Source organism: Manis javanica, chromosome 1 (assembly GCF_040802235.1).
Source record: "Manis javanica isolate MJ-LG chromosome 1, MJ_LKY, whole genome shotgun sequence".
Lineage (NCBI taxonomy): Eukaryota > Metazoa > Chordata > Mammalia > Pholidota > Manidae > Manis > Manis javanica.
In genome coordinates this window covers 199,579,541-199,723,719 of record NC_133156.1, presented here as the reverse complement: position 1 = coordinate 199,723,719, position 144,179 = coordinate 199,579,541, and the positions used below count along the sequence as shown (strand labels likewise).

General features: G+C 37.3%; 2 long non-coding RNA genes across 2 annotated transcripts; one reads left to right on the top strand and one right to left on the bottom strand.

Moving 5' to 3' along the window:
- Positions 1-26,449: 26,449 nt before the first annotated feature.
- Positions 26,450-138,133, bottom strand: LOC140849969 (uncharacterized). Its single transcript, XR_012132488.1, has 3 exons — positions 137,997-138,133; positions 61,210-61,265; positions 26,450-26,587 (listed from the first exon to the last, which is right to left on the bottom strand). It is a non-coding gene; the product is annotated as an uncharacterized lncRNA (long non-coding RNA).
- Positions 138,134-138,452: 319 nt separating this feature from the next.
- Positions 138,453-142,760, top strand: LOC140849962 (uncharacterized). Its single transcript, XR_012132484.1, has 3 exons — positions 138,453-138,668; positions 138,783-138,875; positions 139,702-142,760. It is a non-coding gene; the product is annotated as an uncharacterized lncRNA (long non-coding RNA).
- Positions 142,761-144,179: the final 1,419 nt, after the last annotated feature.

The window sequence follows — 144,179 nt, the reverse complement described above, 5'->3', positions numbered from 1 at the left end:
TTTTTGACCCTTCAGGACTGACAAAACACATAAAAAGTGTGGATAAAATGAGAGTTCCTGTGGCCAGGATTTTCACCTGGCCCTGGATGACTAGCTCACTGCACACCTGTGGGCAATACATGGCTGTTGACTCTATAAAAAGAGCTCCACCCAGTGCTCTGCGCGCACGCGTGCGCGACACAGTGGCAGGGCTGCAAGGCTGCAGGAGAGCAGAGCAGAAACTGGAGTGGTGGCAGCGCTGAGAACAGAGGCTCAGAGGACAACTGTGCAGGACAACTGTGCAGAGGGGCCCAGAGGATGGCTGTGTGGACAGAGGGGTTCAGAGGCAGAGACTGGCTTGCTGCATGCAGACTCGCTCTGAGTGAATGGGATTCTAGTGACTGACCTGCCACCTGGAAATAAAGTTGGGTATAACCCTTTCACCCCAAGAACGTTTTGCTGTCATTTTCTTTGGTCACACTGAATCCATAGTGAACTTGCCTGGTGCTAAAACCCATTGGCAAGACAAAATGAAACCCAAGAAGAATATCATTCTGTATTTTCAAATGCAAATGTTACAGCATCTTCAGGTGAACAAAAAGTAAGATACAGGTTAGGAGCTAAGGAGGTATTGTGAAAAGACATTTGTCATTATAAAGATAGCTATAAACTTCTCTGGAACCTGAAAAGAATGGCTAATGCTTATGGGCATCACCACTGGAATTAACTTTAGCTTATTCCCAAAAATAATTTTTAACATGGAAGGGTAATTGCCAGTACATGAGATCAGAAACATAGCTAGCTCCACAGGAGCCATGCATATCTCTGGTTCAGTTAGTTTTTTCTTTATTACTAACTTTTGTCCTTTTGCTAAACAGGTGTTGGTATTGCTCTGTTATTATTTCAGATCTACTTATTTATGGCTTAGGTTGTTTTGACCCAAGGATAAATTTTGTTTACATTGAGGAAGCTGTGTCAGGATGTTGTCATCAATATCTGTTGTCAATAGCAGTAGCTCAACTGTTCACAGGCACAGATGGGGACTTATCATTAAGAAGAGTAACTATGACATAACAGACATTTAAAGTTTAACTCTTTAAATACCAAGACTTTGTGACGACTTACTGAGAGTGTTTGGTCTGGGCAAGACTACCCTTTGCTAATCTGAATAGCTCTCATAAGACCTTGGGGCATTAGCTCCTTCCATACCAGGTGTCTATTTGTCATCAGTGATTAAAACCCCGCGGCAACCCCATGAAGATCATATTGCTAGCCAACACCAGTCTTTATGCCCCCAGCAATGTGCTCTAGAAAAAAGGGACTTTTCCCTTTGCACTGGCAGCTGGACATTAGCTCTTGGTTGGCTAAGCAGACTCTTCTGAGACCCAATTTGTAGAAAGGTATACCACAACTGAATTTTGACTTTATTTCTTTGATCTTCCTTTTGCCAGGAACTATATTGTAATTAATCTATCATTGGTTTAGAGTGTATTTTTTCTTTATTAGCTTATAAAGAAACATGATCTTGTATGCTATTGGCTTGTGAAATATTATTATTGTAAATTATAGTTACTGCAGTGAACCTATGTTAAGTGAACTACTGGCAAAGATAATCTCAGTCACATAGCATAATTTGCTTCAAACCAAACAACAGGGTGTATGTGGAAGAGTCCAAATATAAAAGCCAAAACATAGTTCATATGTAGGAGCCATTAATCATGAACTATTAAGCTTAGGCATATGAATCTTGGCTGTAAATGTTGGACACCATAAAGTTCTTTTATGATTTATATGCCCCATGCTCATTACACATTATATATATAGCTTTCTCAATGTGTGTGTAACTCCTGGGAGAAAATCTCAGGGCAAAATACCTTTGAAACAGAAATTAGTCAAAGGGAGAAATAAAGTGGGAGAAAGCCATTTATTGCTTGCAAGCAGCCATCCACTTCTGTCACCTGTGTCTCTCATGACCTGGCTGCAAAAATGGGCCCCAACCAACTTCTCCAGCCCAGAGGTATCTTTGCTCCCCCTTGTAATTACCTACTGATATGGAGATGGACTACTTCTCTCCACCCCTTGGAAACACCTATTGATATGGAGATGAACTAAGGCCAGGCGAGAGATTCTGGAAAATGTTGCAATTTTACCCACAGTCCTGTGTGTGTGGGTGTGTGTGTGGGAGTGTGTGTGTGTATATACACACACACACCCACACACACACCCCATATACCACCCATTTTTCTATTATGGATGCTGTGCCAACAAGCAATTTAATGGACAACTTAAGTATAAAATTTGTGAGCTGGATTGTCCACATGCTAATGAGCAGAAGAGTAAACTCCAACCTGCCTAAGTAGTAAGGTAGCGTGAAGATAAAGGGAATAGGTGGAGCAGAATCTGGGATAAGGGCAAAGGGACACTTACAATAATAGAATTTAAAATAATGCCAGAAAATATAGATTCCAATAGCAAAAAAAAAAAAAGGCGAAGAAATGAGCCATTTCTCTGAAGAGATGAGAAAATTACCTAATTTTTTCAATACCATGATTCACAGAAAAGAAGAAAAAAATTAAAACCTAAGAAAGCAATACTGGCAAAGAAATTGAAGCTTACAGAATTGAAAATAAATGATAAAATAACTACTGTCTAAAACTCTCCAGGGAATACTTTTTTGAAAATGTGAACATACACAAACCAGCAGGACCAAATAAAATGGGACCCTGGGTGTTGAGGGAATTGACTAATGAACTTCCCAGCACAGTTGCAATTGTAGCTGGAAAGTCATGGAGCACTACGGAGAGCTAGAAAATTGGAAAACAACAAATGGGGCATCATTTACTCTGAAAAGGGGGAAGCATTGTTCTATCATGTACCTTCCAATAAGCTGAATGCTGACACTTAAGAAAACAAAATAGGCTATTAGAGCAGCCCTACTTGAGTTCCTCCAGGGCTAGCATTTTAGTGTGCATGTTATATAGCTCAATTTTCAGGACAAGGGGAAACTCTGGAAATAATATTTGCCCAGGAGTATAACTGAGTCACAATCAACATAACCTACTTGTCAAATTCAGTCTTGTCCCACAAAATCATATAGAGGAGAGATAACAGAAATTAAACATTGTTGACATTCATAGCACAGAAGAATTAACCAAGAATGAGACTAATTTGCAATGAAACAGGATAGAGGCAATAAGGTTTAATTTGATTTCATCATAGAGCTTCCATGGCCTTAGATGGCAGGCTGAGCTGGATTTAAGTTCCAGCTCCCCCAATTTATTTTTTAATCACAGTAATTTATTGAATCTCTGTTAATCATAGATTGTTCACCTATAAAATGTCTAACATAAGGATTATTTACTTATATATGCTGTTTTTCATAAAGGAAATAGGGCAGCTGCTGTGAAAATTAAATAGATAACACAAGAAAACAAGCTGATTACATAGAACAGCACCTGGAAAAATAGCAAGAGTTCGATAAATGTAGTTCCATTCTCTCTAACACAACATCTTTAAACTCTCTTTAGCATATCAATTAAGTTTTGAAGATAATTATATGGGAGATACCTAGTTTTCTATATTCGTATTAATTAGATTGAAATAAGTGATCTCTAAAGGAAAAAGTTTGACCTCTTGGTAAAATATTGCACAAATTTTGACTATGTCATTTGTTCATCACAGAGTGAACTAAATTTCTAATTGGGGTTTTTTGCTCCTTGTGTACAATTGGTTAACTTAAGAGGTATTGATAGGAGAATATGGCATATTCTAATGGAAGTTGAAAAACATGGTGACAGGCTGTTCATTACTGCAAATATGTTTGAAAATAAATGTGTGTAGTGTTTTACATTCTTTGTAAAAGGCAACTACTTAAATTTACTTTGTTTAAATTAATACAAACTTACTGCAATTAACTCACATGAATAAACTATACAGAAATCATTGAAACTTGACTGCTTACTGCACTCTCACATACATTTGGTTACTATCTTCCTGTCTGTAGAACTAACCTTCAATTTCTTTTCCTCTTACCTTTATCATTTAGTATATCAGACAATGGAGTAGGAGAAAGCTGCATTTCTAATTATTTCAAAGGCATATTCTTCTTTTGTTGTTATTCTTGGAATATCCTTGGAAGAAGTTTATGTTCTTCTTAATATAAGGGACTTAATAAAAAGGAACTTCCAAAACTGATCTCAATGCTCCAATCAACCAATGAGGACTTAGACTGTCCCATAGTCAAAACTGTCCCGCACTCTGAAGGTCAACTAATTGGTGGCAGCCACAACCCTGTAACTGAGAAAAAGGTCATCCAATTCCTTAACACTCCCACTTCTAACAGTTCATCAACTTCTGGTGTACATGTTTTTCAAAGCCCTTATATAAAATCGACAATTTTCTTTGTTCAGAGAAACTGTGCCTTACAAGCACTAAACTCCACTGCTGAACAAGAAATAAATAGAGCTTTACTTCAAATACTGAGTAGCAATTTTTTCCTTCCACATACTTAGACAGCAATCAGAAAAGTTGAAATTACATTTCATGTCATTTGTAAACAATTTCATTATCTTTTGAGTCATATTCTCTTATATTCTATACACAATAATTTCAGAGACTGAATCAAAGGAGACTAACTTTCCTGAAATGTATAGGCAATTTTATAATTTATCTCTTGCTTAAACCCCAGATAAATGATATTTTTATGGACTATCTACAAATCAGCATTTACTTAAATTCAATAGAGGATCTATAATCCAGAATTATACTTTTTACTATGTTAGAATCTTCATCTGAAATGAAATCTTCAGGAAAAGGAACAGGAAATATACATATTCAGAAAGGAGTTCTACCTTTAATTTCTTTTCCTCTTACCTTTATTATTTAGTATATCAGACAATGAAATAGGAGAAAGCTGCATTTCTAGGTTTTGTACAAGTGGCAGATGGTACAGATGCCTTCTGGGTTTTACCTCCTAACTTTACCTGGTATATAAGTAAATACTACCATTTAATCTCATCTTCATAAGCTTTTATAGTCTCAAAAGTATCTTAATTTCTCCAAGGGTAATTATTAAGCTTTTAGTCATCATTTAAGCTAATAAAAATAGCCACTTTGCAATACTGAATATTTACTCAATTTGTTAATTTATATAGAAGCTTTTATACTGGTGGTCACTCCACAGGATAGAAAAGCAAGCACAGATCCCAAAAAAAATCCCTTTGGAATATAATTATAATGGCATTTTGTTTCGTCATCTTAGTGGTACTCTAAGTCCTGGAGAACAGCTTTCCAGTCACTGGAATTCTCTAAATCCCTACCTATTCAACTTCTGTTCCTCACTTTCTGAAATTCTACATGTTCTCTTAAGTTAATTTGGTGGGGAAAATTGACACAGCTTGATCTTTTATGAAAGGACAGGTTCTAGAATTCAAGAGAAATCATTTGAAGTTAGTACCACCCTTTTCAGATAGCTCAAGCAGAGCCAATGTTTCTTCAATCATATGTATTTTTTTAAATCTCTCCAGCTCTCTTCTCTTCTTTGGAGATATCTATTAGACATGTGTTAATTTTTTTACCATGTCATGTCATACTGGCTTTTCAATCTTTTTTTTACCCTCTTTATGTTTCATTTGGGATATATCCCACTGGCCTAGTTTCAAGTTTCCTAATTATATGCTTTTTAATAATTATTAACCTCATCTATTGAATTCTTAATTTTTGTGCTTTTATATTTTTAATGAAAATAAACTCTATTTTTTAGCTCTAGAATATTTATTTGATTTCTTATAGATTACAGCACTTTCTTAACACTATCAATAATTTATTTTTTTTGAACATAGTAATCATAAAGTTCTAGTCTGCCAATGCCAAATCATCTGTATCACCTTTGGTTAGTTTATGCTCCTGTATTTTCTTGTCTTTGGGGTATTTGGTCATGTTTCTTATAATGCCTAGTGTGTCAGTGCAGAGAAATGGAAATTTCTGACCAGGATACTCATCTGGCCTTAATATCACCCACTGTGTACATAGAGAGCCTGTTTGCCTATCTTTGGACAGGAGGATGTTTATCAGGGGTAGAGCAGTGGTTCAGTCATGGGAATACCAGCTTGGGGTGAGTGATGGGTCATCTTTGCCACTTGTACATAGCTGGGTGACTGCTGTGAAAATAAACGTGGTATGAACCCCTTTTAACACCCCCTCAACTTGTTCTTGTCTTTATTCAGTCTCACCAAATTCATAATGAACTTGCCAGATGCGTAGAACCCTTTCTCCCAGAGGAACAGTCAGTTATCAATACATTGCCTCTCAGCTCCAAATATACCTTTCATTGCTCTGCTTATGATACAAAAATTTTTCTTTGTCAGGTGGCATAATTTTAAGCCTCGTAAATAGAGGGCATTGGGAGCATATTGGAAAATGAAGGGATACTTCTCCCTGGTTCCTGTGTGTACTCTCTCAATAGACTCCTACAGCAAGCAGCAGCCATCAGAGCATGTCACCTCCCCTTGGGAAGCATCTCCCCAAATCCCAGAGAGACTTTTTTAGAGTACTACTAATGATGACTGGTTCCCAGTGAGTTTCATGTATGCCATTTCCTTGTAGAAAATGTCTTTCAACTCTCAAATAGTTGCCAGTGGATTCCAGGTACAGTATCTCCCTACTGAAGGTTTATCTGGCATCTGAGAGTATAGATTCCAAGCCATTTCCACAGTACAGAACCTTTATGTGGTCATTTGGTTTCCCTTTACTCCCAGAGGATGGTTTCCTAGAGATTTCCACCTGTGCTGCAAGTCAAAAAATGTCTTTATCATCTAGTGAGTCATAGTTGTACCTTCTCTCAGGAGGTCTGGAGGTGGGGAGTACTCTTTCAAATTTGCTTCTTAAATATCTTCTCTGCTTTAACTCTAGTGGTAATGACTTCTCTATATCTGATATCCCTATTTCCTCCGAATTTTCTTTATCCCTTGGCAGCTAATATGCCATTACTACAACCCTCTATTATTGTTAACAATTCTTTAAATAATATTTGCCTTTTCAAATTGCTCTTTGGTTTGTGGTTCCTGATTGGCTCCTGACTAATACAGACCTAGAACTGGGAAGATGAGATTTGAGGATTGGTTTGATCATGACTTTGGGTTTGAGCACAATCTCAAAACTCTTGCCAACTGGAAACATGTCGCTAGCAACAAACAACTTGTAGTGACATTACAAATAATCAGACTATGTGATACGGTTGCAATATAATGTCCACTGAAGCAAGTTTCTTGGGACCCAACTGGATGCCACATTTGGCCTTTATGGCAGTGGTGATGACTACAAGGACTATGGCAAGGGAGGCACCCACTGGGTGCATGGGGTCACCTACAGAAAGAAAATGACATGACTGGGTTCTATGATCTTAATTTCAGAAGCTGACAGCCAGAGAACTTCTATGATGGCCCTGAATTAATCTCTCATCTCTTCCACCCTTGAGGCTCATATATTGCTGAAAAATATAACTAACATCTAATTGTACCAGCTGCCGAATTACATCATCAATTGAATTCACAGTCATCAAGGTTTCCTGTGTGAAGGTTAAGACACGGATTCAGAAAGAGAGGGATCCTAAAATTCTGGAAGAACCTTGAATCCTCAAATCATTTTGATCCTCTCCTACCAGTTAAAGTACCTTGCTTTCTGAGGAAACTAGCTTTCCTTTGTTTGAAAATCTGTGGTAATATCACCAGGGGCAGATGCCTATCACATTGCTCATATAACTCATGAGTTTAACCTTTGTGGGTGTTGAACAGATCTCAGAATAACTGTTGACTATTAGAATCTTAACCAGATAGTGACTCCAATTGCAGCTCTTCTTCACATGTAATATCTGTACTGGAGTTAATAATGTCTTTTTCCCCCATCCCATTTTACAAGGACCACAAAATCTGGTTTGCCATCCCCTGACAGGGCAATATGAGACCTTCAGTCTTGCCACAGACTATACCAACTCCCCTGTTTTAGACCATAATATAGTCTACAGAGGTCTTGATGATTTATCATTCCATAAAACATGACACTGGTCTCCTACATTGACAATATTATACTGATTGGATCTGATGAATAGGAAACAGAAAGTATTTTAAATGCCTTACTAACACATGTACAAATTAGAAGGTAGATGGGAAATCCTACAAAAATTCAGATGACCCTCATCTCAGTGAAAATTCCTGCAATCTCACATCTTGTCTGCCATATAAAGGTTTGGTGGTCCCGATCACATAGACATCTCTTATGTAGTTAAAGGCAAACTGCTACTTTTTAACCTACTATCAAAATAGCAGACAAAACACTTGACAGGTTTTTCTGGATTTGGAGACAACATACACCATATTTGAGTTTGTTATTTAGATCCAGTGGAGTCACATAAATGGCTGCCAATTTCAAGAGCAAGGACCAGAGTAAGAGGAGACTGCAGAAGTTCAGGCTGTACTGTGAACCATTCTACCACCCTGAGCCTAATGATCTAGCAGATTCAATGATATTTAGTGTCTTTGGTGATTAAGAATGTTACATTGTTTTGGCACTATAGGAGAATCCTAGCACACTTCTCTATGGTAACAGACTGGGCAGGCCCAGACAGTGTAACTTACACACAGAAGAAGGTAGCTCAGATTCCTTCAATATCAACTCTTTTGCCATTGCCTTATATCTAATCCATATCCATAAGCTTTTGCAGTGTGAGATGTTCTGTAAGACCAGTTGACAAAGAAAGAAAAACAAAACAAGCCTGGCAAGGAGGTGATTCTATAAGATATATGAGTATTACCCAAAAATGGACAGATAAAACACCACAGTGCCACTCAAGGATAATCCTGAAGTGTGGTAAAACAATTTTCCCAATGGGAAAAACTTGACACAGTACATTTACATTTGGTTGTCCTCTTTGAGTGAGAGATAGCCAGAAACATGGATCTACATTAATTCATAGGAAGTTGCTGACTCATTGGCTAGGTGGTCAAAAACTTGAAAACAACAGGCTTGGAAAATTAGTGATGAAGAATTATTGGGTGATATTAATGGACCTCTCAGAATGGGTACAGACTGTGAGGAAATTTATCTCTCATCTTAATGTCTGTTAAAAACATCCCATGTAGGGTAGGCTCTCGATAATTGATTAGACAAAATGGTGCACTGTGGATGTCCAACTCTTTCCCCATCATCCCAGAATTTGTACAGTGAACCTATAAATAAGAGCCATATAGGCAGGAATAGAAGCTATATATGGGCTCAAAATCAATGTACATTACTGAGACTGACCAGTCTAATTATACTGCTGAGTGCCTAATTTCCCAACAGATGAGATGAACACTGAGCTCTAAATTTGTCATTGCCTGGATGCAAAAGCCAGTAACCTGTGGCAATTTGATTACATTAAGAGTTATTTCACTGTGGATTGGAAAGCTTGTCTTCCTTACGGACTAGACACATATTCTGTATATGGATTTTCCTTCCCTACCTGTAATCTTCTGGCAGTACTACCACCCAAAAGCTCAGAGAATGCCTTGTAAACCATCATGGCATTCCACATAATGTTGCTTCTGCTCAAGGAACTTCACCAAATGAAATATAGCAATGGGCTAATGTCAGTGGCATTAAGTGACCCTAACACATGCCACATTACTTAGAAACAGCTGGAAAATCTGAAAGGTTAAATGGCTTACTAATGTGTCCTTTGTAACACCAATTGGGAGACGGCAGCCTAAAAGGATAGGGTTCAGTCTTACAAGATGCAGTATATGCTTTGTACCAGAGACCATTATATGGTAACACTATCTCCCCAAAGCCAGAATACATGATATTGGGAACCATGAAATAGGGGTGGCTTTTCTATTACACCTAAAAAATGATATCAGAATATTTATTCCTATAACAGAAATCTTAAACTGTGCTTGTTCAGAGATCTCAGTCCCCAAGGACTGAATACAGCACTGGTGTAAAATTAGACTGATACCTAACTATTTGGATCCTTGTGCCTCTGAAACAATAGGCAGAACAGGGTTTCTTCATTGGCTGAAGAGATTGGCCCCAATTACCAAGGGAAAATCAAATTGCTGTTATATAATCAAGAAAAGGAGAATGATGTCTGCAAGCCAGAGGATTCTCTAGGATTCCTCTGAGTACCTATCTGCTCAGTAGTAAAGGTTAAGAGAAAACTATAGCAACTGAAAGAAGAAGACATAACAATTTTAGAATATAGAACTTTTGGGAATAAAGTTATAAGTCATTCAACCAGGTAAAGAACCTCAGTCAGCTGAGGTCCTGGTTAAGTTTAGGGGAAATAAGAAATATGTCATAGGAATAAGAATCTCTGAATATTAAATATGCTCTGAACAATTAAAGAAATGAGGACAGTACTTTTTTTACTTATTTCCATTGTAATTCTAAAAAAGTTTTTGGTAATTAGTTTTACAATGTAGGACCCTTGCATTGAGGTAGGACCCCTCTTCCAGATTTTTTTTTTTGTTGGATTCTCTGTCTTTGACCTATGGCTCGTGGCAACTCCCAATATCTGCTCTTCTTGTATTCTTTAGAATTCTCTTTATGACTATTAGTCAATCTCCCATTATGCTAATTTCCTGTTATAGTTCTTAATTCTTTATTATGTCTAAATTATTGTGTAGTTTATGTCTCCTGACTGTACCTTGAGAAATTCACTTGGTAATTCTAATTGATTGCCTGACATTGTATGCCAAAAAATTACAGAGATTTGGGATGATGTTATCTTCCTTGGGAGAATTATTAATGCTCTGAAAGGCTTATCATATAGGCAAGTATCATATAATAAACATTCAAAAATACATAATAAAATGTCAGGTAGTGCCAAGAGGTGTGAAGAAAAATTAAGTAGGCAAGGAGATACAAAGAAACAAGAGTGTTTGACTCTTTAAATAAGCTGGTCAACAAAAGTTCTGAGGAGTGTCCAAAGAGCAGATACTTGAATGATGGAGTAATAATATTCCTGAAAAAAAAATAGCCACTAGAAAACCCCTAAAGAAGATATACAGACAATGTAGGATACAATAAACAAGGGAAATAGATATAAATTGTAACATCAGAAAAGCAGGAAAGCCCCAGATCATGCAGAGTATATTAGGCTATACTGAAACCTCTCTTAACTATCTTAGATTTTCTGCCAGTCTCTCTGTAACTACCCTTCTGTTATGTTTTGCTTTTTGTAATGTAAAATTAATATGTAATCAGAAGTAGCATTTTTAGGTAATTAGTGCTAGACCTTCAAGGACCAAAACATACAGTGAAATTCTGCTATCACAGTCTTAGTTTTAGTTCCTGCCAAGTCAAAGCCTGAAACAAAGATTTGAGAGCAGATAGGTTATTCAAGCAACTGATATCTCACAGCAGAATTGAGAATTGGAGAATAAAACAAGGAAGAACTAAAATAAAGTGTTGTTAAAGAGCTAGTCGCTTATATGGAAAACTGGGACTCAGTCCCACTGAGCAACCCCTATAGGATAAGAATTTTTATTATGAGACATTTATTTTAGAGTAAAATTATGAGACAGTTTTGCACAGAGTGACTCCCAACCTCCCACTTCCCTGTACCCATTTACACCTGGAGTGTGTTAAATCTCACATGCTTCTTGGCCTTGCATGGTGTACAGAAAATGAAAGTTCCTGTGGCCAGGATTCTCACCTGATTCTGGTCCACTTGCTCACTGCACACATGTGGGCAATATGTTACTATTGACTCTATACAAAGAGCTCCAGCTACTGCTCTGGGCTGCATGGTTGCAGGAGAGCAGAGACTAGAATGGTGGCAGCACCAAGGACAGAGACTGAGACAGCTGCCAGGGGCAGAGAGGCCCAGAGGCACAGACCAGCTAGCTGCATGCAGACTTGCTCTGGGGAGGATAAGATTCTAGAGCTTGACCTGCCACCATGGCAATAAAGTTGGGTATAAACCCTTTCACCCCAAGAACACTCCATTGTCATTTTTCAGTCTCACCAAATTTAGAGTGAATTTACCGAGGGCTGAAACCCACTGGCAAGACACATGGATTTTATCAAGATCTCAGTTTTAAATAAATTCTGAGGCAAAAAAAAAAAAAAAAAAATTGGAGAGATTTGGTGGGCTTTTAAAAGTGGAATGTGTTTTTCTCCAGTATGGGAATTATTCAACAAGTTACAGGTAAAATGAAACTTGGGCTGAAGCACTACAGCATGCACCACAGAAATACGCCCATTACAAATGATAAGTAGGGTTCACAAAGTGCAAAACTTAAACATGGTGTTGGAGTAATGAGAATTCCTGATGGCAGATTCACTTGTGAGCTGGATCTGGGCAATGGGAGGCTCCTCACTGCCGCCTTTTGCATGGAACATAGTTTTGCCCACCGTTCCCAGCTGGAGCCATTTTAAAGAGGTAACCCTGAGAGCACCTTGTGTTGCTGAGACCACCTGTATAGTGTACATGAGGGAGCACAGTTAAGACCTCTGTATAAACTTTTAAGTTTCTGGCAAGTGGTGTGGAGATCCACTGTCTCGGGCCGCTCAAGACTAGCGTCCGAAGTACATCCCCTTCCTTGTTAAACCTGCCACCGACCCACCCTGAGCACCTACCTTTTCGTTTCTCCCTGCCCTCCGCTTTCCGCGGCCAGTTGCAGGTTGCACCTGGGACTCTCCGGAGGAGCTCGCGGGCCCCAAAGGGGTCTTGTTATTGCAAGGTTAGTGAAAGTTGCCAGTGAAACTTGTGCAAATAGCTGGCTGGGGGTTCCAGGCCAGGCTTTTGGCTGAACTATTTAAATTGCAGCCCCGTGTGCAGTTTGGAGTCACCTGGTAGTGCTTTTCTGGTTTGAGTTAAATATTACTGGGACAGTACTGAGTTTTCTGGCTGACTGAGATTTAAAGGAACATAGCACTGATCCTTTCAAATTCTTCTTTAAATTTGCTGTTTTCCAAATATTGGCCTTATGTAGGGATAGAAAGCTTAGAAAATACTGGAGACAGGGGCATCCACTTCCTGCCTGTTTACTGTGCCTGGTTATTGAGTCTTTCTACCTTCTTAACCTTCATGTTGTTTACTTTCTTGGTCTATTTCCCCCCACCCTTCACATTGTGTCTACCCAATCCCGCAACCCCACAGCACAAGATATTTGGAAGAGACTTGAGTGTAGAATTGTAGCCAAACCAATTATATCTATATGTGTACTGATACAAGACATGGTATTCTGGTGTTCTATTACAACTTGCATTGACATCTCTCACAGTTACTTAAAAAATTGTCAACAGAAAATTTTTATATTGTTTTTTAGTTATTTTAGAATATGGTATTTAAAAAAGTAATGCTATCTAAATCTGGCTTCAGACTTTTAAAAAAATATTAAATATAGATCTTACTTTCAAATTTTTAATTGTTGTTTTCTCCTTCATCAATTTCTAGATTTTCTTTTTGTTCCTCAGGCTTGTGAGAGTCTTAAGTTTGTACTTGCTGAGTTTTTTGAGATTGAGAAACAAATGAACGATAATAGTACATTTTCTATGGATCTAAAAGAAAGTATTTTGACAGTTATCTTAGGTACTCAGTAGACTATTTCTCTTTCGTTGATGTTTTGGTATTATTCCCCCACCCAAATCTTGTTTGTTAGACAGAATTCTTGAGAAAAATAAAACCTGGATAATTTTCTATGGTTCAAACTTTAATTCTGTTCTCTTTTTAACTGTTACATTCTGAACATGTCTTCCTTCAGTTTTTGGTTTTCTCTTCCTGACACTTCCATCTTCCAAGAACACACACACACATACAATTTACTCCTGCAAACAGTAAATTTATGACTATATATATTCTTTCAGATAGAACTATTATCAAAGTTACCTACAAAAATTAAGGTGTCCATCTGTTGTTTCATGACTGAGATGTTAAATTTACTCTTTCCAGGAAAATAATAATTTCCTATTATCTAAAGAAAAACAAAGTATTCCACAATTTGATCCAAGTAGGATAACACCAGTATCTCATGTTCATAAAATGCTTCTGTTATCCAGGGGATTCATTCCCACCCCTCTTCAGGTGCATATAGACAAGGAATTTGAAGCAAAATGAGAAGGTAAGAAGACAATCTGATTTAGCAAAGAGAAAATACACTCTCAGAGTGGGTGGCTGAGAGGTCAGGACCAGCCCCGTTTATCTGAATACTTGTTGGTTGTATAGGAAAGTATAAGTGGTGGGTAACAGGTACAGATCATACTACTCTGGCTCTATAAATGCTCTTACTCATACTGCATACAGAAAAAAACCTGGAGAAAAGTTCTAATGCTAATGTGAATGGGTAGGGTCCCTCTGAGCAAGTCTTGATGTACGTTGCATAGGCATCAGCCTTGTCAATTTAATGTTAATCTAAGGATCATGTGAATGGGCCAAGGTCTCTCAATATAATTCAGTGTCCTTAGTGCAGGCATCAGCCTTGGGGATTTCACAGGCTTTGCCATTTCATGTTAAGTAAAGAGTGGGTGTAAACTCATCTAGACAGGTTACTGTCGTCCACCTCTCCCTTTCTTCCTGCTGCTCATATCTTACTAACTGCCTGCTCTAACACTTCCACATATATTACTGCCTTTATTTCCACAGCAGACCTGAGAAGTAGAGGATTGGAGAAGTAACATACCCATGTTCACATACTTATTATGTGACCAGCATAGCCAAGGAATTAAGTGCATTTCTAACCGGTATTGTACATCTAACTTTTCCTGAAGGAACTATATCTTTGCACAGCCTATTTTTTTCCCCAACAGTTGCAGTTTTCCCCATTTGATTCCAAAAAATAAGGTTATTGTGGAAGAGTGAAGCATTGCCTTTTTACAACAATGCATAAAATATTGTGAATGGTCTCACTTGCAAGGAAATTTTATTTTTTAGCACATGTCTTTTAAGTCTATCATTCAATTATATCTGATATGTAATACCCTATTTCTTACTTCACTGAATTCTATTTCCAGCAAGTGCCAGGATATTACATGAATCAAGTTTTGAAAATAATAGCTGTGGGGTTAGGTTTTCTGACAAGGAAGATGCTACATCAATTTCTTTACACTCAGACAACCAACTAACAATTTTTTAAAAGCCCTTTTTTTTTTTGCTAATGTTAAACAAAGCAAAACAAAAAGACTTTGGACTAACTTCACTCTAATTCCTTTGAATGCATGTACTAAAAAGGCATAAAAGCAAAATCAGGCAATCACAGAATTAACTGGTTCCAAAACACAATCTCAGCATCTATTTAAGGTTATGATTTACACACACACATTTTTGAATGTTTGAGAAAGTACATTACTTTGAGGGGCTTGTGATGAAAGACTTTAAAGTAGCTGTCCTTCAGTACCTGCAGTGATTTTTCCTGCCCAGTAAAAGCAGTTGAAATTTAAGGTCTGACTGTTTTCTATTCTCCATTAGCAAAATCTCTTATTTGAAACAAGGAACCAAAATAACTAGCATATGGAAATATCTTTCTTAGATCATCATTTGATCACAAATAATTTGCACTTGATTTTTATGTTTCAGTAAAATAAGAGAGGCTGTTATTGGAAATACCCATACATGTACAATTTATGCCTTTAATAAATGACTCAACGTGATGGGAAAATTAGTATAGGCTTCAATAGAAAATTGACCACAAGGTACTAGGCATTCTGTGGATTCCTTCTCCAGGCACAGACCAGGAATTACTGGTAAAGTCATTGCATTTGCATTTGCTAAGGGAGTAATGGTTCAGAGACAGCTTTTTATCTGTCAGCAGTCCCTGGTGTTCTAGTTTCCTTCTATGTTTGATTTATTATGAAACACTTGAAATACACAGAATATGCAAAGAATAGCATAATAAATTCCCATGTGCCTGTCACCCATGCTTAAGAAATGTTAACATTTGCTGTATTGTAACTTATACCTACTTTGTCTCCCTGCCCAAACATTACCTTTCCTCTCTCCACAGATAGAGTTGGTGCTGATTTATAGATTAATACTTCTACTACCTATGTATAAACATATAAAATATAGACTATTTTGGAGACTTTTAAGCTTTGTGTAAATTGTATGATACTATGTTCTCTTTTTCCCCACTTTTCTCCCCTCCAACAATGTACATTCAAATAGTGTTACTTAAGAATTGATGTGGCTCTAGTTCAGTCACTTGACCTCCTGAGTATTATTCCATCTTATGAATTAATGAGCACAATTTTATTTTCCCATTCTTCTTTATAGATAAATTTAAGTTTTTCCCCCATCTTTATGTTTGTTTATTTATTGTTGTTTAGTTTTGGCATTTCAAATTGTCTTGCAATGAATCTGGACTTACAAAGGACAGATCTTATTCAGAAGAAAGATAATTTCCATAGGAGGAATGTTCTGATCTTACAGAGCTGCAAGTATCTTATAACAAACCAAACAAACAAAAACCTTCTCATTTTAAAGGGCAGAAAAGGAGAATGCAGAGATAAGCAGAATCTTTTAAGGGAAAGCTGGACATGCAAGGAGAAATAACCAGTAGAGTCTGAAAAGGAAAGGATCTTGCTGTGGTCAGATCCTAGGAGAAACTGGTAAGCAGACAGATTCCACTTTTTGAGTGCTTGCGTGTGCTTCGGGCACAAAGTTTAGGGGAACATAAGAAGGAGAGAAGCCTGACTAAAGTTTGGCTAGGACAAAGCAGAGGATAAGAAATGGACGGTTGTGAACATTTGGTTATCCTCCCTGCTTTTTAAGAGACAAATCCTGTCCTTAGACACTGTTAGGGATGGAATAAGTCATTGTGAGGTTGAGGTTGGTCCAAATGGTTCTCAGGGATTGGGTAACCTTCACATTCTCACTGGCCCTGAAGGACTAGCTGTTCCACACAGTATGCCATTGGACTGAGAGCTGTTGGAGGGTCTTAGATATTAAGCAATTATTGAGATCTATCTAGGGAAAAAGTAAAAACAACTATTGAAGAGTGAAAAAATGAGTAAAACCAAGATACAAGGTTTGGAGGGAGCCATTTGAGAAGTCTCCAAGATGTTGGACCTGAGACATCTTCTTTCAGATGATAGAATGAGGAAAAAGCAGTAGCAATTGCACAAATATTCCACAATATTTTTGGTGATGTCACAGGACATCAGAAAGGATTCCGGAAACATGCAGAGGAGTCTCTTCTGACCACTTTGCAAGTGTCCTTTCAGAAAGTCAGGATCATGTAAAGTACCAGATGCTTGTGAAGGACCACTAGCTGGCGGTACTGCAGTTCTTTGATAAAGATGCTGGACGTTCTGGTGGTATTGTCCATGGTCATGGGTATTGCCTGGAATAGAGCCAGGGAGATGCAGTAGTTTTGGCAAACTTTCCAAGTTGACCCACACAACAACAGCTCCAGGCACAAAGATTCTTCAGGGTTTTTATGTACAATATAATGTCATCTGCAATCAGTGACTGTTTAACTTCTTCCTAACCAATCTGGATGCCTTTTATTTCTTAGTGTTGTCTGATTGCCATGGCTTGGACCTCCAGTACTATGTTCAATAAAAGTGGGGAGAGTGGACATCCTTGTCTTATTCCCAATCTCAGAGGTAAAGCGTTTAGCTTTTCACTGTTAAGCATGATGTTGGCTGTGGTTTGTGGTATATGGCCTTTATTATGTTGAGGTGCTTGCCCTCTGTACCCATTTTGTTGAGAGTTTTTACCATGAATAGAGGTTGAATTTTGTCAAATGTTTTTTCAGCATCTATTGAGATGATCATGTGATTTTTGTCCTTTTTGTTGATGTGATGTATGATATTTCATGGATTTTCAAATATTGTACCATCCTTGCATCCCTGGAATAAATACTACTTGATCATGGTGGATGATCTTCTTGATATATTTTTGAATTCAGTTTACTAATATTTTGTTGAGTACTTTTGCATCTCTTCTATGTTCATCAGGGATATTGGTCTGTAATTTTCTTTTTTTGTGGAGTCCTTGCCTGGTTTTGGTATTAGAGTGATGCTGGCCTCAGAGAATGAGTTTGAAAGTAGTCTGTCCTCTTCTACCATTTTGGAAAACTTTAAGGTGGATGGGTATTAGGTCTTTTTAAAATGTTTGATAAAATTCAGTGGTGAAGCTATCTGGTCCAGGAATTTTGTTCTTAGGTAGTTTTTGATTAACAATTTAATTTCATTGCTGGTAATTGGTCTGTTCTGATTTTCTATTTCTTCCTGGGTCAGTCTTGGAAGGTTGTATTTTTTAGAAAGTTGTCCATTTCTTCTAGGTTATCCAGTTTGTTAGCATATAATGTTTCATAGTATTCTCTAATAATTCTTTGTATTTCTGTGGTGCCTGTAGTGATTTTTTCCTTTCTCATTTCTGATTCTATTTATGTGTGTAGACTCTTGTTTTTTTCTTAATAAGTCTGGTTAGCGGTTTATCTATTTTGTTAATTTTCTCAAAAAAGCAGCTCCTGGTTTCCTTGATTGTTTCTATTGTTATTCTTCTCAATTTTATTTATTCCTGATCTGATCTTTATTATGTCCCTCCTTCTACTAACTTTAGGTCTCACTTGTTCTCCTTTACCTAGTTTCATTAATTGTGAGTTTATACTGTTCATTTGGGATTGTTCTTTCCTGAGATAGGCCTGTATTGCAATACACTTTCTTCTTAGGACTGCCTTCACTGACTCCCACAGGTTTTGGGGTGTTGACTTGTTATTTGTCTCCATATATTGCTTGATCTCTGTTTTTATTTGGTCATTGATCCATTCATTATTTAAGAGCATGTTGTTAAGACTCCATGTGTTTGTGGGCTTTTATGTTTTCTTTGAATAATTGATTTCTTGTTTCATACCTTTGTGGCCTGAGAAGCTGATTGGCACAATTTCAATATTTCTGAATTTACTGAGGCTCTTTTTATGGTCTATTATGTGATATATTCTGGAAAATGTTTCATGTGCATTTGAGAAGAATGTGTATGGGTGGAGTGTGCTATAGATATCTGTTAGGTCCATCTGTTTTAATGTGTTGTCAGTGCTTCCATCTACTTACTCTGGTTGATCTGTCTTTTGTAGTGAGAGGTGTATTGAAGTCTCTTAAAATGAATGCATTGCATTCTCTTTCCCCTTTAATTCTGTTAGTATTTGTTTCACATATTTGGGTGCTCCTATGTTGGGTACATAGATATTTATAATGGTTATATCCTCTTGTTGGACTGATCCGTTTATCATTATGTAGTGTCCTTCTTTGTCTCTTGTTACTTTCTTTGTTTTAAAGTCTATTTTGTCTGATACAAGTACTGCAACTCCTGCTTTTTTCTCCCTATTATTTGTAGGAAATATCTTTTTCCATCTCAAAGTCTATTTTGTCTGATACAAGTACTGCAAAGTACTGCAACTTCTGCTTTTTTCTCCCTATTATTTGTAGGAAATATCTTTTTCCATCTCTTCACTTTTAGTCTGTGTATGTCTTTGGGTTTGAAGTGAATCTCCTTTAGGCAGCATATAGATGGGTCTTGTTTCTTTATCCATTCTTTAACTCTATGTCTTTTTATTGGTGCATTCAGTCCATTTAAATTTGGGTGATTATCAAAAGATCTACTTATTGCCATCACAGGCTTTAGATTTTTGGTTACCAAAGGTTCAAAGGCAGCTTCCTTACTATCTAACAGTCTAACTTAACTTGCTTATTATGCCATTTCAAACACAATTAAAGGTTCCTGTTTTTTTTCTCCCTTCTTCCTCCTCCACACTTCAAATATTAGGTGTCATATTCTGTACTCTTTGTGTATTGCTTGACTGACTTTGTGGATAGTTGATTTAATTTTGCATTTGCTTAGTAATTAACTGGTCTTTTTCCTTTACTATGTTTTTATTTTTTACTGGTGACTGCTATTTAGCCTTAGGAGCACTTCTATCTATAGCAGTCCTTTTAAAATACACTGTAGAGATGGTTTGTGGGAAGTAAATTCCCTCAACTTTTGCTAATCTGAAAATTGTTTAATCTCTCCTTCAAATTTAAATGATAATCTTGCCATGTAGAGTATTCTTTGTTGAAGTCCCTTCTGTTTCATTGCATTAAACATATCATGCCACTCCCTTCTGGCCTCTAAGGTTTCTGCTGAGAAGTCTGATGATAGCGAGATGGGCTTTCCTTTGTATGTGATCTTTCTTCTCTCTCTGGTGCTTTTATAGTCTGTCCTATCCTTGATCTTGGCCATTTTAATTATTATATGTCTTGATGTTGTCTTCCTTGGGTCCCTTGTGTTGATAGATCTCTGCACCTGCATGAACTGAGAGACTATTTCCTTCCCCAGATTGGGGAAGTTTTCAGCAATTATTTCCTCAAAGACACTTTCTATCCCTTATTCTCTCTCTTCTTCCTGTATCCCTATAATGTGAATATTGTTCTGTTTTGATTGGTCGCACATTTCTCTTGTTATTCTTTCATTCCTAGGGATCTTTTCTCTCTATGCCTCAGCTTCTTTATTTTCCTGTTCTCTAATTTCTATTTAATTTACTGTCTCCTCTACCTTATCTGATCTATTTTTAAATCCTTCCATTGTATTTCAGATAGTGTATTTTTAAAGTTTCTGTCTCTTTCTTGAAGTCCTCCCTGAGATCTTGAATATTTTTCTGTAGCTCTGTGAGCATGTTTATGATTTTTATTTTGAAATCTTTATCAAGAAGATGGGTGTTTTCAGTTTCACTTAGTCATCTTTCTGGTGTCTGTTGAATTCTTGTACAAAATTTCTTTTGCCATTTTATATTTCTAATGATTACTCTGGAATAATAACTTTGTGTCTGTAGTGTCCTCCAGTGCCCAGAATCTTTACTCTCTGGAGCTGACCAGCACCTGCAGCATTCACGGGGGTCACAGGCACGCTGCACCACTGCCTGCCAGGAGGAAAGAGCTCTTTCCTGCTTCCTGGCTATAGTGCTTTCCTCCACCTCCAGGTCTAGTGGGCTGAGGGCACAAGGAGGAGCCTCTGCATTACGCTCCTATAGCTGTCACAATCAAGGCCACCCTCCAAGTGACCTGGCATGATGGTGGGGCAGCAGATATGTGGACTGATGCCTGTTAGGAGGAAGGAGCAGCAGTCTGTTAATTGCAGAGAGGGGTTTCGTGCTGTGTTGCCAGCCAGAGGGTTGGAGTGTCTGAAGCTCCTGAAAGTTCTCAAATTGCTGGGCTGAGTGTGCCAGAATGATTATGTCCACCTGTCCTTTCTTTTGAGCAGCAATCTCTGTGTAGTATTTTCCCCTTTAGAATTCCTCTGGCTGTTGGGAAGTCTTTCAAATTGCATGCTTTTCTTTTGTCCCAGAACCGCTGGTTGTGGGTACCTGTTCTCCACAAGTGGTTGGAATCTCAGTCTCTCTGAGTATTCTGCCTGTCTTTACTTTCCAACCCAACTAATCTCCAGAGTACTATGTAATGTGGTTTCATGCTCCTGTCGCAGATCTCCAGGGCTGGATGTTTAGCAGTCCTAGGCTTCTACTCTCTGCTCACTCCATTTCTCTTCCTCCCACCTGTGAGCTGGGGTGGAGGGGTGGCTTTGGTCCTGGTGGTTTTTGAGTTTTCTACTTTACCCTTTTCTGTGAGGTCTTCTCTTTTTCCTAGACATAGGCAGTCTGTAGCAGTCTTCAAGTTGCTCTTTCAGGATTAGTTGTATTTGCTATATTTTTGTATTATGTGGTTTTGGCGGGAGGTTTGTGCCTCACTTCTCACACCACCATCTTTTTTCCTGCCAAGGCCTCAGGGGTATTTTGATTTCTTTGTAAATATTCATTAAGTTTAACCAATTTAGATTTTTCCAACTAAGAAGGTGTCTTCAGGACCTAAAAGGAATTGAGCCAATTAGTAGAAATCTGAGTGTTCTACAGAGTATGTCAATAAAATTAATCTGAATTGTGTAGAAACATTTTCTCTATTGCTACATGAGTCGGTGTGGATGAAATGAAAGTTCAAGTGGCCAGAATTCTCACCTGGCCCTGGTTGGCTATCTCACTACACACGTGTGGGCAATACTTTGCTATTGGCTCTATATAAACAGCTCCACCCAATGCTCTGGGTGACATGGTGGCGTGACTGCAAGGCTGCAAGAGAGCAAAGCAGAGGCTGGAGGGGTGGCAGTGCCAAGGACAGAGGCCCAGAGCTCAGCTGTGTGTGTAAAGAGTCCCAGAGGACAGCTGTGTGGGCTGAGAGGCCCAGAGGATGGCTGTGCAGGTAGAGAGGCCCAGAGGCAGAGACTGGCTTGCTGCATGCAGACTCACTCTGAGTGAACAAGATTTTAGTGGTTGACATGCCACCTGGAAATAAAGTTGGGTATAACCCTTTTACCCCAGGAACATTCTGCTGTCATTTCTTTGGTCACATTGAATTCATAGTGAACTTGCCCAGGGGCTGAAATCCATTGGCAAGACAGTCAGGGAAGTTCTTAATTATCACATGATGATTATATTCAGACAACTGTTTCTTGTCATTGGAGTCTCAACATTGGAGAATCAGGAAACTAAGGTTGTCAGACACAATGAAGAATTGAGAAGCTGGCAAGGCTGGGATGAGGTCAGGGAGTGGAGGATAAACATGACATGGACAAGAACAAGGTTATGGGAGAGACTGGACCAAATGGGAGGAGCTGTGGGAAAAGAAGCAAGGAGTGTTGAGGGTATTAGTGTCTTAAATTTAAAGGAAAAGGTGTAGCCTTGGACAACAGGTGGTCCTTGAGAGACTGAGTGGTATAGCTTCTGATAAGAGACAAAGAGATTGTTGAAACATATGATTGAGATTTGATTGAGAGGAGAGGTTTTTTTTGCTTCTTTCTACTAAAAAAAAGGCATAATATTGTTTAGAGGGTATTATAGATTTCTGGGATTTAAAAACTCCCTGAAGGTGTACTGATCAGGAATTGTACAAATGCCTCAAAGTGGCTATTGCAATTCCAAGTTATCCTTAGTAAAACTTGGCCATTTTTTAAGGTAATGGGTAAAATTAATGCCATAGTGGTAAAGCATAGAGTCAGCTAAGTTAATCTACCCCCAAACCAGGTGGATAGAGAGTTTATCCATGGAAGAAGGATTAAGTAAAGAAAGGAGGCAGGTAATAACAAATCAGTTCCATGACTATCTTCATTTGGCAGTCAGTGTGATCCATCGTGCAGTCTTTGTTGAGGTGCTTTAAGAGTCACTCTACACAATCCCTGAACCAGAAATCAGGAACAGCAGTAGCATTCATTACAAATAAGCTGAGAATTCCTCCCTGGAAAGTCAAATTGTAAATCCCCAGTCAAAAAGAACCAAGAAGACTTCTATTCAGTACTATTCTTGCTAGAACTGAAAAAAGCCAGGAAAAGTCCTGTTTAAGCAGAAAATAGCAGGGAGTCCTGCTGTCTCACTAGAGGGGGGTATTTCAACACCAGAAAAGTTCATTCTGGACTCAGTGAGACCGAGTAACAACAATGGAACACTGGGGGTATTATAATGGAACACTAAAAGGTATTATACCAAGCTTTATTTGTGGTAATAGCAGGTTGAGTGCTAGAATCACGTTTGCATCCAGCAAGTCTGCAGTCCATCTTTGCCAGCTGTGCTTCTCCACCTCTGGGCATCTCTGCCTCCAGCTAGAGTGCTGGGTGGAGCTCTTTATATAGCAACACAGTAAGTAATAGTTCACTACCAACACATGTGCAACCATGTGCCTGCGATCGTTTCATATGCACACTGGGCAAGTAGATTAGGGTCAGATGAGGATTCTGGCCATGGTAACTTCCTTTTTCCCTAAACCTGCTCATATAGGAAAGAACTGGAAGAACCCAATTTAATAGTTTAAAACATCTGCCTATCATGCTGCTGCAAAAGAATGTTTGGAGCCCTGGATTTGTAGTTGTGACTCACTGCGGATCCTGATTTCCCTATGCAGGAAAGACATAAGGTGTTTGAGAAGGGAGGGATACCTCAGTAAAGATAGCAGGGTGTTAAGGTGAGTCAACACTCTATCCCTGTCATGTCACCAGAAACTGTCAAATTATAAAACAACTTTTGTTTTTAGATTTAGAAGCTTTATTCAGAAGAAATACTACTGCAGTAGGGGGAATGCTGCATTCTCAGAAATCTGCAAATATCTCACAACCAAACAGTCTTGCCAATGGGTTTCAGCCCCAAGCAAGTTTGCTATGGATTCAGTGTGACCAAAGAAATGACAGCAAAATGTTCTTAGGGTGAAAGGGTTATACCCAACTTCATTTCCAGGTGGCAGGTTAGTCACTAAAATCCCGTTCACTCAGAGCAAGTCTGCATGCAGCAAGCCAGTCTCTGCCTCTGGGCCCCTCTGTCTGCACAGTCATCCCACACGGCCATCCTCCAGACCTCTCTGCACAGTCATCCTACAAAGCGATCCTCTGGGCCTCTTTCCTCGGTGCTGCCACCACTCCAGCCTCTGCTCTGCTCTCCTGAAGCCTTACAGCCCTGCCACTGAGCTCTTTTTATAGAGTCAACAGCCATGTGTTGCCCACAGGTGTGCAGTGAGCTAGTCAACCAGGGCCAAGTGAGAGTCCAGCCCACAGGAACTCTCATTTTATCCACACTTCACCCCTCCAGGATTCTCTCCTCTCAATCTATGTTCCTTTAGTCCTCTGCAGTGGTCCCTGTGCAAGGAAGCTTGAACATTTTTCTCCAGCCTCTCCAGCAAAAAGTCTTGCAGACACACAGGCCATACTCCTGGCTCTGTCTCTGACCTCTTCCTCTTTGGTCTTATGACTGGAACTGCTGCTCTGGTTTCAGCTGTTGCCATAGCTCCAGTAAAATCCTATTTGGCTTCCCATTTAAATTCCTTCCATCTACTCCTGCCCGTATCAAATCAACCCACATCTGGGTCCTCGTAACCCTCACGGGGCCCCTCAAATTCCTCCTGTGAGTAACAGGTCTTATTTCTTTCCCGGTTCTCACTGCTTCCGCTACTGTATGTGTCACCTCACATTTTGTAATTGCTGCCTAAAGGTGGGCTGCACCGTTAGGGAAGACAACTTTCCCATCTCTGATCCTGACAGAACAATTCCATCCACCCTTAAGTCCCTCAGCCACCAGCTCAGCCTGAGTATAGCAGCGGACCATAGAGTGCTCCACGACCTGGGGAGGGGGCTGCTCCTCTCCTTGGGGAACTTTCAGCTGCTGGGTCTTTATTTTCTTTACAACCACTGGGTGTGCTTTCAATACAGGAGGCACCAGTGCCTCTGGCACCACCCCTTCATCCTTCCCCAGCCCCTCCATTTCTGGGGCTTATGGCACCTTTCTCTCCCCTCCCCCAAATGCCTCCTCTGCTACAACCTTTACCTTTTCTATTGTGCCTCAAAGCAATGCTGCCTCTATCTTCAGAAGGTGTCTTACCTTCAGCTCAATGCTTTGCAGCTGATGTTCTCATGACACCTCTGCCTGTGCTTTCCTCAGGAGTTTGTCTTTTTCCCTGATGGCCTCTTCCTCCTTCAGAACACCTGGCAGGGCTGCTGTCTCGCCTCCAATGGCACCTTGCTGCCGGCGCTCTCTTGCTGCCTCCTCCTGCATCAATGTCATCTCCTTCCTCAGGAATCACAGAGGTTTGCAGCTCATGTTCTTGTGCCGCCATTTCTTGGGTCTCCTCTGTAGACCTTTTAAAACTGTGAGAAGCAGCCAACCCACAGTCCCTGCTGCCTCATGGGCACTCTGCTTCTCAAAGGACCTACTTACTATACCAAGAGCCACCCCTACTGCCTCAGGTGTCACCTCCACTTGCCTCCAGTCCTGGGGTGGGGCCTAGTCCTCTGGGAGGCAAGCCACCTCAGACCACATACCCACTGGGGGATAATCCACTGTCTCCCCATTCACAGGGGCAGCCTGCTGAAGCAGCCCTCCCATAGGGCAGCTTGTATTTTTCCTTGGTCAACAGTGAATCCTGCCAACTATGCCAATTGTCTTGCCAATGGGTTTCAGCCCTGAGCAAGTTTGCTATGGATTCAGTGTGACCAAAGAAATGACAGCAAAACGTTCTTGGGGTGAAAGGGTTATACCCAGCTTTATTTCCAGGTGGCAGGTCAGTCACTAAAATCTCATTCACTCAGAGCAAGTCTGCACACAGCAAGCTGGTCTCTGCCTCTGGGCACCTCTGTCCACACAGCCATCCCACACAGCCATCCTCCAGGCCTCTCTGCACAGTCGTCCTGCACAGCTGTCCTCTGGGCCTCTATCCTTGGTGCTGCCACCACTCCAGCCTCTGCTCTGCTTTCCTGCAGCCTTGCAGCCCTGCCACCATGTCGTGCCCAGAGCACTGGGTGGAGCTCTTTCTATAGAGTTAACAGCCATGTATTGCCCACAGGTGTGCAGTAAGCTAGTCAATCAGGGCCAGGTAAGAATCCTGGCCACAGGAACTCTCATTTTATCCACACAAACAGAAAAGGCTTCTGTGTTAATAAGAGTAAAGGAGGTGTAAGCAGAGATGAGCAGAATCTTTTATTCAGAAGCTAGACAAGATAAAGGAAATAACCAGTGGGGTCTGCCAAGGAAATGGTCTTCCTGTGGTCAATTGATTCCTAGGAGAAGCTGGTAAGAGTAGCAGATTCCACGTTTCTTGTACTTGTGCTTGAGAGCAGGCAGAGTGCAGAGGCCTGTAGGAAGGAGAGAAACCTGACTAAATGTTTGGTCAGGAGAAAGCAGAGGGTAAGAAATGGCAGTTGTGAACACCTGATCATCCCTAAACATTTCCCTTTGTGTTTGTCTGTGAGAGGTTCTCTAAAGTAGTAGTTAGAAAGCATTTTTTGTAAAAGAGAAGATAGTAAATAATTCAGACTTTATGGCCATATGGTCTCTGTTGCAACTCCACTATCCTGGCTCAACAGTAGCCGTAGACATGTGTAAAGGAGGTTATATAATTGTGCTCTGTTATTACTTTATTTACAAAATAGATGCTTGGCCAGATGTGTCCTTTGGACCAGCTTTGCCAGGACATGGTATATGGTATCTCATCAGTTAGGAGCTGAATTTCCTGAACACTGAGAAAAGAACACATAACAGTTGCTTGAACATCCTAACTACCAGCCTGTTTGTAATTGTCCAGACTGTTTCATAAGGCTGCATATATCCACAGGAAAGCTTGAGAAATAGATATTGAGCAAGGTATATCACTCCCAAATAATCTTATTTATGATTAAGAAAGAAATATAACTAACTTCACATTTGAGTTTATTTTGTCTTTTGTAGTACATCTTCAATATGTGTTATAAAAATGGGAGTCTAGTGTTTAAGAACTGACCCAGACTTTACAATCTGTATTTATTTAACTTTATTTATTAAATAAGTTTGTTTATTGTCAAGTTGAGAAAGACTGGGGAACAGTTAATCTAATTCTATTTTAAAATAGAAACAAAATATTCCTAAAAGTCCTTTTTATTTTGCTTTATTCATTATAGCATTTGACACAGACTCTGAGAGAACTGGGGATGATTTAATGATACTTTTCAGAAAAGTACTAGTCTTTCCCAGATTACAGTGATCACAGATAAGTAGGCCTGAAACATAAAGGGAGTTTCAAATCCTCAGGATTTTACACAAAATGCTTAAACTAAGATGGTCAGCATTTATAAACTGCCTTTCAAATAAATTTGGACTGAAAGAACATTTAAAGGTTCCACAGAATCATAATTCAGGACATGAAAAGGGCAACCTATGTCTGTTTTCCTAAGAATAAGGCTGTTGAGGATTTCATTCTTCATCTCCTAAAGCCATCTCTGTTCATTTACACATTTCAGCATGAGAAAATTCATTCTTTAGATGTGAAAGTTCCGTATTCTTAGCTAGTTAGCCATTTGTATGCTGGTCAGGGTCCGAATGAGAGAAATCCCCTTTGAGTACTCCTCTAGTCTTTCCAAGGCCAGTTTTATCTTTACAAACATTTCTTGATCTGCTTTATCATCCTACTCTAGAGAAGATAGATTTGATAATTTTTTTAAAGTTAGACATTGTGCTTGGTTTAAAATAGCGCACTAAGATAATGCTCTACTGTTTAATCCTCTGTTCTTTTTACATTTTTTATTCCCTTGAGTCCTTTCTCATTTTAATTTTTTGTATTGTTGCATTTCCTATTTGAGGGGCCAAGGGCAGGCTGTGCCATTTTGGTATGAATATTATGTTATAGCTGAAAACAATTAAGGCCGAAAATACTCAGAAAGAAACTTTGACCTTCCCTCCCACCCCACCCCCAACCCTTCAACTGCATAAAAAGAATTTAGATGGAGGAACTGCTCCAGGAAAAGAGGAGACATCATATATATCTAAATTATAATATGAACTGGGTGTGACAGGGATGAATGTGGCAAAGACTGTTAAAATTCCTATGTCCCATTGTTTTGTTGGTCAGCAAACATCTGTTTTCTGAACATTAACTCTTTCATATTCCTGTGAATTGCAAAAAAAACAAAACCCAAGGAAGTGCAATCTAGTTGGGAGAGATGATGTGAACTAAGCAGTGTGTAGAAGTAACAATATACAGTAAATTACATACTATAGAATACAGACCATGCAAAGGTAAATACAATTTTAAAAAGGAAAAAAAAATTCCTGGCACAAAGGGGAAAGATACCTCCTTTACCTTCCCTTTTCCTAGAGCATTTAATTTAGAAAACTTGTAAGTATAAGTTCTTTCTCCATCTTTTTGAAAAGTATGCCAATCTTTTGCAAAGCAAGGTAAACCCTTCCCAGGTTTAAGATCCAGGAATGTCTTTCTCAAGGACTTGAGAGCCATCTCTTTGAAATGTGAACACCAGAACGGGTAGTGCCCCTGTGTCCCAGGTTCTGTGACTGGGTGGGAGCCTAATTTCAGTGGACACCTTGCTCCAAGTTGCAAAATGATCTCCTATTATAACAGTATGTTTATTTTTCCTTTTGATAAAGTCAATTAACTAACACAGATTTACCCCCATCTAATTTAAGTCAATTTAGGATAAACTCTGTGTGACAAATGTTGCTGTCAAGTACTTTTACTTGAAGGCTAGTTAATTTATTTTGAGAACATGTAGGTAAAGGGTTGTAGCTGATTGGCCACAAAAGGGTGAGGTTTTTACTGTTTTGTAATCCCTTTAGGAGATTGCCTGTGATATATATCACATTCTGGTTCAACGTTTATTTAATAATAGAACTATTTTCCTTCTTATCCACCTTTTTGAAGAGGTGTTCTGGAGTGACAGAAATTTTGTTTATTATTTTATTTTACCAATTATCAGGAACTTCTTAATATAGTACAGACCATAAGTATAAAATTAGTTTGAGAAAGGCAATCTCTCTCTGTCTCTGTCTCTCTCTCTCATACGTGTGTTTGTGTGTGTGTTTATATGTGTGTTTATATGTAGGGAGATATATATGTGTGCATATGTTTCTTAAAAGTATACATATATATAAACACATGCACACACATATATATGAGAGAGATCAGTCTTTTGTTTTATCGTATGTGTAAGGGGATAACATTTTTACTTACCCCAAGGACTCTTGTGACAGGTAAAGAGATGATATATGTAAAGTGCTAAACACAATGAATGCCTTTATTGCGGTAAATACATAACACTGTTTTGATTTATAGCCTAGCAGAGATGCCAGTATTAAGGTCCTTAGGGTCAAGAGGAATGGGATCTCCCCCTTACTTTCTACAAGGTGTAGGGCATATATAGTAATTATTTTATGAATACCTGTTACCTTTATTTAAAAATACTGTATGCAAAAAGGAAGGGAAAGAGGTAAGGAACAACAGACAAGGGGTAGACAGGAAACACTGAGGCAGAAAATGAAAGCATCATACTGAGCAATGAATCAGAAAAACTAATAGCAAACTATTTTGTTTGTGTAGGAGAAACCTACTGTCTAAAGTCTCATTAAAAAAATATGTGTGATCAGGTACTTTAAAAGCATCCCTAACATTTTAGTATTAATGTGGACTTAGCAATAGAAAGTTATCTTCTTTTTATTCTGTTTATTCTATATTGTGGTGTTTGAAGTCTTTTGTCCCTTCTTCCATTAGATTTCTTTTAAGTGATTTATAGGACTTATTTATGTTTTTCCAGTCTGGATGCCTTTTATTTCTCAGTCTTCCCTTGAGGCACTGACTAGTACCTCCAGTACAATGTATAATCAAATGGGTGAGAGCAGATAACATTGTCTTGTTCTAGACATTAGAGGAAGAACCTTTAGTCTTTCACCGTTAAGTCCGATATTAGCAGGAAGTTTTTCTAGAATTACTAATATCAGGTGGAGAAAGTTGCCTTCTAGTACCAGTTTAGAGAGGAGTTTTTTTTTTAATATGGGAATAGATGTAGGACTTTGTCAATGCTTTTTTTTTTCATTTTTCCATAATTTATTATTTTCAATTGTGTTTTACTTGAGGTACATACCATAAAATGCACAAATCTTAGCATACAGCTTGGTGAATTTTGACATGTGTATATACTGGTAACCATCATACAATCAAGATATCAAACAGTCTCACTAATTTTCCCCCTTTCATTTATTTCACCCATCCTCCCACCCCTCCCTATGGCAACCACCAGTCTGTTTTCTATGAGTCTATTCTATTTTGTTTGTTTTGTATTTTAAATCCCACATACAAGTGTATGTGTGCATGTGGCATTCTAGTGATCTATGTTATAACCTTAATTCTTTGTATAGATATTAAAAATAGGATTACAAACTCTATATACAATGTGGGTTTTTTTGACAAATACGTATATTGTAAATACCTTAATTACTCTGCAGCTTGCCTTTTTCTTGTGTTAATGATCTTCAGGTGAACAGAAGTCCCTCATTTTAATACTTTCCAGTTTATCATTTTTTTCCCACCATAGATAGCACATTCTATATCTTATTTAAGGATTCTTTGCTTATATCAAGTTTGCAAAGATCTTCTGCTAGCTTTTGAAAGCTTTCTTGTATATCTTTCACATTTAGATCTGAAATCCATCTGTAATTTATTTGTGTTTGTGATTTAAAGTAGGAGTTCAGATAGCTATTTTTCCTTTATGGATTTCTGTTTGACCCAGGACCATATGTTGAAAGGAACCCTTTAATTTCACTTTTTAAAAATAAATCAAGTGACCTACGATTGGGTCTGTTTCTGTAATGTGCTCTTTTCCATAGGTCAGTTTGTCTAAACTTGTGCCAATTATAAACTCTTCTAATTCCTAAAGCTTTAGCATAGGTCTTGATATCTGGCAGTATAACTTATCTAACTTTGTTAGTCTTTCCTAAAATTGCCTTGGCTATGCTTGGCTCTTTGCATTTCCATTTCCATTTTAGTACCTACTTACCAGTTTCCACACAGTGAAAAAAATCTGTGGAGATTTATATTGAGATTTACAGAGAGATCAGTTGGTGAGATTTGGCATTTTTACAATATTGAAACTTGCTGTACCTAAGGATATTATAAGTTTAACTAGGTGTTCTTTAATTTCTCTCTGTAATATTTTGTAGTTTTCTGAGTAAGATCTTTCACAATGTCTCAGTTGATTTATGTACAGGTATTTGAATTTTTCTGCTATTTGTAGTGGTATTATTTTAATAATATGGTCACAAAATAATTTCTAAAAGCTACACTCTGATTTTTAGCAAAAAAACTTAAGTTATATTGACATGTTAATGAGTTTTGTTATATTCATGTCTGTTTCTCATAGCTTGTTGTTGTTATTATTCCTTTAGTATTTTCATTCCATATCCCCATATATATCCATAACCATAGAACCCACTTGCATATAACAAACAGTGAAAAAGCTGCTAAAACACCCAAACACCAAAACCCTCTGAAGAAAATAAGAAAAAAAAATCTCCAAACTTACTTATCATAGGGAAATTTGATCTAATTTTAAGAAAAAATTAAATGGAATCTCTTATGAATAGTCATGTTAATGATACTCCTGTTTTCCATTTCTGGGACTAGTTCACGAAATGCATTCTAACACCAATTTCTCTCTCTCCCTTTCTCTCTTTTTTCTAATATATGTAGTAATGTCTGTAAGGCGTACTGATCTAAGTGTATACTTTACGGTCATATGCATACATAACATATATAGCTATATATACTTGTAGAACCATCCCAAACAAGATGCAGAATATTTCCAGTACTTCATAAATTTTCTCTCCGCACTTTGTGAATTCATACTTCCATCAGAGATAATCACTGATCTGACTGCTCTGAACATCAGTTAGTTTTATCTCTTCATGAACATCATATTTGTTTATTCTATCTCTTGATAGGCATTAAGGAGGTTATCGTGAATAAAGCTGCTATGAACATTGTTTTACAAGTCTTGCGGAACATACACATTTACGTGGGATCTTAGAGTACACATGGATTTAGCTTTAGTGGATACTTCCAAGTTTACCTAACAACTACAAACATAGAGGAAATCCATCTATAGCCTTCCTAAAACTTGATGTAGTCAGGCATTGTTAAATCTTTAGTCATTTTAATAGGTGTTTATTGGTATCTCATGGTACTTGATAAGTTCTTTTTTAAGTCTTAAAAAATTTATATCAGGGTACATACAATAAAATGCATAAATCTTATTGTACAGCTTGATGAATTATGACACACATATACAGTTATGTAACCATCACCCAGATCATGATATCAAACATTTTCACCCCTTCATCTATTTCACCTATCCCTTCAATTCCTCCCCTGTCAGAACCACCAGTTTGTTCAGAGTCTTTCTGTTTCATTTGTTCGTTTTATTTTTTAGATTCCACATACAAGTGAAATCATATGGTGTTTATATTTCTCTAACTCATTTCATTTAGCATAATAGGTCCATCTATGTTGTGGTAGATGACAATATGTCATTCCTTTATATGGCTACTATTTCATTGTATATATATATGTACCACGTCTTTTCTACCTATTCATCTATTGATAGACATTTAGGTTACTTCCATATCTCAGCTATTATAAATAGTTCTGTGATAAATATAGGAGTGCATATATCTTTTTAGATTAGTGGTTTTGTTTTCTTTGCATATATTCCCAGAATTGGGATTGCTGAATTGTGTGGTATTTCTATTTTGATTTTTTGAGAAACCTGTGTACTGCTTTCGATAGTGGCTGCATCAATTTTCAGTCCCACCAGCAGTATGCCAGGGTTGCCTTTTCTCCACATCCTCACAAAAACTTGTATTTCCTGCTTGTTGATGTTAGCCAATCTGAGTAGTGTGAAATGATATTCCATTGTGGTTTTGGGTTGTATTTCCCTGATGATCTGTGATTGAGCATTTCTTCATGTGTCTGTGGGCCATCTGTATGTCTTTTGAAAGATGTCTATTCAGGACCTCTGCCCATTTTTTAATCAGATTATTTTATTTTGTTTTAGGTGTTGAGCTGTATGAGGTCTTTATATATTTATGATATTAGCCCCTTACCAGATATATAATTTTCAAATATATTCTCCCATACAGTAGGTTGCCTTTTGTTTTGTTGATGGTTTCCTTTGCTGTGCAGAAGCTTTTTAGTTTGATAGAGTCCTACTTATATTTTCTTTTTGTTCTCCTTGCCTGTGGAGAAATATCCAGAAAAAAAGTTACTAGTATTGATGCTCAGGAGTGACCTGCCTATGTTTTCTTCTAGGAGTTTTATGGTTTCATGTCTCATATATAGGTTTTTAATCCATTTTGAGTTTATTTTTGTGTGTAGTATAAGACAGTGATCCAGTTTCATTCTTTTTCATGTAGCTGTCCAGTTTTCCCAGTACCACTTATTGAAGAGTTGGTCTTTTCCCCATTACATATTCTTTCCTCCTTTGTCATAGATTAATTGACCATATAAGTGTGGGTTTAGTTGTGAGATTTTTATCTGTGCCACTGGTCTATTTATCTATTCTTGTGCCCACAGCATACTATTTTAATTCCTGCAGCTGTTTACTATGGTTAGAAAACAGCAAGTGTGAGACCTCCAACTTTGTTCTTCTTTTTCAAGACTGCTTGGTCTATTCAGAATTTTTTTGTGGTTCCATAGAAATTTTAAGATTATTTGCTCTAGTTCAGTGAAAAATGCCATTGGTATTTTGATAGGATTGCATTGAATCTGCAGATGCTTTGAACAGTATGGCCATTTTAACAATATTAATTCTTCCAATCCCTGAGCATGGAATACCTATTGATTTATTTGTGTTTTCATCAATTTCTTTCATCAGTGTCTTACAGTACAGGTCTTTTACCATCTTTGTTAAATTATTTCTGAGGTATTTTTTTCTTTCTCATGCTATTAGAATTGTGTTCTTAATTTCTCTATAGTTCATCATTTGTATATAGAAACATGACAGATTTCTGTATATTGCATTTTGTACACTGTGACTTTTGAATTCATTTATTAATTCTAGACATTTTTTTGTGGAGTTTTAATGGTTTTCTATATATAGTATTATGTCATCTGCAAATAGTGACAGTTTTACCTACCAATTTGGATGCCATTTATTTCTTTAATTTGCATGATTGCTATGGCTAGGACTTTCAGAGTTTAATAAAATTAGTGAGAGTGGGCATCCTTGTTTTATTCTTGATCACTCAGGAAAAGCTTTCAGCTTTTCACCATTGAATATGTTAGCTGTGTGTTTATCATATATGGCCGATATTATTTTGAGGTATGTTTCCTCTGTGCCCACCTTACTGAGAATTTTTAATCATGAATGGATGCTAAATTTTGTCAGACACTTTTTCAGCATCTATTGAAATGATGGCATGGTTTTATTCTTTTTTTTATATAGTATATCACATTGATTGACTTGCAGATATTGAACCATCCTTGCTTCCCTGGAATAAATCCCATTTGGTCCTGGTGAATCATCCTTTTAATGTATTTTTGAATTGGGTTTGTTAAGGTTTTGAAGATTTCTGCATCTATGTTCATCAAGGATATTGGTCTGTAATTTTCTTTTCTATACTGTCCTTCTCTGGTTTTGGTACCAGGATAATGATTGCCTCATAAAATGAATTTGGAAACTTTTCTTGCTCTTCAATTTTTGGGGTAGATAGTGAGGGATTGGTATTAACTCTTTAAATGTTTGGTAGAATTCTCCTGTGCAGCCATCTTCTCCTTGACTTTTGTTTGTTGGGAGCTTTTTGATTATTCATTCAACGTTATTACTAGTAATCAGTCTCTTCAGACTTTCTGTTTCTTCTGTTCAGTCTTGGGAGATTGAATGTCTGTCTCTGTTCTCTTTCTGGGATACCTCTAATTGTGAATATTAGTATGTTTGATGTTGTCCCAGTGGTCCCTTACACTATTCTCATTTATTTTTATTTTTTTTCTTTCTGCTGTTCAGCTTGAGTGCTTTCCATTACTGTCTTCCAAGAAACTGATCCATTCTTCTGCATTCTCTAATCTGCTGTTGATTTCCATCTAGTGTGTTTTTCATTTAATTTATTGTATTCTTCATCTCTGATCAGTTCTGTTTTATATTTTCTATCTCTTTGTTGACATTCTTATGGAGTTCATCCACTCTTAAGTCTGGTGAACATCTTTGCAGCCATTACTTTAAACCCTTTGTCAGGTAGATTGCTTAACTGCTTCATTTAGTTCTTTTTCTGAAATGTCATATTCTTTTGTTTCAAGCATATTCCTGTGTCTCCTCATTTTGTTTGACTTTCTGAGTTTGTATAGGTTAGGGGTGTTTTGAAGGTGTAGTCTGTGTAGGAATGACCTCTTGTAGACTGCATGTGTCTGGTGGTTTGGGCTGGTTGCCTCAAAGCTCAGTGGATATTGGCTGGGATGTCCCATTGATAGAGCTCCCAGGGTGGGTGCCTGGGATCTCCTATGTGGGGCCATGGTGTCTAGGCACCTGGTATCAAAGGGGTATGGACTGGAGTGCTCTAGGGTAAGCAGTGGGCTGGGATCTCACTGGTGGAGTGACTAGGGCATAGAGGAATGGACCAGGCATCTTCTATGTGGCCACCACCCAGGGCCTTTCTAATATGGCAATTGGGGGAGGATGGTACAGTCTGGGGGTCTTCCATCTTGTGACCAGGTGATGGCAGTGCAAAAAACTGGGGCACTGGTGATAGGCAACATGTGGGTAGAGTGAATCCATGTGAGTTTTGCTCTAGTACCTCCATGGTGAGACTGCTGAATCCTTGACAAGTGTTTTTTGGGTGTGGGCTGAGGCTGGAAAGCTATCTCTGTCACCTCTGGAGCTGATGTGTTCACCCTGACCCAGTTCCTATCTGCACTATCAATGTGTGTGTGGAATGTAAACAGTAGTGCTCACTATGCTCCTGTCTCCACTAGCAACATGCAGGGGTTATGTAGATGATACATCTTATCATTCTCTTATCACACTAACAATGAGTGGGGAGAACAAAACAGTAGCATTCACCCTAATCCTGTCTGTGCTGGCAGTGTGGGGGTGGGGATAGCAGAGGTTTGTGGAGGGAGGGGTTGTAAACAATGGCTCACACTGTTCCCATCTGAGCTAACAGTATCTTGGGGAAATGTAACTGATTATGCTTACCAGCACCTCTGGTCCCTGACAGAGTTCCTGCAGTTCCCTGTCAATTGGCAGGTGCTTGGATTCTGAAAATCACCTTCCTTAAATTACAGTTGTGATTAGTTTTAATTCCCCCAACTAGTAGGGTTGTTTATTCTATGCCCCAGGGCAAGTGAGTCTGAGTTACAGTATTTCAAAGATATTCCTCCCTACTGTAGGGCTGAGCTGGGTGTGAGGCTCCCTCTGTTACCATGTCTGTCTCTTCAGCCATTCTCATATAGTCTGCTCATCCTTGTGCAGAAGGTGTTTACGCAGGCCTGAGTTCTTCTTGAGAGTGAATTACTTTGTATGTAAGTATAGATTTCATGTTGGAAGAGGTAGGCTCAGGCTTTTTACCTTTTAGGCTTTTTTTCACATCAGAGCTGAACTCTAACTCTATCCATAATGCTATCTTCCCCATACACCTTCCAGAACACCTAACCCTAACCCTAGCCCTGCCCTTGGACCTGACCCCTCACTGTCAACATCAACGTTACTCACACCTCACCATAAACCTGCAGCACAATCTCGCCATTGTGCTCAAATCAGAGCTAGAACCTCGGTGTAACCAGAACCCTACCCTGCCCATACACATTACTGAACACTAAACCTAACCCTAGCCTAGGGTCTCTGGACCTGACACCTCACCGACACCATCGACGTCCCTGACACTTCACTATAAACCTGAAACTCAGTCTCGCCCTTGTCCTCACATCAGAGCCAGATGCAAAATCTAACCGCAACCCTATCCACCCTGTACACATTACTGAACACTTAACCCTAACCCTAGCCCTGGCTGGTGGACCTCAACCCTCCCATCACCATTGACATCACCAACATTTCACTGTAAGCCTGAAGTTCAATTTCTCCATCACGCTCACCTCAGAGCCTGACACTAAGTGTAACTGAAATCCTGTCCTCCCAGTACACCTTACAGAACACCTAACCCTAACCCTAACCCTTCCTTGCACCTTATCCCTAATGATCAACATCAATAACCAACATGCCTCCCCTTAATCCTGCACATCAATCTTGCCCTCACCCTCACATTAGAGCAGGTTCCTAACTGTAATCATAACACTATCCTGACTGTACACCTTATCAAACTCCTAACCATAACTCTAGCCCTGGACCTCGGACCTCATCCCTCATGGTCACCGTCAACATCACAAATGCCTCACAGTAACACTGAAGCTCAATCTCACCCTCACCCTCACATCAGAGCCACATCCTAACTGTAACCGTAAACCTACCCTCCCCATACATCTTTCCAAAAACCTAATCATAACCCTACCCCTGGCTCATGGTCCAGATCCCTACCTTCACCATCGAAGTGACCCACGCTTCACTGTAATCCTAAAGTTCAATCTCTCCCTTGCCCTCAGATCCAAACCTGACCCTAAATGTAACCAAAACCCTTTCCTCCCAGTACGCCTTACCAAACACCTAACCCTAACCGTTGGCCTGCCCTTCCACCTGACCCGTCATGGTCACCTTCAATGTTCACCATGACTCCCCGTAAACCTGAACCTCAATCTTGCCCTCGACCTCACATCAGAGCTGGTTCCTATATGTAACTGTAATGCAATCCTGCCTGTACACCTTACTGAACTCTGAGCCCTGACCCTAGCCCTGGCTCCTGGACCTGACCCCACACTGTCACCATTGACCACACCCACACATCACTGTAATGCTGATGTTCATACTCACACTTACATTCTCATCAGAGACAGACCTTTACTCTAACCATAATGCTATCCTCCCCATAAACCCTGTGGTACACCTAACCCTAACCCTACCTCTGCCCTTGCTCCGGACCCCTCATGGTTACCATGGACATCACCAACACCTCCCTGTAACTCTGAGGCTCAATCTCCCCCTCCCCCTCACATCAGAGCCAGATCCAAATGATAACCAGCATAGTATGCTGCCCATACGTCAAACCGAACTCCTAACCCTAACCCTATCTGTGGCCCTTGGACCTGATCCTTGATGATCACCACTGAGCTCACCCATGCCTCACCATATACCTGGAGCTCAGTCTCGCACTCGCCCTGACACCAGAGATGCATCCTCACTGTAACCATAACCCTATGCTTCCTGTACACATTACCAAACACAAAACCTAACCCTAGTCTTGTCCCTTATACCTGAACCCTCACAGTCACCATCAACATCAACTACACCTCACCATAAACCTGAAGCTCAATCTCCCCCCAGCTCTCACTTCAAAGCCGGAGCCTCACTGTAACCATAAACATATCCTGTCCTTAGACCTTACAGAACAGCTAAACATAAACCTTAGCCCTGTCCCCTGTATCTGACCTCTCATTGTCAGCATCAACATCATCCATGCCTCCCTGAAAACCTGAAGCTCAATCTCACTATCACCCAGACGTTAGAGCCATACCCTGACTCTAACAGTAACCCTATTCATCCAGTACACCTTAATGAACACCTAAACCTAGCCCTAGCCCTGGCCCCTGAAACTCACCCCTCACCATGAGTATCAATGTCTCCCGTGACAAAACATAAACCTGAAACACCATCTCACACTCACCCTCACAACACAGCAGGACCCTAACTCTCACTGTAACCCTAAACTCCCCGTACACCTTCCCGATCACCTAACCCTAACCCTAGCCCTGGCTCATGGACCAGTCCTGTACCATCACAATCGATATCACCAATGCCTCACTGTAACACTGTAGCTCAATCTCATTGTCACCCTCATATCAGAGCCGGATCCTAAATATAAACATACCCCTATCCTGCCCATACACCTTACTGAACACCTAACCCTTACCCTAGCCATGGTCACTCTACCTGACCCCTCACTGTCACCATCGACAACACCCACGCTTCACTGTAACCCTTAAGCTCATACCTACACTCACCCTCACATCAGAGATGGACCCTAACTCTATCCGTAATGTTATCCTCCCTGTACAACTTCTGGTCAACATCAACATCACCCACACCTCACCGTAAACTTGCAACTTAATCTTGCTGTCACACTCTAATCAGAGACGGAACCTCAGTGTAATGGTAATGCTATCCTGCCCGTACACATTACCAAACACTAAACCTAACCCTAGCCTAAGGCCCCTAGACCTGACACCTCACTGACATCATCAACGTCCTCCATGCCTCACCATAAACCTGAACCTCAGTCTTGCCCTCGTCCTCACATAAGAGCCAGATCCTAACTATAACTGCATCCCTATTCACCCTGTACACCTTACCAAATACCTAACCCTAGCCCTAGCCCTGATTCGTGGACTTGACCCCTCCCATCACCATCGAAGTCACCCACACTTCAGTGTAAGCCTGAAGTTCAATCTCTCCCTCGCCCTCACATCAGACCCTGACACTAAGTGTAACCGAAATCTTTTCCTCCCAGTACACCTTATGGAAACAGCTTACCCTAACCATAGCCCTGCCCTTGCACCTTATCCCTGATGGTCAACATCGATGTCCACCATGCCTCCCCATAATCCTGAATATCAATCTTGCCCTCACCCTCACATTAGAGCCAGTTCCTAAATGTAACTGTAACACTATCCTGACAGTACACCTTATCAAACTATTAATCCTAACCCTAGCCTTGGACCTTGGTCCTCATCCCTCACAGACCCCATCAACATCACCAAAGCCTCACAGTAACACTGAAGCTCAATCTCACCCTCGCCCTCACATCAAAGCCAGATTTTAACTGTAACCATAAACCTATACCCCCGTACTCTTTTCCGAAAACCTAACCATAACTCTAGCCCTGGCTCGTGGTCCAGATCCCTACCATCACCATTGATGTGACCCACGCTTCACTGTAATCTTGAAGTTCAACCTCTCCCTCATCCTCACATCAGAGCATGACACTAAATGTAACCGAATCCCTTTCCTCCTAGTACACCTTACCAAACACCTAATCTTAACCATTGCCCTGCCCTTGCACCTCATGCTCCACTCATGCTCACCTTTGATGTCCACCCTGCCTCCCCATGAAGCTGAACCTCAATCTTGCCCTCGACCTCACATCAGAGCCGGTTCTTAACTGTAACTGTAACACAATCCTGCCCGTACACCTTACTGAACTCTTAACCCTAACCCTAGCCCCGGCTCCTGGACCTGATCCCCCACCTTCATCATCGGCAACACCCATGCTTCATTGTAATACTGATGTTCATACTCACACTTGCGCTCACATCAGAGATGGACCTTTACTGTAACCGTAATGTTATCCTCCCCGTAAACCATCTGGATCACCTAACCCTAACCCTTGCCCTGTCCTTGCTCTGGACCCCTCATGGTTATCATGGACATCGCCAACGCTTCCCCGTAACTCTGAGGCTCAATCTCACCCTCACCCTCACATCAGAGCCAGATCCTAACTATAACTGTAATACTATGTTGCCTGTACATCTAACCGAACTCCTAACCCTAACCCTATCTCTGGCCCTTGGACCTGATTCTTGATGATCACCACTGAGCTCAACAATGCCTCACTGTATACCTGCAGGTCAATCTTGCCCTCACCCTAACATCAGAGCCAGATCCTCACTGTAACCGAACCCTATCCTGCTCCCGTACACATTTTGAAACACAAAACCTAACGGTAGCCCTGTTCCATGGACCAGACCCCTCATAGTCAGCATCGGCATCACCCACACCTCTCTTTAAAACTAAAGTTCAAACTCGCCCCCTCCCACATATCAGAGCCAGATCCTCACTGTAACCATAAACATATCCTATCCTTACACCTTACACAACACCTAAACATAAGCCTTAGCCCTGTCCCCTGTATCTGACACCTCTTCATCAGCATCAACATCACCCATGCCTCCCCACAACCCTGAAGCCCATTCTCACTATCACCCACATGTTAGAGCCGGACACTGACTCTACAGTAACCCTATTTAACCCTGTTCATACAGAACACCTAATCCTAACCCTAGCCCTGGCCACTCTACCTGACCCCTCACCATCACCATCGACAACACCCACGCTTCACTCTAACCCTTAAGTTCATACCCATACTCACCCTCACATTAGAGCCTAGACCTGACACCTCACCAACACCATCAACGTCCCCCATGCCTCACCATAAACCTGAAACTCAGTCTCGCCCTCATCCTGACATAAGAGGTGTAACCTAACACTAACTGCATCCCTATTCTCCCTGTACACCTTAGCGAACACCTAACCCTAACCCTAGCCCTCGGTTATGGACCTGACCACTAATATCACCATCAACGTCACTCATGCTACAGTGTAAGACTGAATTTCAATCTCTCCCTTGCCCTCACATCAGAGCCGGACACTAAGTGTATCCAAAATCCTTTCCTCCAAGTACACCTTATGGTACAGCTTACCCTAACCCTAGTACTGCCATTATAACTTATCCCTAATGGGCAACATCGATGTCTACCATGCCTCCCTGTAATCCTGAACCTCAATCTCACCCTCACCCTCACATTAGAGCCGGTTCCTTACTGTAACCATAACACTATCCTGACCATACACCTTAACGAGCACCTAAACCTATTGCTAGCCCTGGCCCCTAGTCCTCACCCTTCACCATGAGTGTCAATATCACCCCAGCCAAAACATAAACCTGAATCACCATTTTGCACTCACCCTCACATCACAGCCGGATCTTAACTCAAAGCATATCCCTAAACTCCTGGTACACCTTCCCGAACACCTAACCCTAACCTTAACCCTGGCTCATGGAACAGACCCTCACCATCACCATCAACATCACCCATGCCTCACTGTAACACTGTAGCTCAGTCTCACTGTCACCCTCATATCAGAGCTGGATCCTAAATGTGACCATAAACCTATCCTGCCCGTACATCTTACCAAACACCTAACCCTATCCCTAGCCCTGGCCACTCGACCTGACCCCTCACTCTCATCATCGACAACACCCACGCTTCACTGTAACCCTGACGTTCAATCTCTCCCTCACCCTCTCATCAGAGCCTGATGCTAAGTGTAACTGAAATCCTTTCCTCCCAGTACACTTTATTGAACAGGAAACCCCTTAGCCCTGCTCTTGCACCTTATCCATAATGGTCAACATCGATGTCCACCACGTCTCCCCATAAACCTGAACCTCAGTCTTGACCTCACCCTGACACTAGAGCCAGTTCCTAATTGCAACCATAACACTATCCTGACCGTACACTTTATAGAACTCTTAACCCTAACCCTAGCCGTAGAAATGGGACCTCATCCCTCACAGTCACCATTGACATCAACAATGCCTCACAGTAACACAGAAGCTCAATATCGCCCTTGCACTCACATCAGTGCCAGATGCTAACTTTAACCGTAAACCTATCCTTCCCATACACCTTTCCGAAAACCTAACCATAACCCTAGCCCTGGCTCATGGTCCAGATCCCTACCGTCACCATAGATGTGACCCACACTTCACTGTAATCCTAAAGTTCAATCTCTCTTTCTCCCTCAGATCCGAGCCTGCCCCTAAATGTTATCGAAACCCTTTCCTCCCAGTACACCTTACCGAACACCTAACGCTAACCATTGCCCTGCCCTTGCATCTGACCCATCATGGTCACCTTGTACATCCACCATGCCTCCCCATAAACATGAACCTCAATCGTTCCCTTGACCTCACATCAGAGCCGGGTCTGAACTGTAACCATTACACAATCCTGCCCATACACCTCACCGAACTCCTAATCCTAACCCTAGCCCTGGCTTCCGGACCTGACCCCGCACCGTCACCATTGACAACACCCACATTTAACCACGTTCATACTCGCACTTCGCTCACATCAGAGATGGACCCTTACTCTAACCGTAATGCTATCCTCCACATAAACCTTCCAGAACATCTAACCCTAACCCTAGCCCTGCCCTTGCTCTGGACCCCTCATGGTTACCATGGACAACACCTCCCATTGGTGATAAGCCATATCGTCTACATTATGCCTGCATGTTGGTAGTGGAGACAGGAGCATAGTGAGCACTACTGTTTACGTTCCACACACACATTGATAGTGCAAATAGGAACTGGGTCAGGGTGAACACATCAGCCCCAGCTTTCATTTTATCGTCTTGGACCTGCCTGTCTTATGCCTTTAATTTGTATTGTCCATAAAGATTAACAAAGTACTTATTTATTAGCAGTTTTGGTTCTGTACTGTTTTGTGAAGTTATTGTTCTAATCTTTTGGCCATTTTTAGAAACTAAGTGCTCAAGACACAGGCAATTTTTTTCCTCTCATTGGTTTTTCTCTCAGAGAGGTTTTGCTTTCTTTTTAATTTTATATTCCTAGTGTCTCTGACACTGCTTGACACTTGAAAGGCACTCATTAAATAGTTATCAAATAGAAAAATAGATGCACAAATTAGTTTAAGCCCCCAGTTTTCATTTTATCTTATGTTTCCCATTCACTGTTCACTGTTACTGCTATTGCAGTCCTCTCAACTCTCTCAAATGTACAAATACATGTCTTAGATATTTTTCCTTGAAAATCTATATTCTTAGTATTTTTTTCTGAAAGTGATGTTATTGTGTACATGTCATTCACTTTTAAATCAATGCTATTTTTAATATTTATCCATAATGCTGCATATATATAAAATCATTGCTTCTGATTGTTTTATAATTAAATATATGTATTCCTCACATTGTATTCATTCACATTCTGGATTATCCCGAGCCCCCTTATAGCACAGGTAACACTACCATTAACATATCTATACCTATACAAATGTGGATTTATTTTTTAATGTTCTTAAAAATTTGGGGGATATCTATCTATCTGTCATCTATCTATATTGGGACTGCTGAGATCAAGAGTATACATATGCTCAGTTTCACTAACTAGGCAGATTATTTTCTAGAGGGCTATGTCAGTCAACAATCAACAATCTCACCAGCAATGCAGGGGAGTCACGTTTACACTCAACTTCTCTAACATGTAGTGTTGTCTGGGTTTCTGTTGTTTGCATTCTTATGGGCAACAGCGTTCAGCGTTCTTATTTTCATTTGCATTTCTCTATTTATGAAAAAGGCTGAGGGTATTAATGTACATTCTAGCCATTCAAATTATGCTTTATAATAACAGCATAGTTATATTAATTACCCATTTTTATGGGCTTCCTTCACTTTTCTTATTGATTTTTCAAATACTCCTTTACATAATCTAAATATCAACTTACCAAAAGTTATAGATGTAGAAAAAAAGACAAACTTCCAATCTGAGAGAAGTGATTGTACATTATGTAAACTATCGTTCCTAATTGGAATATTTAACTTGAATCCATCAATGTTTTGTTCTATACTTGTTCTTTTAGAGCTGTTTCCTATACCTAGCATTTTTCTTAAGTTCACTTCTAATGCCTTTGCACTTTTTCCATTCTTATCTGGAAATTTTTTCCATCTAAAGTTCACTATTTTATGCAATAAGGGATCAACTTAACTTTTCTCCATTTCAGTGAGCCATTTTCTCTATTCTACTCAATAAATGATCCATAAATACATGTATTGACCTTGAAAATAAGCATAAAAAATCAAAGTTACAAAACTATATATAAAGAGAATGATCTTATCATTGAGTAGAGAAATAGATACAGAAAAGTAGAATAATATATAAGCATGGTGATTAATATAGCTGGTGGTATAGTTTTGAGTCATAAGTAAACTTCAACTTCCTTGCTAGATCTCCATTGACTGAAAGTTTTGGAGTAGGGGTTTATTTTTTGTTTACCTTTTCATAGAAATAAAATGTAGTATTTTAAAGTGAACCTGTCTAAAGAGTATACTACCTGATCCATTTTTCCAAAATGAATACACTTAAATAATTATCACCCAGATTAATATAAAGAATATTACCAGGATCCTAAAAGCTATCCTCAGTTCCATATCCACTCATTTTCCCAAGGGTAATCTCTGGTTTCATTTCAATCTTGGATTATTCAATATGTAATATTTTAATTTTGGAATCTGTTTTAAGACTTCCTGTGGTATTAAGCCATGTGGTTGCATTTACAAGCATTTATTTCCTTTACTATATAATATGCTATTGAAATAATGTATAAAAATTATTTATACAATTTTTGATGGGCATTTACATGTTTCCAGTTTAGGATTTTTATGAACAATTCTGAAATGCCCATTATTAGTCATATGTATTTATACCTTTTATTTTGTCCCCCAGGTGCTAACTCTTCACTTATAAAATCTTTCTTTTTCAAACTAATAATCCTCTGTGCAGTTTCCCCCATTAACACAGTGCATTAATGTGCTACAGTTTTTTTTTGCATTTGATGAACCTAGTGATATATTATTAATATGAAGTTGACATTAAGGATCACTATGTTGTACAGTTCTGTGGATTTTGACAAGAGTATATTATCATGTATCCACAATTACATATCATGGAGAATAGTCACCACCCTAAAAATTTCCTACACTTCACCTATTCATACCTCTTCTACTCACCCCAAATTCCTAAAACCACTGATGCTATAATTTTCTCTACAGTTTGCCTTCCCCAGATTATCATATACTTGGAATTAAACATATGTAACCTTTTCAGATAGACTTCTTTCACTTAGCCAATGAATATAAGGTTCCCCTATATCTTTTGATGGCTTGATAGATCATTTCTTTTTATTGCTGAGTAATATTCCATCTTATGGATATACGACAGTTTGTTTATCCATTCACCTGATGAAGAATAGCTTGGTTTGTTCTAGCTTTGGGAAGTTATAAATAAGGCTGCTCTAAATATTTGTGTCCAGATTTTGTGAGGAAATATTTTCAATTCAATTGGATAAGTAACTAGGAACGTGATTGCTGGATTGTGTACTGTGAGTATATTTATATTTATTTTAGAGAAATGTCCAACTTGTCTTTTAAAGTGGCTGCATGACTATACATTCCAACCAGCAATGGATAAAAGCTCCTATTGCTCTATACCTTACCCATGTTTAATATTGTGGATTTTTTGTTTTTAGCCATTTTAATAGGTATAGCTGTTCAATAGGTAGGTATCACATTGTTTTAATTTGCCATTTCCTAATGATAGATTATTATGATAAATATGTGATAAATGTTGAGCATTTCTTCCAATGTTTATTTTCCATTTGTATATACTCTTTGCTGAGATATCTGCTCAGATCATTTGTCCATTTTAAATTGAGGTGTCTGTTCTTTTACTGTTGAGTTAAAAAAAATTTTTTTTTACATTTGGATGTAAATCTATGGCTTGTATTTCATTCTCTCAACAGTATCTTCTAGAAGTTATGTAGTTTTGAGTTTTGCATTTAGGTCTGTGATTCATTTTCAGTTAATTTTTGTGAAAGGTGTATTGTATTTTAAAATTCTTGTCTGTTAATTCCAATATCCCAATCATCTTGGGGTTGGTCTTCATTAATTGCCTTTTGCTTGTGAATACTACTGTTTTACATATGTTGGATAATGTTGGATTGCATTCTGTACATATATAACATGTTTTGGAGACTCTGAATTTTATTATGTTTTTCTGAATAATATTTCTGCTTTTCTTTAGTTTTGTTTTATTTTTTAAAAGGAATACAACTTGGATAAACTCTGCAGACTCTGTGACTCTGTGGTAGGGAACAGCTCAAAACAGTTAAATAGTTTAGGTTTGGAGGGGGTTGTCTTTATTTGTTTTTGTCTTTTCTTTTTTGCTTACCTAGGCTGCCTCGACTCTTCCCCATTCATTTACAGTTCATCTCTTAGTTAATAGTTTGGGTAGAATTGGCAAGAGTTGGGACTTCCCTTTCTGGCTATCTCCTTCCTTGAATTTCATGCTGTGTTTCTGGTTGCTGTAGTTTCCATAACCAAAAACTTTGATTCTTCAAATCTGTACATTTTCCAATAGAATTCAACAACCTGTCCTTAGACTAAAAGTTGTAAACACAGAAAATTCACTCAACTTTCCTCCTCCCTGCCAATATCTGCCTGATGCTGGTCACACCCCCATGCTCTAGTAGCTTTATTTATTTATTATTTTCTGCTGTTTCTAATTGTCAGGGAAAGTTGGTTTGATAGAAGCTAATTGGCCATATGAGAAGTAAAACTCTTAGAACATGATATCGATTTTTGAAATTTGATCTTGGCTAGAGTAACCATTGAATTTATAGGGTTGTGCACATAGTGATTTATACCTTCTGTAAGCAAAGACAATCTTGATTCTTTCATTTGGATACTACAACAGTATTTCTCGTTTCCTCTGACTTAATACATTGGCCAGGATTTCCAGTATATGATGAAAAGTAATAATGAAAGTGGTAATAATGTACATCTTTTTTTTCTTAGAGGTAATGTGTCTTATGTTAATTTTTTTCTCCTAAGTATCAGGCTTGTACTTTATACGATGCACATATACATACACATTCACAAATTTGGTAGGTAAATTAATAAACAAGTTGCTTATTTTGAGTGATTTTTTTCATCATGCATTGTTGTTTGAGATTTATTGGATCTTTTTGTTTCAATTTTATAAATTCTGTGATTTTCCTCCTTCATATGTGGTAGGAAGACAAGGAGACAAAGTTTCTGTTGAGGCTTTAGGAATGTAGAGGAATCACAAGGTGCCTGAGTGCTTGAAATTGAAACCATGTAATAATGTATTCCCCCCTAACTGGGACTCAGTGGCATGGAACAGCTTGTTGATCATAATCATGGAGGCCAAAGAGTTTATAGTAGGATATCCAGGTAACCTTTACAGAGATAAATTAAAATATAACTAGCATCCTGGATACACCTACAGTGACCTAATAGCACCCACAGCAACAGTTCCTGGGTGCTGACTCCCCCTTAACCTTGTAGTGAATGTATAAGAGGCATGGCCCTGCTGTGCTCTGGGCTCAGCCTTTGGATAGGAATCCGCTGAGCCAGTGCCGGCACTAATAAATGCTGCTTCTCGCCAAACGTCTAGGTGTCCCGATTCCTTGTTCGTAGTTCCTGCGGCTCCTGCAACACATACAGCTTTTGTGGGAACTTATATTACTAGATTTTAAGACATTAAATCATGCTTGTATCCTAAAACTTATGGGAATGTGGTAAATTTTAATATACTTTTGGAGTCAAATAGTGTGGAAGTATATATATCCTTTTGTAAAGAAAAATATTAAGTAAGAAATATATTTGTCTCCTTTTACCCAGATTTGATCAAAAAGAAATTAAAAACTGAAGAAAGATCTTAAGAGTAGCTGATTAATCACCTGAAAAGCAGACCCTTTTCTCTATATCAAAGTAAAGCAAAATCAAAACTACTTATCAGGTGTGTAAATTCCTTCTATTTCATTTGTCAAAATGCTTTTAATGTGTAGGCATCAAAAAGCACCTACAATGCAATCTTTATATTTGAAAAGATGAATTAGATTCTTGGAATGTGCTTTGTGTGCAAAAGATATCTTTAGCATATGAAATATTTTTGCATCTGATGGTAATTATTTGTTTTAGAATAAATAAGTGACTCTGGTATTTTTCGAATTTAAACACACATTAACATTCTTAATACCACTCAAAGCTAATATTTTACTTGGGAATTTCACATCTGTTATTATAAATGTAATGGACTTATGCTTTTCTATTTCTGTGCTGTCTTCTGGTTAGAAATCTGGATTTTAAATATATCTTATAAATTAGGTGAATGTATTTTCACCTTTTTCGATTGTGATGGTTAGTTAATGTCAACTTGGAGGGTGTTTTGGGTATGTTTAACTTTTAAATTGGTGAACTTTGGCTAAAGCAGATTGCTCTCCATAATGTGGGTGGGCCTCAGTCAATCATTTGAAGGCCTAAATAGATTTTAAAAAAGAATACCCTTCTTCCAACCCAGAGGAACAAAATGGAGTTCTTTAGAAGACTGCCTTTGGACTTCATCTGCACTACAAGTTCTCTTGCCCACACAGAAGAGCATATACTAGCCAGCCTTCATAATCATATGAGCTAGTTCTTTACATTATATATACACACATATGAACCAATAAATAAATTGGTTCAGTTTCTCTGGAGATCACTAAATAAAGTACCTTTCTTTTGTTAAACAGTATGTAAAAGAAAGTTTTAGAAACTTTGGAAAGACTCATCTGTAAAAATATCTGGGTCTAGGATTATTTACTGATATCTTTTGTAAGTAAAAGTTAGTATGTATCATTCATTTGATCTTTTGGCTATTATTCTTTAAATATTCACATAATCTTCATTTAGTTATTTCTTATGACTGCTTACCTCTGCTTAATTTGTCCATAGTTTTTACTTATCTGTTTGGGGGTATTTCTAATGCTTTATTTTGATTTGCCAGGGGAGGTCTGTTCAATTAATTTCTCTCTTTGTCCTAATTTTTCTTTCTTACCTTGTTATTTATTTTTTAATTTCATATTCTGAAAATTCCTAATCTTTTCCTGTGAGTTCATAGCTTTTTGGAATTAGTAGCTGCACTGGCTTGGTAATGCATTAGTCCAGAAAAGAATGTTATTATACAGACGCTGGATTGTATCTTCCAAGGTAAATTTAGGAAGTGAGTGTGGGGAACATACCTCAAGGAAATGCTCTTTTCTTACAATCTGTTCACCAACTCAACCCATTTTCCTGCCTTCAATACACACTCAAGTAGGAGAGTTCCCACACTTCTGCTAGTCACTGCCCACATCCAAGGGTATCTTCTCTGAGTTCTAATAACCCAGAGTGACTGAGGACAGAGGGTATGACAGAAAGGATTGCAATATGAGAGCCTAGTCCCTTACACCTTTTCTCTTCTTTATTTGCCTTCCAGCACAGCCATTTCTGTAATCCCCAATTCCTCTTCCCCTCTTCTTTACTGATTATTCTTTTTTCTGATATTGCCATTGATGAAACAAGTGAGCAGTGATATCCTCAGACAATTTGGGGGAAGAGAGCAAAAGGAACAGTAATAATGTTTTCTTCTCTCAGTTCTCCCTTGGTGCCTCTGGCACTTTTCTAACGCAGGACCAGGAATCTATCACCTTCTGCCTCTATGGTCGTTTAAGATTTTAAAGTTCTGAGATCTGTCAAGTTCCCTCTTGCTTTTATGGCATCTCCAAGGTTAAACTCTGGGAAAGAAGCCAGATTCCTGTGCTCATTTGCCATCTTGTCAAGAGCCAAAAGTCAGAGAGATTCTTTCTTTCCTCAATTACTTTTTAAAATGTTTTTCATTAAAATATCCCACTCTTCCACTGAAGCAGTTTAAAAGTTAAATGTGAAAAATAGAACAATTAGGATTAAAAACAAATGGAATTTCTTTGAACAGGGACAAAGAGATAAATTAATTCTTCTTGCCTTGAGAGGAGCTGATAAATATGCCTAAGCACAGAAATTGAATCTGTATTTCCTAAAAGCTAATAAAAAAGGCAAAATCAAAATCATCTCTATGTCATAGCCCTACATAAATCCATTTGTGTGGACCTTTTTTTTCCCTAGAGATTCGGTGAATTTCCCTAGCAATTAATCCCTTATGGTAGCCTCTAGAAGAGCCCTTTCTTTCTAGTGATTCTAAATGATCTGGATAACATGATTCTAGGTTCCTTTTGGGTCAGTTACTGAGGTAAGATGTGACTGTTATTTATTCCAAAATGGAAAACATTTATTCTCTAGGTAATTTCTGAACCTCTTGTTTTTTTTATTACCATATGATAATGAACTCAACAGGATAGACAGAGCATTTTTATAGTAGACCCAGGACAGGAATAGGTTCAGTTTCTTGACATCTAGACATAAATGTCAGAGACATTTTAGACCCTGGTTTGCAGAGCGATCAGCCTTCCCAGTTTATCCAGGACAGGGCAAGTCTTCTGGCATACGATACCTTCAGGTTTAAAAACAGGTAAGTACAAGGCAATGCAGGAATAATTGATCCCCATAAAGACGTGTTCATTTTTTAGTTTTCTTATTAAGAACAATTTGTGGGAATATTTACCTTCCAGTACTGAGATTTAATGAAATCAACATAGGTATTAGACAGCTAAACTTGTCTCAACCTTCTGGCTAGTGGAATATACACAGACTGACAAACATAATTTCCAGACTTGAAACATAGTATTTTTCCCATAAATCTTTCCTCCCCTACAAAAAACATTCTTTTTTTTTTTGCTGGTTTCCTGACTAGAGGCCAAAGATTCAGGATCCATAGGGAAACACAAAGCCATTAACAGAAGCAGTCCGAGTCACTGAGTCCTTTCCTAGATGAAAAATTAGTCAAAACATTCAACTGGACTGTGATGTTCCTGAGAGTGAATCCTTCAATTTCACATAACAATCTCAAACTTCAGTATCTCAACAATTTGTTTAGCTTGACTAACATAGGTACTTACAGCAACATTATATATCAGTTTAACGGTTTTTAATCCCCTTCCCTCCCTCGTTACTAATACAGCAACTATAAAAGATGATTAACAAAATTCACATTTTTTTTCAGTATTTTTGGCCATGAGAAAAGATTTTTCACTTCTTAAAGAACTGCTGTGGTGTTTGATTGAAATGCCTAATTGAGAGTGTTGAAAATGTTAAAATTAGAAAATTGAAAATTGTGGCCTTGAGGAAGTATATTTTTGTTTTCTTGATGATTGTTATGTATGTTTTTTTATTGCTTAGTTTCTCAGTTGCCTAAAACATTCATATTATTCATATTTTGTTGACATGTAGATGAGTTTGGAAGCCCGTATGTCCACACAACTTTCAGAGAGTACGGCTGTTACATTGTCACCATTTCCTTGATCCATCACTGTGTTTCTGCTAAACTCCATCTATTTTAAATGTAGAATGTACATTAATACCATTTATATAAGTAACTCAATAGGTAACATTTCCATCAATCATAGCTTATAATTATATTCTTTCCTACTAAAACAACTTAATATGTACTCAAAGACTAGAAAAAAACTGGAATGCACAGAAAGCTTCAAAGCTGAAGATTTCATTTAAAAGCAGAGAATCAGGAAGAAGTAGAAAAGGCAAATGACCAGAGACTTAGAGATGACACTGCAGCTCATGTCTTCTGAGGAAACCAACAGGGTAATTGCGTTAATGTTAATTTAAAGAGATGATTAGATTAAACTGTTTAAACCCCTTTCTTCAGAGGTCTGAGTCCCAGCTCTGTTAGGGTCATTCTTCTAGTTCCTGAAGCACCAGCAGGAAACAGCCCCTTCTCAGAGGGTTGGTCTTCAGAGTCCCTCCTCTGAGCTTCAAACAACCCCAAGTTTCCTTTGCTTTCTGCACCCTATGGGTGGGTAGCTGCTTTCTTTGCTTACCATTTCTATAGTCAATTTCTTTTTCCATTTTCAATTTAAATACCTGATTAAATAAATATTTATATTAACATTTTCTCTGCTGCAGTAACTGTATTCCTAAATGAACCCTGAGAAATACAGAAATAAAAACTTGACAGTGATTGAGGACCTGTCATGCATCAAGTTTCACTGATACATTACTTACTTTTCAAAATTATCTCCAATATACATAGTTATTTCACTATTTTCTTCATTAACAGCCTTAATGAAGCATCATGTACATATAAAAATTATACATATTTATAATACACAGTCTGATGAGTTTGCACATATGTATACATCTCTGGAAACAGTGCCACTCTCAAGGGTACTAAACATACCCATCACCTCTAAAAGATCCCTGATACCCTGTTGGTGTTTGGTTTGTGGATGTGTCTGTATGTACGTGTTCATACTCATGAAATCTACCTTCTTAACAAAATTTTAAGTGTACAAAGCTGTATTATAACTACAGACACTATGTTGTACAGCAGATAGCAGATTCATACAATAGAGTATTATTAAGCCTTCAATGTAGCACTGTGTATTTCCATACCCATATATAGTCATATTTAGTGTTTACTTATATGATCACTCTAGTACACTCATTTGGTTTTCTCTAACAATTTAATTAGCTAGAACTTACATAATAATGTTGGTTATATGGTTATACAGGTGGGCATTCCAGTGTTGGTTCTAATTTTAATGAGGATGATTTAGTGTGGAATGGTTTTAAAATTGTGTTGGCAGTTGATTTGAAAAAAAAATCATTGATGGAAATAAAACTGTTGGTAGGATTTTAAATTATATAATTCAGTATTCAGAAATGTGTACTAACTTTTATTGAATTTTTATTTGGAAACTACTGATAGATTTTTTTTGGTATCATTAATCTACAATTACATGAAGAACATTATGTTTACTAGGCTCCCCCCTTCACTAAGTTCCCCCGACAAACACCATTACAGTCACTGTCCATCAGTGTAGTAAGATGCTGTAGAATCACTACTTGTCTTCTCTGTGTTGCAAAACCCATCCCTGTGCCCCACATTATACATGCTAATCGTAATGCCCCCTTTCTTTCTCCCCACCCCTTATGACTCCCTTCCCACCCATCCTCCCCAGTCCCTTTCCCTTTGGTAACTGTTAGTCTATTCTTAGGTTCTGTGAGTCTGCTGCTGTTTTTCTCCTTCAGTTTTTTATGTTCTTATACTCCACATATGAGTGAAATCATTTGGTACTTGTCTTTCTCTGCCTGGCTTATTTCACTCAGTATAATACCCTCTAGCTCCATCCATGTTGTTGCAAATGGTATGATTTATTTTCTTCTTATGGCTGAATAATATTCCATTATGTATATGTACCACATCTTCTTTATCCATTCAGCTACGGATGGACAGTTAGGTTGCTTCCATTTCTTGGCTATTGTAAATAGTGCTACGATAAACATAAGGGTACATCTGTCTTTTTCAAACTGGGCTGCTGTATTCTTAGGGTAAATTCCTAGAAATGGAATTCCTGGGTCAAAAGGTATTTCTATTTTGAGATTTTTGAGGAACCTCCATATTGCTTTCCACAATGGTTGAACTAATTTACATTCCCACCAGCAGGGGAGGTGGCTTCCCCTTTCTCCACAAGCTTGCCAACATTTGTTGTTGTTTGTCTTTTGGATGGTGGTGATCCTTACTGGTGTGAGGTGATATCTCATTGTGGTTTTAATTTACATTTCTCTGATGACTAGCGATGTGGAGCATCTTTTCATGTGTCTGTTGGCCATCTGAATTTCTTCTTTGGAAAACTGTCTTTTCAGCATCTCTGACCATTTTTTAATTGGGTTATTTGCTTTTTGTTTGTTGAGGTGTGTGAGCTCTTTATATATTTTGGATGTCAACCCTTTATTGGATCTGTCATTTAAGAATATATTCTCCCATACTGCAGGATGCCTTTTTGTTCTTTTGGTGGTGTCCTTTGCTGTACAGAAGCTTTTCAGCTTGATATAGTCCCACTTGTTCAATTTTGCTTTTCTTTCCCTTGCTCAGGGAGATATGTTCATGAAGAAGTCGCTCATGTTTATGTCCAAGAGATTTTTGCCTATGTTTTTTTCTAAGAGTTTTATGGTTTCATGACTTACATTCAGGTCTTTGATCCATTTTGAATTTACTTTTGTGTATGGGGTAAGACAGTGATGCAGTTTCATTCTCTTGCATATAGCTGTCCAGTTTTGCCAACACCAAGTGTTGAAGAGGCTGTCATTTTCCCATTGTATGTCCATGGCTCCTTTATCATATATTAATTGATCATATATGTTTGGGTTAATAATTGCACTCTTCATCCTGTTCCACTGGTCTGTGGGTCTGTTTTTGTGCCAGTACCAAATTATCTTGATTACTATGGCTTTGTAGTAGAGTTTGAAGTTGGGAAACGAGATTCCCCGATTCCCCCCCACCCTCCACTTTATTCTTCCTTCTCAGGATTGCTTTGGCTATTCGGGGTCTTTGGTGGTTCCATATGAATTTTTGAACTATTTGTTCCAGTTCATTGAAGAATGCTGCCAGTATTTTGATAGGGATTGCATTGAATCTGTAGATTGCTTTAGGCAGGATGGGCATTTTGGCAATATTAATTCTCCTAGCCAAGAACATGGGAAGAGTTTCCATTTGTTAATGTCTTCTTAATTTCTCTTAAGACTGTCTTGTAGTTTTCTGGGTATAGGTCTTTCACTTCCTTGCTTAGGTTTATTCCTAGGTATTTTTTTTTGATAAAATTGTGAATGGAATTGTTTTCCTGATTTCTCTCTCTGCTAGTTCATTGTTAGTATATAGGAGAGCAACAGATTTCTGTGTATTAATTTTGTATCCTGCAAGTTTGCTGAATTACAATATTAGTTCTAGTAGTTTTGGAGTGGAGTCTTTAGGGTTTTTTATGTACATTATCATGTCATCTGCAAATAGTGACAATTTAACTTCTTCTTTACCAATCTGGATTCCTTGTATTTCTTTGTTTTGTCTGATTGCTGTGGCTAGGACCTTCAGTACTATGTTGAATAACAGTGGGGAGAGTGGGCATCCCTGTCTTGTTCCTGATCTTAGAGGAAGGCTTTCAGCTTCTCGCTGTTAAGTATGATGTTGCCTGTGGGTTTATCATATATGGCCTTTATTATGTTGAGGTACTTGCCCTCTATACCCATTTTATTGAGAGTTTTTATCATGAATGGATGTTGAATTTTGTCGAATGGTTTTTCAGCATCTATGGAGATGATCATGTGGTTTTTGTTCTTTTTGTTGTTGATGTGGTGGATGATGTTGATGGATTTTCGAATGTTGTACCATCCTTTCATCCCTGAGATGAACCCCACTTGATCATGGTTTATGATTCTCTTGATGTATTTTTGAATTCTGTTTGCTAATATTTTGTTGAATATTTTTGCATCTATGTTCATCAGGGATATTGGTCTGTAATTTTCTTTTTTGGTGGGTTCTTTGCCTGGTTTTGGTATTAGAGTGATGCTGGCTTCATAGAATGAGTTTGGAAGTATTCCCTCCTCTTCTATTTTTTGGAAAACTTTAAGGAGAATGGGTGTTATGTCTTCTCTATATTTCTGATAAAATTCAGCAAAAAATCCATCTGGCCCAGGGGTTTTGTTCTTGGGTAGTCTTTTGATTACTAATTCAATTTTCTTGCTGGTAATTGATCTGTTAAGATTTTCTGTTTCTTCCTTGGTCAGTCTTGGAAGGTTGTATTTTTCTAGAAAGTTGTCCATTTCTTCTAGGTTTTCCAATTAGTTAGCATATAGATCCTCATAGTATTCTCTAATAATTCTTTTTATTTCTGTGGGGTCCACCATGATTTTTCCTTTCTCATTTCTGGTTCTGTTTATGTGTGTAGATACCCTTTTTCTCTTAATAAGTCTGGTTGGGGTTTATCTATTTTGTTTATTTTCTCAAAGAACCACCTCTTGGTTTCATTGATTTTTTCTATTGTTTTATTTATTTCTTCTTTGATTTTTTTATGTCCCTCCTTCTGCTGACTTTTGGCCTTATTTTTTCTTCTTTTTCTTACAGGAAAAACTTTTAGCTTTTTTTCTTTGAATATGTTTGTTTGCTGTGTATGGTCTTCTCTACCCACTTTGTTGAGTTTTATCATGAATGAATGTTGAACTTTGTGAAGTGGTCTTCCATCATCTTTAGGATGATCATAGGTTTTTAATCCTTCCTTTTGTTAAGGTGGTATACCATATTAATTTTCAGATATCAAACCATCTTTGAATCCTTGGGATAAATCTTACTTGATTCTGGTGAATACTCTTTTTAATGTATTTTTGAATTCAGTGTGCTAATTTATTTTTTCATTTATATTCATTCATCTGGGATATTGGTCTATAGTTTCCTTTTTTTGTAGTGTCTGTCTGATTTTGGTACTAAGGAAATGTTGACTTTGTAAACTGAATTTCCAAGCTTTCTCTATTCTTAATTTTTTGTGAAGTAGTTTGAGTAGGACAGGTATTAACTCTTCTTTAAATGTTTGGTAAAATTGACATGTGAAGCTGTCTGTATTTGGACTTTATCGGGAACTTTTCTTACTGATTCAATTTTTTCACTAGTGATTAGTCTGTTCAATTTTTCTATTTCTTCCTGCTTCAGTCTGGGATATTTCATGTTTTAGGAAAACATCCCTTTCTTTTAGGTTGTCCAAACTGTTGGCATAGAATTTTTATTAACACACTCTTACAATCCTTTGTATTTCTGTGGTGTCAGTTGTAACTTCTCTTTCATTTATGATTCTATTTATTTGAGTCTTCTCTTTTGCTTGATGACTCTAGCTAAATGTTTATCAAGTTTGTCAATCTTTTCAAAGAATAAGCTCTTTGTTTCATTGATCTTTTTTATTGCTTTTTTAGTCTCTACTTCATTTATCTTTTCAAAAAAGCATTTTTTAGTTTCATTGATCTTTTGTCTTCAGTTTTTTGTTTTGTTTTGTATTTTAGTCTCTACTTCATTTATTACCACTCTAGTCTTTATAATTTCCTTCCATCTACTAACTTTGAGTTTCCTTTGTTCTTTCTCTAGTTCCTTTATGTGTCAAGTTAGATGTTTTATTTGAGATGCTTCTCACTTCTTATAGTATCTGTCTCTGTATAAACTTTCCTCTTAGGACTGCTGTCCATGTATTCCAATGATTTTGAACTCTTTTTCTTTCTACTTTCATTATTCTCCAAGATTTATTTTTAATTTTTTTGTTTTTGTGATTAACCATTGGTTACTTAGTAGCATGCTGTTTAGCCTTGACATATGTGTGCTTTTTCCATTTTTTTCCTTGTAGTTGATTTCCAGTGTCATACCACTGTGGTCAGAAAGGTGCTTGATATGATTTCAGTCTCCTTAAACTTATTGAGACTTGCTTTATGGTGCAACATGTGATCTGTTCTGGAGAATGTTCCATGTGTACTTGAAAAGAATGTGTATTTTACTGTTTTGGGATGTAATATTCTGTATATATCTGTTAATTCTATTTAGTCTATATGTCGTTTTAATTCACTTTTTCCTTGTTGATTTTCTGACTGAATGATGTATCCATTGAGGTAAGTAGGGTGTTATAGTCCCCTACTATTATTGTAATACTGTCAATCTCTCCCTTTATGTCTTCTAATATTTGCTTTATAAATTTAGGTGCTCCTTTGTTGGGTGCACAGGTATTTATAATTGTTGTATCTTCTTCATGGATTATGCTGTTAATCATAAAATTTCCATTTTGTCTCTCCTTATAGTCTTTGTTGTAAAGTCTGTTTTGTCTGATATAAGTATTGGAATGCCAGCTTTATTTTTTCATTCCTATTTGTATGGAATATCTTTCCATCCCTTCAGTTTCAGCCTCTGTGTGTACTTAGGTGAGTCTCTTGTATGCAGCAAATAGATGAATCTGGTTTTTATATCCATTCAATCACTTTGTGTCTTTTGATTGGAGCATGTAAGTACTTATTGATAGGTATGTATTTATTCTCATTTTGTTTAATTTTTCTGGTTCTTCTCTGATCCTTTCTTCCTTTCTTGTTCTCTTTCTTGTGTGTCATGACTTTCTTTAGTGTTATGATTGAATTGCCTTCTCTTTTTTGTGTGTGTAACTATTATAGGTTTTAGGTTTGTGGTTACCATGGGGATCATATATGATATCCTACATGTATAGGAATCTGTGTTAAGTTGGTCATTTAAGTTCGAACACATTTTAATAGTGCTACATTTTTTACTACTATTCCTTCACATTTTATGCATTTTATCTTCTTTTATAATTTTTTATTTAGTGATTCCCTTAACTAATTTATAGATGTGAAAATTTTTTTTTTACTATTTTTGTCCTTTTGATATTCATACTAGCTTTAAGTTATTGATCTACTACCTCTGCAATATGTTTGCTTTTACTAGGGAATTTTATTTCTTTCATAATTTTCTTGTTTCTATTAGGACTTTTTCTTTTCCTTTAAAGAAGCCCCTTTAACATTTCTTTTAAAGCCAGTGCCATGGTATTGAACTCTTCTAACTTATGTTTACCTGTGAAGCTCTTTATCTCTCCTTCCATTCTGAATGATAACCTTGTTGGGTAGAGTATTCTTGGTTGTAGATTGTTTTTTTTTTTTTCCTTTCAGAACTTTGACTATATTATACCACTCTCTTCTGGCCTGCAGAGAGTCTGCTGAAAAATCAGTTGATAGCCTTTTGAGGTTTCCCTTATATGTAATGTGGGGTTTTTTGCTACTTTTAAGATTCTCTCTTTATCTTTAATCTTTGACATCTTACTCTTAAGTGGATGCTGATGGATTCCATGCTGGTAGAGAGACAGCAAGCTCAGGTGTGGTCTCCAAGGAAGTCCCACCTCTGCAGCTACTAGCTCCAGGTCATGGTTTAGCAGCAGCTCAGGTGTGCTCTCCATGGGTCACCAGTGGCAGCCTCCATACTTGCAGAGCATCTGTAGGCCAAGGCATGCTTTCAGGAATTCAGTCACCAGCTCTGCACCCAAGTTGCAGCTGCTTGCAGGCCTAAGTGCAGCCTTTGCATAAGCCCTGCCTCTTTGGCTACTGGCTTTGTGTTTGTGCTGCAGCAGTGCATTAGGCACATAGCACCAACTGGCTCTGTGGAATCCCTGCCTTTGCAGCAGCTACTGGGTTGGTGCCCATGGTGCATTGGCGGCCAGGGATCCCTCTCCAGGGTTCTATGGCAACTGGTTCAATGCCATTGGGGCAGCTGTGGCCTGAATGCTCTCTCTTACCCATACATATGGGTGGGGCTGGGGAACAGGGGCAGGGAAGCTTCCCAGACTAAGTCTGAAATTGATATGTACATCCTGACCCTGTTCCCTGCATCACCATCAGTGTGGGAAGTGAGTGCAAACAATGGTGCTCACCAGACCTCCCAACCTAGAAAGAGTTTCAGCTGTCCCCTGCTAAACCACAGGTGCTTTAGTTCTAATGATCAGACTTTTTTTTCACTTTTAGTCTACATGTACTTTTTTTTTTTTGAGAGGGCATCTCTCATATTTTTTGATCAAATGGTTGTTAACAACAAAAAAATTCTGTATAGGGGAGTCAATGCTCAATGCACAATCATTAATCCACCCCAAGCCTAATTCTCATCAGTCTCCAATCTTCTGAAGCATAACGAACAAGTTCTTACATGGTGAACAAATTCTTACACAGTGAATAAGTTCTTACATGGTGAACAGTACAAGGGCAGTCATCACAGAAACTTCCGGTTTTGATCACACATTATGAACTATAAACAATCAGGTCAAATATGAATATTTGTTTGATTTTTATACTTGATTTATATGTGGATCCCACATTTCTCCCTTTATTATTATTATTATTATTATTTTTAATAAAATGCTGAAGTGGTAGGTAGATGCAAGATAAAGGTAGAAAACATAGTTTGTAAGAGTGTTGTAAGAGAGCAAATGTAGATGATCAGGTACATGTACTTTAAAATGTGAATTTTTTCCTATGCCTCAGGGCAGGTAATCTATATCCTGGTCTCTCAGCAATATCCTTCCCTAAGGTGGGTCATTGTGCTGGGGGTGGGGTTCCCTCTATTTCCTTGTCTCCATCTCTCTTGCCATTTTTAGGTGATCCTTCTATCCCTCATTGTGCAGAAGGTGTTCACTCAGTCGTTAGTTCTTTCTCAAGATGAATTGGTCTATGTGTAGGTGTAGATTTGGTGTGAAGGCAGGAGAAAGGTGGGTTCAAGTTCTCTCTATACTGCTATCATCCCATAAGTCCTGGTTATTTAATTTTTTTAGAGGTGTCTGAATCTTCATATGCAGGAGCAGGGGGCTAGGTCATCTAATCTCTAGGTGCAGTGTCATAATAGAAAGAAATGGAGTGGAGTTCATAAAAATCAGTTTTCATGATGCCATGCATCAGAATTTGATGAACTAACAGAATCTACTTACTGTTTCTTCTACTTCCTCTGTGCATCCAGTGCCAAATCTGCACTCTTGCTTTGCATCTTTTGAACAAAGAACATAAAGAGAACATTTTGTCAGTGTTTGAGAAAAGTACTTCTTTGGGTTCTATCCTTTTCTCCTTTAGCTCTTCTTTGGTTTGTTGGTTTATTTCCATCCCCAGCCAGTTTCCCTTCTCTATTTATTCCAACATAAATAGAAAGAGAACTCCTAAACACATATTCTCATGTTCTCTCTTCCCTCTACATAAAAGATCTGAAGTAGCAGGCTGTGGACGGTGAATAGTAAGTGGTTATGCTCATCAGCATGCACACTCGTGTGCCTCTTCGGCTCTTTACACGCTGAATGCTGCTCATCACAAGGGCATTGAGTGAGCTCATGAAAGTCGATGGAAGCAGGCAACATCAACCCTCTTGCTTCCAGTTCCCTCCTCTGCTGCAGTGAGCCACATTTTCCTGCTGCACTTGAGAGAATTGGTTTTTATTGGCTAAAATTGCTCTTTGCTTCAGAGCTCACAAAACTGCCTTAGGAAAAAAAATGTGGTTTGTGTTTCTCTTTTATGCAGCTTTTTGAATAGCCAACCATGACAGGTTTTCTTTAACTTTAATTTTTTGAGGGGAGCTAGTTAAAATTGTTTATTTCTATATAGGTACTAGAAAATTACATGTTATCTAAAAAATAAAGGAAAGAAATGAATAGAAAAGAGAACCTTCATAAGTGCATTTATTAACAGTGGCAGCTTCCAACCCCTTAGAATATATCCATTATTGATTGGCATGGCATCAATTTTAAATACCCAGAAAAAGATAAGGAGACAAGAAGGCCTTGTGATCCAATTAAGTTTTGCAGATGAGAGAGAAGAGTAATATAAATAACAAATCCATTTGATTGCAGGGGACCTTTCCCAGCTGAAGAAGTCAAGTATTTCAAAACATCTAAAGCTCCCTCCTGGCAGAAAGTTGCTTAGTGAAAGATGCTGACTCATTTCGGTGAATGATGATATTGTAAGCTGCATTAGTTTGCTTATTGTATAACAATTCATAATCAAAAAAGAAAGGAAGGAGAGAAGGGAGGAGAGGAAAGCAGACTTGGAAGTGAAGGAAGGCTATATGCCTGAGCCAGAGTAACTTAGAAGCCTGCAGCAGAGCCACTATGTATGCTATTTCCATATTCCTCATGTAAAACACGGGTTATGAAAATAGGATTTCATTCACCAGGATGAATATGCAGAACATCAGAAAAGCAATAACTGCATTGAAAGCCATTGCTATGGATGAAAGCTTCTAATCCAGCTCTCATATTTTTTTCACTGGGATTCGTTGACACCTAAATGAAAACCTATTCAGTAGAAACTGTTAACATTTATGTATCCTGAAAAGTAAAAACATGGGTATCATAATCTTGGTTTCTAAAATAATTTGTATCCATGAAGGGACATAAGTCCAAAATAATAAACAAAGAAGATCAGCACCAAAAATATTATGGTCTAGACACCTTGACCTATTTCTTAAACTTGGTTCACTTATATTATTCACCCATGTGTGCTATTAATATTCATTAGCCCTTACTTTGTGCCGCGAATTGTTTTAGTGTTGCTTAGTGTACAGTGTTGAATAAGACATGTCTCTGTCCTCTTTGAGCTTATGTGCTAGTGGAGGCAGACAAAAAGTAACTAGCAAATACAATAGTATAACAGTTGGTCAGGGTTCAGTGTATTTGAGGAAAACACTCTATAGGTATTTCAAGTAGAAGAGGTTTGAAACAGAGATTTCATAGAGAAATGCTACACAGTAGGCTGATAGGCTAAAGAAATGAAAATCAGAGTGTTCTTATGTTCAGCAGCCCTCCACTGTTGCTCACTGCCCTGCGGAAGCTAGCTTTGCACCACTACTGCCTAATACATTCTTGAAAATAGAGAGTATACACTGAAACACAAAGTTCAGTCTTTTCAACATCGTCTTGGCATTCTCATCTCTACAACCAGGCTTGTCAACAAAAGCAGCAAGGAGATAGCCTATACCCCACTTCTGCATTCCAGATGTCACATAACACTTAGTTTAATCTAGAATCCTACTGCAAAAGAGTCCAGGAAGTATATATTTTAGCTTCCCAGACTTTATGGTATAGGAAGACAACAGAGGGAAGGTTGAATGGGTGCTCAGTGGACTAATACACAAAATCTTTGACATTGCAGGTTGAGGTGAATGGCATACAGGAGTAACGTAAGTGAATAAAATGTCAATACTAGGAGCTTACTGTGAAAGTCTCTTAAGAAAGTGTTCTTTGAGAAGCTGATATTTGATCAAAGAGCTGAAGAAAGGTGCAAGTTGGTTATTGAAGAGCTTGGTGAAAGGGCTACAAAATAATGAGCCAAAGCAGAGACACTGTGTGGGAAAGGGCATGTCTGAGGAAGAGAAAGAAATCAAGTGTGGCACAAGCACAGTGAAGTGGAGAGTATGGTACAGAAGTACAAAATGAAGAGGGGAAGATAGAAGTAAAATGTATCTTATGAGCCATAAAAGAACAATTAACAACTATTGAAAAGTTTCAAGCAGGATAGCAAAATGATCTCGTTTACTTCCTAAATAGACAACTACTTTAAGTGCTGTATAAAACACGGAATTGAGATGCTTCAGTAACAGAAGCTGTAAAACAAGTTAAGGGCCTATGTGATGGTCTGTTATGGCTTAAACTATCAGGCATGATAGGTTAGCTAGAGGAAAACAATGATATTTGAGGTGTAACAGAGTGAAACTGACAGAAAATGATGAGGTATTCCATGGAACAAGGCAGGAGTGTTGGAAAGGGAGGATCAAAGTATGGCTGCAAAAATGCACTCCACTTTCCTGTCTGTTCCACATTGTTGCCCCTGACCTTTGGCTTGCTTTCTTTTTTTCCTGCACTCACCTCTTAAACCTGACAGCTGTTCTTTCTCCTTTAATTTTGACTGGTTCTCCTTCAGGACTATAGTTGTACTTACCCTTTGGATTGAGATTGTTTCTAATTCACTGCAATTAAACCTAGTTCAGTCCAGCCTTATCCATCCCTCTGTGAACCCATGTGAACAGCCATTTTGTCCAAAAGGCATTTGTATTTGAAAGCTGATGCCTTTGGGGGACAGTGGTAATTGCGCGTTTTGAATGCTGTTTCTAAGTTTCCTAATTCTCAAAGAGCATAGGTTTCAGAAATAAGTACAATTTATAAAACATTTGTTTATTAAAATCTTTTTACTATAAGATGTTTGGCCAGTAAATGTATTGCCTTACGGTTACTTGATATGGAGGTGGGTGAGCAAGGACTTCTATCCTGCTGTTCCCAAACTGACAACAAAAATGTTTATGACCAATCTCAATATCGCTGCTCAGTTCGCTGGAGGGAAAGAACATAACTGTAGTTTAAAAACAGAATTTGAGGAATTTTTGTTGGTTACTCAGTCAGTCTAGTTTGCTGGTCAGGCTGTGACAAGAAAACAACTTAAAAAAATACTGACAGGAAAGACAAGAGACTCCAGGTCACCAAAAACACTCTTAGATGACAGAATAAATCACAGGCACAAGCAAACACTGCAGAAATAAAGGTGATAGCAAAGTTGAGAAAAACAGATGTTATGTTGACCTCAGTTCATTGGAATCAAATAACTAATTTGCTTACCATCGTCTAGTACTTTGAAATGGTCCCTGAGGAAGCCAGGAGTGGCAGTGAATATGTAAACCAGGTACTTTCAGATTTTAGTGAGGTACAGTTTGCAAGAACAAAAGCAGTCCCTGCTGGAATGCAAAGAAGACAGTACTGCAATAACATTAGCATAATGCATGGTCCCAGATGACAGTATTCCTAGGCAGCAAACTGAAATATGGGGAAATAACCACCTTCATTTTCTCTTCATTTCACTGCATGATTGAAACACACAGCTACTGATAACTCAGCTGACAGGCTGGAAGGACCTTCCAGCACAGTGGGGCTAGGTTCCAGCAGCATCAGTAATACATGCAATTCAGAAATAAAAAGCTCAGGTTCTGAGCTGACACTTAAGAAGGCCCACATTCTCACACTCAAACCCATAGAAGTTTCAGTAGGCTGGTCATCGTCTTCAGGCCTAAAAACCATATTAAATTAATTACATGTCAAAGGCTAAAAGTCCAATGTCTGGGCTTTTGTGATCTTGGTCCTATTCCTGGTCCTATTCCTTTAACTTTGTAAGTCTAAATTCCCTGTTTTGTGAAAGTGATATATATATAATTCGATGAACAAAAGATTAAATGATACAGTATGTGTAGAGGTTCTTGCTACATCGTAGGCACTCAGTAAATTTTAGTTCCATTCTGACTTGGGAGCAAACACAACTTGGGGCTAAGGAACATGAGTTTTAGAGTTAAAACAACCAGCTTACTGGGGTCAGAACAAAGGCAAGCTGTTTGAGGTATTTATCCTTAGTCTCTTGAGAAGTAATTATAACTTCTGAGCTATTATAACATATAAATATTTTAAGATTAGGTAAGCTATTCTATAAAGGACACTTAGCATTGTACCTGAATAAATATTCAATGAATTTTCGTTAGAGTAGTGAATGAAGGAATGATATTAATACTTTAATTGGAATTCATATACTAGCTATTTGGAACATTTTGATCAGTTCACCTCAATATGTATAAAAGAAGCATTCAGAGACTTTGTTAAAAATTAAGATTCTTGGATCCCCATCAAAGGAGTCTTTATTAGGTCTGTGGTGAGGCCCAGGAATCTGCATTTTTAAAAACCTCACAGTTGATTATAGTGCAGGTGGATAAAATCAGATTTTTAAAATAAAAATCAGAACCAAGATGTTTCCTGGCTCTAGGATTCTCTGCTTCATTTTCATCCCCACAAACTTTGTCAAAAAGCCTCCTGCTAAATTTGAGATTTCTTTGTTCTCAAAATAATTCCACTATTTTATACACACACACACTCAGCCAAACAGTATCATAGAAATTCCTATATTGATATCTTTTATATTAGCGATTATAATAATAGATTTTGAAAGAAGGGAGAGTGACTATGATGGAGGGCTACCATGTCATAAAATTCCTGGGAGCATCATTCACATTGGTCGGTTAGTTCAGCCTCTGATGCACAGTGTCTAAATGATTTTCTCAGAGTCACAGAGAAGAAACGAGACTTAAACAAATATCTCAAGACTCCTAACATCATCACACTTATCTGCCTTCAAAAATACAAATCTAATTCTCTAAACGTTTGTGAGCAACCTGATGCTTGATATCATGCCTATTCATCTTTGTGTCTCCAGAACTAGCCGGGTTTGTGGTTGGAATGAAGGAAAGTAACTTCAGGAATATTTCTTATCCCTTTTAAATATCCTCAAATTTCTTCCATAGAGAAAGACAGAAAACTGGTAATTCTAAATTACAGTCAAAGCACAGAGATAAACACCAATCATTTCACAAACAGAGCATAAAGAATGCCATCACTCTAATAACAGATCTGCTTCATTCCTTGTATATTTTTTTGTGAAGTCTTTCTGTGAATAAACCTTGCTCTCAGAGGAGCACATCCCATTAGCCGGTGAGGGTGAGAAGAATGAGAGCAATCAGTGCTGTATGAAGAGTGGCTTGGTTCACAGCCTCAGACTGGCACATTCTCAGTTTTTCCTAATGGTGCCTTTTGGGAAAAGTGCCTTCCTTTTGTATAGAAACAGGAGTACATTCCATTTCACCCATGGTTTCACTTCTAGAAATAATGGGAAGATGTCGAAAAAATAGACCTTAAGATCTGTTTAACTGGTAGTATGAAAAGAAAGTCAGATTCTATAATTCAGTTCCTGTAGCTGAATTCAGAGTAATCTCCAGCATCCACAGTTATTAGAAGCAAAGTTTTAACTTGCTGTCAATAAGAATGAATGAATAAATCACAGTAAATCTACACCCAAGCACACATCTTTAGAATATTACTTTATGGTATTCATGAGAATGTGCCTCTCAAATCTCCAGCTGAGAAAGCGTGCCTGGCCAAGGGCTCCAGCTACAACCTCTGAACCCTGTGTAGTGTTTGTGCGGAGGCTACGTTTCTCACGGTTGCTCTTGGCCAGTGACTGCATGTGGCAAAGATGCTATTGTAGGCCCTACCTGGGGGAGCTGCTGGCCTTTGTTGGGTGACTTTGGCTCAAGAAATCCCCAGTGGTCTTGCCAAAATTTCCTTAGAACTGCACTGTAGTCTAAGATGCTTTCATCCAAACTTCCTTCCTCCATTCTCTTTCTCCATCTGGATCAGACTTGCAAGACAGTCTGATGGTTCTCAGCCACTCCTGGCTCCCGCCCCATTTTCTCTCACAATTTTTTTTTCTATAAGTTTCTTGATATTTCATTTTTCTACCTTGATTGTTGCTTATTATAGAACATATACTAACATAAACTATTTCTTTATATTTTTCAATTAAATTATTCATTAATTTATTAATGAGAGTTATAAGATCTAAATAGCTAGAATAAGAGTGTGGTTTTAGTTGAGGCAACGACCAAAGAAGTTTAATTTTGTTCTAAGTTTTAGATCTGCCTCCTCTGTGCAAATAATTTGATAAGTTGCCCACATCTACCTCCACTTATGGGAAGAGTACTGTAGAATTTAGGGGTAAAGTTCAAGTTAGTAATAAGGAATAATTTTGCATAGTTTTCTCTCTGCACATGTAAGTCCCACCAGTTACCCGATGGCAAAGTTTTAAATAGATTTATTTCAAGGGAGTCCCATAAAGATGGTACTGTTCATCTAGAGAGTTGTGTCAATGAGTGTGACACTAATTCGCAAGCATCTTTTGATTAATGAATGATGTTTGACAACACTGTTCAGGAGGGAGGTAGTATCAGAAAAGAAAGCTGATAGAGCATTTGAGTATTTAGTGTCTTGAGTCCTGGATGAATACTATAACTCTAATGAAGTTATTTCTAAAAATATTTAACAATAAAATGTATAAATGTTAGAGTATAGCTTGATGAATTTTGGCGTATGTATACACTCATGTAACCCTTACCCAGATCATGATATCAAACATCCTACTTTTTTCCCCTTCACTTATTTCACCCATCTCTTCAACCCTCTCTGCCATGGCAACCACCATTCTGTTCTTAGTATTTGTAGATCATTTCAGTATTGTTTGTTTGTTCATTTGTTTTTGATTTTGAGAATCCACATATAAGTAAAATCATAGGTATTTGTCTTTCTCTATCTGACTTGTTTCATTTAGCATGATACCCCCTAGGTCCATTCATGTTGTTTCAAATGGCAGAATGCTATTTCTCACAATGGCTGAATAATTTTCCATTGTATATATATGGACCTCATCTTTTTAATCCACTCATCTATTGATGGATATTTAGGTTGCTTCCATTATCTTGGCTATTATAAATAGTTCTGTGATAAATATAGGAGTGCATATATCTTTTTAGATTAGTGGTTTTGTTTACTTTGCATATATTTACAGAATTGGAATTGTTGGGTTGTGTGGTATTTCTATTTTAATTTTTTGAGAAACCTCTATACTGCTTTCCATAGTGGCTGCGCCAATTTGCAGACCCACCAGCAGTATGCCAGGGTTCCCTTTTCTCCACATCCTCACAAAAACTTGAATTTCCTACTTGTTGATCTTAGCCACTATGATGAGTGTGAAATGATATCTCATTGTGGTTTTGGTTTGTATTTTCCTGCTCATTAGTGATGTTGAGCATTATTTCATGTGTCTCTGGGCCATCTGTATGTCTTTGGAAAAATGTCTATTCAGGATCTCTGCACATTTTTTAATCAGATTAATTTAGGTGTTGAGCTGTATGAAGTATTTATATATTTATGATATTAGCCCCTTATCAGATGTATCATTTGCCAATATATTCTTCCATACATTAGATTTCCTTTTTGTTTTGTTGATGGTTTCCTTTACTGTGTAGAAGGTTTTAGTTTGTTGTACTCCCACTTGTTTATTTTTTCTGTTATTCCCCTTGCCTGTGGAGAAATGCCAAGAAAAAAAATTACTAGTGTTGATGTTCAAGAGTGTCCTGCCCATGTTTTCTCCTTGGAGTTTTATGGTTTCATGTTTTTAATATATTTTGGGTTTATTTTTGAGTATGGTATAAGAGAGTGACCCAGTTTTACTCTTTTGCATGTAGCTGTCCAGTTTTCCCAACCCCATTTATTGAAAAGACTGCCTTTCCCCCTTATGTATTCTCTTCTCCTTTGTCATAAATTAACTGGCCATATAAGTGTGGGTTTATTTCTGTGCCCTCTACTCTTTTCCCTCGGTCTAGGGTCATACTGTTTTAATTACTGGGCCTTTGTAGTATACTTTGAAATCAGAGAGCAAGATACCCCAGCTTTGTTATTTTTTCTCAAGATAGGTTGGGCTATTCAGGGACATTTGTGGTTCCATACAAATTTTAGGATTATTTGCTCTAGTTCAGTGAAAAATACCATTGGTATTTTGATGGGGATTGCATTGAATCAGTAGATTGCTTTGTGCAGTATGGCCACTTTAACAACATTAATTCTTCCTATCCATGAGCATAGAATAGCTTTCCATTTATTTATTTTCTTCAATTAATTTCATCAATGTCTTATTGTTTTCAGAGTACAAGTCTTTCTCCTCCTTGGCTAGATATATTCTGAGGTATTTTATTCTTTTTGGTGCAACTAGATACAGAATTGTGTCTATAATTTCTCTTTTTGTTAGTTCATCATTTGTATATAGAAATGCAATACCTATCTGTGTGCTGATTTTGCATCCTGTGATTTTACTGAATTCATTTACTCTAGTCATTTTTTGGTGGAGTCTTTAGGGTTTTCTATATATTGTACATCACTGGCAATAATGATTAATTTATTTATCTTACCTGATTGTGATGGCTAGGATTTCCAGTACTATGTTCAGTGAAAGTGGTAACAGTGGGCATTTTAGTTTTGTTCTTGATCTTAAAGCAAAAGCTTTCATCTTTTTGCCATTGACAATGATGTTAGCTGTATGTTTGTCATATATGGCCTTTACTATGTTGAGGTATGTTCCCCCTATACCCACCATTATGAGAATTTCCCACAGAGATATAAAAGAAAAGCCTTCCTCCAAATTGTGAGGGAACCAGCAGGCCAAAGAAATGATTCAGACAAGTCTAGCTTGATGAGTAAATATTGTATTAAGGGGTTACTTACAGAGTGGTGGACAACATTCAGGCAGCTGGTCTACTAAAGACTCTATCCCACACCCATCAAGCTAGTTTTTTTTTCTAATTCATTTTGTTATCATTAATCTACAATTACTTGAAGAACATTATGTTTAATAGATTACCCCCTTCACCAAGTCCCCCCCACAAATCCCATTATAGTCACTGTCCATCAGCATAGTAAGATGCTGCAGAAACTCTACTCATCTTCTCTGTGTTGCACATCCCTCCCCACACCTCCCCCCCACATTATACATGCTAATTGTAAGGCCCCTTTCTTTTTTCCCAACCCTTATCCCACCCTTCTCACCCATCCTTCCCAGTCCCTTTCCCTTTGGTAACTGTTAGTCTAGTCTTGGGTTCTGTGATTCTGCTGCTGTTTTGTTCCTTCAGTTTTTCTTTGTTCTTATATTCCACATATGAGTGAAATCATTTGGTACTTGCCTTTCTCTGCCTGGCTTATTTCACTCAGCATAATACCCTCTAGCTTCATCCATGTTGTTGCAAATGGTAGGATTTATTTATTTTTCTTGTGGCTGAATAATATTCCATTTGGTATATGTACCACATCTTCTTTATCCATTTATCTACTGATGGACATTTAGGTTGCCTCCATTTCTTGGCTATTGTAAATAGTGCTGCAATAAACATAGGGGTACATCTGTCTTTTTCAAACTGGGCTGCTGCATTCCTAGGGTAAATTCCTAGAAGTGGAATTCCTGGGTCAAATCGTATGTCTATTTTGCGCTTTTTGAGAAACCTCCATACTGCTTCCCACAATGGTTGAACTAATTTACATTCCCACCAGTAGTGTAGCAGGGTTCCCCTTTTTCCACAACCTCGCCAACTTTTGTTGTTATTTGTCTTTTGGATGGTGGTGATCCTTACTGGTGTAAGGTGATATCTCATTGTGGTTTTAATTTTCATTTCTCTGATGACTAGCGATGTAGAGCATCTTTTCATATGTCTGTTGGCCCTTTGAATTTCTTCTTTGGAGAACTGTTCAGCTCCTCTGCCCATTTTTTAATTGGATTATTTGCTTTTTGTTTGTTGAGGTGCATGAGCTCTTGATGTATTTTGGATGTCAACCCTTTATCAGATCTTTCATTTATGAATATATTCTCCCATACTGTAGGATACCTTTTTGTTCTATTGATGGCGTCCTTTGCTGTAGAGAAGATTTTTAGCTTGATATAGTCCCACTTGTTCATTTTTGCTTTTGTTTCCCTTGCCCGGGGAGATATGTTCATGAAGAAGTTGCTCATGTTTATATCCAAGAGATTTTGCCTATGTTTTTTTCTAAGAGTTTTATGGTTTCATGACTTACATTCAGGTCTTTGATTCATTTTGAATTTACCTTTCTGTATGTGGTCAGACAGTGATCCAGTTTCATTCTCTTACATGTAGCTGTCCAGTTTTACCAAAACTAGCTGTTGAAGAGGCTGTCATTTTCCCATTGTATGTCCATGACTCCTTTATCATATATTAATTGACCATATATGTTTGGGTTATTGTCTGGAGTCTCTATTCTGTTCCACTGGTCTATGGCTCTGTTCTTGTGCCAGTACCAAACTGTCTTGATTATTGTGGCTTTGTAGTAGAGCTTGAAGTTAGGGAGCAAGATTCCCCCCACCACTCTATTCTTCCTTCTCAGGATTGCTTTGGCTATTCCGGGTCTTTGGTGGTTCCATATGAATTTTTGAACTATTTGTTCCACTTCATTAAAGAATGCTGTTGGTAATTTGATAGGGATTGCATCAAATCTGTATATTGCTTTGGGCAGGACAGCCATTTTGACGACATTAATTCTTCCTAGTCAAGAGCATGGGATGAGTTTACATTTGTTAGTGTCCTTTTAAATTTCTCTTAAGAGTGTTGTATAGTTTTCAGGGTATAGGTCTTTCACTTCCTTGGTTAGGTTTATTCCTAGGTATTTTATTCTTTTTGATGCAGTTGTGAATGGAGTTGTTTTCCTGATTTCTCTTTCTATTAGTTCATTGTTAGTGTGTAGGAAAGCCACAGAGTTCTGTGTGTTAATTTTGCATCCTGCAACTTTGCTGTATTCCGATATCAGTTCTAGTAGTTTTGGAGTGGAGTCTTTAGGGATTTTTTATGTAGAATATCATGTCATCTGCAAATAGTGACAGTTTAACTTCTTCTTTACCAATCTGGATTCTTTGTATTTCTTTGTTTTGTCTAATTTCCATGGCTAGGACCTCCAGTACTATGTTGAATAACAGTGGGGAGAATAGGCATCCCTGTCTTGTTACCAATCTCAGAGGAAAAGCTTTCAGCTTCTTACTGTTCAGTGTGATGTTGGCTGTGTGTTTATCATATATGGTCTTTATTATGTTGAGGTACTTGCCCTCTATTCCCATTTTGTTGAGAGTTTTTATCATGAATGGATGTTGAATTTTGTCAAATGCTTTTGCAGCATCTATGAAGATGATCATGTGGTTTTTGTCCTCCTTTTTTTGATGTGGTGGATGATGTTGATAGATTTTCAAATCTTGTACCTTCCTTGCATCACTGTAATGAATCCCACTTGGTCATGATGTATGATCCTTTTGATATATTTTTGAATTTGGTTTGCTAATATTTTATTGAGTATTTTTGCATTTGTTCAACAGGGATATTGGTCTGTAATTTTTTTTTGGTGGGGTCTTTGCCTGGTTTTGGTATTAGGGTGGTGTTGGCTTCATAGAATGAGTTTGGGAGTATTCCCTCCTCTTCTACTTTTTGGAAACTTTAAGGAGAATGGGTATTATGTCTTCTCTGTATGTCTGATAAAATTCCAAGGTAAATCGACCTGGACTGGGGGTTTTGTTCTTGGGTAGGTTTTTGATTACCGATTCAATTTCTTTGCTGGTAATTGGTTCATTTAGATTTTGTGTTTCTTCTTTGGTGGGTCTTAGAAGGCTGTGTTTTTCTAGAAGTTGTCCATTTCTTCTAGGTTTTCCTGCTTGTTAGCATATAGGTTTTCATAGTAGTCTCCAATAATTCTTTGTATTTCTGTGGGGTCCGTCGTGATGTTTCCTTTCTCGTTTCTGATTCTGTTGATGTGTGTGGATTCCCTTTTTCTCTTAATAAGTCTGGCTAGAAGCTTATCTATTTTGTTAATTCTCTTGAAGAACCAGCTCTTGGCTTCATTGATATTTTCTGTTGTTTTATTCTTCTCAATTTTATTTAATTCTTCTCTGATCTTTATTATGTCCCTCCTTCTGCTGACCTTAGGCCTCATTTGTTCTTCTTATTCCAATTTTGATAATTGTGACAATAGACTATTCATTTGGGATTGTTCTTCCTTCTTTAACTATACTTGGATTGCTATATACTTTCCTCTTAAGAGTGCTTTCGCTGCATCCCACAGAAGTTGGGGCTTTGTGTTGTTGTTGTCATTTGTTTCCATATATTGCTTGATCTCTATTTTAATTTGGTCATTGATCCATTGATTATTTAGGAGCATGTTGTTAAGCCTCCATGTGTTTGTGGGCCTTTTTGCTTTCTTTGTACAATTTATTTCTAGTTTTATACCTTTGTGGTCTGAAAAGTTGGTTGGTAGAATTTCAATCTTTTTGAATTTACTGAGGCTCTTTTCGTGGCCTAGTATGTGGTCTATTCTGGAGAATGTTCCATGTGCACTCGAGAAGAATGTGTATCCTGTTGCTTTTGGGTGTAGAGTTCTATAGATGTCTCCTAGGTGCATCTGTTCTATTGTGTTATTCAATGCCTCTGTCTCCTTACTTATCTTCTGTCTGGTTGATCTGACCTTTGGAGTGATTGGAGTGTTGATGTCTCCTAGAATGAATGCATTGCATTCTATTTCCCCTTTTAATTCTGTTAGTATTTGTTTCACATTTGTGCATACCTCCTGTGTTGGGAGTATAGATATTTATAATGGTTATATCTTCTTGTTGGATTGACCCTTTTATCATTAAGGAATGTCCTTTTTTGTCTCTTGTTACTTTCTGTGTTTTGAAGTCTATTTTGTCTCATACAAGTACTGCAACTCCTGCTTTTTTCTCTCTGTTAGTTGCATGAAATACCTTTTTCCCATCCCTTCAGTTTTAGTCTGTGTATGTCTTTGGGTTTTAAGTGAGGCTCTTCTAGGCATCATATTGATGGGTCTTGTTTTTTTATCCATTCAGTGACTCTATGTGTTTTCATTGGTGCATTCAGTCCATTTACATTTAGGGTGGTTATTGATAGGTGTGTACTTCTTGCCATTGCAGGCTTTAGATTTGTGGTTACCAAAGGTTCCAGGTTACTTTCCTTACTATCTAAGAGTCTAACTTAACTCAGTTAGTATGCTGTTACCAACACAATTTAAAGGTTCTTTTCTGTTTCTCCTCCTTTATCGTCCTCCTCCATTCTTTATATATTAGGTATCATATTCTGTACTTTTTGTCTATCCCTTGATTGACTTTAGGGATAGTTAATTTAATTTTGTGTTTGCTTAGTAATTAGCTGTTCTACTTTCTTTACTGTGGTTTTATTACCTATGGTGACAGCTGTTCAACCTTAGGAACACTTCCATCTATAGCAGTCCCTCCAAAATAGACTGTTGAGATGGTTTGTGGGAGGTAAATTTTCTCAGCTTTTGCCTACCTGGTAATTGTTTAATCCCGCTTTCAAATTTAAATAATAATCTTGCCAGATAAAGTAATCTTTGTTCCAGGCCCTTCTGCTTCATTGCATTAAATACATCATGCCACTCCATTCTGGCATGTAAGGTTTCTGCTGAGAAATCTGATGTTAGCCTGATGGGCTTTCCTTAGTATGTGATCTTATTTCTCTCTCTGCCTGTTTTTAATAGTCTGCTCTTATTCTTGATCTTTGCCAATTTTATTAGTGTATGTCTTGGTGTTGTCTTCCTTGGGTCCCTTGTGTTGGGAGATCTGTGGATCTCCATTGCCTGAGAAACTATCTCCTTCCCGAGATTGGGGAAGTTTTCAGCAACTACCTCCTCAAAGACACTTTCTATCCCTTTCTCTCTTCTTCTTCTTGTACCCCTATAATGCAAATATTGTTCCATTTGAATTGGTCACACAGTTCTCTCAATATTCTTTCATTCTTAGATATCCTTTTTTCTGTGCCTCAGCTTCTTTTTATTCCTCTTCTCTAGTTTCTATTTCATTTATCGTCTCCACTGTATCCAACCTGCTTTCAATATCCTCCATCGTGCTCTTCAATGATTGGATCTCCGACCTGAATTCATTCCTGAGTTCTTGGATGTCTTTCCATACCTCCATTAGCATGTTGATGGTTTTTATTTTGAACTCCCTTTCAGGAAGAGTCATAAGGTCCATGTCATTTAAATCTTTCTCCAGAGTTATATTAATTTTACTCTGGACCAGGTTCCTTTGGCATTTCATACTTGTATATGGCACCTTCTAGTGTCCAGATGCTCTACTCTGGAGCTGCTCAGCCCCTGAAGCAATGTCGGGGGTCACAGGGGAGTGGTATTGGTTCCTGGGGGGAGGAAAGATCTGTTTCCTGCTTCCAGGCTGCTATGCCTGTCTCCACTGCCTGAACCAGTGGGCCAAGCACACAGGTATAAGCTTTTGTCCCAGATCAGCTGGATATGGATCCCTGCTTTCCACAAGCATCTGGAATCTCAATCTCTCCAGGAATTCTGCCTGTATTAGCTTTCCAACCCCATAATTATGTGTCATGAAAGCAGCATGAAATGTAGGTTTGTTCTCCCACAGCAGATCTTGGGAGGTAGGTATTCAGCAGTCCCAGGCCTTCCACTCCCTCCCTGTTCCATTTCTCTTCCTCCCACCAGTGAGCTGGGGTGGGGGAAGGGCTTGAGTCCTGCCGGGCCACAGCTTTTGTACGTGACCCTGTTCCATGAGGTCTGCTCTTTACTCCAGGTGTGTGCAGTCTGGTGCCATCTTCTTTCCTGTTGCTCTTTCAGGATTAGTTGCACCAACTATATTTTCTAATTGTATACAGTTTGAGGAGGAAGCCTCTGTCTCTCCTCTCACGCCACCATCTTTAATCTTTTCTTAACACTTTAAATGGTAAGATTCTTTAAAGTTCTGTCCATGGCCCTCCTCTCTTCTCTATGTTTCTTTTCTTGGTGATCTCATAATGTCATGGCTTTACATAGATGGCTTCCAAATGTATATAAATGTATATATCCAGCTTGGGTCTGTTACCTGAATTGCAGACACATTTATCCAAGTTTCTAATTGACTTCTCAATTTGATGTCATTCTCATTTCAAACTTTTCTTGCCCTAAACCAACTTCTTAATATTCCTCCTAAAATCCCACAGTCTTCCCAACAAACAGGAATTCCATTGTTTCAATGTTCTGGGCTCTTTTTTCTTGTACCCTACACTCAATCTATAGGAAATAGGTGATATACAGGTAAATCTTCAAAGGTACAGGTTACCTTCAAAATCTACCCCAAATATGACTGTACCTTAACCATTCCTACCTTAGCAAAAAAAAAAAAACTTTTATATTTCAGGTGGATTATTAAACAGCCTGTTAATTGGTCTCCCTGTTTCTTCCTCTTCACTTCCACTCCTTCACACAACCACTAAATTCTTAATACAGGAGCCACAGTAATCTTTTAAATATTAAAGTCACTTCTCTCACAGAAACTTCTGATGGATTCCCATCTCAGTAAGAAAAAAAAATCAGTCTTTATGATACTTCATAAGGTCACTTTCTTGCCTTATCTGTTTGGACTCATTCTCGACTGTTTGCACTTTTCATACTCTGTTCCAGCAACACTATCCTCACTGAGCGAGCTCTTCCTTCAAGGTCATTTTACTTGTTGTTGCCTCTGCTGGGAAGGCAGTTCCTCAACTATTCACTCACCTTTGTAAATTTCTGCTCAGTCATTTTCATAATAAGCTCAGTTGTTACTATCTTGTCCAAAATTGTTCCCTGCTGATTAGCAATCCCTTTACCCATTATTCTACTTATTATCCTTCAGAGCACTTTTCATTTTCTGACATAACCCATTTCAATATAAGCTCCAAGTAACCCAGGTATAATTGTTTTGTTCACTGTTGTATCTTAACACAGTATACTAATGATAATTCACAAAATTACTTACATATGTTACATCATTAAATTCTTATAATAATCTTGTATGGTAGGTATTTTCTTTCTCTTTGTTTTAAGAAATATTCCAGAGGGTAATCACATTTCCTTATTCATTCATCCCTGATTCTTCTACATTAATAAAAATCTTGGTCATTTAAACTAAATTGAGTTTCAATTGTTATTTGATCTTTTAATAAAGCCATTAACTTTTAGGATAATAAATATTAATACTTATTATGGTTGATAAAATATATCATTTATCAATGCAGTATATAAAATTCCCTATTTCAAAAAAAATGTATTACTCATAAAAAACTCATACTTTGACAATAATCTCATCATAATTTGTATCGTGATTTATTTTTGTTCATTATTATAGATGACAGAATAACACCATTATGTATGATACCCCATATCTTGTAGGAGAAATAACACTCAGGTAACTCAATGAACAATGGTGGTATTTTACATGCATAATCTTTTCTTACACATTATTAGGCAAGAAACATGCAGTCAAATTAACTTTGAAATGTGCAATGTCACAAACTCACACATGCCAGAATCATCCCTTTTCCTTTTCAAATACTTCCCCAGTTGTTTTAAAAGGAAAATGATCTCTCATATCAGATCCAGAACTCACAGGAAATTATTAATCTACTTTTAAAAAAATAGCTAAAGAAATAAAATTCATTTAGTAAATAAACATCATTTTCAACCTTTTATCCCAATCTCCCTATAGAGCAACTACTTATATCTTCCTTTAACATTATTTAAAATTTCAAAATGTGTTACTTTTTGGTTAGAAGAAACTGAGGCACTGATAATATTGGGTTATTTGTTTACAAAATACATGTGTGCACAGAGTTCATTCAAAGAAGGAAGGGAGAAGGAAAGAGAGAGACTAGCAGTGGAACTGTAGTATTTCCTTATCTCCACCAACCAAAAAGAATCTATGATACAGTGTGTATTTTAAAGTTTCATATTAACTATTAAATTATCAGAAGAATGTTAAATCACATCAAACACTCTTAGTGGAGTATTTCATGACCCTTTGCTTTCAAAAATTGGTACTACATATGAAATTGGCCAATTTTAAATTACAATAAATGTATATATATGCATATCTTAATAAAATATGATTCTCACCATCAAGTATAGTAAAATCCATGGATTTAGGTATTAAGTAAATTATTTAGCATAGTGAGATAATGGAATCTTAGACAATCAGCAAGACAAAAGTAGGCAGAGATGATCTGATCATTTATAAACTCCTATTATTGCCATGTCACAAATGGCAATAATAAATCCTTGTTTAGAAAAGGTACTAAAAATTTTTAACAAGGGAAGTTGTTATAGGATTGGAACATGTTATCCATGTTAATGGTGCAGTTTAAAACCCAATATCTAGCACTACCTTTGTGCATTATTTGGATCTGAAACTGAACTGTGATACCAATAGCAGGATCCTTGGGAGTCAACTCAATTGGCTAACAGCATGAGAGTAAGATATAAAACCACTTACCACAACAGAATAGTAAGCATACTTGCGAAGAAGCTAATTCCCCCAAGACAGTAATGAAAATAAAGCTTCTGTGAAATTAGATGACACCCAAATATAGCAGAAATGAGAAAAATATGGTTGGTGGGAAGTTGAAATTGAATATCCTGTGATGAAATGTACTTTTATTTCTCAAATACAATCTTTTGAAAGACAATAGTGAATTCTCTGCCAAGGGTGAGACTGGCAAATGATCTTTGGTTATCTCTTTGGAGAATAATTAAAACTAGTGATCTTTCTAAACCAATACATTAATACAAGAATATTTAAATATTATATCTGAATTATGAATTAAACATATAAAATATACAAAGCTGCTCATTAATAGTAAAATTTCATATTAACTTATTTTTTAAAGTATTTTAAGAAACTTTGAAAAATACAGGTTTTAATTTATCTTAATCATTAAATTATCTTCTCTTCCCCAAAATACTTAAGTGTTCACAGCATTGTTCCAAGCACTGTGGGTGTGTGAAGTCTGCAGGAATTGTCTGTCACCTGGAGCTTTCAGTCCAGTGAGAAAACAAAAGCAAACTATGAAGGACTGTGGGTTTATAAATAAATGACAAATTAGCAAATTGAACTCAGCTCCAATAAGCACACTAAGCTCAATACAAGGTTCCAGTGATAATGAGATAAATATCCAACACTTTTCTATGAGTTTACTCGCTAGTGGGGAGAAAGATTGATATACAGATCATTCCAGTGTAAGGCTGTAATTTACAAGACAGAGGTGAGCACAATGTAATCAATCCTCCATTTACAGGATGCTTTCTGAGGATTTATGAAGACATGCCTCCAATTTATACACTAAAATTTGTGGCCATCGGAAAATGAGAGCTTAAGAATTAGCAGACTATGGTGTTTAGAAGTCTGGCCTTGGTGGGAAATTGTGATCTCTGTTAATTCTGATACTTCCAACTAAGATTTATGATGTTGGTCAAGCAGCTGTATCCCCTCCATCATTTCCTAACACATAAAAGAAAAGGTTTTACTAGACTGGATTTAGTAAATCTGGGATCCACCTCCTCTCAGAGGAGTCTGTGGGTAGAATTCAGAAGTCTTGTGAATTGGAATGGGAAAAAAAATTTCATTCACTAGCTCCTAACAGAAATTTAGTATGACCTACCATTATGTATATAGACAGATAATTGCAGAAGTATTAGCACCTCTAAATTTGACACTATGAGAAATCACAGTCACAGATTATTATTATATCACATTAAAGAAATTGCAGGTGTCTGAAAATATTCAGATATTTGCACTCTATGTTATTGTATAAGGACATACATTACTAGATCATAACATTTTTAAAATATTTTGATACTTGTATTTCAATATTGGTTTATTTGTAATAGCACATTTTACATTTTATGCACGTAAAAACATTATTTTGAAATTGTCCATAGGGTTCACCAGACTTCCACAGGGGTACAAGACAAAGGAGTAGTTGAAAAGTCCTATACCATATGATCTCTAGGGTCTTGTACAGATATTTTACACATCTAAGTATTACCTAGAATATTCACAATTTTTCTATTCTAACCATTCAGTGATTTCAAAGTGTTAAGGCAGAGAAGATTAGTAAAGACTATAATAAATCATGAGTTTTCCAGGCCCTTTGTGGGATTTTATTTTCATATGTTTTGTTACTAGTTTTAGACACTTGTCTTTAATCTATTTTGGTTTTCTGACTCAATCCTGGTTTCCCAATGTTCCTGTCACCACCCACCCAGTTTTACCTTCTGAATCACCTCCGCTTGACACTGTATCTCAAGTAGCCTGACAACAAACTTTAGAAAGTAACTAATAAAAGATTCTTAAATAATTAAAAAGTTTTATAGTATATGTCTTTAGTAGTGTCTCTAGGGAACAATAGTATTTGGAGAATTAGAGTATGTGCTGCAGAGTGTCCCAGCTAAGAGGCACAGAACTAAAGAAGTACACGTGTGCTGCAGAGAGTGAATATGACGGCCTATCCAGAAATTTAGAAAAGATACATTAGGAAATGAGGCCAAAAATACTACTTTGAGCAAATTACATGGCAGGATGTAAATTGGAAGGAACAATATACTTATATGATTAACATTACTACTGCTTTTATTCTATATTTTATACTGTATTGTGCTTTCCATGCTACCTTCTTTTGGAATCTAAAATTTAGATCACTTATTTTGTTCTGCGTGCTATGGACCTACTTTTTTCGTTACTTTTATGGTTTACATTGTGACCATCACAAAGCGTAGTGCTGTCCATGGTTCTGCTTCATATGCGTGGTGGCCTTTTGCTCATTTTCCAAGTCAGAGGAATGGAAAGTGTGATGGAGGATCAGATCAGGTCATATTCACAATACACAATGGAAAAGTATTAGTTGCTCCCCACAGTCCTTTGGGACTTTATTTCAGTCTTCTCCAGTCTGCCTGAGCCCACTCAGCTGTTTTCTTCATTTATTCACCAAAAGAGTGGATAACTAATTTGGCTGGAAGCCCACTGGAAGCTTGTTGAACTTTATGGGAGTAAATTCTTTAGAGGTTCTCTGATAAAAGTAAATAAATTAAATTCTGCCTGACCCCATGAGTTTAAGACAGAATCAAATTTAGTTTTATAAAATTTCACTGAAATAGAATAGAAATTATCTTATTCCTGAAATGCAACTTGCAATATAAGGTAAGTAAATCTGAAAGTATTCCTATCCTGCAATTACTAAGCAGTCTGATTAAAAGATGAAAAAATTCACTGAGAGTTTGATCAAATCTCAGAATAGAAATGCTTCATAACACATTTAGCCTACAACATGATTTCAGAGCAGTAGAAAGGGATTCTAAGCCCTCCTTTCACAATTTACAAGTTTATAAAATAGTTACATTCAGGGGTTTCCTTGACTCAAAAGCACTGCATTGATTTGTAAAACATCAACAGAAAGGCCTCAGGAGTTTACAGAAGCTCGTGTTTACAGAGGAAAACTTTGTATAGAGAGCTTTAGGTTGGCTTTTAAGAAAAGGAATTTGGACTTGCTGTAGAATCAAAGCGGCATCCAAAGGAAATTGGCTCTTCTATGATTTGTATAGGTTTTTCAGTAATAGTCTGCTACCTAAAGCCTCAAAAATATGCATGGTGTAGTGAAGTTTCTAAACTCAGAGGATGTAAGAGAAATAACAAAGAAAGAATGGAAAGAAAGTGGTTTGTGTCTGAGCTAATGATGAAGTATACAGTTGCTGCTCACTGGTGAAAATAAACAAAATGTAGCCCGACGGAATTGTGTCTTCTGTAGCCAGTCCTCTTCCATGTAGTAGGATAAACTATCTGAATTGATTAATCAAAGGGTATGCCACAATTATCCCATAGAGCTCTGTGTTTAGGAATAAATATTTACAGTTATGGAGGCATTAGAGTTATTTAGTCTAGATTCTTGAAATCTAGAAGTCTTTGAAATAATTTCAGTCTTGACTTGTGTGTCTGTGGATTGTTTTTTTCTAGAATGATGTCATAGGTAAAATTGATAGAAATTTAAATTCTTTGCCCTTTTGGAGGGTTTTGATAGGTTTTCTTTTTACTATGTTGTTAGAATAATAGAAACTTTTTTTTCTGAGAAAATGAATAGTATCAGCAAGATTTACATGGCACTGTATATGATGATATATATCTTCAATTCTTCAAAATTCTTTCAAGATACCTACTTGATTATAAGTTTATTAGCTGATAATCTCTTAAAATATAAGAACTGAAACTGGCAAAATGTATTGTTGCATGCTTTTTAGGCTGGATTGAATTAGTACATTATTATTGAAATTAAAATATCACTTACGATTATTAGAATATTATCACTTCCTATTCTCTTGGAGATTTTTGCACAGTTTATTTCCATATTTCAGGTATAAAGGTAAATGTTTAAATCCTCGTAGAGTTCACCTCTCTTCTAGCTGAAGAATTAATCCCTGTTCTTGCCACATATCTTCTCTCACTATCACACTTCTTCATATTTCTCCTTTTTTGTTTTCCTTGTAACAACTTTAATAAATGTTTTCTGGTTTTCTGTTTGCTATTTCCTCAATCAATAATATCTTCGTGGGAGTAGGAAGCATAAATCTTCTTTATATGTTTACAGATATAGAAATAATGCCCATCCTGTAGTAAGCAATGAATAAATTAACTGTTGTATGAATGAATAAAAAAAATCAGGAAAGCTGTTGTGAATTAAGGCCTGATGTTGAAGATACATCCTTAGCAGTCGTTTGTAAAGAAGACTGAAGTCCTTAGACTCTTACTTATTAGAAAATATGCATGCTCTAAGGATAATTATTAGAAAACACTCTGTGTTATTTTATTGTTGCTCTTGACAGTGTGCATCTTATGCTTATCACAGTCTAACTTCAAATAATATTACTTCATGATGTAAGAAATTTCCCATAGTACTATTCCATATATTGTCATTTGTTTTACTTTTCATATAACCCCATTAAAAGATTTTTCATAAATCTTTACAACCTAATTAGTTTGCTAAGTTTCCAAAGATATCTCTTTAAACTATCAATAGTCTTTAGGGAAATTAAACAAAATTTTCAAAAATTATTTTATACTTTCACACAAATTTATCTTCTTTGGCACTCTTTATTTCTTCAAAAGGACTCTCTTTACCTCTTTAGCATTTCTTACAATGAAGACTTCCTGGAAATTAAATTTCTTAGTTAAATTAAAATTCTAAAGTTCTTTTTAACATAATTTTGTTGGGTCTTAATTTTGAGAAATATTTTTGCTGGATACAAGCTTCTAAATTGGCTTCTTTTTTTCATGATCTTAAAGATATTTCGTTATCTTCTAGTCTTCATTTTTCTAATGGAAAATCAGTTTTAATGCTTTCTTTTATTTCCTCTCCCTCTTCCTCCCTCTGATGGTGATGATGATGACAATGATGATTATAGGGTCCCTGATGTGCCTTTTTTCTCTAGCTGCTTTTAAGTTTTTTTCTTTTATTTTTAGCAGCTTTGATGTGCCTAGAAAGTCTTCTATCTCTCTTGCATTGTGTTATCTGAGTTTCTTGGATCTGTGGAATGATGTTTTCATTAATTATAGAAACTTTTCAGCCATCGTGTCTTTAAATATTTCCTCTATATCATTCTATGTCTCCTTTTGGAACCCTCATTACATATATGCTGGATCATTTACTTTGGATGATTTTTTTTGGTATGTGTGTATGTTTCAATTTAGGTTATTTATATTGATCTGTCTTCAAAGTGCAGTTATTTTTTCTTCTGTGGGAAGATAGAGTTCAAGTGAACTCTTCATTTCTGATAATACATTTTTCAATTTTGTTTTCATTATTTGCTTTTCTTTGTTGAAATTACTCACCTGTTCATTCATTAAACTGGATATCTATAATATATTTATCACAGTTAATTTATACCCTTAATACTAATTCTAACATCTGGGCCATCTGTAGGTTTGACTATATGACTACTTTTGTTTTGATTATGGGTCACTTTTTCATACTTCTTTGTATCTCAAAAGATAGGTATTTACCAGAATTCATCCTTATATTTTAAAAGAATAAGTAGAGATTAAAATGAATGAAATTTTCCCCCAGAAAAGAGCATGCTTCTTGTTCTGTCAGGCTGCCAACAAAAGAGGTCTGTGGTTGAGCTCAGTCTTGATTCCGTGTGCCATTAGTTAAATGTAGTCATCTCTGGTTTAATTATTTTAAAGTATCAAACTTTCCCTTTAGCAGACCTTGGGTTGTGAGCACTTGTGAGATGTTTCAGAAATTTTTATGTTTTAAAACCTAATTAGCAGTTTTCTGAATTTCCAAAGATTCCTTCCTCCTTCTCTCCTTAGATACAAGCTTCTAAGTTGGATTCTTTTTTCATGATCTTAAAGATATCATTTTATTATCTTCTAGTCTTTTTGACTTTCTGGGGCATTCCTTTTGAGGAATCTACTCATGAGGGTAGATGAGCCCTACCCTCATTTTTCTGTATCTCAGGAAGTACAGATGATGGTAGTTTTCTGCAGTACACTCTGTGAAGAACTGAGCAGGGTAAGGTTTTCCTATGGGCTACAATGCATTAGAGAGGACCATAGCAAATGAGAGATGTAGTAAGAGACACTGGTTTTGGTAGAAGCTGAACACAAACACAAACCAATATTTTCATAAGTCATCTCTGCAGGGATAAGAAAAACACAGGATATGCTTTTGAGTAGTAGGGTGGAAACCACGGCTTGCGAAGAAGGCAGAATGTTTAAAGCAGAGGATGAGGGTACAAATATGAACAATTCCTACACCGATAGCTGCAGCAGATTTTTTTTGTAGGTTGCCTATAGTGTTAGGCACTGGGAAGAATGCTAATAAATTCTGCAAAGCCTCCATGGTTAATGAATGTGCCACGATCTTTCTACCTTCATTCCTGTACTTCTTATGCCCAGAATAGCTTCTCACCTTCCTTAACCCTTAGCCTGGCCAACTTCTTTTTAACCATTGGGACTCTAAGTTTAGACATTTCCTGAAATGGAGTCCCACTTAACTTGGTGATTCTCGCTTGTGTTTCCTCCATTCCTGGATTCTTTTAAGTTCCCCAGTAGAGAATAGAGCAATATACACATCTTATTTGATTTATCTCCTTCTCCATGTCAGAGTCCCTGATACAGAGTAAGTGCTTAGAAATATTTATTAGATAAGTGAGTGAATGATTAAATTAATGGAGACAGTAATTGAGCAGTTATATATTTTTCCCCATCTCAAGAAAATATTTTTAGAAGGTTAAGAACTCTGCATAGTAACCTCTTTTTCAGAAAGAAATGAGAGGCTTTTGAAGCAGAGTGAATTACTCAGGAGATATGTTGGCTGAGCAGTCCCTGCCCCACAAGTCTGTCTCTGCAGGATCCATCCTCAGACTAATTTGTTGTGTTAGGCAGTACTGGCATCCCCACCATGAGGAGGATGGGGCACACTGAATCCAGATGAGGGGAGTGGGAACTGGGGAGGAGATTATACAGTGTTTTGTGCAGGGTCTCAGAGAGACAGAAAGAAGAGAAAGAACAGTGGGTACTGAGAACAGATGAGTGTAATCAGAGGTTAGAGGATGGTTCAGTTGAAGCAGAAAATGTAGTATAGGAATGTTTAAGTTTACCTTGAGATGCCACATCATTGAAAACTGATTTAGAAAACATTGATTTATTAATTCATAAAGTTTAGAGCCCAGGTAACTGACCATTCAAAAGATTTGAAACGTTATAGCTATTATAACGAGTCCCTACATGAACAACCACCCAACTCTCTGAATTTGTAAGTGTCTGAACTCCACTAAAAATCCAAGACCCATAACTGAGATATCCTCAGTTATGACATAGGGTTAAGCTGGATTTAATCTAAATTCTTTCACACTCATGTCTGTAGCTGTAACATCTTAGAAAAATGATGTTTATAAACATGAGCACCAGCATTATAAGATCTTACAAAACCAACCAAATAGTAAAGGTTTTTTCTGTTATACTTGATAAGACAGTAAGAAAAATGCATACATTTTCAAAAGCTTTTAACTCTCAGTTTCAGCTAAAAGGAATTTACACTAACTTTAATCAACTAGAAAACTCAGATTCTCAGAACCCTTAAGTGTGAGTTACCTGATGTTTTTCTCTATTAAAAGGGCCTAACATTGAGGCAGTTGATATTTTATCCTACATTGCTTTCCTACCTCTTCTGCATTGCTTTTCTCTTCCATGGCCCCTTATATACCTCCATATATTTGGCCAGCTAATTGGAAGCTTAACTGCCTACGTAATTAAGATAAGCCACAAATTAGATATAGAAAACATTTTAGGATGTAGAAAGTATGTATGTATGTGTATATGCACACACACATATTAAATTCATTTGTAAATTTTTTAATACCATTTAACTACACATTTCATTTAACAGTTTGCTGTGGACATCCCCTAGGCAAAAATACATAAATGTTCATTTTAATAGTTGTATAAACTTCTATAATATACCATTAATTATATAACTTTACATATGAATGGAAGTGTTTCAGATTTTTTGTCAATATAAGTGATAGTGCAAAATCATTTCCGTGTTTAGGTACTTAGAAATAAATGTTTTAAAATATAGGCTAGGTTAAAATTATAGGAATGCATGGTGAACAATATGTGTATTTTTAAAATTACCAGCTAGAGCTACTTTCCTTTCCCTAAGGAACTTGCTCCTAACAGCAATGTATGAAAGTGTTTCTCTGTCTGCAATAATCATCTTAACTTTTCTTTGGAAATTTGTTTAAACTGAGGAGAAAGATGGTGTGTAGTTAGACTTACCTCATTTTTGTGAATATTGATAAGTCCAAGAAAAGTTTAAAGTGTTTATTAGTATATTGTGTTCACCCTTTTCCAACTTGCTTGTTCAGGCCTTTCATTAAAACTTCTACTTAATAGGGGGCGGAGCCAGGATGGCGGCGTGAGTAGAGCAGTGGAAATCTCCTCCCGAAAACACATAGATCTATGAAAATATAACAAAGAAAATTCTTCCTAAAATAGAGACCAGAGGACACAGGACAACATCCAGACCACATCCACACCTGCAAGAACCCAGCACCTTGCGAAGGGGGTGCTTTTTGGAAGCCTTGAAGGGACAGGGACCCCGGTGCTAGGGAGGCAGGGCAGCAGGACCGGTGAGTGGGTGCCTGGGACTGGTGCCTGAGGACAAAGAAAATCGTGTGTTCTTTCCTTTTTTTTTTTTCTCTCTGTTTCCTCTTTCATTGTTGCTGTTGTTTTGGTTTAGAGAGTGCTTTTTGGAAGTCTTAAAGGGGCAGGACAGGACACTTAGCCCAGAGGCAGGGAATCTGGGGATCTCTGGGCACTCTAACCCCCTGGGCAGCAGGGAGCACAGAGGCCCCTTACAGAGATAAATAGCCTCCTGGCCACTCCCCCTCCAAAGGGGCTCCACCACTTTGGAGGAGCAGCCCCAGCCAGGCCATGCCCACAGCAACAGCAGAGATAAACTCCATTGCAAACGGGCAGGTAGCAGAAGCCCTGTCTGCGCACAGCTGCAAAGCATAAGCCACTAGAGGTCGCTATTCTCCCAGGAGAGGAAGGACACAAACCAACAAGAAGGGAAGCTCTTCCCACGGTCACTCGTACCAGCTTTGCAAACTATCTCTATCACCATGAAAAGGCAAAACTACAGGCAGACAAAGATCACAGAGACAACACCTGAGAAGGAGACAGACCTACCAGTCCTCCTGAAAAAGAATTCAAAATAAAAATCAAGAACATGCTGACAGAAATGCAGAGAAAAATGCAAGAGCAATGGGATGAGATGAAGAGAAAAATGCAAGAGCAATGGGATGAAGTCTGGATGGAGATCACAGATGTCAGGAAGGAGATCACAGAAGTGAAACAATCCCTGGAAGGATTTATAAGCAGAATGGATAAGATGCAAGAGGCCATTGAAGGAATATAAGCCAGAGAACAGGAACGTATAGAAGCTGACATAGAGAGAGATAAAAGGATCTCAAGGAATGAAACAACACTAAGAGAACTATGTGACCAATCCAAAAGGAATAATATTTGTATTATAGGGGTACCAGAAGAAGAAGAAAGTGGAAAAGGGATAGAAAGTCTCTTTGAAGAAATAATTGCTAAAACTTCCCCAAACTGGGGAAGGAAATAATTGAACAGACCATGGAATTACACAGAACCCCCAACAGAAAGGATCCAAGGAGGACAACACCAAGACACATAATAATTAAAATGGCAAGGATCAAGGACAAGGAAAGAGTTTTAAAGGCAGCTAAAGAGAAAAAGGTCACCTATAAAGGGAAACCCATCAGGCTAACATCAGACTTATCGACAGAAACCCAACAGGCCAGAAGAGAATGGCATGATATATTTAATGCAATGAAACAGAAGGGCCTTGAACAAAGGATACTGTATCCAGCACGACTATCATTTAAATATGATGGTAGGATTAAACAATTCCCAGACAAGCAAAAACTGAGGGAATTTGCTTCCCACAAACCACCTCAACAGGGCATCCTACAGGGACTACTCTAGATGGGAGCACTCCTAAAAAGAGCACAGAACAAAACACACAACATATGAAGAATGGAGGAAGAGGAATAAGAATGGAGAGAAGAAAACAATCTCCAGACAGTGTATATAACAGCTCAATAAGCGAGCTAAGTTAGGCAGTAAGATACTAAAGAAGCTAACCTTGAACCTTTGGTAACCACGAATCTAAACCCTGCAATGGCAATAAGTACATATCTCTCAATAGTCACCCTAAATGTAAATGGACTTAATGCACCAATCAAAAGACACAGAGTAATAGAGTGGATAAAAAAGCAAGACCCATCTATATGCTGCTTACAAGAAACTCACCTTAAACCCAAACACAAGCACAGACTAAAAGGCAAGGGATGGAAAAACATATTTCAGGCAAACAACAGTGAGAAGAAAGCAGGGGTTGCAGTACTAATATCAGACAAAATAGACTTCAAAACAAAGAAAGTAACAAGAGATAAAGAAGAACACTACATAATAATAAAGGGCTCAGTCCAACAAGAGGATATAACCATTCTAAATATATATGCACCCAATACAGGAGCACCAGCATATGTGAAACAAATACGAACAGAACTAAAGAGGGAAATAGACTGCAATGCATTCATTTTAGGAGACTTCAACACACCACTCACCCCAAAGGATAGATCCACTGGGCAGAAAATAAGAAAGGACACACAGGCACTGAACAACACACTAGAACAGGTGGACCTAATAGACATCTATAGAACTCTACATCCAAAAGCAACAGGATATACATTCTTCTCAAGTACACATGGAACATTCTCCAGAATAGACCACATACTAGCTCACAAAAAGAGCCTCAGTAAATTCCAAAATATTGAAATTCTACCAACCAATTTCTCAGACCACAAAGGTATAAAAGTAGAAATAAATTCTACAAAGAAAACAAAAAGGCTCACAAACACATGGAGGCTTAACAACATGCTACTAAAAAATCAATGGATCAACGACCAAATTAAAATAGAGATCAAGCAATATATGAAAACAAATGACAACAACAACACAAAGCCCCAACTTCTGTGGGAGGCAGCGAAAGCAGTCTTAAGAGGAAAGTATATAGCAATCCAGGCACACTTGAAGAAGGAAGAACAATCCCAAATGAATAGTCTAACATCACAATTATTGAAACTGGAAAAAGAAGAACAAATGAGGCCTAAAGTCAGCAGAAGGAGGGACATAATAAAGATCAGAGAAGAAATAAACAAAATTGAGAAGAATAAAACAATAGCAAAAATCAATGAAACCAAGAGCTGGTTCCTTGAGAAAATAAACAAAATAGATAAGCCTCTAGCCAAACTTATTAAGAGAAAAAGAGAATCAACACAAATCAACATAATCAGAAATTAGAATGGAAAAATCACGACAGACTCCACAGAAATACAAAGAATTATTAAAGACTACTATGAAAACCTATATGCCAACAAGCTGGAAAACCTAGAAGAAATGGACAACTTCCTAGAAAAATACAACCTCCCAAGACTGACCAAGGAAGAAACACAAAAGTTAAACAAACCAATTACGAGCAAAGAAATTGAAATGGTAATCAAAAAACTACCCAAGAACAAAACCACCGGGCCAGAAGGATTTACCTCGGAATTTTATCAGACACACAGAGAAGAACTAATACCCATTCTCCTTAAAGTTTTCCAAAAAATAGAAGAGGAGGGAATGCTCCCAAACTCATTCTATGAAGCCAACATCACCCTAATACCAAAACCAGGCAAAGACCCCACCAAAAAAGAAAATTACAGACCAATATCCCTGATGAATGTAGATGCAAACATACTCAATAAAATATTAGCAAACAGAATTCAACAGTATATCAAAAGGATCATACACCATGACCAAGTGGGATTCATCCCAGGGATGCAAGGATGGTACAACATTCGAAAATCCATCAACATCATCCACCACATCAACAAAAAGAAAGACAAAAACCACATGATCCTCTCCATAGATGCTACAAAAGCATTCAACAAAATTCAACATCCATTCATGATAAAAGCTCTCAGCAAAATGGGAATAGAGAGCAAGTACCTCAACATAATAAAAGCCATATATGATAAACCCACAGCCAACATTATACTGAACAGCGAGAAGCTGACAGCTTTTCCTCTGAGATCGGGAACAAGACAGGGATGCCCACTCTCCCCACTGTTATTTAACATAGTACTGGAGGCCCTAGCCATGGCAATCAGACAAAACTAAGAAATACAAGGAGTCCAGATTGGTAAAGAAGAAGTTAAACTGTCACTATTTAGAGATGAATGATATTGTACATAAAAAACCCTAAAGACTCCACTCCAAAACTACTAGAACTAATATCAGAATACAGCAAAGTTTCAGGATACAAAATTAACACACAGAAATCTGTAGCTTTCCTATACACTAACAATGAACCAATAGAAAGAGAAATCAGGAAAACAATTCCACTCACAATTGCACAATTTGTATTTATTCAAAAAGAATAAAATACCTAGGAATAAACCTAACCAAAGAAGTGAATGATGTATACTCTGAAAACTACAAGTCACTCTTAAGAGAAATTAAAGGGGACACTAATAAATGGAAACTCATCCCATGGTCATGGCTAGGAAGAATTAATATCGTCAAAATGGCCATCCTGCCCAAAGCAATATACAGATTTGATGCAATCCCTCTCAAATTACCAGCAACATTCTTCAATGAATTGGAACAAATAATTCAAAAATTCATATAGAAACACCAAAGACCCTGAATAGCCAAAGCAATCCTGAAAAAGAAGAATAAAGTAGGGGGGATCTCACTCCCCAACTCAAGGTCTACTACAAAGCAATAGTAATCAAGACAATTTGGTACTGGCACAAGAACAGAGCCACAGACCAGTGGAACAGATTAGAGACTCCAGAACTTAACCCAAACATATATGGTCAATTAATATTTGATAAAGGAGCCATGGACATACAATGGCAAAATGACAGTCTCTTCAACAGATGGTGCTGGCAAAACTGGACAGCTACATGTAGGAGAATGAAACTGGACCATTGTCTAACCCCATATACAAAGGTAAACTCAAAATGGATCAAAGACCTGAATGTAAGTCATGAAACCATTAAAGTCTTGGAAAAAAAAATAGGCAAAAACCTCTTAGACATAAACATGAGTGACCTGTTCTTGAACATATCTCCCCGGGCAAGGAAAACAATAGCAAAAATGAGCAAGTGGGACTACATTAAGCTGAAAAGCTTCTGTACAGCGAAAGACACCATCAACCGAACAAAAAGGAACCCTACAGTATGGGAGAATATATTTGAAAATGACAGATCCGATAAAGGCTTGACGTCCAGAATATATAAAGAGCTCACACGCCTCAACAAACAAAAAACAAATAACCCAATTAAAAAATGGGCAGAGGAACTGAACAGACAGTTCTCTAAAAAAGAAATACAGATGGCCAAGAGACACATGAAAAGATGCTCCACATCGCTGATTATCAGAGAAATGCAAATTAAAACTACAATGAGGTATCACCTCACACCAGTAAGGATAGCTGCCATCCAAAGGACAAACAACAAATGTTGGCGAGGCTGTGGAGAAAGGGGAACCCTCCTACACTCCTGGTGGGAATCTAAATTAGTTCAACCATTGTGGAAAGCAGTACGGAGGTTCATCAAAATGCTCAAAACAGACCTACCATTTGACCCAGGAATTCCACTCCTAGGAATTTACCCTAAGAACACAGCAATCAAGTTTGAGAAAGACAGATGCACCCCTATGTTTATCGCAGCACTATTTACAATAGCCAAGAATTGGAAGCAACCTAAATGTCCATCGGTAGATGAATGGATAAAGAAGATGTGGTACATATACACAATGGAATACTACTCAGCCATAAGAAGTGGAAAAATCCAACCATTTGCAGCAACATGGATGGAGCTGGAGAGTATTATGCTCAGTGAAATAAGCCAAGCAGAGAAAGAGAAATACCAAATGATTTCACTCATCTGAGGAGTGTAAGAACAAAGGAAAAACTGAAGGAACAAAACAGCAGCGGAATTACAGAAGCCAAAAATGGACTAACAGGTACCAAAGGGAAAGGAACTGGGGAGGATGGGTGGGCAGGGAGGAATAAGGGGGGAACGAAGAAGGGGGGTGTTAAGATTAGCATGCATAGGGGGGAGGGAGAAAGGGGAGGGTGGGCTGCACAATACAGAGAGGACAAGTAGTGATTCTACAACATTTTGCTAAGCTGATGGACAGTAACCGTAATGTGGTTTTTACGGGGGACCTGATATAGGGGAGAGCATAGTAAACATAGTATTCTTCATGTAAGTGTAGATTAAAGATTAAAGATTAAAAAAAAAAAGAAAGAAAGAAAGAAAGAAAAGGGGGATTACTACTTGATAGGACAAAACTATTGGTAAATCAAAGGTCAACGCATGCTTTAAATATCCTTAATGTTGATCACTTAAAGGGTGTCAGATGATCAGCTATGGAGGTACTCTTTTCTGATAATATTCCTTTCTCTTAATAATAAAAAAAAAAAAAAGCAGTTCCTGTGTGCTGACCTCTAATGAGTTCTGCACAGTGATATAGAGCGCATGTCAAAGTGTGGGCAAAGGGTCTGTTTGTTTCTATGCAGAAGATCAAGGCCTAGCTTGGCTACCCAGAAAATGAACTAAGATAAGATATGAGGAGGAGCTTCCAGCATCAGCACTCTCTGGAGGACTTGTTCCAGGGGATGATCATCAAAAAGCCTCCACAGGGATCCGGATGATGCTGCGGTTGTGGCTGCATCCACCCCACCATTTCCTGGACTTGCCATAGGAATGAGGAGGGAGATGTCTAGGCTGGCATGTGCATACAGTGAGACAACAAATTTGACCGGATCTGTACTGTTGGAACTCAACCAGGAGTTGGGAGGCGTGCAAGTTGTAGCCCTCCAAAATCTTATGACTATAGACTATCTATGGTTAAAAGAACATATGGGATGTGAACAGATCCCAGAAATGGGTTGCTTTAATTTGTCTGATTTCTCTCAGTTGGACAATATCCATCATATCATAGACAAATTTTCACAAATGCCTAGGGTGCCTAAATGGTTTTCTTGGCTTCACTGGAGATGGATGGTAATTATAGATTTGCTTTGTTTATGTCACCGTATTCCTATTATGTTAATATGTGAGCGCAAACTAGTTGGTAGTTTAAAACCTATACATGCTTAAGGTACTCTACAAGAAGATATGTCAAAGAAATAATCAATCCTCCCATGTTTTCTTCCATATGCTACCTCTATAGCTTTTCTTCTTCCTTCCTAATTACAACCCTTAAATAGAATTCGTGCCTCATATCGAATTTACCGAGTATCATAATTCCTCCAGGTGGTAAAGATACCTCGAGACAAGTGCTGGGCATAGAAGCCACAGGGCATAAATCTGCAAAGAAGTAAAAAGCTAACCTTTTCCAACAATATGGCTTCTCTCTCACTTACCAACTTTACATTTCCCTGTATGGCCCCGGAAGATGACTGGTTAGCCAGAGACGGGTAAGATGCCTCAAGGGAGGAACAACCTAAGACAGGCACAGTCGCAGGGGAGCCATCAGGTGAGAAATTGGGGATCAACAGAGGTGAGGCTCAGAACCTCATCCCCCCTGTTTTGAGAGAAATCTTCTGCATCTGTGGATGTTTTGCTGCCCTTGTCTAGCTTGGATTAATCTTAGTCCATAGGCACAGACCTGATCATCTACATTGGCCTTCTTACAACACTAAACTATGTTTTCTACCTTTATCTTGCATCTACCTACCACTTCAGCATTTTATTAAAAATAAAAATAATAATAATAATAAAGGGAGAAATGTGGGATCCACATATAAATCAAGTATAAAAATCAAACGAATATTCATATTTGACCTGATTGTTTATAGTTCATAATGCGTGATCAAAACCGAAAGTCTCTGTGATGACTGCCCTTGTACTGTTCACCATGTAAGAATTTATTCACTATATAAGAATTCGTTCACCATGTAAGAACTTGTTCGTTATGCTTCAGAAGATTGGAGACTGACGAGAATTAAGCTTGAGATGGATTAATGATTGTACATTGAGCATTGACCCCCCTATACAGAATTTTATTGTTGTTAACAACCATTTGATCAATAAATATGAGAGATGCCCTCTCAAAAAATAAATAAATAAATAAGTAAATAAATACATTTAAAAAAATTTCTACTTAATATTTCTTGCAAATATTAGAAGAATTTTTATATAAAGGGGATATTTTCATATTTTTCATACTTGAAAATAGTTTTCCAGGTCTATACTTTTACTTTGATAGTGTCTAATACATCCTTTGATATTCAAAATATCACATATCATTTTATTTATTAGATAAGATTTTCTTTTACTTCATGGATCAGAGTACCTGTCTTAAAAAGGTTTATCTGAGTCCAAATTGAAAAATTAATTATTTTATTTGTGTAATTTTTCAAAATTCTTTCCCTCCAATTAAAGATCTTATTCTATCTGGAAAAAGGAGTAATTGACAGGAAATAGAGCTCTAACATTGTTTTGTATATCTGATAACCAACTGCATTTGCATCAACCAGAGTAGCACCTTCAGTAAACACAGGCTTAAGAGGCAGGCCACTTGGTTGTGACCTTTTACAATCCATTTACACTGATCAGAAACTGTGTTCATCATTTTAAAATTGGAATTATAATGCCACCTACCTCTTGGGTGATTTCAAGAAAAAAAACAAAAAACAATTCTCAATGAATTTTTTACAAGTTACACAAGTAGCCTCTGTTACAAACATGTTTACCATATATCAAGTTTAAATTCATATATTTTCTAAAGGCTTTGCTTAATAACTTTTCTCATGTGAATGTCATTCTGTATTTTTTATAATTCTATTATCTGTAAAATATGTCCCAATGTAATCTTTTTTTTCAAGACTTTCATGGATGTTTAATTTTTCTGTAACAGCAAGAACAATGGAAACAAAACAAAAAAACTTCCAAGCAAATAAAATCAACTTTAGGCCAAATTTAATGATTAGCCTACACTTTTCTACATTAAAATAAATTGAAATAATATTCTTTTACTCTTTACAAACCTGTCAATCTGTGGTGACTTTTTTCTCTTGCACATTTCCATATCTTTTATTTTAATTTGAATAGGTTTCTGAACGTCTCTTTACTTCATTGACCTTTTTCTCAAATTACTAATATTGTTTTAATTTTATTATCATGCATTTATTTTATTTTTACTTGATTCTTTATTTTCATCAAATTTCTTAAATATTCAATTCATTCCCTTTCTGTTTAGTTTAATTATTAGAATACATAAATCTGTTTTTCTTCTCACTGAAAAGTGGTTTTGTCACATTTTAAATTGTAAAGTTTAGTTTTTCCTGTTATCCTAACATCTAGTTAACTTCACTTTTGATCTCTGAGCTATTTGCAAAAAGCACATTTCTTTTTAGTATTTATCATGTTTTTAATTAAATATGTCCTTAATTTTAGATCTGATCAAAGAATGTGGGCTGTAGTATAGCTAATTTGATCATCAATTAGACTTTTCTATGTGGCAATGCATATGCACAGATATATATATCTGGGCTTGGTCATGTGACTTGCTTTGGCCAGTGATATATATATATATATATATATATATATATATATATGATTTACTGCCAAGATAGATAACTACATTGAAGATAATATGTTTTCCAATTATAGATATTTGATAGATTAAAATTACTGTGAAAACTATCCTGACACAAACACCTAGAAATAATGGATAAAATATAACAAATACTATTTAGATACACTGAAGAGCTTGTATATAAGAAATTCTTAAATGCTGTCATTAGAATAAAAAATTATTAACTGAACTCTGAGGTGTTTGATACATATATTCATGCTGGAGCTACTCTGGGTGGCGTAGGGAACATCAGTTCTGGTAATGAGGAAACTGAGACAGGATCAATGGCCTTGGGACCCTATGAGGTCCAAACTCACAGTTAAAGAGTAGACAGACTAAAAACAAATCTGCACTGTTGAAAAGAAAATCAGGTGCTATTTTCTTTCTTCTTTATGTTGAAGTAGAAGAATGAACATCTGAGAATTCAAAAATAAGGCTCTGAGTTCTACATGGTGATAGAAGTTGAATTACACTGGCTGAATGGTAAAGTACTTCCTATTGTAACTTTTAAAATGCCTTCTGGGAGTGTAAAACTCCAAGGACTTTGAACAGAAGCAAATGTCATGCTTTCTGGATGGCCACATCTCTCACTCACATCACAAAGGAACTAAGTAAAAATAAGCCACTCAAAGTTGTGGTTATAATTAAAAAATTCCAAAATCACTTAACAAAATGCAATCTACCTAGACCAAGATAAAGCAGACACAATCAGAAGAATTAAAAACTCTCAAACATGAACTGACCCTTGAACAAATAAAAAAGAGGTATTAAATGAGTGTATTTAAATTATTTAAATTCATTTAATAAGACTGTTAAACCACAAAATGAGAACCAGGTTCTGTGAAACACTAATAAACCTTTCTAAAGGGTTACTCTATTCACACATGTATGTGTATCATAGTCATATACATAGCAGTGAGGTGGTAAGTCAAGAGATAATAAAGAAAAGGTAATGTAGCTGTAAGATAAAATAAAAAGCTTAAAAGATTTAAGAGAGTGTCAGGTGGTTACAATAGAGGGAACCAAAAATGAAAGGCTGTATTTGAAAGAATAATGGCTTTGATTTTTTTCCCCAAGAATTGATAAACGACACCAATCTTCTGAATCATAAAACACAATAAGAGTCAAGGAAGATAAATTTAAGTTTAAACAAATCTACACCTAGACACACTGTAATGAAATTGCATAACACAAAAATATTAAACACACACAAAGGTAATGATGACTAAGGGGAAAGGAGTGTTTTTATAAAATAATGAACAGAAAGACAACTAATATCTCAAAAAGAACAATGGGATTCCTGAAGAGAAAGAAAGAAAAAAAGTAAAGAAGGAAAGGAAGGAGAGAGACAGAGAAAATAAAAGAGAATAAATTAAAATTAATAACATTAAGGAAATTATGTTAACCTATAATTTTATGCCCGTGTAATACCATGTATCTGTTGGCCATCTCTTTGTCTTCTTTGGAAAAATGTCTATTCAGCTCCTTTGCCCATTTTCTAATCGAGTTTTTTTTTTTTGGTGTTGAATCATAAAAGATCTTCATATAGTTTGAATGTTAATCCCTTATTGGATATATCATTTACAAAAGTATTCTCCCATACTGTAGGTTGCCTTTTTATTTTGTTGATGATTTGCTTTTTAGTTTGATGTAGTCTCACTTGTTTATTTTTGCTTTTGTTTCCCTTGTATTGGAAGACGTCCAGGAAAAAAATTGCTCATGCTTATGTTCAAGAGATGTTTGCCTGTATTTTCTTCTAGGGATTTTATAGTTTCATGTCTTATGCATAATGACACAAAGGCACATTTTTGCAACACTAAATGTGTGCAATAAATTTATTATTATCAACTCATCCATCCATCTGTTATAAAATTATATTGCATTTCTTTCCACTAAGGATGACATATACTTCTTTGCCCAGGGATTCTGGGCTTGGTCATGTGACTTGCTTTGGACAGTGATAAATTACATAATGTAAGCAGAGACTGTAAATGTTTTTCAGTGTTCTTGGGTGGTATGGCTAGCCTCTTGTGTAATCACCCTGAGGAATATAAACCCTGAGTATCTGCTGCCCCCCTTAGCCTGGACCCAGCAATGATACCGTGCAGCAGACATCAGAGCAAAAAGCACAAAGGCAAAGCCATCCCAGTTAAAATCCTGAAGCAGAGATGTTCCAGTCGCCTCACAGTTTCATGAGCTAGGAAAATAAATATTTGTTGTTTTAAGCCATTGAAGATTTTTGTTAAGCACTGTAATTGCTGCCTAATACAGTGTGCTTATGAAAGGTGGAAAGGGAAGTTTAACATAAAAAAGGAGTAGGATGAAGTAATGATGGTGAGCAAATATTTGGTGAACACTTGAGTAAATTCAAATAAGCATAAGCTTTATAAGACAACCATGATAATGTCTAATTTGTGTTATATAGGAACAGAGTAGAACTGAAATTCATCTAGGCCAAGCCACAGGACTGGTTTGAAAATTAAAAGAAGTTAAGTCTTACATATTATCAAGTTTAGTTTCAAACTGGTTTACTCCCAAAGCAGCAAGTAAGAGATGCAATGACATGCACACTGGAGAAGAAACTTAGATAGAGGTATGTATGCATGAGTTCATCTTCCTAGTGTTTCCTTTATTGTCCTTAAAGTCAAAGCTTCTTATCTATGCTGCCTGCATTGACCTAGGATTCACCATATCAGAAACACACAGTACAACATGCTTGTATTGTAGCCTTATTATTCAAAGTAGTGGTAAGGGCACATCAAAACACAAGGATTCATATAATTAAATTTTTTATTGAAGTATAGTTGATATACAGTATTATTATGTTGGTTTCAAGTATACAACATAGTGATTCAACAGTTATATATATTAAGTGCCCATTTAGTGTAGTTACTATCTGCCAACATAGAAAGATATTACAGAACTGACTATATATATATTTTCTATATTGTACTTTCATCCCTGTTACAAATTTATATTATGATTGAGACTTTGTGCATCTTTATCCCCTTTACCTATTTCACCCCCATCTCAGCCTCTCCCCCATGGTAACCACAAGTCACTTCTCAGTGTCAGTGAGTCCATTGCTGTTTTGTTCACTTTGTTTTCTTTTATTACATCTCCACATGTAAGTGAAATCATAGAGCATTTGCCTTTCTCCACCAGGCTTATTTCACTGAGCAAAATACCCTCCAGCTCCATCCATGTTGTCACAAATGGCAGGATTTCTTTATTATGGCTGAATAATATTCCATTGTGTATATGTGCCACATTTGCTTTATCCATTCATTTATTGATGGACACTTTGGCTGCTTCCATATCTTGGCTATTGTAAATAATGTGACAGTAAACGTAAGGGTGCATATATCTTTTTAAATTAGGGATTTTGTTTTCTTCAGATAAATTTCTAGAAGTGGAATTACTGGGTCATATGATATTTCTACTTTTAGTTTTTTGAGGAACCTCCATACTGGTGTCCACAGTGGCTGTACCAACTGACATTCCCACCAGCAGTGTAGGAGGGCTCCCTTTTCTCTACATCCTTGCCAACACTTATTGTTTCTTGTCTTTTGGATAGTGGCCATTCTGACTGGTGTGAGAAGATATCTTATTGCAGCTTTGATTTGCATTTCCTTGATGATTAGTAACGTGGAGCATCTTTTCATGTATCTGTTGGCCATCTCTTTGTCTTCTTTGGAAAAATGTCTATTCAGCTCCTTTGCCCATTTTCTAATCGAGTTTTTTTTTTTTTTTGGTGTTGAATCATAAAAGATCTTCATATAGTTTGAATGTTAATCCCTTATTGGATATATCATTTACAAAAGTATTCTCCCATACTGTAGGTTGCCTTTTTTTTTGTTGATGATTTGCTTTTTAGTTTGATGTAGTCTCACTTGTTTATTTTTGCTTTTGTTTCCCTTGTATTGGAAGACGTCCAGGAAAAAAATTGCTCATGCTTATGTTCAAGAGATGTTTGCCTGTATTTTCTTCTAGGGATTTTATAGTTTCATGTCTTATATTTAGGTCTATAATTCATTTCAAGTTTACTTTTGTGTATGGTTTTGGGAGAAGGATTCATATAATTAGGAGATATTCTTGCTGTGTCACAGGTATATTACACATACTTTCCATTTTTCTTGCTAAGTCATCTGGCCTAGATGAGGTTTGAATACAGAAGGTCTAATCAGAACCTACTTCCAGTCACTCTGGATATTTTTGTGACTTGGAAATTAAGGCAATTGATAATTTGTGAGATTATTTCAATTTATGGTTAAAATCACTTAAATTTATTGCTTATTTTCAGTTTTGTTCTTTTTCTAGTTTTTTTCCTGATTGTACTTTCTTACCATGCCATGTTAATTTAGATATCTTTCCAGTCTACTGATGATTCCCTTATCTCCAAAGTTGTAATTATCTTACATCTTTGAATTATTACACTAAAATTACATTATGACCATGTAGTACTACCACTTCAGAGCAAGCATTGTACTTCCAAATCTCTTTCCCTAAAAGGTAGAAAACTTTACTCCCTCCTACTGCAAACCCTGAGTTTGGTTGACAGAGTTCAGAACTATTTGGTCTGAGTTATAAATATTCCATCTCTATTTCAAGAAAATTTATGTACATATATCAAAATTACAAATCATATTGTTATCATCCATTTATATATGACTGTGCATAAAACAGTCAAACTATGTGATTATATTTATTATATATATTGGCTATGCTTTAGAACACATTTTTCTTGAGTATATGATAGTATGTTCTTTTCTATTCAAAGAATAGATTTTATATATATATATATATATATATATATATATATATATATATATGTTTAAACAATCTCTAGCTTGCAGTGCTGCAGATAAGAAATGTAATGTTGTTTTGGAATCTCATTTCTTGGCAAATAATGTATTCTTTCTATAAGTGAGTTTGTTGAATTTTCTCTTTGTTCTTGAGATTCAAAAGTATCTCTAAGATAAAGACCAGTAAATTCATTACAATATAGATTCAGTAAACTCTTTTCAACATAGATTTGAATCTCAAATTGTTTTTCAGGTTAGGAAAATATTTATATAATAAATACTAAAATGTTAATAATTATATTATGTTTACTTTTCTTAAGTTTGGAATTTTTATCATTTAAATAACTAGTTCCTTGATATGTCCAACAAATCATTGTGTTTTCCTTTTTTAAATATTCTACTGTGAAAACTTTTTTTTCCATTTGATATTACAGGACTTAAATTTGTTCTTAGCAACGATTCGCTTTTCTCTCCCCTTTCCTTATATATTGAATGATTACATCTGGAAATCATTTTGTGAGATTTACAAATTAATTCTTGTGCTTTAATCACATTCCTTCTTTGTTTCAATTATTTAAAAAAATTTTTTGTTTTATGCTTTGTGTTGCTCCATAGGTGCCGCTTGTCTAGTTATTCATTATGGTCATTGGCCCTTCCATGTCTCAAGCTCCCTAGAAGACTTTATATATGTATTTTTATATCTGCTCTTGAATATGTATTTCTTCAGCATACATACAGATCAGACTCTTCAGTGTAGCATCTTGTGGTATAAAATAGATAATATTGCTATGATTTTATTTATTCATTCATTTAGGGGACCTGTGTAAAATTGCTGGGGTAAAGACTTCTCTAATCTCAGATTTTTTCCTAGATATACATGGAGAAGGCATTCTCATGCCAAACCCATGTACTGGGACCAGTTCACAAGAGCAGTTTGCCTCCAGATCTGGCAACATTAGCAAATCAGAAATGTTCTCCAAGTAATTCCCCCAACAAACCAGCTGGTGGGCAGATCCAAAGGCCCTGGCTGCTGGACTCTTCAGGGATGCGTGAATTCCCTGGTTTGTGTCCCCAAAGGACAGGCAAGGACTTTCCTCTGCTGCTGGCCCTCTGCCTCTCACTCAGCACCCCTAAGATAAAACCTCACAACAGAAAAGTAGAGGGAAGTGATGCTTTGTTGGCCAGCCTGGTCTGAAAAGATATTACCCAGCTTCAATTACATACCATTTGGAACACACCATCTGCTGGACTGTGATAATGAGCCCAGCTTGGACACCGAAATCTAAAGCTCTGTAAATTTTGGATAATGTCAAGGAAAGGGAGAAAAAAGAAGCAGCAAAACCAGGAAACATATGCTATCAAAGAAATAGAATGTTAAATGAAGAAAGGCCAGGACTTCCTTTGAAAATATTCTAAAGAATGTATGCCTTTTCTTTATAGATTGTGTAAGTTCCAATGCCCATGTTACACCTACTGGGGAAAATATATTTTGATTTCATTTTTATTAATATCCTATTTTAGGAAATGAAAAGTTCAAAGGAATATCACTGGTGATGAAATAAATGCATAGATAAACTAATGGTCGACCCCCTTGTCCCTAGTCTTCGGTTCCTTCAGCTATTAAACACACAAAACAACTAAATACAAAATGTATTTAATAAATGTGAATTGCATGTTTACACAGCCATAATGTGGCCTCTTTTATGCATGTTCTATAAATTACTGTAGGAAAATTTATATGAGCAAATTGTACAAAATGGTTCTTTTGCTAGTTTAGGAAACTTCTACCTTTCATCTAAAAAATATCAAGTCTTATATGAGGCCTTAGGTGACAATGTAAAAACATCAACATCTGTATTTTGAAATCAGGTACCAGCACAAATCTAGACATTTTTCTAAGAGCTAATGCTGTATAATAAAACACATGGGCTTTGGATTTCAGAAGTCTTGGGCTGAAATCCCAACTTTGCTGTTCACATAAAGATTGGCTACATATTGTTTGGAACGCAGGTCCCTAGCCTCAATGCCAGCCACATGTTGATTCTGTTGATCTAGGAAGGGGCATAAACAGTCCATGGAGGAATGACCATATTATTTATTGTTCGAGCTGGGCCATTTTTTAAAGTGAAGGGCGAGGCATTACCATTTAAGCCCAAATATGGCTATATGGTCAGGCATGGACAACAGCTAAAAAGCCTTGCCTTACTAATTTTTGGGATCTTAGACAAGGGGTTATAAAATGGGAATGCTAATACTTGACACATGGGGCTTTATGGAAATCAAAGACTGAATTGAAGAACATTACTGATAAAAAGAAAGGAGTGTTTTAAATGTTTATTCCTTCACTACTTCTTGTGCTGAAATAAGCAGAAGGATTCAGGATTCACCATTCATGTGCCCGCTCAGAACGAGGCTGCTCCAGCTGGATGCCGCTGCCTCACCTCATCTACAGCTGCTGCTTCTCTGGGAAGTTGTGAAAACTTTGAATTTTCACTACTGCTGTAACCTACCCCTCTGTGACTCAGAAAATATGCTTTGGTCCATAAAGAAATGGTGGGAATGCCCCTCCCTCTGCCTCTTGGTCCCCTGGGCCCCAAAGGAGTGCCATCTATGCCCTCATAATCACCAAGTCTTCTGTGGTGACAAATCCTTTGAAGAGAAGCTCAAGTATGATCCAAGATAGAAGAGCAGGTTCATGCCCTCCTTTCTGTCTTGTCTCTACCATGGGACCCATATATAGACTATCTCACCTCTGCTTTGTTCAAATAAAAGAAGAAAAAAATACATAAATACCCAGGTAAATAGTGACCTAAAAGTTAATCACATACCATTTGCCCAACGTCCACATGTGGTTTCAAAACTGCCCAGCTGAAATGAGTTGCATTCCTTTATTTCTGACTGCTCACCTTATTTTCCGGTCGGAAGACTGTCTTTGATTAGCCAATAAAAGATCCTGGCATATTAAAAAATCCAAGGACAGTCAGTGTGACTAGATTATAATATGAAGGCCCTGGCTTGTTTGCCAACCCCTTTTTAGTTTCTGCCTAAGCAGCTCTGTTCAATTACAATCACTAATAAGCTTCACCACAGGATAAGCCCTGTCCTTACTAGACATCAGATGATGACTAGTATTTGTGATGCTGCTACAGTGTGGTGCTGGAGTGGCAGTGGTAACCTTGGCCTGCTGAGTCCCCTCATATTATCCTAATTCTCAGCCTTCGCTTACTGTTCAAGCTAAACTCCTTGCTGGAATTCTCTCCCAGCCAATCAAGTGATGGACACAAAATCTGCACAAATCTTAACCACTCCAGTTCTCTAGGTTATTCCACTCTTGATCAAACCTTAAATTTCTATTCTAAAAAGACTAATTATTCAAGCCATAGTAACACTTCCTGCCCAAAATGTTAATCCATTCTCATTATAAAACCTCCTGATTCTTTACTCAAAACATGGGATAAATTTGAATACCGTAGCTTTTGTGACACATGGCCAAGGTCATCTTGAATCACAGGGTTTCTATTTTGAAGCAAAGCCTTCTTGCTTGGGTGAAGAACCTCTCCCATGTGTGGTTATGGCATTGCCTCCACGTCTTTTATCCGACCACAACTGGCTCTTTCTCCTCATCAGCATCACAGCTAAGAGTGAAACAAATGCCAGCCTTTCTAAGCTACCAACATTCTATGACATATTTCTCATTCACCTTTGATCTTTCCATTAACTTTATAAGATAAATTAAAGAATTAATGAGTGTATGATTACTTGACTATTCTAATTTTAGTAGAAAGGCTATTGTTGATTATTTTTCTGTGAAACCCAGTGCTACCTGGATGACATGAAAATTATTCTTAAGAATCTGAACTGTACTACCATATCCCAAATTACTATGGTTTAGATAAAAACTACTAAATAGGGACAGAAAAGGCAGAAAAAAAGTGAAACCAAATGCTTGACCAAACATTAATTAACATTCAAGCCTATGCACTTTTAAGTTGCATCAGTCTAGAAGCTATTTCCATGGTTTTATGAGATGAAACCAAATCAATTGTTTTATGCAAGTAAATGAGTTTATGGTCTAAAGTATGCCACGCCATCCTAGTATTTTTGCTTATGATGAAATCTTGGAAAGGGATCTGACATTGAGGGTGAAATGCCTTTTCATTTGCAAGTAAGGCTAATAATGTCATCTGATACACACCCAAACAACTATAGAAAATAGATACATGTAAAGGAGAAAATGAAAAATCATGAACAGTAAAACATAGACCCCGGCTCAGTAGGGGAGACACCATAATGTTAATTTCAGGTCACTGTGGTATTCCTCATGTCGTTGCACTATTTGCCTAATCCTAATTTACCAGAATCATAGCCCTCAGAATTCTATGTGAAGAGAGCGTCCCTTGACCAAAATAAGTAAATACACAATTCAAGTATCAGTGAAAAGCAAAAGAGAAAATTAGCTGAAAAGATAAATTTGCATGTATGTATTACTTGTCTGTTTTCAAGTCATTTGATTCATTTCACTCAAGTTGCAAGGTTAGTGAATGGTCAGGGTGGATGTGTTCTAAATTACATAACTGATTTTATTCTAGAAAGAAGTTTTTGACTTTTACATATATTATTTTGTGAAGTGTTAATTCTAGGTATTCTTATAGCATATTTAATTAAATCAATAAAAAGATTGCTGAATGTTTATCATTACTAAATATAACTAATCATAATCATGATTTTAAGTTTGTATAAATTCACAAAATTTTTCATTCAGATATCTTTATATCCATACTATGATTTATTATCGGAAAATACCCTGGGACAATCAAATGACTGTAGGAAAAGGGAGAGTAAGAGTAGAAACTAATCAGTAAAACTCTACAAAAAGCAGAATGGCAGATATTTACATTTGAAACTTCCTTAATATAACTAAAGATTTTGATTAGAAAAATACATTTGACTGAATAAGTCTTTAGATGAATTTGGCATTGTCTGAAACACTGTTCTCATTTTTTCTCATTTAAAGGCACTCCTTATTTTACTATGGTGTTACCCTCCCAAACACATCATTGTTCCGTCATGTAACAAATCTAGATTCTATATATTCAATTAAAGTTGACACATATTTGCTGAGCACATTTTGTGTACAATTAATTGTTCTTAACACTGAAGATTATAAAGTTGACTATGATTCAGTTTCTTCCTTCAAGAGTCTCTAACCTAATGATAGAAAATGAATCACAAACAAATTAAAAACATGAAATGGAATAGGAGAGAAATAGTAAAGTTCAATGAGGTTTCTTGTGGAATAATACATCTCCAGCTGAGGGGAAGGGATTAGGCAAATCTTTATGATACTAGGATATTTAATAGAGGGATATTTAATAAAGGGTATTTAATATTTAATGTAAAGATGGGTTAGATTTTGAGAGAAAGATCATACTGAACAGAGAAACCAGTAAGTGGTAGGGAGAACTGAAATATGGCCTCTAATCAGGTAATAAAAACTAGTATTTATTTGTAACCCCTAAACATCAAGCTTAGTATAAACAGACTGTGAAAAAGTACTTTTTGAATGACTACAGAAAGTCATGCATTTGTACACTGGTTTATTGTTTCTCAAGTGACTTGGCTTTCTGCTTTTGCTTTCAGAAAAAACAGATTTTTAGTAAAACTCTTTTGCAGTGTTTTTTCTTTCTGTTTTTATTCCCAAGTTTGGAAGTAATAGACAAAGCAGTAGGCAGATGGAGAAACAAATATCAACTTTACTACCAAGTAAATCTGGTGTTAGAACAGGATTCCTAAAGCTAAGCCCCAGAATCATACTGATTTACTGTCTTCATAGAAATCAGAGGAGTCAGGGAGAAGCATCCTCCCTGAATGAGGGAAAGGGAACTTTTTCTTTTCAAATGCACCAAATTTGTTGCTGTCCTGCACTATAGGCCTTTCTCCACTGACTCACGGTCTCAGGAGAGGTTATGACACCTCTTGCCTCTTTTGGCTGAAGCACTCACTCCATATCTCCATCATTCCCTGTCCATCATAACCTTATACTGTCACTTTCATTATATGTGTTCAGGCACCACTAAAAAACACTAGATGCATCTTATCTTAAAAATTTCTTTTTACTGTTAAGATTAGTACCAAAAAAGGCACAATAACCTCTCCTATTATAGCTAATTGAATAATACCAGTTATCCTAAGGTATATGTGGTATTTTTTATCCTATGGTACTGCATATATATTTTATTATGAAGCTACCCTTTAAATTTTAATAAGATGCCATTAATATAGAGAGAAAATATTTTTCCTGGATACCCCTTAAGACTCAAAATTTACCTGATGCAAGCACATTATTTTTGTGACAATATTTACACAGCCAAAGAGAGAATAAGTTGGCTGAGAAGAGTCGGGATGAACAGGCATTACCATTGCATTCAGCTCCTGGTGCCATAATTTCAGACTGTTCTCAAACATGGCATTACTGAGGATTATTTTAGAAGAATAAGGGACCAGACCAAAAATTGGAGGGAAATCTTACTTTTTAACTAATATAAGCTTTTATCCTACCCAGAATCTTAATAACCATTAGTTACCTGAATTGTTTATAAAATTATTTATGTTTAAGCCTAATTAATAATTACCAGAATTATTAACAAAAATATTTATGTTTAAGCCTTATCTCTGACCTTGTGAATGACTTTTTCCCCTTGAAGTGGGAGTATTCAGCTAGAGAAATGATGGAGATTTGGCTGTTTAGCCAAGTTCAGAGACTTTAATCTGTGTGCTCAGCCATACTGCATATAAAACATATTAAAGCTACACTTCTCACATTCCCTATACCATCATCAGCTCCCTACTCTGTTTCCTATAACCACATTCAAACCTTCTTAAACCCTTAATAAGCTCCTCTTATTCATATATATGACTATTTTCCTGTCTTTAGGAATCATTAATGTCATGATTTTCCTGATGAGAAAAAGTAAAGAATGACACTCCCTTAATATTATATTGTTCATGAAGAGGTCATAGTGTATTCTCCTAGTTGCCCTCCCCTACAACCTGAAAATGGAAAAACAATGAAGTCACTGATCACATTAAAGCTCTGATAAGTCATGTTTGATTTCCATCTCTTATTTGATGGGTAGCCTAGGGACTATCTAGACACGTTAAGCCCATTAAGTCTTGTATGGACATTTTAAAATTCTCTTTTAAGTGAATCATTGGCTTGGGCATTTTGGAAGAACACAACAAACTGATTAAAATGGTAAATTTCAAGTTTTCCTTTAGGTATCAGTGAGTTGAAGTTCTAGTTTTACCTATCATATTCTTTAGCCCAGTGTTGTAATGTGAGGCAGGTGATTTATAAATCCCATTACAAAACCTGTAAGTCTTGCCTTTCCCTAATTCTCTTCTGGTGTGAGAATTAGAAGCTCTCTTATGCATAATTTTCCAGAATATTTCTATCAAACTAGAATATTTTTTACCCTCTTGGAGGTCCTGCACTGATCATACACACAAATATATTCTTTGCTACTGTTTATCTAAACTGCAAGTTCAGTTTTTATTATGCAGTGTTTTTCTTAGTCTGATCTATATAAATCAGAAACAATATAATTATCTCTCAATCCTCAAAAAATATGTGCATGTACAGAATACAAAAAATGTTTTGCATTTCTGTATTCAAATAGTGAACTAACAGAAAGAGAAAATAAGAAATTACTTAACACTTACAGTAACATCAAAAGGGATAAAAATACCTAGGAATTAATCTAATCAAAGAGCTGAAAGACCTGTACTCTGAAAACTATAAGATACTGAGGAAAGCAGCTAAGGAAGATACAAATAAATGGAAAGCTATTCCATACTCCTGGGTAGGAAGAATTAATATTGTTTAAATGGCCATCCTGCCCAAAGCAAAGTACTGATTCAGTGCAACCTGTATTAAAATGCCAATGGCCTTTTTAACTGAACTAGGGCAAATAATCCTAAAATTCATATGGAACCACAAAAGACCTGAAATATTCAAATCACTCTTGAGGGAGAACAAAGCTAGGGGTAGCAAGAAACTACAAAGCAACAGTAATCAAAACAATATGATACTGGCACAAGAACAGATACATAGACCAATGGAACAGAATAGAAAGCCTAGAAATAAACCCACACCTATAGTTTTGATTAATATATGACAAAAGAGGCAAGAATGTCAATGTGTAAAAGACAGTCTCTTCAATAAATGGGGTTGGGAAAACTGGACAGCTACATGCAAAAGAGTAAAACTGAATCACTGTCTTCACCATACATAAACTAAAAAATGGATTAAAGGCCTAAATATAAGACTAAAACCATAAAACTCCTAGGAACATAGAGAGTAGACTCTCAAACATTGGCACTAATCATGTTGTTCTTGATACAGGCAAGGGAAACAAAGACAAAAATAAACAAGTGGGAGTACATCAAACTAAATAGCTTCTGCACAGCAAAGGAAACCATCAACAAAACAAAAGGTAACCTACTGTTTGGGAGAATATATTTTCAAAAGATACAACTGATAACAGGTTAATATTCTAAATACATAAAAAATTTATACAAGTCAAAACCAAAAAACAAATAATCTGATATAAAAAATGGGCAGAGAATCTGAATAGATATTTTTCCAAAGATGATATACACATGGACAACACACACACATGAAAAAATGCTATACATCCCCAATATTAGGGAAATGAAAATAAAAACCACAATGAGCTATCACCTCACATCACCTTAGAGTAGCTAATATCAGCAAGCAAGAAATAACAAGTGTTGGCAAAGATGTGGAGAAAAATGAACCTTGTACATAGCTGGTGGAATTAAAAATTGGTGCAGGCACTATGGAAAGCAGTATGGAGATTTCTCAAAAAACTAAAAATAGAAATACCCCATGAACCAGTACTTTTGGGAAATTATTCAAAGAAAACAACATCACTAATTCAGAAAGTTATATCCACTCCTATTTTTATTGCAGCATTATTTACATTAGCCAAGATATGGGAGGAACCAGATTGTCCATCAATAGATGAATAAAAAAGATGTGGTGCATATATACAGTAAAATTCTACTTGTGCATAAAAAATAATGAAATATTGCCATTTGTAACAACATGGGTAGACCTAGAGGGTATTAGGCTAAGTCAAATAAGTCAGAGAAAGACAAATTCCAATATAATTTCACTTACGTGTGGAATCTAGAAAAACAAACAGAACAGAAGTAGACTCAGACACAGAGAATAGACTGGTGGTTGACATAGGGGAGAGTGTTGAAGAATAGGTGAAATAGGTTAAGGGGGGAAAATTGGTGAGAATGTTTGATATTTTGATCTGGGTGATGGTTACATGAATGTATATATCTGTCAGAATGCATCAAGCTGTACACAAAAATTTGTGCATCTTATTGTATGTACTTCACCAAAAAAATGTTTTAAAGAAAAGACAATCATATTACCTTGAGAAAAAAAGTACATACATGCATATGTCTAGATAATTTGGATAGTCAGAGCTAAAGTTTGTCATTTTGTTTACATTAGACAAAGAATTTACACATTCTTTCATGGTTTACTGCACATGAAAACATAATTACAAAGATTGCATCAATTTGACAATTCCTTTGCCTCTTTACTATGTTCCTGCAAGTTCACAGTATCTGTGGTTCTTGTTTTACTTTTGCTAAGACAGTTACCAGCTTTTAATAAAGCAGCTCTCATGCTGAGAGAACTTTGTGTGTGTGGGTAAAGAGAGAGAAAAGAGAAAGACGAAGCGATGATCTGCAGAATCCCCATATCACTTGGCACTGAGGATGCGACCCATCTGTTTCTATTTTGTTTGCTGTCATCTCTTAGTGCAATCCTCAGGACATCTTTCCTAAATATACTCCCTGGTGTGTTCCTGTTATCACCAAACGCTGAAACTACATGGAGTTCAACATAACCCTTTCATGAAGCTAAATATATCTTAAAAATTTCAAGATCCTCTTTGACTCTATTCAGCGGTGAAATGGTTCTTCATTTGTTAAAGGCTGAATAGCCTCTCTGGAAATCAGAACAGGAGCAATGGTGCACAAATTTCTACTGTTGTGATTTTTTTCTTTCATATTTTGTACAGGCAGCATCCTTTTTTTCTTTTTTTGTATAGATTTTATTATGTCCTCAGATTCAGTCAACCTTAGACTGTATGAAGTGAGGAAGAGGGAAGAGAAGGGACCATTCTTTTTTCCTCTCCTAGCTCTCTTCCAGTTTCCCCTCCTCTTGCAACAGGGTTCTTATTATAATCATTGACTTCTAATTAAAAATCAGTTTTTTGGGTTTTTTTTAAGTTTCTATTGCTTCTACTGCCTCCATTGGAGCTGGACATCATGAGAAGTCAATTATTTATAGCTGTTGGCTTATTCTTGGTAAGGAATAAACAGGTAAGTTAGAATATTTAAGTTTCTGTCATTAGAGTCTCAAAAATTTCATGATAAAAGTATAAGTAGGACTCTTCACTTAAAAGTGGCAATAGAAGATGGCGGCGTGAGTAGAGCAGTGGAAATCTCCTCCCAAAAACACATAGAGCTATGAAAATATAACAAAGAAAAATCTTCCTAAAATAGAGACCACAGGACACAGGACAACATCCAGACCACATCCACACCTGCAAGAACCCAGCGCCTTGTGAAGGGGGTAAGATACAAGCCCCAGCCCGGCGGGACCCGAGCGCCCCTCCCCCCGGCTCCCGGCGGGTGGAGAGAAACCGGAGCGGTTTTTTTTTTTTTTTTTTTTTTTTTGGCGAGCGCTTTTTGGAAGCCTTAGAGGGACGGGCCCCCGTTGCTGGGGAGGCAGGGTGGCGGGACCGGTGAGGAGGTGCCTGGGAACGGCGCCGGAGGACAAACAATATCCCGCGTTTCTCCCTGCGAGACCTGGGGGCGGGTGCCTGAGACCGGTGCCTGAGGACGGAGGAGGTCGCGCGTTTTTCCCCTTTTTTTTTTTTTCTCTTTTTGGCGAGCGCTTTTTGGAAGCCTTGAAGGGACGGGGACCCCAGTGCTAGGGAGGCACGGTGGCGGGACTGGTGAGCGGGTGGCTGGGACCGGCGCCTGAGGACAAAGAATATCCCCCGTTTTTCCCTGCGGGACCGGTGGACGGGTGCCTGAGACTGGCACTTGAGGGCAGAGGAAATCGCACGTTTTTCCCCTTTTTTTTTTCTCTTTTCTGCGAGTGCTTTTTGGAAGCCTAAAAGGGACAGGGACCCCGGTGCTAGGGAGGCAGGGCGGCGGGACTGGTGAGCGGGTGCCTGGGACCGGCACCTGAGGACAAAGAATATCCCGCATTTTTCCCTGTGGGACCGGTGGGTGGGTGCCTGAGACCAGCACCTGAGGACGGAAGAAATCGCGCGTTTTTCCCCTTTTTTTTCTCTCTTTTTGCCGAGTGCTTTTTGGAAGCCTTGAAGGGACAGGGACCCCGGTGCTAGGGAGGCAGGGCGGCGGGACTGGTGAGCGGGTGCGTGGGACCAGTGCCTGAGGACAAAGAATATTGAGCGTTCCTTCCCTGCGGGACCGGTGGGTAGGTGCTTTTTGGAAGCCTTGAAAGGACAGGGACCCTGGTGCTAGGGAGACAGGGCAGCAGGACCAGTGAGCGGGTGCCTGAGACCGGCACCTGAGGACAAAAAAAAAAAAAAAAAAATCGCTTGTTTTTTCCTTTTTTTTCCTTTTTTTTTTCTCGTTGTTTCTGTTCCCTCTCTCATTGTTGCTGCTGTTGTTTTGGTTTGGAGAGTGCTTTTTGGAAATCTTAAAGGGGCAGGACAGGTCACTTAGACCAGAAGCAGAGAATCTGGGGATCTCTGGGCACTCTAACCCCCTGGGCAGCAGGGAGCACAGAGGCCCCTTACGGAGATAAACAGTCTCCTGGCTGCTCCCCCTCCAACGGGGCTCCACCATTTTGGAGGAACAGCCCCAGCCAGGCCAAGCCCACAGCAACAGCGGAGATAAACCCCAAAGCAACTGGGCAGGAAGCAGAAGCCCTGTCTGCGCACAGCTGCCCAGCACAAGCCACTAGAGGTCGCTATTCTCCCAGGAAAAGGCTACAAACCAACAAGAAGGGAAGCTCTTCCAGCGGTCACTTGTACCAGCTCTGCAGACTATCTCTATCACCATGAAAAGGCAAAACTACAGGCAGACAAAGATCACAGAGACAACACCTGAGAAGGAGACAGACCTAACTAGTCTTCCTGAAAAAGAATTCAAAATAAAAATCATGAACATGCTGACAGAGATGCAGAAAAAAATGCAAGAGCAATGGGATGAGATGCAGAGAAAAATGCAAGAGCAGTGGGATGAAGTCCGGAAGGAGATCACAGATGTCAGGAAAGAGATCACAGAAGTGAAACAATCCCCAGAAGGATTTATAAGCAGAATGGATAAGATGCAAGAGGCCATTGAAGGAATAGAAGCCATAGAACAGGAACGTATAGAAGCTGACATAGAGAGAGATAAAAGGATCTCCAGGAATGAAACAACACTAAGAGAAATATGTGACCAATACAAAAGGAAAAACATTCGTATTATAGGGATACCAGAAGAGGAAGAAAGAGGAAAAGGGAGAAAGTGTCTTTGAGGAAATAATTGCTGAAAACTTCCCCAAACTGGGGGTGGAAATAATCGAACAGACCATGGAATTATACAGAACCCCCAACAGAAAGGATCCAAGGAGGACAACACCAAGACACATAATAATTAAAATGGCAAGGATCAAGGACAAGGAAAGAGTTTTAAAGGCAGCTAGAGAGAAAAAGGTCACCTATAAAGGAAAACCAATCAGGCTAACATCAGACTTCTCAACAGAAACCCTACAGGCCAGAAGAGAATGGCATGATATACTTAATGCAATGAAACAGAAGGGCCTTGAACCAAGGATACTGTATCCAGCACGACTATCATTTAAATATGATGGTGGGATCAAACAATTCCCAGACAAGCAAAAGCTGAGGGAATTTGCTTCCCACAAACCACCTCTACAGGGCATCCTACAGGGACTGCTCTAGATGGGAGCACCCCTAAAAAGAGCACAGAACAAAACACACAACATATGAAGAATGGAGGAGGAGGAATAAGAAGGGAGAAAAGAAAAGACTCTCCAGACAGTGTATATAACAGCTCAATAAGCGAGCTAAGTTAGGCAGTAAGATACTAAAGAAGCTAACCTTGAACCTTTGGTAACCACGAATCTAAAGCCTGCAATGGCAATAAGTACATATCTTTCAATAGTCACCCTAAATGTAAATGGACTTAATGCACCAATCAAAAGACATAGAGTAATAGAATGGATAAAAAAGCAAGACCCATCTGTATGCTGCTTACAAGAAACTCACCTTAAACCCAAAGATAAGCATAGACTAAAAGTCAAGGGATGGAAAAACATATTTCAGGCAAACAACAGTGAGAAGAAAGCAGGGGTTGCAGTACTAATATCAGACAAAATAGACTTCAAAACAAAGAAAGTAACAAGAGATAAAGAAGGCCACTACATAATGATAAAGGGCTTAGTCCAACAAGAGGATATAACCATTCTAAATATATATGCACCCAATACAGGAGCACCAGCATATGTGAAGCAAATACTAACAGAACTAAAGAGGGAAATAGACTGCAATGCATTCATTGTAGGAGACTTCAACACACCACTCACCCCAAAGGATAGATCCACCGGGCAGAAAATAAGTAAAGACACACAGGCACTGAACAACACACTAGAACAGATGGACCTAATAGACATCTATAGAACTTTACATCCAAAAGCAACAGGATATACATTCTTCTCAAGTGCACATGGAACATTCTCCAGAATAGACCACATACTAGCTCACAAAAAGAGCCTCAGTAAATTCCACAATATTGAAATTCTACCAACCAATTTTTCAGACCACAAAGGTATGAAAGTAGAAATAAATTCTACAAAGAAAACAAAAAGGCTCACAAACACATGGAGGCTTAACAACATGCTACTAAATAATCAATGGATCAATGAACAAATCAAAATAGAGATCAAGGAATATATAGAAACAAATGACAACAACAACACTAAGCCCCAACTTCTGTGGGATGCAGCGAAAGCAGTCTTAAGAGGAAAGTATATAGCAATCCAGGCACACTTGAAGAAGGAAGAACAATCCCAAATGAATAGTCTAACATCACAACTATTAAAACTGGAAAAAGAAGAACAAATGAGGCCTAAAGTCAGCAGAAGGAGGGACATAATAAAGATCAGAGAAGAAATAAACAAAATTGAGAAGAATAAAACAATAGCAAAAATCAACGAAACCAAGAGCTGGTTCTTTGAGAAAATAAACAAAATAGATAAGCCTCTAGCCCAACTTATTAAGAGAAAAAGAGAGTCAACACAAATCAACATAATCAGAAATGAGAATGGAAAAATCACGACAGACTCCACAGAAATACAAAGAATTATTAAAGACTACTATGAAAACCTATATGCCAACAAGCTGGAAAACCTAGAAGAAATGGACAACTTCCTAGAAAAATACAACCTCCCAAGACTGACCAAGGAAGAAACACAAAAGTTAAACAAACCAATTACAAGCAAAGAAATTGAAACAGTAATCAAAAAACTACCCAAGAACAAAACCCCGGGGCCGGACGGATTTACCTCGGAATTTTATCAGACACACAGAGAAGACATAATACCCATTCTCCTTAAAGTGTTCCACAAAATAGAAGAAGAGGGAATACTCCCAAACTCATTCTATGAAGCCAACATCACCCTAATACCAAAACCAGGCAAAGACCCCACCAAAAAAGAAAATTACAGACCAATATCCCTGATGAACGTAGATGCAAAAATACTCAATAAAATATTAGCAAACAGAATTCAACAGTATATCAAAAGGATCATACACCATGACCAAGTGGGGTTCATCCCAGGGATGCAAGGATGGTACAACATTCGAAAATCCATCAACATCATCCACCACATCAACAAAAAGAAAGACAAAAACCACATGATCATCTCCATAGATGCTGAAAAAGCATTTGACAAAATTCAACATCCATTCATGATAAAAACTCTCAGCAAAATGGGAATAGAGGGCAAGTACCTCAACATAATAAAGGCCATATATGATAAACCCACAGCCAGCATTATACTGAACAGCGAGAAGCTGAAAGCATTTCCACTGAGATCGGGAACCAGACAGGGATGCCCACTCTCCCCACTGTTATTTAACATAGTACTGGAGGTCCTAGCCACGGCAATCAGACAAAACAAAGAAATACAAGGAATCCAGATTGGTAAAGAAGAAGTTAAACTGTCACTATTTGCAGATGATATGATACTGTACATAAAAAACCCTAAAGACTCCACTCCAAAACTACTAGAACTGATATCGGAATACAGCAAAGTTGCAGGATACAAAATCAACACACAGAAATCTGTAGCTTTCCTATACACTAACAACGAATCAATAGAAAGAGAAATCAGGAAAACAATTCCATTCACCATTGCATCAAAAAGAATAAAATACCTAGGAATAAACCTAACCAAGGAAGTGAAAGACTTATACTCTGAAAACTACAAGTCACTCTTAAGAGAAATTAAAGGGGACACTAATAAATGGAAACTCATCCCATGCTCATGGCTAGGAAGAATTAATATCGTCAAAATGGCCATCCTGCTGAAAGCAATATACAAATTTGATGCAATCCCTCTCAAATTACCAGCAACATTCTTCAATGAATTGGAACAAATAATTCAAAAATTCATATGGAAACACCAAAGACCCCGAATAGCCAAAGCAATCCTGAAAAAGAAGAATAAAGTAGGGGGGATCTCACTCCCCAACTTCAAGCTCTACTACAAAGCCATAGTAATCAAGACAATTTGGTACTGGCACAAGAACAGAGCCACAGACCAGTGGAACAGATTAGAGACCCCAGAAATTAACCCAAACATATATGGTCAATTAATATTTGATAAAGGAGCCATGGACATACAATGGCAAAATGACAGTCTCTTCAACAGATGGTGCTGGCAAAACTGGACAGCTACATGTAGGAGAATGAAACTGGACCATTGTCTAACCCCATATACAAAGGTAAACTCAAAATGGATCAAAGACCTGAATGTAAGTCACGAAACCATTAAACTCTTGGAAAAAAACATAGGCAAAAACCTCTTAGACATAAACATGAGTGATCTCTTCTTGAACATATCTCCCCGGGCAAGGAAAACAACAGCAAAAATGAGCAAGTGGGACTACATTAAGCTGAAAAGCTTCTGTACAGCGAAAGACACCATCAATAGAGCAAAAAGGAACCCTACAGTATGGGAGAATATATTTGAAAATGACAGATCTGATAAAGGCTTGACGTCCAGAATATATAAAGAGCTCACACGCCTCAACAAACAAAAAACAAATAACCCAATTAAAAAATGGGCAGAGGAACTGAACAGACAGTTCTCCAAAAAAGAAATACAGATGGCCAAGAGACACATGAAAAGATGCTCCACATCGCTAATTATCAGAGAAATGCAAATTAAAACTACAATGAGGTATCACCTCACACCAGTAAGGATAGCTGCCATCCAAAAGACAAACAACAACAAATGTTGGCGAGGCTGTGGAGAAAGGGGAACCCTCCTACACTGCTGGTGGGAATGTAAATTAGTTCAACCATTGTGGAAAGCAGTATGGAGGTGCATCAAAATGCTCAAAACAGACCTACCATTTGACCCAGGAATTCCACTCCTAGGAATTTACCCTAAGAACGCAGCAATCAAGTTTGAGAAAGACAGATGCACTCCTATGTTTATCGCAGCACTATTTACAATAGCCAAGAATTGGAAGCAACCTAAATGTCCATCTGTAGATGAATGGATAAAGAAGATGTGGTACATATACACAATGGAATACTACTCAGCCATAAGAAGTGGAAAAATCCAACCATTTGCAGCAACATGGATGGAGCTGGAGAGTATTATGCTCAGTGAAATAAGCCAAGCGGAGAAAGAGAAATACCAAATGATTTCACTCATCTGAGGAGTATAGGAACAAAGGAAAAACTGAAGGAACAAAACAGCAGCAGAATTACAGAACCCAAAAATGGACTAACAGGTACCAAAGGGAAAGGAACTGGGGAGGATGGGTGGGCAGGGAGGGATAAGGGGGGGGAAGAAGAAGGGGGGTATTAAGATTAGCATGCATGGGGGGGAGGGAGAAAGGGGAGGGTGGGCTGCACAACACAGAGAGGACAAGTAGTGACTCTACAACATTTTGCTAAGCTGATGGACAGTAACCGTAATGTGGTTGTTAGGGGGGACCTGATATAGGGGAGAGCATAGTAAACATAGTATTCTTCAGGTAAGTGTAGATTAAAAATTTAAAAAAAAAAAAAAAGAAAGAAAGAAAGAAAAGGGGGATTACTCCTTAACAGGATAAAACTATTGGTAAATCAAAGATCAACGCATGCTTTAAATATCCTTAATGTTGATCACTTAAAGGGTGTCAGATGATCAGCTATGGAGGTACTCTTTTCTGATAATATTCCTTTCTCTTAATTAAAAAAAAAAAAAAAAAAGCAGTTACTGTGTGCTGACCTCCAATGAGTTCTGCACAGTGGTATAGAGGGCATGTCAAAGTGTGGGCAAAGGGTCTGTTTGTTTCTACGCAGAAGATCAAGGCCTAGCTTGGATACCCAGAAAATGAACTAAGATACGATATGAGGAGGAGCTTCCGGCATCAGCACTCTCTGGAGGACTCGTGCCGGGGGATGATCATCAAAAAGCCTCCACAGGGATCCGGACGATGCTGCGGTTGTGGCTGCATCCAGCCCACCATCTCCTGGACTTGCCATGAGAAGGAGGAGGGAGATGTCTAGGCTGGCATGTGCATACAGTGAGACAACGAATTTGACCGGATCTGTCTGTTGGAACTCAACCAGGAGTTGGGAGGGGTGCAAGTTGTAGCACCCCAAAATCTCATGACTATAGACTATCTATGGTTAAAAGAACATATGGGATGTGAACAGATCCCAGAAATGGGCTGCTTTAATTTGTCTGATGGTTCAAGTACAGTTGGAAAATATCCATCATATCATAGATAAATTTTCACAAATGCCTAGGGTGCCTAAATGGTTTTCTTGGCTTCACTGGAGATGGCTGGTAATTATAGATTTGCTTTGTTTATGTCACCGTATTCCTATTATGTCAATATGTGTGTGCAAATTAGTTAGTAGTTTAAAACCTATACATACTTAAGGTACTATACAAGAAGATATGTCAAAGAAATAATCAATCCTCCCAAGTTTCCTTCATATGCTACATCTATAGCTTTTCTTCTTCCTTCCTAATTACAAACTTTAAATAGAATTCGTGCCTCATATCGAATTTACCGAGTATCATAATTCCTCCAGGTGGTAAAGATACCTCGAGACAAGTGCTGGGCATAGAAGCCACAGGGCATAAATCTGCAAAGAAGTAAAAAGCTAACCTTTGCAAACAATATGGCTTCTCTCTCACTTACCAACTTTACATTTCCCTGTATGGCCCCGGAAGATGACTGGTTAGCCAGAGACGGGTAAGATTCCTCAAGGGAGGAACAACCTAAGACAGGCACAGTCGCAGGGGGGCCATCAGGTGAGAATTTGGGGATCAACAGAGGTGAGGCTCAGAACCTCACCCCCCCTGTTTTGAGAGAAATCTTCTGCATCCGTGGATGTTTTGCTGCCCTTGTCTAGCCTGGATTAATACTTAGTCCATAGGCACACACCTGATCATCTGATCATCTACATTTGCCTTCTTACAGCACTAAACTATGTTTTCTACCTTTATCTTGCATCTACCTACCACTTCAGCATTTTATTAAAAATAAAAATAATAATAATAATAGGAGAAATGTGGGATCAACATATAAATCAAGTACAAAAATCAAATGAATATTCATATTTGACCTGATGGTTTATAGGTCATATTGCATGATCAAAACCGAAAGTTTCTGTGATGACTGCCCTTGTACTGTTCACCATGTAAGAATTTATTCACTCTGTAAGAATTCGTTCACCATGTAAGAACTTGTTCGTTATGCTTCAGAAGATTGGAGACTGACGAGAATTAGGCTTGAGATGGATTAATGATTGTACATTGAGCATTGACCCCCCTATACTGAATTTTATTGTTGTTAACAACCATTTGATCAATAAATATGAGAGATGCCCTCTCAAAAAAAAAAAAAATAAATAAAAATAATTATAAAAAAAAAAAAAAAAAAAAAAAAAAAAAAAGCAAGACCCATCTGTATGCTGCTACAAGAAACTCACCTTAAACCCAAAGATAAGCATAGACTAAAAGTCAAGGGATGGAAAAACATATTTCAGGCAAACAACAGTGAGAAGAAAGCAGGGGTTGCAGTACTAATATCAGACAAAATAGACTTCAAAACAAAGAAAGTAACAAGAGATAAAGAAGGCCACTACATAATGATAAAGGGCTTAGTCCAACAAGAGGATATAACCATTCTAAATATATATGCACCCAATACAGGAGCACCAGCATATGTGAAGCAAATACTAACAGAACTAAAGAGGGAAATAGACTGCAATGCATTCATTGTAGGAGACTTCAACACACCACTCACCCCAAAGGATAGATCCACCGGGCAGAAAATAAGTAAAGACACACAGGCACTGAACAACACACTAGAACAGATGGACCTAATAGACATCTATAGAACTTTACATCCAAAAGCAACAGGATATACATTCTTCTCAAGTGCACATGGAACATTCTCCAGAATAGACCACATACTAGCTCACAAAAAGAGCCTCAGTAAATTCCACAATATTGAAATTCTACCAACCAATTTTTCAGACCACAAAGGTATGAAAGTAGAAATAAATTCTACAAAGAAAACAAAAAGGCTCACAAACACATGGAGGCTTAACAACATGCTACTAAATAATCAATGGATCAATGAACAAATCAAAATAGAGATCAAGGAATATATAGAAACAAATGACAACAACAACACTAAGCCCCAACTTCTGTGGGATGCAGCGAAAGCAGTCTTAAGAGGAAAGTATATAGCAATCCAGGCACACTTGAAGAAGGAAGAACAATCCCAAATGAATAGTCTAACATCACAACTATTAAAACTGGAAAAAGAAGAACAAATGAGGCCTAAAGTCAGCAGAAGGAGGGACATAATAAAGATCAGAGAAGAAATAAACAAAATTGAGAAGAATAAAACAATAGCAAAAATCAACGAAACCAAGAGCTGGTTCTTTGAGAAAATAAACAAAATAGATAAGCCTCTAGCCCAACTTATTAAGAGAAAAAGAGAGTCAACACAAATCAACATAATCAGAAATGAGAATGGAAAAATCACGACAGACTCCACAGAAATACAAAGAATTATTAAAGACTACTATGAAAACCTATATGCCAACAAGCTGGAAAACCTAGAAGAAATGGACAACTTCCTAGAAAAATACAACCTCCCAAGACTGACCAAGGAAGAAACACAAAAGTTAAACAAACCAATTACAAGCAAAGAAATTGAAACAGTAATCAAAAAACTACCCAAGAACAAAACCCCGGGGCCGGACGGATTTACCTCGGAATTTTATCAGACACACAGAGAAGACATAATACCCATTCTCCTTAAAGTGTTCCACAAAATAGAAGAAGAGGGAATACTCCCAAACTCATTCTATGAAGCCAACATCACCCTAATACCAAAACCAGGCAAAGACCCCACCAAAAAAGAAAATTACAGACCAATATCCCTGATGAACGTAGATGCAAAAATACTCAATAAAATATTAGCAAACAGAATTCAACAGTATATCAAAAGGATCATACACCATGACCAAGTGGGGTTCATCCCAGGGATGCAAGGATGGTACAACATTCGAAAATCCATCAACATCATCCACCACATCAACAAAAAGAAAGACAAAAACCACATGATCATCTCCATAGATGCTGAAAAAGCATTTGACAAAATTCAACATCCATTCATGATAAAAACTCTCAGCAAAATGGGAATAGAGGGCAAGTACCTCAACATAATAAAGGCCATATATGATAAACCCACAGCCAGCATTATACTGAACAGCGAGAAGCTGAAAGCATTTCCACTGAGATCGGGAACCAGACAGGGATGCCCACTCTCCCCACTGTTATTTAACATAGTACTGGAGGTCCTAGCCACGGCAATCAGACAAAACAAAGAAATACAAGGAATCCAGATTGGTAAAGAAGAAGTTAAACTGTCACTATTTGCAGATGATATGATACTGTACATAAAAAACCCTAAAGACTCCACTCCAAAACTACTAGAACTGATATCGGTATACAGCAAAGTTGCAGGATACAAAATCAACACACAGAAATCTGTAGCTTTCCTATACACTAACAACGAATCAATAGAAAGAGAAATCAGGAAAACAATTCCATTCACCATTGCATCAAAAAGAATAAAATACCTAGGAATAAACCTAACCAAGGAAGTGAAAGACTTATACTCTGAAAACTACAAGTCACTCTTAAGAGAAATTAAAGGGGACACTAATAAATGGAAACTCATCCCATGCTCATGGCTAGGAAGAATTAATATCGTCAAAATGGCCATCCTGCCGAAAGCAATATACAAATTTGATGCAATCCCTCTCAAATTACCAGCAACATTCTTCAATGAATTGGAACAAATAATTCAAAAATTCATATGGAAACACCAAAGACCCCGAATAGCCAAAGCAATCCTGAAAAAAGAATAAAGTAGGGGAGATCTCACTCCCCAACTTCAAGCTCTACTACAAAGCCATAGTAATCAAGACAATTTGGTACTGGCACAAGAACAGAGCCACAGACCAGTGGAACAGATTAGAGACCCCAGAAATTAACCCTAACATATATGGTCAATTAATATTTGATAAAGGAGCCATGGACATACAATGGCAAAATGACAGTCTCTTCAACAGATGGTGCTGGCAAAACTGGACAGCTACATGTAGGAGAATGAAACTGGACCATTGTCTAACCCCATATACAAAGGTAAACTCAAAATGGATCAAAGACCTGAATGTAAGTCACGAAACCATTAAACTCCTGGAAAAAAACATAGGCAAAAACCTCTTAGATATAAACATGAGTGATCTCTTCTTGAACATATCTCCCCGGGCAAGGAAAACAACAGCAAAAATGAGCAAGTGGGACTACATTAAGCTGAAAAGCTTCTGTACAGCGAAAGACACCATCAATAGAACAAAAAGGAACCCTACAGTATGGGAGAATATATTTGAAAATGACAGATCTGATAAAGGCTTGACGTCCAGAATATATAAAGAGCTCACACGCCTCAACAAACAAAAAACAAATAACCCAATTAAAAAATGGGCAGAGGAACTGAACAGACAGTTCTCCAAAAAAGAAATACAGATGGCCAAGAGACACATGAAAAGATGCTCCACATCGCTAATTATCAGAGAAATGCAAATTAAAACTACAATGAGGTATCACCTCACACCAGTAAGGATAGCTGCCATCTAAAAGACAAACAACAACAAATGTTGGCGAGGCTGTGGAGAAAGGGGAACCCTCCTACACTGCTGGTGGGAATCTAAATTAGTTCAACCATTGTGGAAAGCAGTATGGAGGTGCATCAAAATGCTCAAAACAGACCTACCATTTGACCCAGGAATTCCACTCCTAGGAATTTACCCTAAGAACGCAGCAATCAAGTTTGAGAAAGACAGATGCACTCCTATGTTTATCGCAGCACTATTTACAATAGCCAAGAATTGGAAGCAACCTAAATGTCCATCTGTAGATGAATGGATAAAGAAGATGTGGTACATATACACAATGGAATACTACTCAGCCATAAGAAGTGGAAAACTCCAACCATTTGCAGCAACATGGATGGAGCTGGAGAGTATTATGCTCAGTGAAATAAGCCAAGCGGAGAAAGAGAAATACCAAATGATTTCACTCATCTGAGGAGTATAGGAACAAAGGAAAAACTGAAGGAACAAAACAGCAGCAGAATTACAGAACCCAAAAATGGACTAACAGGTACCAAAGGGAAAGGAACTGGGGAGGATGGGTGGGCAGGGAGGGATAAGGGGGGGGAAGAAGAAGGGGGGTATTAAGATTAGCATGCATCGGGGGGAGGGAGAAAGGGGAGGGTGGGCTGCACAACACAGAGAGGACAAGTAGTGTCTCTACCACATTTTGCTAAGCTGTTGGACAGTAACCGTAATGTGGTTGTTAGGGGGGACCTGATATAGGGGAGAGCATAGTAAACATAGTATTCTTCAGGTAAGTGTAGATTAAAAATTTAAAAAAAAAAAAAGAAAGAAAGAAAGAAAAGGGGGATTACTCCTTAACAGGATAAAACTATTGGTAAATCAAAGATCAACGCATGCTTTAAATATCCTTAATGTTGATCACTTAAAGGGTGTCAGATGATCAGCTATGGAGGTACTCTTTTCTGATAATATTCCTTTCTCTTAATTAAAAAAAAAAAAAGAAAGCAGTTACTGTGTGCTGACCTCCAATGAGTTCTGCACAGTGGTATAGAGGGCATGTCAAAGTGTGGGCAAAGGGTCTGTTTGTTTCTACGCAGAAGATCAAGGCCTAGCTTGGATACCCAGAAAATGAACTAAGATACGATATGAGGAGGAGCTTCCGGCATCAGCACTCTCTGGAGGACTCGTGCCAGGGGATGATCATCAAAAAGCCTCCACAGGGATCCGGACGATGCTGCGGTTGTGGCTGCATCCTGCCCACCGTCTCCTGGACTTGCCATAAGAAGGAGGAGGGAGATGTCTAGGCTGGCATGTGCATACAGTGAGACAACGAATTTGACTGGATCTGTACTGTTGGAACTCAACCAGGAGTTGGGAGGGGTGCAAGTTGTAGCACCCCAAAATCTCATGACTATAGACTATCTATGGTTAAAAGAACATATGGGATGTGAACAGATCCCAGAAATGGGCTGCTTTAATTTGTCTGATGGTTCAAGTACAGTTGGAAAATATCCATCATATCATAGATAAATTTTCACAAATGCCTAGGGTGCCTAAATGGTTTTCTTGGCTTCACTGGAGATGGCTGGTAATTATAGATTTGCTTTGTTTATGTCACCGTATTCCTATTATGTTAATATGTGTGTGCAAATTAGTTAGTAGTTTAAAACCTATACATACTTAAGGTACTATACAAGAAGATATGTCAAAGAAATAATCAATCCTCCCAAGTTTCCTTCATATGCTACATCTATAGCTTTTCTTCTTCCTTCCTAATTACAAACCTTAAATAGAATTCGTGCCTCATATAGAATTTACCGAGTATCATAATTCCTCCAGGTGGTAAAGATACCTCGAGACAAGTGCTGGGCATAGAAGCCACAGGGCATAAATCTGCAAAGAAGTAAAAAGCTAACCTTTGCAAACAATATGGCTTCTCTCTCACTTACCAACTTTACATTTCCCTGTATGGCCCCGGAAGATGACTGGTTAGCCAGAGACGGGTAAGATTCCTCAAGGGAGGAACAACCTAAGATAGGCACAGTCGCAGGGGGGCCATCAGGTGAGAATTTGGGGATCAACAGAGGTGAGGCTCAGAACCTCACCCCCCCTGCTTTGAGAGAAATCTTCTGCATCCGTGGATGTCTTGCTGCCCTTGTCTAGCCTGGATTAATACTTAGTCCATAGGCACACACCTGATCATCTGATCATCTACATTTGCCTTCTTACAGCACTAAACTATGTTTTCTACCTTTATCTTGCATCTACCTACCACTTCAGCATTTTATTAAAAATAAAAATAATAATAATAATAGGAGAAATGTGGGATCAACATATAAATCAAGTACAAAAATCAAATGAATATTCATATTTGACCTGATGGTTTATAGGTCATATTGCATGATCAAAACCGAAAGTTTCTGTGATGAATGCCCTTGTACTGTTCACCATGTAGGAATTTATTCACTCTGTAAGAATTCGTTCACCATGTAGGAACTTGTTCGTTATGCTTCAGAAGATTGGAGACTGACGAGAATTGGGCTTGGGATGGATTAATGATTGTGCATTGAGCATTGACCCCCCTATACTGAATTTTATTGTTGTTAACAACCATTTGATCAATAAATATGAGAGACGCCCTCTCAAAAAAAAAAAAAAAGTGGCAATAAAATTGATTGCAGTGACAGTTCCACAACTCTGTGAATATACTAAAAACCACTGAATTGGACACCTTAAGTGGTTGAATGTATTTGGTATGTGAATTATCTGTCAATAAAGCTACTACCAAAAAAAAAAAAAAAAAAAAAAAAAGTATAAGTAGTTGAAGAATTTACTGGAAAAATTAGGAGTACAAGGAAGATCATAAGCAAATTTTAAAAAGCCTCTGTAAGCATCTTTGTAAGTAAAGACACAACTCTTCCTCTGTAGCGTCTAATTACTTCCTGAAATAAAATTTCTTACTATCAATAGTTTCAGTATTTTTTACTTGAAACACTAATTACTGATAATTAATAATTCAATAATTTCTATTACCTGATTCAGTTTTGTAGTGAATGTGTGATGGTGATAGTGCATTGTGAGCCATAGCATGTCACTGGTCATGACATGGAGGAAGAGGAGCCCTCTGACATCACGATTGCCAACATCAGCACCAAGACCACCGTTTCTCATTGTTTGCAATAACACTGGCATGGACTTCTGTATCTGGAAAACTGTTGAAATATGTCTGAAGAACCTCCTTTCCCATTTCTTATAGTTCTAATCTGTTTGTTGGACCAGTTTCATTTTGGAGGATTTTTTTTTTTAACCTGGTAAAAACAGCCAGATTGACAGTTTGGGAGGATTTTTACGATTTTGTTCTTTTATCCCCAGAAACACTTTAATGGTGTTACATTTTCTTCTGTTTTGCATAAATTTTGACAAGAAACTTATAACTTTTAACTTTGTTCCTTTGTACGTAATAGCTCTTGTTTCTTTTTCTAACCTCTAGCTGCTTTTAAGATTTTTTTCATCATCATTGATTTTAACAATTTGATTTTGCTTCTTGGATATGTAGGTTTAGAGTTTCATACAAATGTAGAAAATTTTCTACTCTTCTTTTTTAAAAATTACCCCTACAAGCTTCTCTTCTTTCTGGATCCAATTACAAATGATAGAATATAATTCTTGTCTCACAGCTCAGTGAGGATTTTTATATGTAGTCTTCTTTTAATTGTTATGCTTCATATGCCTTCATGTTCACTCATCTCTTCTTCTGTAGTGTCTAATCCACTGTTAATCCCATTCAGTGTATTTTTATATGTATTTTTTCTTTATACATGTATATTTTGCAATGTTCTATTTCTTTATCATGCTCATTTATTTTTACCTACTTGAATCTATGGTATTTACAAATGTCATGTCTGCAAATTTGTTGTCTCTGTCATTTATGAACCTGTTACTACTGACAAAATTTTCTCAAGACTATGAGAGGAATTTTCCAGCTTCACTGATTGGATGTCTGATATTGTGAATCTTATGTTGTTGAATGTTGTATTTAACTAATGTTGGACTCTGTTCTGGTACACAATAAGTTACTTCAAATCAGTTGAATCCTTACTTTTAAGTTTCTTAGGGTATATCTTGAGTAGCCTTTAGTTGAAAGTTAATTTTGCCCCTTTATTAATGTGGCCCCTAACTGAGGTTTCCTTATCTATTAAAACATTTCATCTCTGGCTGGTAGAAAGAAAAAATACCCCCAGCTCTGTGTGGGTCTATGAATTGTTCTGCTTGTTTACAGTGGTTCTTTCCATGCTCGTCATTTCTCTCACATACTTACAGATCAAATCTGGAAGCCCTCAAGGTAGATGTTAGAGCTTTCTTTCTCTTTCTTCCTCTCTCTGAGCTTCTTTCTCTCTGGCCTACTTGAAAAGACTACTTCACAAATTCTAATCACTCCAACTTCTACAGCCTTTAATCTGTTTTCTTAACTCAGCAAGTTTGCTTGGTTTTTCTACTTGGCTTGCCTTCTATATGCCACAGGCTAGGGACCACCTCTAAGCCAGGGTTCCCAATCTGAAATAATTTTATCCCATAGCAGACATCTCCAATACCTGATGACGCTTTATGTTGTTGCAACTAGAGTGATACTATTGTGTAGTAGATCAAGGCCAGAGTTACTGCTAAACACCTGCAGTACACAGGACAGCCCCCACAACAAAGAATTAGCTGCTCCAAACTGTCAATAGTATCCAAGGTTGAGAAATCCTGCCGGAGGCAGTTTCTAGGCAATGTCATGATTCTCCCATAGATCATAAACATGCATTGTTCAATGTCTCAAGGCTTTATTTTCTCTGATTTTCTAGTTATTTAAGGTGGAAGTGTAAATCCAGTCTCTCTTAGTGCATCACGGGCAAGCTCCAGAAAGAGGGAAGCATGGAGAGAAAAGCCCAGAGCTTTGTCATAGCACACCTTTCAAGTTCCTGATTTTAGTCTTTAAATTTGTTTTCTTCTCAAGATGATTGATTTGGCTGATGATTATTCCTATCAGTGGAAACCTCTAACTTCAAGTAGTTTTACCCTATGAGACATCAGTGCATGTGTCAAAGTATGGGTTATTATATGACCTTTGCCAATCTAAAAGCAGTTCATTATCATGTTTTCCTTATATTAAACCAGGGAGTATAAAAAATGTCTCGGTTTTCATGATCTCCTGGAGGCAATGATTCAAAAAAAAGGAAAGAACAGGGTTAATCTAGTGTAGTGATTAATTGTCCAAACTGAAACAAAACAACATCAGTTTGAATCTTACCCTGACACTAGCTCTGTAACTTAAAAGAAGCTAATGTACATATATGTGTCTCAGTGTTTTCTTCTGGGAAATTGAGGTAATAGTACATTACTATTATTATAGTACAATATCCTATAATATTATTAATGTTATACTATAGACTATAGATAATAGTATGGAATGACAATGGTAATACTTGTATGATATTTGAAAATAAGTTGCAGTTAATTCAACTTAATTAAAACATTTGAGCAACAGTTTAAAAAGATACACAGGTCCTAACAAAGGTATAATTTTATTCAACAAATTGTGGCGCTAACATTTTCTCTTTAAATGCACTGCAAAACAAAGTGGTGCATGAAACCTGATTTCTCCTATCATCTGCAGTTGAGTCCAAACACTAGGAACAGGCAAAAGATGTGATCTTCAGGAAGCAAAGTAGGAAAAGGAAAAAAAAAAAAGGAAGAAAGGGAAAAAACAGGTAAAATTGCTTTCCTTGAGAATTGGATAGCTCTTTCATATATGTTAAACCACTCAATTATCACAATAAAACTACAAAGAAGTCATGTTTATTGTACTATTTTTTAGAAACTTGAGTTCAGAGAGGCTCAGAAACACATTTCAGAACACTTCTGTTATAAGCTGTTCCACTATTTGGAAATAAGGTTTCTAATTCTAGCATATTTTGCCAAAGGAAGTCCCCTAAATCAAATGTTCTTTCTCTCAGAGAAAACAGATGAAAGAATGCCCAATGATCTTTTATTTCTTTCTTGGTTCTCTGTGATGTCATAAAAATTCATCATAATGTGGCAGAAAATGATGTTTGCTTTTCAATTCAAACACAGTGCTCAGATATTCTAAGACTACTTTAAATTACTCCTAAACAGGCTAAATACCCCAGCTTTCAAACATCTCACAAAGCACTCACTTATCTAACAAAGCCTCTCAGAACTGATTTTATAGAACAAGCAGTAGCCTGTTTTTTGAATTGTCTAATAGGAAAGGAGTATGATTGTTACAAAATTGTTAAACTGCACTTTTAACATTATTTCATATTTTACCAAAGTTTAAAGCACAAAAACATATAAACCTTGCTTTAAAGATTTGATTTTCAATATCATCTATTTATTCTCCTTTGAGGAAACATCTACTGTAGAGTTCAGGACTCCCCCATCAGCTCTTTGGAAGACCTTGTGAAATCTCAGTCCATTTACTCTCTTAAGCTATGTCCCAAGGTGAAGAGAAGAAATCTTTACTGCATTTGTAGTCATAAACATGCTTACAGAGTTACAGAAAAGTATTCAAGATCTCAGGGAGGACTCTGAGAGAGATAGAAACTTTGAAAAATACACTATCTGAAATGAGACATACAATGGAGGGATTTCAAAGTAGATTAGATGGGGTAGAGGAGATGGTAAATGAAATAGAAATTAGAGAACAGGAAAACAAGCAGAAGTAGAGAGAGTAAAAAGGATCTCTAGGAATGAAAGAATAATAAAAGAATGGTAAGACCAATAAAAATGGAAAAGTATTCACATTATTGGGCTACAAGAAGAAGAAGAGAGAGAGAAAGGGATAGAAAGTCTCTTTGAGGAAATAATTGCTGAAAATGTCCCCAATCTGGGGAAGGAAATAGTCTTTTGGGCCATGGAAGTGCAGAGATCTCCCAACACAAGGGACCTGAGGAAGACAACACCAAGACATATAATAATTAAAATGGCAAAGATTAAGGATAAGGACAGACTATAAAAGCAGCCAGAGAGAGAAAAAAGATCACATACAAAAGAAAACCCATCAGGCTAACATCAGACTTCTCAGCAGAAACCTTAGAGGCCAGAAGGGAGTGGCATAATATATTTAATGCAATGAAACAGAAGGGTCTTCAATCAAGAATACTCTACCTGGAAACATTATCATTTAAATTGGAAGCCAGAATTCAACAATTTCAAGAGAAGCAAAAGTTGAGGGAATTCACCACACACAACTGCCTCTACAGTGTATGGAAGTGCTGCTATGGCTAAATAGCTATCTCCAGAGAAAATAAAACAACAGTAAAGGAAGTAGACCAATTAATTACTAATCAAATGCAAAATTAAATCAACTACCCACAAAGTCAGTCAAGAGAAACACAAAGAGTACAGAATGTGACACCTAAAATATGAAGAGGGGGAGGAGGAAGAAAAAGAGAGGAAAAAAAACCCTTTAGATTGTGTTTGAAATAGCATACTAAGTGAGTTAAGTTAGACTGTTAGATAGTAAAGAAGCTGCCCCTGAACCTTTGGTAACCACAAATCTAAAGCCTATAGTGGCAATAATCACCCTAACTCTAAATGGACTGAATGAACCCATCAAAAGACATAGAGTTACAGAATGGATAAAAAACATGACCTGTCTATATGCTGCCTACAAGAGACTCACATCAAACCCCAAGACATACACAGACTAAAACTGAAGGGATGGAAAGAGGTATTTCATGCAACTAACAGAGAGAAAAAAGCAGGAGTTGCATACTTGTATCAGACAAAATAGGCTTCAAAACACAGAAAGTAACAAGAGACAAAGAAGGACATTACATAATGATAAAGGGGTCAATCCAACAAGAAGATATAACCATTTTAAATATCTATGCTCCCAACACAGGAGCACTCACGTATGTGAAACAAATACTAACAGCATTAAAAGGGGAAATAGAATGCAATGCATTCATTTTAGGAGACTTCAAAACACCTCTCACTCCAAAGGGTAGATCAACCAGAGATAAATTAAATAGGGAGACAGAGGCACTGAATAACACATTAGAACACATGGACCTAACAGACATCTGCAGAACACTCCACCCAAAAGCAGCAGGATACACATTTTTCTCAAGTGCACATGGAACATTTTTCAGAATAGATCACATACTAGGTCACAAAAAGAGCTTCAGTAAATTCAGGACTGAAATTGTGCCAGCCAGCCTCTCAGACCACAAAGGTATGAAACTAGAAATAAATTATAAAGAAAACAAAAAAGCCCATAAACCTATGGATTCTTAACAAGATGCTCCTAAATAATCCATGACCAAATAAAAACAGAGATCAAGTAATATATGGAGACAAGTGAAAACAACACAACACCCCAAAACCTGTGGGATGCAGTGAAAGCAATCCTAAAAGGAAATTATATTGCAATACAGGCTGACTTCAAGAAAGAAGAACAATCCCAAAAGAACAGCCTAAACTCACAGTTAAAATAGAAAAAGAACAAATGTGGCCCAAAGTCAGTAGAAGGAGGGACATAATAAAGATCAGAGCAAAAGTAAACAAAATTGAGAATAAAACAACAGAAAGAATCAATAAAACCAGGAGGTGGTTCTCTTAAAAAATAAACAAAATAGATAAACCCTTACCCAGACTTATCAAGAAAAAAAGAGAGTCTACACACATAAACAGAAACAGAAATGAAAATGGAAAAATCAATATGGATACCACAGAAATACAGAGTTATCAGAGAATACTATGAAAGATTATATGCTAACAAACTGGATAACCTAGAAGAAATGGACAACTTTCTACAAAAATACAACCTTCTTCGACTGACCCAAGAAGAAACAGAATATCTAAGCAGACCAACTACCAGAAATAAAGTTGAATTGGTAATCAAAAAACTACCTAAGAACAAAATCCCTGAACCAGATGGCTTCCTGGCCAAATTTTATCAAAGATTTAAAGAAGACCTAATACCCATCCTCCTTAAAGTTTTCCAAAAAGTAGAAGAGGAGGGAGTACTTCTAAGTTCATTCTGTGAGGACAGCATCACTCTAATTCCAAAACCAGGCAAAGATACCAAAAAAAAATAGAATTACAGATGAATATCACTGATGAACAGAGATACAAAAATACTCAACAAAATATTAGCAAACCAAATTCAAAAATACATCAAAAACATCATCAACCATGATCAAGTAGGATTTATTCCAGGGATGCAAGAATGGTACAGTATTCAAAATTAACCAACATCATACACCACATCAACAAAAAGAAGGGCAAAAAATTACATGATCATTTCCATAGATGCTGAAAAAGCATTCGACAAAATTCAACATTCATTTTATGATAAAAACTCTCAACAAAATGGGTGTAGAGGGCAAGTACCTCAACATAATAAAGACCAAATATGACAAACCCACAGCAAACAGCTGAAAACTTTTCCTCTAAGATCAGGAAAAAGACAAGGATGCCCACCCCACTCTTATCCAACATAGTACTGGAGGTCCTAGACACAGCAGACAACACAAAGAAATAAAAAGCATCCAGATTCATAAGGAAAAAGTTGAACTGTCACTGCAGATGACATGATACTGTACATAGAAAACCTTAAAGAGTCCAGCAAAAAACTATCAGAACTAATAACTCAGCTCAGCAAAGTTGCAGGATACAAAATACACAGAAGTCTGTGGCATTCCTATACACTAACGATGAACTAGCAGAAAGAGAAATCAGGAAAACAATTCCATTCACAATTGCATCAAAAAGAATAAAATACTTAGGAATAAACCTAAAGAAGGAAGTCAAAGACCTATAGTCTGAAAACTAAAGACACTCATTAGAGAAATTAAAGAAGATACCAATAAATGGAAACACATTTGTGCTTATAGATAGGGAGAATTAATATTTTCAAAATGGCCATCCTGCTTAAAGCAATCTACAAATTCAATGAAATCCCTATCAAAATACCAACAGCATTCTTCAATGAACCAGAGAAAATAGTTCTAAAATTCATATGGAACCACAAAAGACCCTAAATAGCCAAAGCAATTCTGAGAAGGAAGAATAAAGCTGGGGGGATTACACTCCCCAACTTCAAGCTCTACTACAAAGCCTCAGTAATCAAGACAATCTGGTACTGAAACAAGAACAGAACCATAGACCAATGGAACAGACTAGAGAGCCCAAATATAAACCCAAGCATATATGGTTAATTAATATATAATAAAAGAGCTATGGACATACAATGGGAAAATGACAGCCTCTTCAAAAACTGGTGTTGGCAAAACTGGACAGCTACATGCAAGAGAAACTAGATTATTGTCTAACCCCATACACAAAAGTAAACTTGAAATGGATCAAAGACCTGAATGTAAGTCATGAAACAATAAAACTCTCAGAAGAAAACATATGCAAAAATCTCCTGAGTATAAACATGAGGAACTTTTTCCTGAACGCATCTCCTTGGGCAAAGGAAACAAAAGCAAAAATGAACACATGGACTACATCAAACTAAAAAGCTTCTGTATAGCAAAGGACACCATTAACAGAACCAAAAAGCATCCTACAGTATGGGGGAATATATTTGTAAATGACATATTGGAGAAGGGGTTAACATCCAAAATATATAAAGAACTCACATGCCTCAACAACCAAAAAGCAAGTAACCCAATTAAAAAATGGGCAGAGGGTATGAACAGACAATTCTCCAAAGAAGAAATTCAGATGGCCAACAGACACATGAAGAAATGCTCCACATCACTAATTACCAGGGAAGTGAAAATCAAAACCACAGTGAGATATCTCCTCACATCAGTTAGGATGGTCAGCATTGAAAAGTCTAAGAACAACAAATGCTCGCAAGGATGCAGAGAAAGGGGAACCCTCTAATACTGTTGTTGGTAATGTAAATTACAACAACCATTGTGGAAAGCAATATGAGGGTTCCTCAAAAAAACTAAAAATTGAAATACCATTTGACCCAGGAATTTCACTCCTAGGAATTTACCCTAAGGAAAGAAGATCCCTGATTTAAAAATATGTATTTACCACTATGTTTATCACAGCACTATTTACAGTAGCCAAGATATGAAAGCAATCTAAATGTTCATCAATAGATGAATGGATATAGAAGATGTGGTATGTATACACGGTGGAATATTATTCAGCCATAAAAAGATTGTATTTTACAATCTTAAAATCAGAGTTAACAGGAATATTCATCAGGTGGTTATTTTATGGGCTGGAAATATGCCAATGTTTTTCCATTTATTTCCTACCTAATTCTCTTAATAATACTGTGGGGCTAATGTTACTATTAGACCCATTTTACAAATGATACAAGTGAGCCTTAGAGTGCTCTATCAGGGTCACAGAGCAAGAGAGCAGTCCAATTTACACTCAGGCAACCTGACTCTAACAGATCAGAGATTCAGTCATTTTACCATATTGCCTAATGTTAATGGCCAAGAAAAACGAAGTTATCTAGCTCTTTTACACTGAAGAAATATTTATCATCAGCAGTCCTCAAAGTATGGTCCAAACTAATCAAAGGAGGAGGAGGTGATTATTTGTCTTTTTCACTCTGATGCTCTCAAGAGTGCACAGTAGAGTTTTCTAGGGTCTCCATGAGGTGTGATATCATAGCAGAGTAAATGTCAAAGGTACAAGATCCCAGCTCTTCTATTAGGCCAGCCATTAAGGAGACTTATAAAAATGTAAAACTATGCCACTCATCTCATTAAACTGTTTTTGTTTTCATTTGAAAATTTGTCATGCAGTATGTTACTTATTTTAACATACGTTGTGCATTTCAAAATGACTTAATACTTAAAAATTCTTATTTTAATTTCTAATGTAGCAAGTGTTAATAGATATAACCCATAAACAACAGCATTTTGGGAAATCCAGTAATTTTCAAAAATAGATAAGGGTTCTAAGAGCAAAATGTTTGAGAACCATGCTGTGGACCATTTTGATTAAACACCATTTCACCAGCTGGGGGTTGACTTAGCCAGTTCTTCATAAACTCTAGATGTTTGAAAATAATGTATCTGCATGGATACATTATGGCCTAAGTCTATCACCTCTCTGTAAAGTCCTTCCCAAATTTCATTCTGAAAATTCTTCTTTTAAAGCATTGTATGTAGCCTGATTGTGTTGGCCTAAGGTTTGAAAATGTCTCTAGTTCAAAATCACTGGAGTAGTTTTTCATTCCTTTTAATGCAGGATCAAGCTGGTTTTGACTTGATATTCAGTTCTTTATAATAACCCACTGAGTACATGAAACTAAATGAGAGAAACTGTATTGAACAAAGTGGTGTTCTTGAAGTTTTCATAACTTTGTGTTGCTAGGAAACAACTTTACCAGCAGCACAGAGTTTAAACTTGGAGCATCTGCTTCATTTGAAGTCTGGCTTCCAGGCAGTATAGATTGCATTGAGCATTGGGAGGGGAAAAGGCAAAAGAAAAACCAATTACTTTCTAAAAACAACAACAATGTTAAAAGTCTGGAAAGTGGAGTCTTATGTTGTATTTGTAATTATATCCTTTGGAAAGTATTGCTGGAAGGGTTCTCTTTCTGCTAACTCATAAAACTGAAGTCTAGGGTAGAAATCGGGATCACTCAGGTTCAAAATCTTTAACAATACAGTGAGAATGAGTGATGGTATTTCAGCTTTTGAGGAGGGAGGAGGGAAATACAATCTATGTTTTGACCTGCATTTTATTTCATTCTTCTCATGCAAAATTATTACTTTCAGAGAAATATTTTATGTTATATACAGACCACACACTAGAAACTACTTCTTGCCCCTTCCTCTCATTGTTTCATGTTTCAGCACATTATGATTGGTTTATAACTGGATAGAGAAACAACACATTTACCAATTATTTGTACAGTTTATGCAAACTGACACAAGATCCTTGCACTATTTTCAAAGTAAACCTGCTTAAATAAATAAATACTGACATTTCTACTGTTCCATGAGAGAGAAAAGTACATTCCTGCCAATGAATGGAGTGTTAACCCTGGTCCAGCAAAAGCAAGGCTTGTTACTTATTTTTATGTTAACAAACCCAAAGCCCTAAAGAGCTGAATGAATTCTGTTTCACAGTATTTCCACAAGATTGCAAAGACTTAAAAAATAAAGTGAAAACAGACTGTCAAAGGTAAGGGAAAAACTAAAAAAAGAAAGGAATAGAAGAGGATTTTACAGTTTTTCAGGAAATGTAACTCATTTGCCTGAACACCCTTTCTCAAGTGTCTCATTTTAAGGTTGCTCTTTAAAAAGAGGAAACAGTTTTTAATATTTCCTCAATTTGGGAAATCCTGTGGATCATCAGTATTTCCAGAATTCTTGTTGAGGACGCTCCTGGAGTCTGCTGCAGTCAAATTGTGGGCAGCCCATGGCGAGCAGACATCAGTAACAGCCCCTGTTCATAGGTGCCTTGACCTGTGTGGCTCCCGCCTGTCCCACTGACCAAAGTAGTAAGAGTGGTCATCCTGGGAGCCATTACCCATGATACTTTATTCCTGATCCCTGCCCCACCGTCAATTCAGTGGCTCTATTTCTTTTTGGATCTTCATGTGAATTAGCAGTTTCTAAATTTGCCTCCTTAATGACAACAATATGTTGTTTGTACAGTTCTGGCTGCAGTTTGTACCTCCCCACCCTCTACCTCATTCTCCAGTCAAAATCCTAAACTCAGGCTGCTGTCAGTTCTCTGGTTAAACTCTTTAAATCTTTCCATTTGAAATAACATACCCTGTTCTTCAGAGCCAACTTTTATGTTTGGTATCCTTTCTACAAAGTAGTTTCGTTTATTCCTTCTTTCGTATTGCCTACCTGTGAAAGACCATTTGTTGGGGACTGCCTTTGTCTTCTCACATGTTTGTAGGCAGAATGGGAAAGCACCTTCCCCCATGTCTGAACGCAGCATGGGAAAGCACCAGCTTGAGAACAACGGGTGCAGTCCTTGGAAGTTATCTGCTCACAGAAACATCTTGTCCTCGAAGACGAGCCAAGACTCCTCACTCTGAAAACAGGGAGACCTTGAAGATGTGTGGAAACACTGCCCCTGCTTCTGGCCTGCCTTCCCCTACTTGCCGATGTGGTGGGAATGGAGAACAAAGAACATTCTGTTTACGCATTCCATGAGCAACTAAGGGAACCCTGCTGAGCCTACCTTGGCCCGGCTACCGCTGACGTTAATGCTGTGCTTGATTGTCTATTGGATAATGCTATGTCCTGGAATCATGTAACCCCACTGCATTGTATAAACCCTGGACCTTCAATAAAGTTTTGCTGGTGACGCGCGGAGCGTCAGCCCTCCCACTTCTTTCTGTCTTTCTTTATTTTCTTCACCCCCCTTCCGCACTTCAGGACCTGCTCAACTAGGCACGGCCGGACCACATCAACCATTTTTGGATTTTTCTCTCAGACGTTATAGATTTCCATTTTTTTTAGATAAATTATATTTCACTTTCACTATGTTACTCAAATTCCCTTAGGGTAAAGGTAATAATATAAATTGACTAACTTTCTTAGTTGTGTTTTAAATGAAACAGAGTTGAATTAAGGCCTAGCACATTCATTTAAAAAATACATCTTTCTTTTTCTTATTTCATACAGGCTGCCAAGATACTCAAAGCCAGTTATGTGTTCAAAATCTTCACTCAAAGAAGAAAGCAAAACTGGTATTCAAGTCTACCTTTAGTTGATTAAGTAAGATCTTCGTCTCTTGCTACCTGCTACTTCTCTGCTCCTCCCCTCCCCTCCCCTCTCCCTCTCTCTCTGTGGTTTTATTCTTTAGCTTGGAGAAAGCATTCTGTACACATTAGGTATTCAATTAGGGCTGCTGATCAGATTAAGTTTGAGGACAATTAGAAACCTCAGACTGTTTCCTCTTAATAACAGCAATGTTATTCAGTCTTACTCCAAGTATTAATGTTTTTTATCTGACACAGTTACTATATAAATTTTCTTTGTTTTCCCTAATCAATATGTGACAATCAAGAAACCTTACTGATACATTTTAAAATTAGGAAATTGAACAAAATTCTCTTGCACACCCAATCAACTACAGGCACTATGTTATGCTCTTTACATATTGTAGACCACTCAATGCTAACAAAACAGTTCTGATTCCAATGTCTACTAGTTTTGAATACTGAATTGAACATGTTTGTGGCATTTAATCAAATTATTTTCACATGGAATTTATTCTGTGGTTTGGTTTATTTCTTCTTCAATCACCTTCCTTAAAAAAAAGTACAGACCCCTCTTAAGACCAATATTACTTTCCTACTGTGTGAAGAAAATCTTTTAACATTTCTTGCAGGGCAGATCAGCTGGCAATGAATTCCCCCAATGTTTGTCTAAAAAATTCTTTCTCCTTCACTTTTAAAAGATAATTTCACTGTACATTGAATTCTGGGTTGGTCTGGGATTTTTTTCTTTCAACCCTTTAAATATTTAACTTCATTCTCTTTTTGCTTGCATAGTTTGCGATGAGAAGTCCATTTTAATTCTTATCCTTGTTCCTCAATAGGTAACAAGAATTCTTCCTCTGTTTTCAAGACTCTTTGCCTGTGGCTTCCTGCCATTTGAATATGATATACCCAGAGCTGCTTTCTGCTATTTATTCTGAATGGTGTTCTCCAAGTTTCCTTGATTAGTGGTGTCTGTCACTAATTTAGAAAGTTCTTGGTCATTATTTCTTCTGTTAATCTTTTATGCTTCATTAATAGTTATATTATCAATTCAAATATTTCTTCTGTTCCTTTCTTTTTTCTCTGTGAGTATTCCAGGTATGCGTACATTACAGCTTTTAAAAATTGTCTCGGAATTTTTGGATACCCTGCTCTGTTTTTGGGTTTGTTTTATTTATTCATTTTTACAGTTTGGAATGTTTCCATTGACCTGTTTCATACTCAGTGATTCTTTATCCATCTGTGTCAAGTCTGCTAGTGAGCTCATTGAAGAAAAGTATTCTGTTATAGTCTTTTTTCCTAGTTTTTCATTTTTATTCTTTCTTAGAGTTTCCATCTCTCTGCTTATATTATCCAGCTTTTCTAGAATGGTATGTACCTTTCCACTAAAATACTTAATACATTAGAATGTAGTCATTTTAAATTTCCTGAGAATTCTACATCTATGTCATATCTGAATCTAGTTCTGATATTTGCTTTGTTTCCTCAGACTGTGGGGTATTTGTTTTTTTTCCTAATACCTTTTGTTGAAAGCCAGACATGCTTTGTCAGGTAATAGGAACTGAGGTGAATAGGTGTCTGTGAGGATGTGTTGTTAATCTGCCTAGGAATTTGACTTTAATGTTTATTGGTTGGGTGTCACAGCTTCAGGTTCCTCTTGTGTTCTTGTTTTTGTCTGTCCTCCTGACTTTGGGGTTCCCTTTGTACTCCTCCTCAGAAAGAATCCATATCATGCAGCTGCCTCAGTGGAGATGTTCTGTGTTACACTGGAGCCTGTTGGTATGGGGTAAGGTGTGGGAAATTTAAGCTCTTTCAGTGAGCCTGTGCCTCTAGCTCGTGACTGCCCTGTGACCTTGGCAAGTGTTTTCTTGTATAACTTCTCAGCCCCTGGCACATTAGATAAGAAAGAAGGACAGAGAAAACTGAAGTGAGGAGCATGTCCCTCCTCCATGGCTCTGGGACAGGGCTCTGGTAGGGTTTTTCCCCCAGGAGAGTAGCCCTTTGCTACAGAAAAGCTCTGGACATATTTCATAAGGATTATTATTCCCTTCCTCAAATATTCTCAGTGAGAACCTGGTGGGGTACCTGGAAAAATTGTGTGGGTTCTCCTAAGACCAGAGCCCCCATTAATTTCTTACTGTTATGCTAATTCACACCCAGCTTCTAGCAGGTCATCACAATTACCATTTAAGCCTTCCTCCCAGTTAATGGCTGCAAAGGTTTCTATTCCATGTAAGCAGATTTCAGCTGTGACTCTCTAGATTCTTCTGTCTCAACAGAGGTCAAGATGGCTATTTGCCCTGCAACCTCAGTTTTCTGATAAATGAGATAAACTACACTGATTTTTAGCTTGTCCTGTTTTTGTGGTTATAAGGTTGGGGGTGATGACTTCCAAACTCTTTACATGGAGTTGTTATTGATTTTTAACAATATACATTTATTCAAAACAACATTGACTCATTTGCTCAGCAAACATTTTTATTATTGAACATCTAATCTATTCCAGGCATTGTACTAAGAATAGTGGCCATAAAAAGGAGCCAGAGTGTGTCTCTGAAATCTGTTTCCAGTTAGTAAAGTAGATGGTGAATTTTTGCTGTCCTAATTATTAGAAAGAGTGCCAGGATTCTCTAAAATAAAAGCCATCTTTTTCCATTTCTGTAAGGGTGACACACTGTCAGATGTGTAAATTCTGTGCAGGGTTATTTGTTTTCTCCTCCTGGTGTCAAGCTGTTGAGTGTGATTTGTACTTCCTGCTGCTTTGCTCAAGGCAAGGGAGAAGGTGACAGCTCCTATTTGAAGTATTAGACTAATTGCAGTAAACATCCGATGTTCTCAAGGAATGTGCAAATATAGAAAATCAATTTTATAGTAGTATTATCCAATTTTACAGTGTGTAATAATATATTTATGAGACTTCAGCTTCAAAAATAGAAATAGAGACAATGAACGTAAACAAAAATAAAACCAACCGAATATGCCCAGAAATCCAGAGCTATAAACTAAGTGCAGCAGGAAAATATTGCCAAAACGGAAGAGTTTTAAGACACACACACAAAAGTGCTTTGAAAATACTTTCTCCCAAACTGAAGGAGGGTTGAACATCTTAGCTTTGGTACAAAAGCAAGAGTTTTCCAAAGAAAAATACCTCATAGAATGTGTGCCCTTGAATTTAGCAATTAGGAAATTGATGAACAAAAGTGGTGTCCTACTTGCCAGAGCTTACAATCTGAACTAGAACTCATGTCCTCCTCTGACTCCCAATTCGTGTTTCCTCTACACGGACAATAACTGTATAAATGCTTTTATGTTCTTCATAGATGAGTCTTAAATAGAGTTCATTAGGTTTAGATAGATAAACTGAAAAACTGGTGACATGAATATAAGTATCATAGATTCATAAAAGCAATAAATATACAGAAATCCACTGATCTATAAGTACCTATTTTTATCATTATATATTCTCATATATTTTTTTAAATGTTCAGTAATTTTTATACAAATATTTGTCTCCACAAGGTGGAAATTGTTTTAAACGTCTGATATTGAAATAAAGCAATTCACAAATCAGTAAAAACTCTTTTGTGGCCATCAAACAAGTTGAATGTTTGTTTTGTTTGTTTTTTTCCCCCATGGAATGAGTTGTGATTTGATTTATAGGTTATTAGTAACTATTGGTAACCAGCTTTGAATCAGCGTGTTCTCTGGCTTCACTCCAGATAGTACTCATCTGTCACATTTTCAAAATGCAAGAGACAGAAGCACAAAACATGACTGGCCAATCAACACTGACTTTTGTAATTGAAGTATAACAATATCACTAATAAATTATATGATTGTTCTTCTTTGTTTTAAACATTATTTGGCATCTGGTCTTCAAAATGATTGTATTTGTGCTTCTAAAGTGGCCATTTAATGTTTTTGGTATGACAAAGATCCTCAGTTTTTACTCCAATTGTTAGGTGTACATGAAAACATTTTTTTTAATCTCTCACATATATTTTCTCTTTTTCTAATACCAAGTAAATACTTTAATATATGTGAAAATAATATAAAAGTATTATTTTGTGTAAGCCATGAAAGCAAATCAAATTAAGTATGCACGCAGCCCTAGTAGTGGAAAAACCTTGGAGAAGAGGTGGGGTGTGGGGGGGGCGGCGCGGTAAGCCAAGGGAAACCAACAAGGCGTAAGAGGAGAAGCTGCTTATGGACTCAGAGGATAGGTAGGATGATTGGTCAGTAAACTCAGATAGTAGGAAGAGAGGAGAGTTATAAGAAATAAATGGACTCAGGGAATTTTTGCAAACACAAGGCTGATGTGATAAACTAGGGGCTGCAAGAATGGAAACAGAGGCCTATCAGAGGTTTGCAGGAGAAGATATTGACCAAAAGGGACAAATATTTATCCACGTCTTCTAGAATGTTGCTTCTCAAATTTTGAAGTACACACAAATCACGGAGGATCGTTAAAATGCGTATTTGCAAACTCTTAATTCTGGATTGGAGCCTGGGATCTCCTAACAAGCTCCCAAATGATGTCTGTGATGTTGGTCCACAGACCACACCTTGTATGGCAAGATTCTAGGATATTTATTTTATTTTAGCCCTAGTAATATTCACCAAAATAAGAAACTGTCAAAATTACTGAGCTAAGTTAGTTGTTATAATTGGTTTAATAAAATGTAATGGTATTAGAAGGCAAAATGTGAACTAATTTCATTCATAGAGTATTAAGATACTTCTTTTATTCTAACAAGAAAAATGATATGGAGAGTCCTAGAGAATTAGGTTATTTTTACCCCCATTGGCATTTGGTTGGTAGTTCTTGTTTGTGAGATTTTATTTAGTTTGTTTATATATAGTCACCAATTATTCAGGAAAGGTAGTCTCTGTGAGGATAAGTGGTCAGCTAATGTTCTGGAAAAACTGGTGATATATATTCATATATAAGTATCATAGATTCATAAAAGTGTTAAATATACAGAAATCCACTGTTTTTTATCTTGCTATATCCAATTCGCCAGACCATAGTATATAGGATTTATTGTCTTAGATATAAAGGGCAAATGGATTGGCCTAAATAGTTTTATATCATGTAGCCAACAATGCTTTTTTTTTAACCTTATTTAGAAATGTGCCAGTGTTTTGATAAAAGGCATTTATTTCAATTAAATGATATCTTAGGCACATTCAGAATGTTCACTGAAGGCAAGGAAGTTAGGGTTTAAAAAACATAATTTAAATTGATCAAAAGCATAATAAGAATATCCTTCTTTCTGAATAGGAAAAATGTTGTCATCTTTAGCATGCATAAATG